Raw genomic sequence first — 144,179 nt, 5'->3', positions numbered from 1 at the left:
ATACATTAACACGGGTGTTATTGCAAAGCAGTGCAGAAATAATGGACTTCTCAAAAATGAAGTTGGCATTATTGTTTATCCATATGGAGGAAAGTAAAATTGGATCTTTGCCTCAAAGCATACCTCAAAATCAGTACAGGTAAAAGACTAAATGTGAAACGAAAACTCTCACAAGAACATTTAAATATCTTTGTGCCATTGGGTGTAGGAATAGATTTCTGAAACAGAATTCAAGAAGTACAAATAATAAAACAACTGGCCAGTATAAAATTTACTATATTAATATTGAAAACTTGTAGTTAAAAAAATGAAGCTATGAAGTAGGAGAAAATGTAGCACGTGAAAATAGATGTGTGTATGTGCGTGTGTGTGTGTGTGTGTGTGCGTGTGTGTATGTGTTGAATATATCAACAGCAACTACAAGTCATTCGGGAGAAGATAAATTGGTAGACAAATGAGAAAAATAAGTTTATAGAAGATGAAGCAGAAACTTTTATTAAATAAACATAAGATGCTCAACCTTATTAGGAAAATGTGGATTCAACCCACAATGAGAAACACAATCTCACTCAGGAGATTGGCAAAAAGTAAAAGAACCAAAGACAAAAAAAACCCCCCATGTAATATAAAATGTGAGATTTTAGAATTTGAAGCTGTTTTTGAAATCTTTTTTAAAAATAATATTAAATAATATTAATAAGAATAATATTAATAATATTATATTATGAATATTTGTTGAATAATTTTAATAATAAGAACATAATTAATTAACGATGTTATTAATAATAATAATATTAATAAGAAATAATGTGCTGTTGAGGGTCATAAAAGTATAAGGAAAAGGGAGAGACCAATGAACACAATAATAGAATGGTGGTTACCTCTGGTGGGAGAGAAAAGGACGCAATTAGAGAAGACAGGGAATGGGGCATTTGGGATACGTTAGTGATCTATTTCTGATCCTCTGCCGTGTGCATAAGGGTCTCTGAGTTTTAAACTGTACATAAATATCTTTCTCCATTCTTTTATGTATGCTTTATTTAAAAATAAGTTATTTGCTAATCATGAAAGTTAAACATTTTCATTTTAAAGTCTTTGGTAGGGATCCCTGGGTGGCGCAGCGGTTTGGCGCATGCCTTTGGCCCAGGGCGCGATCCTGGAGACCCGGGATCGAATCCCACGTCGGGCTCCCGGTGCATGGAGCCTGCTTCTCCCTCTGCCTATGTCTCTGCCTCTCTCTCTCTCACTGTGTGACTATCATAAATAAATAAAAATTAAAAAAAAATTTTTTTAAAAAAAATAAAAAAATAAAGTCTTTGGTAAATGAATATAGATTTAAACAACAAGAAACAATAGCATCCTTAGCATTATTTATAAAAAGTAACATCCTTGAATAATTTTCAGAAGAGTTGCAATATGTTTAAAATTGTGTATTTTCCATTTTTGAATGAGAACATAAGCAGAGTCATTTTTACATGATAATATGGGCAGACACATGAGTCTTAACAAAACCAAGAACAGAATTAATCTGAAAATGAGTAGCTTATTGCTTATAGAATCTACACTTAAGATTTGGGCTCATGTGTACTGACCAAGTGAGATGTGTTTGTCAGAAATGTGGTGCTTTTGAGAACGAAAGCAACTCCACTTACTACAGTAGTTTTTGGGTCCATTAGTGGTTGTGATCGCTTCAACTGTGGGCTTTTTGAAATTCAGTGACTAAATGGTGCCATCTCTAAATGAAGTCCAAAATGATACTTCACTTATGCCGAAATCTAGGCTAGACTCAATAGTGTTTTCATGAGGAGAAACCAGAGTATTTTTAGAAGACACATTTCATTTTGCTGTGGCAAATGATTTTGAGTTCATTTTTATTAATATAAGATAATACTTTAGGCATTGACACATTGAAAAAAATGAGAACGAGTGTACATTCTCAAAGCTTGTTTAACATTAAAAGGAGTCTTAAAAAACTGTCATAATCATCTGAATACAATTATAACTATATTCACTGGCCAGGTGACCAAAAAGGTTGATGAACTAAAACTTTTAAAAAGGTACAAAATGAGTTTTTAAATGCCATTAATAGAATAGTTAGTAAAGCCACCCCACATCACAAGGGTCCCAACTAATAATGAAAACCTCTTTAAAAAGGGTAAAAACATTACCATAAACATTAAAACATTACAAAAACATTACATTAGTAACAGGAGCTCTCTTATTTTCAAGGAAAAGAACTAAGTACATTATCAGCATCTGAAGTCCCTGTAAATACCTACCTGCCTTGGTGGATTTGTTAAATAATGGGGCAATTTTAAAGCAGCCTTATCAATTTCAGGTAGTTCTGGAGAAGAAAATGAGCCTCTAAATATTCAAGTTTAAATTCCTTTCTCCAGGGTCCCTGGGTGGCGCAGCGGTTTGGTGCCTGCCTTTGGCCCCGGGCGCGATCCTGGAGACCCTGGATCGAGTCCCATGTCGGGCTCCCGGTGCATGGAGCCTGCTTCTCTCTGCCTGTGTCTCTGCTTCTCTCTCTCTGTGACTATCATAAATAAATAAATAAATAAATAAATAAATAAATAAATAAATAAGAAAGGAAACCAAGTTGGATTCCTTTAAAGAAAAAAAAATAAATTCCTTTCTCCTTTTCCATTTACCTACTTTTTATTTGTGTGTTTCTTTCCTTTTTACTGTCAGGAAGGGCCACCTTCAGAGGGTGATTCAGTCCAGTATGATATAAACCTGGTAGAGACAAGCACTGGTGCCCAGCACAGTGAGCAAATTCAAAATAAAATGTTCATTTTAAAGCCCTGGATGAGGTTGTTGTTGTTACATATGGGGATTTGGATCTACCCAAAAGTTTGACCCAAGGAAAATTTTGTATGCATTTTGACATTAAGATGGTTTTCTTATTAGCGACATGACGCAAGTCATCTTTTTTTTTTTCCAGAGAAAACCATGTTATCTCGTATGTGAAATTATGTTAGCTATAATGTTCACTATGTGAACATTAGTGTACATTGTACACAACGTACAATGTATATAGTGTACATTGAATGTACACTATTCAAGGGATTATTTCTCCGGAAATAATGTGAAGTGGGCTGGTATATAGAGAGGATGAAGATTTTTTTTTTCCTATGAGGATAGGAAAATCTTTGGGAAACTTGGAGGCCAGTTAACGGCTGAAAAGTATCTTGAGACTTCTACTTCTGGCCAAGATGGAGTAGCAGGGACTGGATTTATCTCCTACTTTAAAAAGTTTTTTAAAAAAGGATCTAATACATGAATGGATATAATACACAGGTTTTCAAGACCTTGGACATCAGGAAACAAAGGATCATGATTCCTGAGAGATGGGAAACAGAAGAGGTGATCCAGTGATTACTTCAGATTATTGCGTTGAAAGAGTTTACAGGCTGTGGCCCAGGGTGGGGGAAACCAGACTGAGCTTGGTAGACTCCCTGAGTTGAGAAGAAAAACTGAGTCTAGAAAGATTGAAGAGACTATGGTCTGTGAACAGAGTGCTGGACAAAATAGCTGCACAGAGAGAATTCCAGAAATCCTCAGTTCAGGTATTCAGTTGAGTATTAACACATATATAGGAGGGGAGTACTTGAGGTTAGGGACAGAATTACTTTTTAAAAAATTATTTATTTATTTGAGAGAGAATGGAAGCACAAGCAAGATGAGGGACAGAGGGAGAAGCTCCCTCCTTGATGAGTAGGGAGCCTGATTTGAGACCATATCCCAGGACTCCAGGATCATGATCTGAGTTGAGAGCAGATGCCTAACCGACTAAGCTACCCAGGTGCTCCTGGTACAGGATTACTTGAAAGGGTTAGAGGTGTCCAGTACTCACACAAGGCTGGGAAAAGTATCTGTTCCCATAATAAAACAAAAACTCCAGTTATTCATGAGGCATTAGGTAGAGTACCGAGATGAATGTTTCCCCAGTAGAGGGGAATAATTAGCCCACATTAAACACTGTTCCGGTCCTGCCTAATAATCCTTAAAAGTGAGAATTGAGTCAGTTTGTTTCCAAATAACTGCATTCCGGATTAAAGTTCAATAAGGCAAACAAACAACAACAACAAAAACAATCCAGTATGCAACAGGTACAATTCACTGCCTTGCATTCGATCAGAAATTACCAACCTGTTGATTTAACATATGCAATCAATATGACATAGCACATTAACAGAATGAAAGATAAAAGCGACATGATCATCTTGGTAGATGCAGAAAAATTAGTTGACAAGGTTAGTGTCCATTAGTGATAAAAACTCTCATCAGAATAGGCATAGAGGAAATTTCCTCAACACAATAAAGACCATTTGTGAAAGTTCCACAGGTAGTCTCATTATCAATGGGAAAAAAAAAACTGAAATTTTTGTCTTTTGTACTTGGCCAATACCAAGCAAAGATCTCATTCTCAGACTGGAAGTACTACAAGAGCAACTAGACCTGGTATTTCTTAAAAAACAGCATCAATCAAAAAGGAAGAAGTTAAATTATCTCTGTTTGCAGATTACATTATTCTATATGCAAAAACCATAAATAAAATACTCCATTAGAAATTGTTAGAACTAATAAATGGCTTCAGTAAAGTTTCAGGATACAAAACATATAGAAATAAGTCTCAATTCTTTACACCAACAGTGAGCTATCTGAAAAAGAAGGAAATCAAAATTATCCTATTTATAATATACCATCAAAGTGATGACTTAGAAATTATCTTAAACCAAGGAGGTCAAAGATCTATACATTGAAAACTATAAAACGTCTATTAAAGAAATCAGAGATGCAAAAAATGGGAAGATAGCCCATGTTCATGAATTGGAAGAATTAATATTAAAATGTCCATACTGCCCAAAGTGATATATAGATTTAATGCAATTACTATCAAAACTTCAATGGCATTTTTCACCAAAGTAGAAAAAAACAATTCAAAAACCTGTATGGAACCACAAAGACCCTGAATAGCCAAAGCATTCTTGAGAGAGAAGAAGAAGGTTGGAGGCATTACACTTCCTGCCTTTAAATTATTTTACAAATCTATAATAATTAAAACAGACACACAGACCAATGGAACAGAATTAAGAGCACAAATGTAAATCAAGCACATATAGTCAATGAATTTAAAAAAAAAAGTCTTTATTCAACTTCTAGTAAGTTAGGTAGCATACAGTGTGTTATTAGTTTAAGGTGTACAATATAGTGACTCAACATTTACATACAACACCCGGTGCTCATCCCAAGTGCCCTCCTTAATCCCCATCACCCATTTCACCCATCCTGCCACATCCACCTCCCATCTCTCTGGTGACCCTCAGTTCTCTGTAGTTAAGAGTGTGTTTCTTGATTTGCCTCTCCCCCTTTCCTCTATAATCATTTGTTTTGTTTCTTAAATTCTACATGTGAGTGAAATCATATGGTATTTGTCTTTCTCTGACTGACTTCATTCTCTTAGCATAATACTTTCCGGCTCCGTCTACATTGTTGCAAATGACAAGATTCTTTTTTACGGCTAATATTCCATGATATATACATACACCACTTTCTTATTCATCAATTGATGGACACTTGAACTGTTTCTATAATTTGGTAATTGTAGGTAATGCTGCTATAATCGTTGGGATGTATGTATCCCAATCCCTTTGAATTAGTGCCTTTGTGTTCTTTGGGTAAAATACCTAATAGTGCAATTGCTGGATTGTGGGGTAGTTCTATTTTAAACTTTTTTTTTTTTTTTTTTTTTTAAGAGATGGGGTAAGGGCAGAAGGAGAGGCAGAGAGAATCCTAAGCAGGCTCCACACCCAGTGTGGAGCTCAACATGAGACACATTCTCAAAACCTTGAGATTATGACCTGAGCTGAAATCAAGAGTCAGATGTTTAACTGAATGAGCCATCCGGGTGCCCCCTATTTTTAACTTTTTGAGGAGTCCACAATGGCAACACCAGTTTGTATTCCTACCAGCCGTGCAGGAGGGACTTCGTTTGTCCACATTCTCACCAACATCTGTTTTTTTCTTGTGTTGTTAATTTTAGCCATTCTGACAGGTGTGGGGTGATATCTCATTGTAGTTTTGGTTTGTATTTCCCTGATGGTGAATGATGTTGAGCATCTTCTCATGTGACTGCTGGCCATCTGCATGTCTTCTTTGGAAAAATACCTATTCATGTCATCTACCCTTTCTAAAATTGGACTATTTGTTTTTTGGCTGTTGAGTTTCATAAATTCTTTGTGTATTTTGGATATTAATCCTTTATCAGATATGTCATTTGCAGATATCTTCTCCCATTCTGTAGGTTTCTTTTTAGTTTTGTTAATTCTGTCCTTTGCTGTGTAGAAGAAGCTTTTTATTTTGATGAAGTCCCAATAGTTTATATTTGCTTTTGTTTCCCTTGTCTTAGGAGACATACCTAGTAATGAATTGCTACTGTTGATGTCAAAGAGGTTACTGCCTGTGTTCTCCACTAGGATTTTGATGGTTTCATGTCTCACGTGTAGGTCTTTAATCTATTTTTAATTTATTTTTGTGTATGGTGTAAGAAAATGGTCTAGTGTCATTCTTTCACATGATGCTGTCCAGTTTCCCAACACCATTTGTTGAAAAGACTGGTTTTTTCCTCCATTGGATAGTCTTTCCTGCTTTGTCAAAGATTGACCATATAGTTGTGTGTTTATTTCTGGGTTTTCTATTCTGTTCTCTTGATCTATGTGTCTTTTTTTGTGCCGGTACCTACTGTTTTGATCACTACAGTTTTGTAATATAAGTTGTGGTTCAGAATAGTGATACCACTGCTTTGCTTTTGTTTTTCAAGGTTGCTTTAGCTATTTGAGGTCTTTTTGGTTCTATACAAATTTTAGAATAGTTTCTTCTAGCTCTGTGAAAAATGCTGGTGGTATTTTGATGGGGATTGCATTTAATGTGTAAATTGCTTTGGGTAGTATAGATATTTTAACAATATTTGTTCTTCTAATTCACGAGCATGGAATCTCTTTCTATTTATTTGTATCATCTTCAGTTTCTTTCATCAGTGCTTTATAGTTTTCAGGGTACAGGTCTTTCACCTGTTTGGTTAGGTTTATTCCTAGATGACTTATTGTTTTTTTGTGTTATTGCAAATGGGGTTGATTCCTTAATTTTTCTTTCTGCTTCTTTTCTTTTTCTTTCCTTTCCTATCCTTTTTCTTTCTTTCTTTTTTTTTTTTTAGAGAAGGAGCATGTGAGTCAGGGCGGGGAGGGGCAGAAGGAGAGAAAGAGGATCCTAAACAGACTCCTTGATGATGTGGGGCTCAATCTCATGACCCTGAGATCATGATCTGAGCCAAAATCAAGAGTTGCATGTGCATGCTCAACTGAGTTATTGAGGCACCCCATCATTTCATTAATGGTATAGAAATGCAACAGATTTCTGTATATTGATTTTTTATCCCGAGACTTTACTGAATTTGTGTATCAGTTCTAGCAATTTTTTGGTAGAATTTTTTGGGTTTCCTATATAGAGGATCATTGGGGTGATACATCAGATTTAAAAATTTCTGCACAAAAAATGAAACAATCAACAATATTAGAATACAATGTAAGAGGTGGGAGAAAACATTTGCAAACCTTATATCTGATAAGGGGTTGAACCGCAATGTGTATATAAGGAAGTTCTACAACTCAATAGCAAAAAACCAACTAATTCAAAAATGGGGTCCTTCAACATGCTTAGCTCTTCTCTATTTCTGAGGAAAATGTACGTGGAATGCTATTTTGTCCCTATTTTTCTAGATAAAGGAATATTAAAATAACTATTTGTATCTCTCAGTCTTCTCTGCACAGGAGCAGCTCTCCTGCCACAGCCCCTCATCCCCTAAAAATGTACACCTCACAAAGTTTGTCTCCATTCTCTTCTTGGTCGGGAGCACTTCTCAGCTGGTGAGCCAATCACTGTCGTTAGTGGTGCTAAAACTGCAAGAGACACTGACAGATGAGAACTTCAGCATCTTGGATGCCCTGTGTCCCCTGACCTCACTTATACCTTGGAGCAGTTTCCAAACAAGCACCATTTCATGTGACATTGACACAGCAGCCAAGTTCATTGCGGTTGAGGCTGCCACGGTAGGAATGACTGGCTCTGGGGCTAGAATTGGGACTGGGTTTAGTTGTGTTTGGTTATGCCAGGAACCCTTCTCTAAAGCAACAGCTCATCTCCTACTCCATTCTGGGCTTTTGTCTTCTTGGAGACCACGGAGTTCTTTTGCTTAATGGTGGCCTTTCTCATCCTCTTCACCATGTGAAGGAGCCATCCCCACCTGCTATAGGACTTTTTCCTGTGGTTTATCTATCCTGCATGGTCCTTTTCCTATTCCTCCTGAGACCATGTGGTGAAGGTGGTTGGCTTAGGGAAAACAAGTACTATATTCTTAAGAAATAATAGTTGTTTATGAAATAGTCATACATAGGATTTTAAATGTAGGATTTCTTATGAGTTAATTACAGGTGTTTTGTTTTAAGAGCTTTTTCTTTATTTTAAAGATTTTATTTATTTATTCATGAGAGACACACAGAGAGAGGCAGAGACACAGGCAGAGGGAGAAGCAGGCTCCATGCAGGGAGCCTGATGTGGGACTCGATCACGGGTCTCCAGGATCAGGCCCTGGACTGAAGGCAGGTGCTAAACCGCTGAGCCACCCAGACTGCCCTGTTTTAAGACGCTTAAATATGATTCCTCTCTCTCCTTACTGAGTGTCATAGAACTAATTGTATCTTAATACAGAGCCCATGTAGGAGACCAAAAAAAACCCAAAAAATCTTCCAGACTTAATCTAAACTAGATTTTTTTCCCTTTGTAAACGTGACCCCAAAAAAACGGAGGGGGAGGGGTGCAAAGAACCTGAATAGATATTTTTTTTAAAGAAGACATACAGATGGCTGACAGGTATATGAAAGATGCTCGGGATCCCTGGGTGGCGCAGCTGTTTGGCGCCTGCCTTTGGCCCAGGGCGCGATCCTGGGGACCCGGGATCGAGTCCCACGTCGGGCTCCCGGTGCATGGAGCCTGCTTCTCCCTCTGCCTGTGTCTCTGCCTCTCTCTCTCTCTCTCTCTCTCTCTCTCTCTCTCACTGTGTGCCTATCATAAATAAATAAAAATTTTTTTAAAAAAAGAAAGATGCTCAACATTACTAATCTTCAGGGAACTGCAAATCAAGACCATAGTGAGATATCATACCTGTGAGGGTGGCTATTATAAAAAGATATGTGTTGTTGAGGATGTGGAGAAAAAGGCACCCTTGTACACTGCTAGTGGGAATATAACTTGGCTCCATCATTATGGAAAACATTTTGGAGCTTCCCCAAAAAATTAAAAATAGAATTTTAGTAATGCAGCAATTCTTCTGGATATATATCCAAAAGGAAATGAAATCAGTATGTCAGGATGGCTGCGCTCCTGTGTTTATTGCATTATTCACAATAATCAAGATATAAAAAAACCCTAATATTCCATTAACAGATGAATGGATAAAGAAATAGCGGCTGAACATTATTCAGCCTTAATAAAGAAGTTCCTGCCATTTATGGCAACTTGGATAGACCTGGAGATGTGCTAAATGAAATAAGCAGCCAGAAAGAAAAATAATAGTACATGATCTCACTAGCATGTAAAATATACAAAAAAGTTGCATACAAGCAGAGAGTAGAAGAATAGTAATCACCAGGAGTGAGGAGGTTGGGGAAATAGATGTTGATCAAAGGGTAAAAGGTTGCAGTTGTAGGCTAAATAAGTTGAGAAATCTAATGTACAAGTCTGATGAGTATGGTTAATAATGCTGTATTCTAATTGGAATTTGCTAAGGTGTAGATTTCAGATGGTATCACCACAAAGAAATAAAATGGTAACTATGTGAAAAGATGGATGTATTAATTAGCTTGGCTTTAGTAAATCACTTTCCTATATATATGTAATATTAAAACATGCTGTGTACCTTAAATATATGAATTTTTATTAAAAATAAATCTAATGCAGTCAAGGATAACTTAAAAAGAAAATGAGCAACCTGAAAAGCAGGAAATGTGTTTAAAATAAGAAAAATTAATAAACTGAAATTGATCCAGAATTATTACAAATCTTAGAATTAGCAGGCAGGCACATTAAATAGTTATTATAAATGTATCCCATGCATTCAAAAGTTTAGTAGGAATACGGAAGATATATATTTAGAAAAATTAAATTGAACTTCCAGAGATGAAAATAAGTGTATGAGATTAAAACAGTAAATGGTATTAACATCAGATTACACATTATAAAAGAAAATATTGGTAAACTTGAATATACAGTAATAGAAACTATTAAAAAATTTCTAGTGAAAAGCATGTCATGTGATACTACGCAACAACTTTGGGTGACATAATGTAGAGGTAATTGGAGCTGCTGAGGAGATAAGAGACAGGAAAGGACAGAAAAAAATATTTGCCAAAAGATGTGAAAAGTCTATGTACTGAAAACTAAAATATTGCTGATAGAAATGAAAGCAAGAGCTAAATAAATGTAGTGATAGACTGTGTTCATGATTTTGTAAAACTCAATATTGTTAAGATGTTAGTTCTCAAAATTGACCTAAAGATGCAATGTTATACCAAACAAAGTCCTGGCAAGTGTGTGTTTGTAGAAATTGACAAACTATAAAATTCCTATGGAAATTCAAAGGATCTAGAATAGCAAAAGCAATTTTGAAAAAAAATTGGGGATGCTTCATATTGTTTTACTACATCATATTACAAATGTACAATCAAGCCACTGTGCTGTTGGCATGAAGATAAACAAATGGATCTAGAAATAGACTCGATTTTTGACAAAGGAACCAAGGCAGTTGAGTATAGAAAGGATAGTCTTTTCAACAAATTATGCTGGGACAGTTGGATAGCAACATGTAAAAAGATGAATTTAGATCCTTACTAAACACAAAAAATAACTCAAAATGTATATAAATGTAAGAGCTAAAAACTAGAAAACTCTATAAAAGAAAGCTTAGAAGACAATTCATAGAGGAAAACTTAGAAAGCCTTTGTGACATTAGGTTAAGCAAAAAGTTTTAGCTTATGTGTAAAAAGCACAATTGATCAAAAAAATTGGGCTTTATCACTGGACCATAAATTGGATTTCATCTACTGCTTCAAAACACACCATTATAAATATAAAAAGACAAGCCACTAACTAGGAGAAAGTACTCACAAATCATATATATAATAAATGACTTGTATCCAGAGTATATAAAGAATTCTTTCAACTCAACAAGAGTCACCCAATTAAGATTTGAGCAATACATTTGAATTTACATTTTGCCAAAGAAAATATGCAGATGGCTTATAAGCATACAAAAAGATACTTACCATAATTAGTCATTAGGGAGATGGAAATTAACACTGCTATAATTTAAAAAAACGTTAACAACTAATGGTGAGGATGTGGGAAAACTGGACTACAAAGCTGATGGGAATTAAAATCTGTAGCCATTTTGAAAGACTTTTGGCAGTTTCTTAAAGGGTTAATACATAAACTTATCATATCACCCAGCAATCCCTTCTCTAGTAAATGAACTACTCAAAATACATGAAAACATATGCCACCCAAAAACTTGAATATGAATTATCATAGTGGCATTATTCATAATCAAAAAGTGGAAATAATCCAAATGTCCATCAATTACTTAGTAGATAAAAAAACAAAAAAAATTACTTAGTAGATATATAAAATACAGTATATCCGTAAAATGGAATACTGTTCAGCTATTAAAATGAACAAAGTACTGGTACATGCTATAACATGGATAAACCTTTATTATACTAAGTGATGCAAAAGACCGTAAGTTGGTGTGTTTACATTTTTTTGGATTTTATTTATTTATTTGACAGAGAGAGAGCACAAGCAGCGGGAACAGCAGGCAGGGGGAGAGGGAGAGGCAGGCTCCCCACACAGCAAGGAGCCTCATGGGGGGCTCGATCCCAGGACTCTGGGATCATGACCTGAGCCAAAGGCAGATGCTTAACTGATTGAGCCACCCAGGTGCCCCTGATGCTTACATTCATGATGTTACAATAGATGCTACAACATGGATGAACCTGGAAGTACTATGCAAGCGGCTGTCCAGGGTAGGAGGTTGGAATGGGGAGTGACTGCAAGTGGACTGGAGATAGTATTCTACTACAAGTGGATTGTGGTGATGGTTGCACAATCGCAAATTATTAAAATTTGTTGAATTGTATACTTTTAAAAAAAGAGATTTATTTTAGAGACAGAGTACATGAGCAGGGGGAGGGGCAGGAGGAGACGGAGAATTCTCAAGCAAGACTCCCTGCTGAGTGTGGAGCCCGACCTGGGGCTCAGTCTCACAAGCCTGAGATCATGACCTGAACCGTAACCAAGAGTCAGCTGCTTAACCAACTGAGCGTCCAGGTTCCCTGAATTATATACTTTAAAAAGGTGAATTTATGAGATCTAAATTATACCTCATGAAGTTGTTTTTAAAAAGCCAGTAAAAAAAAAATAAAAATAAAAAGCCAGTCAGCTTTTCAACAAATGGTGCTGAGAAAAGTGAATATCCACGTGCAAAGGGAGTGAAGTTGGACTCTTACTTGGATAAAAAACTATAAAACTCTGAGAAGCATTCATGCGAGAAGGCTTCATGAAATTGGATTTGGCAGTGATTTCTTAGATATCACACCAGTCACAGGCAACAAAAGAAAACTTTGTTAAAATGGACTTTATTAAAATTAAACATTTTTATGCATCTAAGGACATTATCAATAAAGTATAATTGCAACCCACATAATGGGAGAAAATATAAATCATATATCTGAAAAGGGATTAATATCCAGAACATATAGGACTCCTACAACTCAACAAATAAACAACATAATTCAAAAATGGGCAAAGGACTTCACTAGACATTTCTCCAAAGATCTACAGATGGCAAAAAAAGCACATGAAAAAATGCTCAATATCACTAATCATTGGGAAATGCAAATCAAAACCAGGAGATACTAGTCCACATGGATTAGGATAGCTATTACATAAAGCAGAGGAGAATTGTTATCAAGGACGTGGAGAAACTGGAACTTTTTGGTGTTGTTGATGGTAATGTAAAATGGGACAGTGACACTAGAAAACAGCAAATTAGTGCCTCAGAAAACTAAACATAGAATTATCCTGTGATCCAGCAATTCTACTTCTGGGCATGTACACTAAACAATCGAAAGCAAGGACTTAAACTGATATTTGTGTGCCAGGGTTCATGGAAGCATTATTCACAATAGCTAGAATAGAATAGAATAGAATTCCAAAAAAGTGGAATTCACCAAAATGTTTATTCAATAATCAATAAACAATGTGGTACATTCACACAATGGAATGTTATTTAACCTTAAAAAAGGAACGATAGCCTGACACTTGCTATGTCATGGATAATCCTTTAAGACATTATGGTAAGTGAAATAGGCCAGACAAAAAAGGTAAGTACTGTATGATTCCATTTACATGAGATCTTTAATCAAATTTATAGAGACAGAAGATAGGATGGTAGTTACTAGGCAGCAGGAAGAGAATGGGGGTTACTACTTAATGAGTACAGTATCAGAAGGGGTCGATGACAGAGTTCTGCAGACGGATGGTGGTAGTGGTTGTACAACAGTGTGGATGTACTAAAATGCCACGGAGTCGCACTCTTAAAAACGATTAAAACAGTAAATACTACCGGATATGTATCACAGTAAAAAGACCGAAAGAAGAAAAAACAAAACAAAAAACAAAACAAAACAAACAAAAAAAAAGACCCAAAGAGATGCCATTATTGAGTGATGCTATCAGATGGTGCATTTTAATTGCTCTAAATCATCACTTGAGTTATCAAGACATTGAGATGTGCTCCTTTACTGTTTAACTGAGTAAAATGTGTTTTAATGGTTTGCTAAGTTTGTCGTTCTTTGCTGCATTTGTGGTGATAATGTCCGGAACCCCATTCCTCTGTGAAGTCTCACCAGGAAACTCCCTGAGGCCTTGCTCATTCATCAGCCACCTTCTGGTACAACTGCTCATTGGGTAAAGTCCTAGCACACGTGTACACTGTAGTCATGTCACCTCTCTTGCACCGACGCCCCAGCTCTAGGGCACCGTCCCTCAGGTGCAAGGAGGGCAGCCCGGCGGGGCGGTCAGGAGTGTCAGGTGCCATCCCCGCCAGGCCCAGGCTCCTGGGGCACTTCTCACAGGCCGACGCCTCTCGTGAGGCAGGTGGTGCTACTCTCATTCTGTGAAGGGGAGAGTGGGCCGTGGAGAAGGGCGGGCACACTTACTTCTGTGAGCCCTGAGCGGGGCTGCCCGTGCGACCCTCTGTGCTGACGAGCGCTGTGCCAGGTCGCTGGCTTGATTTAGGCCTTCTGGGCCAGGTTACGGGCTCGCCACATCACAAAGCCACAAGAGCGGGTTTGTAAATGTGAATAAAAATAAATATATTGGTGGGTGTGCATATATAGAAAAAATGAGATGGAGAAAATATTTTAGTTCTTTTTTTTTAAGATTTTATTAATTTAAGAGTGAGAGAGTACGAGGGAGGGGCAGAGGGACAGGGAGAAACAGACTCCCCACTGAGCAGGGAGCCCCATGCTGGGCTTCATCCCAGGACCCTGAGGTCATGACCTGAGCCAAAGGCAGATGCTCAACCAACTGAGCCACCCAGGAGCCCTGAAAATATCTTATTCTTATTTTCCATAAGTCATGGAGAACATTGAAGAAATATCAAACTGAACCAAATCATTCCTTTTTTGTCATAAAGGCAGAAAATAAATACTGTAAGGTAAAAGGGATTAAAAGAGTTAATCCTTCTTTCTTCCTTAAAAAAGACTTAAACATGAAGTCTGCTCTACTGCAACGTATGCAGGTGTCTGTAACATTTTATTGGTTTATACAGAACCGGTAAATCGGGAGCGATACCAGTCCTGCGGGCAAGTTGCAGTGGTTCAATCCTCATTTTTCCTGTAAGCTAATGTGTTAAAGCAAACAGAGGCAAACTTTCTTACAACTAAAAAGATGAACTCTTAGCAATATATGAAGACTCTAAGAAAAATGTCCCATAAGTGCAAGGAATGGCTGGTTCAGAGGCTTCAAAAACCGCCTAATTTTTCACCATGCTGAGCTGTCTGGGGAAGCTGCAAATGCAGATATGCTATGAAGACTTTCCACCTGGTGATTAGAAAAAGAGCTTTTATTAAGAAGGCTAACTCTAGACCATATTTTTAATATTAATGAAATGATTTCTATTAAAAGTAATTGATTTCAAGAACCTATATCTAAAAAGAAGAAACACAAATCCACAAACTGCAGAAGATAGACTAATTTTCAGTGCAGATAATGGTAGATACTTGGGATTATTGTTTTGGTTACCATTTAGGTTACAAAGTTCCAAACCTATTTTCTTAATGAGACTTTTCACTTTTAGGGCATGATTTTTTTTTACAACATGAGGCTTTCATTTTCTTAGGGACAATATAAAGAATTCATTAGGCCAGAAAGTTTCTTCAGGCAGCTTTTTCCAACTTTACCTGAAATATGAATGGATAAAGGTGTGGTCTATATACACGTGGAATATTCCTCAGCCACCAGAGATGATGAATACCCACCATCTGCTTCGACGTGGATGGAACTGGAGGTTTTTTTTTTTTATCATAGTCACAGAGGGAGAGAGAGAGAGAGAGAGGCACAGAGACACAGGCAGAGGGAGAAGCAGGCTCCATGCACCGGGAGCCCGACGTGGGACTCGATCCCGGGTCTCCAGGATCCCGCCCTGGGCCAAAGGCAGGCGCCAAACCGCTGCGCCACCCAGGGATCCCCCGGAACTGGAGGGTATTATGCTGAGTGAAGTAAGTCAAACATTATATGGTCTCATTCATTTGGGGAATATAAAAAATAGTGAAAGGGAATGAAGGGGAAAGGAGAAAAATGAGTGGGAAATATCAGAAAGGGAGACAGAACATGAGAGACTCCTAACTCCTAACTCTGGGAAACGAACAACGAACAAGGGGTTGTGGAAGGGGAGGTGGGTGGGGGGTCGGGGTGACTGGGGGACGGGCACTGAGGGGGGCACTTGATGGGATGAGCCCTGGGTATTATACTATATGTTGGCAAATTGGATTTAAATAAAAAAATAATAAAGTTACCCTGAGATATAATATAAAGAAAGTAATAGTGACTTTTAGGAAGTATGAAAGTGAAGTGTTGTAGGGTACTCTGGAACAATGGGTGCTCTGAACACCAAAAATCTGAGCTAGTAAAGAGTTGAGGCAGAGAAGCAAACACAGGCCAACTGTACCACCCCAGCTGTTAACTATTTCCTCTTCAAGCCAATTTCTCCACATTTTGTCAGTTTTGTTGTTGTTAGTGACCGTTATAATGTGTGTGAAATGGTACCTCATGGTGTGTGTGTGTGTGTGTTTAATGTTTAGGTATATTTTATTTTATTTTTTGAGTTTTTATTTCAATTCCAGTTAACATACAGTGTAATATTAGTTTCAGGCATACGATCCAGTGATCCCACACTTCCATACAACACCCAGTGCTCATCGCATGTGCACGCTTAATTCCCATCTCATGATTTTAACCTGTATTTCTTGGGTAAATTTCTTGGGTAAATTTCTTGGGTAAATACCTACTAGTAGAATTACTGAGTCATATGGTAATTCTATTTTTAATTTCTTTAATTTTTTGAGGAATCTTTATATTGTTTTCCATAGTGGTTGCACCAATTTGTATTCTCACCAATGGTGCACAGGGTTCTTTTTTCTCCACATCCTCACCAACACTTGTTATTTCATGTTTTTGATTTTAGCTATTCCTGACTGATGTGAGGTGATATCTCCTTGTTGTTGTTGTTGTTTTAAATATGGACATTTATTTGCATAGAAAACATGGGGAGGTATAGCCAAGTGTTAACAGTGGCAATCTCAAGAAGATCAAATTACAGGGATGTCCACAGTCTGCACTTTCTAATCTTTACTGCTGCTTATCATCTTTCTCTTTCCCCACCATCAGTTTCCTTGTGGTTTTAATTTGCATTTCCCAAGGACATCTGGGTGGCTCAGTGGTTGAGCATCTGCCTTTGGCTCAGGGCGTGACCCCAGGATCTCTGGATCAAGTCCCACATCAGGCTTCCCGCATGGAGCCTGCTTCCCCCTCTGCCTCTCTCTGTGTGTCTCTCATAAATAAAACCCTTAAAAATAATAATAATAATTTGCATTTCCCAGATGATGATTGATATTGAGCATCTTTTCATGTCTCCTGGCCACTTGTATGTCCTCTTTGGAAAAAAATGTCTACTCAGTTCCTCTCCCCACCCCCGTTTTTTTTTTTTTAAGATTTTACTTTATTTATTCATAAGACACACAGAGAGAGGCAGAGACCCAGGCAGAGGGAGAAGCAAGCTCCATGCAGGGAGCCCAACGTGGGACTTGATCCCGGGTCTCCAGGATTACACCCCTAGGCTGCAGGCGGCACTAAACCACTGCACCACCAGGGCTGCCCCCTCTCCCCCTTTTTAAATCAGAGTGTTTCCTTGGAGTTTTATAAGCTCTTTACATATTTTGGATATTAACCTCTTATGAGATACATCATTTTTAAATATCATCCCACTCAGCAGGATGCCTTTTCATTTTGTTGATGGCTTTCTTTGCTATGCAAAAGCTTTTTAGTTTAATATAGTCTCAATTGTTTCCTTTTCATTTTTTCCCCTTGCCTGAGATTATATATATATGTGTGTGTGTATATATATAGCACAAATATATATATATAGTACACCTGATGTCCAAGAAATTACTGCCTACAATTCCTTCTTAGGGGTTTTACAATTTCAGGTCTTAACATTTAAGTCTTCAATTCACTTTGAGTTTATTTTTATATATGGTGTATGACAGTGTTCTGGTTTCTTTTTCTTTTCTTTTCTTTTCTTTTTTTTTTTTTGTGTGTGTTTAGCTATGCAGTTTTTCTAGCACCATATGTTATAGAGACTGTCTTTTGTCCATTCAATATTTTTGCCTCCTTTGACTATTCAAATGTGGGTTTATTTCTGGGTTCTCTATTATGTTCTATTGATCTATGTGTTTATTTTTGCACCAGTACCAGATACTGTTTTGATTACTACAGCATTGTAATGTGTCTGAAATCTGGAGTTGTGATACCTCCAGTTTTGCCTTTTTTTTTTTTTCTGAAGATTGCTTTGGCTACTCAGAGTCTTTTGTGGTTTCATGCAAATTTTGTTATTTTCTAGTTCTGTGAAAAATACTGTTGGTATTTTGATAGGGATTGCATTAAATCTGTAGATTGCTTTGGGTAGTATGGACATTTTAATAATATTTGCTCTTCCAATCCATGAACACAGAATATCTTTACCTTTGTGTCCTCTTCAGTTTCTTTCATCAGTATTTTATACCTTGCAAAAGTACAGGTCTTTCACCACTTTGGTGAAGTTTATTTCCTACATATTTTATTATTTGTGGTACAATTGTAAACGAGACTCTTTTCTTAATTTCTCTTTCTGCTACTTCCTTATTAGTGTATAGAAATGAAATATATTACTGTATATTAATTTTTCTTATGTGTTTAATGAATTTACTACTTCTAGTAGTTTATTAGTGGAGTCTTTAGGGTCTAAAGACTCTATACATAAGATACATACATAAGATCATGCCGTCTGTAAATAGTGAGTTTTACTTCTTCCTTACCAATTTGGATGCCTTTGATTCCTTTTTTTTTTTTTTTTTTGGAATCTATGTCTTGTGTTGTTCCTAATATTAGAGGAAAACTTCTGAATTTTTCATCTTTGAGTATGATGTTAGCTATATTCATAAATGTACTTTATGTTGAGATATGTTCCCTCTAAACCTACTTTATTGAGGGTTTTTTTTAATCATGAGTGGATGGTATACTTTGTCTAATACCTTTTCTGCAGCTACTGAAATGATCATATACTTATCTCATTGATTTGGGAATACTGAATCACCCTTACAAAGCAGGAATAAATCTCATTTGATCATGTGAGTGATTTTTCTAATATATTGTTGGATTCTGTTTTATGTTTTGTTGAAGATTTTTGCATCTATATCCATCAGAGATAATGGCCTGTAGCTTTCCTTCTTTGTAGTTTCATTATCTGGTTTTGGTTTCAGGTAATGCTAGCCTCAAAGAATGAATTGGAAGTTTTTATCCCTCTTTATTGTTTTTTTAGAATATTTGAGAATAGCTATTAACTCTTCTTTAAGTGTTTGGTAGAATTCACCTGTGAAGCTGTCACTGGACTTCTGTTTGAGAGTTTTTTCATTACTGATTCAATTTCCTTGCAGGTAATTGGTCTGCTCAAATTTTCTATTTCTTTCTGCTTCAATTTGGGGAGATTATATATATGTTTCTAGAAATTTATCCATTTCTTCTAGATTGCCCAATCTGTTAGCATATAATTTTTCATAATATTCTTTTACAATTGTATTTATTTCTGTGGTGTCAGGAGTTATTTCTATTATTTTTTTTTAATTTTTTTTTTTACTTATTTATTCATGAGAGACACACACAGAGAGAGAGGCAGAGACGCAGGCAGAGGGAGAAGCAGGCTCCATGGAGGGAGCCTGATGTGGGATTCGATCCTGGGTCTCTAGGATCAGGCCCTGGGCTGAAGGCAGGTGCTAAACCGTTGAGCCACACAGGCTGCCCTCTCCTATTATTTTTTTTTAGTTTCTATTTGATTTCTGCTCCAATATAATTATAATTTTCTTCTTTCTACTGGTTTGGGGTTTTGTTTGTTCTTTTTCAAGCTTCTTTATGTGGAAGGTTAGGTTGTTTGAGATTTTTCTTGCTTCTTGAAGTAGGCCGGTATTGGTATAAACATCCCTCTTAGTACAGCTTTTGCTGCATCCCAAGGATTTTAGACCATTGTGTTTGCATTTTATGTCTCCATTTATTTCCTTTAAATTTTTTTTTTGGTTGATGCATTCATTGTTTAGTAGCATGTTATTTAACCTGTAGTTATTTGTGTTCTTCCAGATTTTTCTTTGTGGCTGGTTTCTAGTTTCACAGCATTGTGATCAGAAAAGATGCATGGTATGGTTTCAATCATTTAGAATTTCTTGAGACTTCTTTTGTGGCCTATTATGTGGTCTCTTCTGGAGAATGTTCCATGTACACTCGAAAAGAATGTGTATTCTGCTGCTTTAGGATGGAATGTTATGAATATATCTGTTAAATCCATCTGGTCCAGTGTGTCATTCAAAGCTACTGTTTACTTATTGGTTTTCCATTTGATCCATCCATTAACGTAAGTGGAGTGTTAAAGTGTTATTATTGTACTATTATTCTATTACTATTAATTCCTCTATGTTTGTTATTAAGTGCTGTATGTATTTAGATGCTTCTTTGTTGGATGCATAAATATTTATGATTTTTATATCTTCTTGGTTTTTCCATTTTATGATTATATAGGGTCCTTTTGTGTCTCTTGTTACAGTCTTTATTTTGTATTTTGTATTGCTTGTTACAGTCTATTTGTATTTTGTATGCCACCCTGGCTTTCTTTCTTTCTTTTTTTTTTAAGATTTTATTTATTTATTCATGAGAGAAAAAGGCAGAGACACAGGCAGAGAGAGGAGAGGCAGGCTCCATGCAGGGAGCCCTATGCAGAACTCAATCCCAGGACTCCAGGATCATGCCCTGAGCCAAAGGCAGATGCTCAACCACTGAGCCACCCAGGCATCCCCTACCCTGGCTTTCTTTACACATCCGTTTGTATGATAAATATTTCTCTACCCCTTCACTTTAAATCTGCATATGTCTTTCAGTCTGAAATGAGTCTTTGTAGGCAGCATATAGATGGGACTTTTTTTTTTAAGATTTTATTTATTTACTCATGAGAGACAGAGAAAGAGAGAGAGGCAGAGGCACAGGCACAGGCAGAGGGAGAAAGAAGCAGGCTCCACACAGGGAGCCCAACGTGGGACTTGATCTCAGGTCTCCAGGATCACGCCCTGGGCTGAAGGTGGCGCTAAACCGCTGAGCCCCCCGGGCTGCCCTCTTTTATTGTTTTTTGATTCGTGGTTACCACTAGGTTTGTACATAACATCTTCTGTATATGTTAATTAGCCTGTATTAAATTTCTGATCACCTAAGTTTGAACACAATCTTTACTTCTCCGCCCAGCCCCATATTTTAGGTATATGGTGTCATACTTTAATCCTTTTATTTCATGAGTCCCTTGACTGATTTTTTACAGATATACTTACTTTTACTGTTCTGGTGTTTCCTACTTTTAATGCTCTCACTTACAGTCTTTTTGTTCGACTCAAGGAATCCTATTTAACATTTCTTGTAGTTGTAGTTTCTTGTAGTTAGTTGGTCATGAATTCCTTTATCTTTTGTCTGGGAAAGTCTTTATCTCTTCTTCAATTCTGAATGGTAGGCTGGCTGGATAGAGTATTCTTGGTTGCATATTTTTTTCCTTTCACTTCCTTGTGGCCTAGGAAGTTTCTGTGAGAAATCAGTTACTGGCCTTACGGGGTTTCCCTTGTATTTAATTGCTGTCTTTTCTCCTCACTGCCTTAAAAATTCTCTATTATCACTTTTTGCCATCTTAATTATTATGTGTCTTCATGTGGACCTCCTTGGGTTGAAGTTGCTGATGGGATCTCTGGGCCTCTTGGATCTGGATTTCTGTTTCCTTTCCCCAGATTTAGGAAGTTTTTCAGTTATTATTTCTTCAAATAAATTTTCTACCTCCTTCTTTCCTCCTTATGGAATCCCTATAATGTGAATGTTATTATGCTTGATAGTGTTGCTGAGCTCCCTAAGTCTATTCTTATCTTGCATATTTTCCCCCCTCTCACATGCTTAGCTTCATTACTTGCCATTCCTCTGTCCTCCAGGTCTCTGATTCATTCTTCTCTATAGCCTGCTATTTACTCCCTCTAGTGTATTTTTCATTTCATTTATCGTGTTTTTCATTCCCGATTGGTTCTTTTTTAACCTCCTTGTTAAGGGTCTCACTGATTCCTCCATTCTTTTCTCGAGTCCAGTGAGTATCTTTATGATGATTATTTTGAAATCATCTTTTTGGAAGATTTTTAGTTATTTATTTGAGAGAGAGAGGACAAGCAGGGGGAGCAGCAGAGGGAGAAGGAGAAGCAGGCTCCCCACTCCGCCTGGCATGGGGCTTAATCCCAGGACCCTGAGGTCATGACCTGAGCCAAAGGCAGATGCTTAAACAACTGAGCCACCCAGGCACTCCTACTTTGAATTCTTTACCACATATATTTGCTTATCTTCATTTCATTTCTCTTTTGCTATCATATTGTCTTGTTCTTTAATTTGGGACATATTTCTTTTTATTCCTTTTTTTTTTTTTTTTTTTTTTTTTGTACTCTGTGTTAGGAAAGTCACCTATAGCTCCTGATCTTGAAAGTAGTGGCCATATGAAGAAAAGTTTCTGTGGTGCCCTGTAGTGCAGTGTCCTGTTCCCCAGAACAAATATTTCAGTTGTGTCTGCTTCTTAATACTGTAGGTTGTGTGCATCCTTAATACTGTGGCTGAATTACATTTGCATTCAGTACAGTCGGCTGCAATGGTCCACTTTGTCTGTTGTGAGCAGGTTTTGGTCCTGTGTTGGTTTGTAGTTGGATGGTGTCAGTTGTCAGACCATATACCTGACCTGTTTGCTGGGGCTGTAGATGCATCAAACTGGATGGCTCTCCCATTGTGCTGCCCCCTGCTACCACCAGAGAGGTTGCTGCTTTGGAGGGTTAGGGTAGGACCAGATGCCTGTCCTCAGTTGGCTCGGGCTGCAATGTATCCTGTATCTGTGATTATCTTCCCCACTCCAAAGCAGGTGTCAACTATGGACTGGCACTGGTTCCTGCCTGGGCTGCCTGCTGGATTTTGCTGTGGGAGGGGTGCCTGCCCAGTGGAGTGAGTTGGATCGACAGAACATAAGAACAGGGCAAATCATGTTAGTAAAGTAGGTGGACAGTGTTGTCACTGGTTCCTGCAAGTGTCCAGCTATCTAGGCTGAGGTTGGTGGGGAGAAATCCTGCTTCCCAGCTCTTTTCTTGCAGAAGTCTCAAAAAAATCTGTGCCCCTCCAATACATATTCTGAGATACACGTCCTTCATGCATACCCCAGATGCTTTTCAAAGTGCCGCTTCTCTGTTGTATCTTGTTGGGGTGGTTTTGCTGTCTCTTTAAGGGCATGGACTGCTTCTTTGTTCTCTCCCAGAGCTAAACCTGTTGACTTTGACAGTACCTGGATTGCTGATTGTAAAAACTTGTGATGTTAATCCCCTGCTGGTTTTCAAAAGCAAGTGTTTTGGACACTCATCTTCCCAGTGCAGGTACTCTGGGCCTAGGTTGCTTGGTGTGGAGCCTGCCTTCTCCTTTCCCTGTTTGTTGTGTTCCTGTTTGTGGTTAGTCTCACTGGGAGTTTGGTTTCTGACTGTTATCTACCCTTTTCTTTTTAAAAAGGATTTTATTTATTCATAAGATGCAGAGAGAGAAGCAGGCTCCACGCAGAGAGCCAGATGTGGGACTCGATTCCAGGACCCTGAATCACGCCCTGAGCTGAAGGCAGATGCTCAACCACTGAGCCACCCAGGCATCCCTCTACCCTTTTCAGTATGTCCTCCTCTCTGTGATTAACTGTGGAGCCTGTGGTGGCAGTCTCTGTTGTAGTTTACCTGAGTTAGGTGCACTGATATGGTAAGTTATTTGATCCATTTTGTTATATTAAGCATCTAACTTCATTTTTTTGCATGTCAATGTCCAATTTTCCCAGCACCATTTGCTGAAAAACTGTCCTTTTCCCAGTCTCGGCATATTCTTCAAAATCATTTGACCATATAGGTATTTCTGGATTCTTTATTCTATCCCATTGGCCCACATGTCTGTCCTTACATCAGTACTATGCTGTTTCGATTACTGTAGCTCTGCAGTTAGTTTGGAAATAAGGAAGTACGAGCCTTCCAACTTAGATCTTTTTCAAGAGTGTTTGGTTATTTGGGGTCCCTAGACAACTCACTGAACTTTAGGGTATAGTTTTCTATTACCATAAAAAATATTTTTAAGATTTTGAAATGGATTATATTGATTCCATAGATCATTTTGGGTAGCATTGATTTCTTTCTTCCAACATGGGATAGCTTTCCCTTTATTGTTATTTTCTTTCTGCAGTGTTCTGTAGCTTTCAGTATGAGTCTTCCTCCTTAATTAACTGCCAAGTATTTTGTAGTTTTTAATGCTATTGTAAAGGGAATTATACTTCATTCATTCTTAATGTTTTTTTTTAATTTTTTATTTATTTATGATAGTCACAGAGAGAGAGAGGCAGAGACACAGGCAGAGGGAGAAGCAGGCTCCATGCACCGGGAGCCCGACGTGGGATTCGATCCCGGGTCTCCAGGATCACGCCGTGGGCCAAAGGCAGGCACTAAACCGCTGCGCCACCCAGGGATCCCCATTCTTAATGTTTACAAAGGCAACTGATTTTGGTTTTGTATTCTTAAATGTTGTCTAATTTGATTAGTTGTCTTCTGCATAAAAGATCACTTTGTCCACAAAGATAATTTCATCCTTTCCAAATTGTCTTTAACTAGTTGCTCTGCCTAGAAATTCCAACACCTGGTGCAACAGAAGTAGCAAAAGGTGGCATCCTTGTCTTGTTCCTGATCTTAGAGGAAAAGTTTTCAGTCTTTCTCCATTGAGTACAATGTTACCTGTTTCTTTTTGTATGTGGACTTTATTATGGTGAGGTAGTTACCTTTTATTCCTAGTGTGTTGTGTTTTTATTAAAAAAACATATCTTGTCATATTTTGTTAAATTCTTTTTCTACATCATTTGTTATAAGGGTTTCCCCCTTCGTTCTGTCAATATAGTGTATTAATTTATTTTCACTTGTTGAACTATCCTTGAATTGGACTAAATCCACCTGTTCAAAGTGTGTAGAAATTTAATGTGATGTTTCAGTGGCTGATAGTCTTTAGGATTTTTGCATCATTATTTACCAGGGGTATTAATGTGTAGTGTGGCTTTTCTTCTGTTGTAGTCAGCTTTGTGTCAGGGTAGTACTGACCTTAGAGCATGAGTTTCTCTTAAATATTTTTGGAAAAGTTTGAGGACTGGTTTTATTTCTTAAATTGTTGGTAGAACTCACCAGTGAAGCCTAATGCAGTTTTCCTTCATTGGGAGGTTTTGGATCCCGATTTAGTCTCCTAGTTGGAGGTCTGTGTAGATTTCATTTGTTCATGATTCAGTCTTAGTGAGGTTTTATATTTCTAGGAGTGTATCAATTTCCTCTAGTTTATCCAATTTATAGGAAGTGCAGCTGCTTATAGTGCTGATGTTTCTATAAAAACATTACTAATAACCCCACTTTTATGTTTGCTTTTAGTAAGTTGAATCCTTTTTCCCCCCTCTTGGCCTAAATAAAGGTTTTTCCACCCTTAAGATCATTTTGAAAAACTATTTTGCTTATCTTAGATTTAATCTTATACTAGCTTTAGGTCTTTTCTAGAGTATTTTATACACTAATATATTAAAGTAAGCATTTACAGCTATAAATTTCCTTCTTAGCACTGCTTTTGTTGCATCACAGAAGTTTCAGTATGCCGTGTTTTGCTTGCTGTACTTTGAGGGTCTGTTATTAGATGTGCAAAGTTTCTTAACTGTTTAATTTTGATGTATCTTAAACCTTTTATTAATATCTAATGTCCTTCATTAATCTCTTATAACCTTTTTAGATTTAAGGTGTTTTTGTTTGATAATAGTAGAACCACCACTGCTCCCTTTGGGAATATCTTTATCCATCCTTTGATTTTTAACCCATTTGTGTCTTTGGATCTGAAGTTGGTCTCTTGTAGACAGCATACAGTTAGATCGTGTCTTTAAATCCATTTATATTTAATTATTGATAAAGGACTAATGTGATTGATATTTATGTGCCTTATAGCTTTTTGTCTTTCATTTTCTGTCTCTCGTATCCAGTTGAATTTTTTTGGTAGTAAAACATTTTCTCATTCCCTTTGTGTACATTATATAGCTACTTTGTGGTTACCTTAGGGATTCCACTTAACATTCTAAACTAATAACACTCTAATTTGAATTTATGGCAGTAGTGTATAAAAGCTCTGCTCTTATATAACCCTGTCTTTGTCTCCTTTCAGCTATTACTGTCACAAAATTACATCTTTAAGCATTGTGCACCTAAAAACATAGACAAGCTCCTGTTTTAATAGTCTCTTAGATTATGGGGAAGACAAAAAGTAGAGGTACAAATCCAAATTAGAATTGTAGAGTGTCCTAGACCACCACTTTGCTTTGTCACTCAGGTCACTTATGTTCTGTCTGTAATTCTAGTATCATGACAAGGCCTTGAACATGGTGAATTTTGGTCAGACTTGGAAATACTCTGTAAATGTTAAGGAAATGGTCTAAAATTCTCATCCTTACCATTGTGTTTAAAATTAAGGTTAAAAGGAATATATTTTCTCCCCAATTCCTTGTGGTTATCATTCTTGCCTTTTTTGCTGATTGTGAGGATGGTTCATATAACCTTTATAAGATGAAAATGCTCTATACCCTCTTAGTACCAAAACATTAAATGAAGTTTACTGGCTAATATTTTCTTCTTTATAGTAGCATATATTTTTGTAACCTCTCTCAGTTGCTGTGTTGGGCAGAAGTGAAATATATAAAATGAAAATAACATGCATTGCAGAAATATCACTATGCTATACCTATGGCCAATATTAAAATAACTTTCTGGTAATACATTCTTCACATAATATAGATACTTTGTTCACTCAACAAGGAGTTATTACTAACGGTTACTATGTTTTATTTTAGGACTCCTACCCAGTTTCTACAAATGAAAATCAAGTCAGTCATCTAAAAAATCTCACAATTTCCAAACAAGAAGATTTAGTGTCTTCTGTTTCCATTAAAACTGAATTTATGCTGGTGATATTCTGGGTTAGATTGTGTGGGCACAAAATGACAAAGGTAGTTTTATTTTTTTCTCAAAAATTTCTGTAGAATGCATAGGAAAATTCTCAGATTTGTAAAAGTTTTACATTCTTTGCATATTCAACGTGTTAAACTTGCGATACAAATCAATGGCAAACCTTTTACAATCTGGCATTTTACAAATTTCAGACATTGCTGTTTGTTAATGATACAGTTTTAGGCACGGTTAAGGGAACTGTAAGTGGCCTATGAATGCCTGGCATTCATACCGGTCACAGCAGATTATTAGGTCATTATGCAGTGTGTCTCTTTCTAGGTCTAAATCCCAAGGTCTGCCTTTCCTCCTTTTCCTTAGATGGCTTGGAAGGAATTTAGTTCTACTTGGGGATAAAGGGAATGGAAATATAATTCCTTGAAGCAGACTTTCACAGAGCAAATTGCAGCAGGATAGTGCTGTGATAGCATTAAAAGGAAGCATTTTAAATGTCTTAAGTCATCCTATCAGTCTGATCACTTGAAAGAAAGTTCAGTGTTATGACACAGAGTATAATCTTTACTTCTCTTGTGCTTATGTATGTTTTCATGTATGATCTTTTTCCAGTTTCAAAAATGACTATATAAAAGTTGCCATTTCTAGGAATTTAGTATGTTATTAGCTGAAAATATAATCCTTTAATGCTTGCTTTTAACACAGATCTTTAAAACTGTAATTATTTCATTTTAACTTTGGTTAAATTCCTGTTCCCTTATATGCCACATCAAAACTTCTAGAGGCAGTGAAGATGGCTTTTGTTTTCATCAATACTATCTTTGTTTTCTATTGAGTCAATCTCTCCCCTTTCTATTCTGCACGATTACAACCTTGTAGTCAAATGAATTTACTAAGCCCCCGAAGCTCAGCTATACAAAGGAACTGTAGAACCTCAAACAATGTATTGAAATGATCCTGTGGCAGACTCTCCTTTGGTAAGTAATATTCTTTTGTATGAGCATTAATTTGAAAAAAATAAAATAATCCATTCACTTGTCCTGCTCATTTTGTTCATATTTTTAGTTTTTCAAATCCTTTTTCCTCTACTATTCAACTCATTTATAGCAAAGAAAATTTAGTGTTTTCCTTCTGTGCTATGTAAGCATATCCAAAGACTTGAATTTTGAGTACTATGTGATAATGGGCAACCAATGTCAAATAACAGAAAAATTTAATAACTAAATAAAGGTGAGATTATTATTATTCACAGATGAAAAGTTCTAAAACTTTTCTTTGCACCTTCTTTAGGAATTAGGATTTAGGATAGCTATAAAATAAATGTGTAAGTATTTTTTATCACATAAACAGCAAAAGAAAACCTTTTAATGTAAAAACTGAGGAAAATGATTAAAAATAGAAAAGCAGGAAGGTTAATACATTTGATTTCACTTACCTTGTAGGTTTTCTACTGTTCTGTTAGAACCACTGACCATTACAAAAGTGCCATACATTAGTCATATCTTACTGTATTAGGTAGACTATGCTATTATAAACACCTGTTGTAAGAAAGAGCTGGAAAAAAACAGTGGCTGAGGCAAGACTCATGTTGATTCTGATCTTGTAAGGCAGTCTGGAGAGAGACAATCCAAGCCGCATATGGTAGCCCTTCAACAAAATTGTACGGCAACCCCGGACATGGTTCTGTCCCCCAAGGGCATCGTCTCTTCTGAAGAGTTCAAGATGTCTCACTACCAGATCCACTCCCAAGCATCAAGCTCAGGGAAGAGCTAAAAACTGGCCACACCATTTTTTACATGTCATGTCACCAGCACAACAGTCAATGGCAAGGGACAATAGGAACTGCAGTCTTTGCTATGGGAGGCACGTGCCTGGCTGAAAATCCAAGGTTCTAGCACTATGTGAAGAAGGTCAGTGGGGAAAATTGGTGTTCTCTCAACATAGCTCCTTTAGGTATTAGCAATAATTAGAAATACAAGTTTAAAAATCATTCTGCGGGGAACATGGCAAGACTTACTAGCTGACAATTACTATTCTGGGTTTTCATTTCTAAAGTATTATTTACTTCCATCATTCACTCACCAAAAGCAATGACATACAAAAAACACTGTCTGAGTGAGTTTCCAAGGTAGGTTTTATTGGTATAAAACCAAAATAAGGTGATGTAATTGTCAGCTATATAGAACTAGGTGAAGAAAAGGATTTTCTCTTAGAATTTCTTCACTGAGGGAAAAGGAAAATTTTTTCCTTATAAAGTAATAAAATATTGATTAGTCTTGGCAATTATTTGACTAAGCAACTTCAGGGCACTAGAACAAAAATAGTTATTTAATTTTTATCAAATAAGTAAAAAGTCAGCAATTTGTTACAGCTTCTGAAAAAATAGGCAAAACCGTAAAGCAGAGAAAGATTTCTCAAGCTATCCATGTATTTTTCTCCTTCAGTAAGGGAGAAAAAAAAGGTCTTCATGATTTTACTAAAAGATCTAACAATGCAGAGGTAGTCATGGAATGTCTTAAATCTTCATCCTACTGATGAATCCTCTCTCAATCTTCCTATGCTATAGGAAGACTATAAAATCACATTACACAGCAGCTACATAATCTGGTACAATACAGCCATCGTCGGTTAGGACTGTGCATGATGCAAAAGCTTCCAATTCTGATTGTGGTATGTTATATACAAAGCTGTCCTTCACCAGACTTATTAAAAACCACCCCTAATATAATCTTTAGAGATTCAAAGCTACAAAACTGATACACATATAAAGTTGTTCTTGTTTTGTTTCTTTTTTGAAATACACATCTGTTTCCATTTTCTAGGAAAGGCAGAGCCGGAAAGTCATATATTGTGAAAGCCACTTTACAGGCGGCTTTATTTAGATAACCCAAGATGAATCAGTGCCATTATTGTTGTGTAGCTGTGAAACAGATCATCATCCTTTACCTCATTACATTTCTTCAATACAAAGTTCCCAGTGACTATGCGATCACATCCAATTTCTCCATTTCCAAAGAAGCCAAATAAAGGAACACTAGGAAAAAACTTTCTGAATGCATCAGCTTCAACATTCCCCTTGGCTCTATAATATTGAAAACCCCTGCCAACACATGCAAACATGAAGCCAATGGTATTCCGTTCTGGAATGTTGGCAGCTTTGAGGCGCTGCATCGCAGCCTCAACGGTCTTCTCATCATTGACATCCTCGTTGAGGAGCACCGTGGCACTCTGGATTCGGTGTCCACTAAATGACAGTCCAACCACTCCAGTGGCGTCAATATCCAGAGGCTGTCTGGAAATCAAATTAGAAAAATGTGGTGATACATCATGAAATAAAATATAAACTTTAAAAGGTAAAAGAAAAGTGATTCACTGGCCAGGAGCTGCTGTCTTTAACAGCCTCCATCTAGCCCGAGGCTTACCTTTAGCTAAGAGCAGTATAATAGGGATTAAAAATTAAACTATGAAATTAAACACTTAAAAGAAGGCAGGGAAGCAGATCTATGAGGAAGTAAACAACTGTTTTTTCAGTCACAAATTTGAGGGGCAAATGTATCTCCACAAATATTTCTGAAAACCATCATGGGTTTTTAGAAAGATATAAAATATCCTTAACCTTTTTCACTTTCTTAGAAGGAATCTTAAAAATTTTATACATATACATGACATCTACTAAATAAAGCTTTCTAGTATTATTTACACGTTTGGTATCTTTCTCCCCCTTACCTTGGCTGTCACATTCTAAAAAAAGATATATTAGATATTCAATCATGAACAATAATCTTATTAGGAACCTGTAACTCCAGAAGTTTTAGCTTTACATTATCTGGTCCATAAAGGAACAAGATTCTATTGCTGGGTCTTACTTATTATTTTCAGCCTAGAATTCAGCTTAATGTAAAGATAAAAACATGTTTTGCTTATATTTGCTCTTTTAAAAAATGAAGTATTTCATCCTTACTAAAGAAAATATAAAGTATCAAAGTTATAGAGCATAATATAGTGAACACCTATAGGAGAAAAACAAATACCTTATATTTCTATCATGTTTACCAACATGTGAATTGATGAAATGGGCAAGATTACTTGGTTAACAAGGTACTTAATTCTAAAAGCTTAAATGATTAAGACAGTAAGGCTAACTTAGTACCAAAACCCTTTACTGAGGAGCAAAATCCACCTTCTCAAGTCCTCCACTGCCCCCTTAAACTTACTATGTTTCCTCTTTGACATACAATCGCAATGTGTATTGTCAGTATCTTGCCTCAAAGATTTATTTATCCATCTTTTTTTTTTTTTTTGGCCAGGTGGTATATCTCGCCACTGTCAAAACGGAGCTTTGATTTACTCAATGGCTTCTTTTACCCACTGACACAGTACGAAGACCACATTAAAATTAATGTGTCATGTAAAGGTTAACAATTCTTGAGGCTTATTTCCCACAATAAGTACAGAAAGAAAATGATATACAGGGATCCCTGGGTGGCTCAGCGGTTTGGCGCCTGCCTTTGGCCCAGGGCGTGATCCTGGAACCCCGGGATCGAGTCCCACGTCGGGCTCCCGGCATGGAGCCTGCTTCTCCCTCCCTCTGCTTCTCTCTCTCTATCGTAAAAAAATAAATCTTAAAAAAAAAAAAAAAAAAAAGAAAAGAAAATGCTATACAGTCAACTGACCACGCCAACAGGCTCGCATCCCAGATGTTGTATGCCTGGTCTGAGTGAGATTTGCATTTAAAAGGTAAATGAGGCTAAATCATCACTGCGCTGACATACAATTTAGAGGTAAAAGCAAAGACGCACAGAAGATCAGGTCTGAGGAGAAATAATCCACAGGTAATCACTGAGAATTAGGTGATTCTACTGCTTAGAATTCAGTGCACTTGCATTCTTCACCTCTTCCTCTCTGGTGAGGAAGACAGATTTGAGAACTGTCACAGGTAATGTTATTCCCTCTCCAGAAGATTTCCGTAGAACTCAGCATACCGGAGGTTCTAAGAAGTTTTACCATGAGGATTCACTGTGTAACCATGTGTTTCCTTTAGAGGAGGAAACAGAACTACAGAAGAAGTGATCACTATGGTTGTACAGGGTACAGAGCTGTCAGGGAGACTCCAGTAGACAATGCTGAAAATCAACTTAGAGGAGAGGATGAATTCAACTAAAATAAGTTATTAAAAGACAACATAAAAATTTCACTCCCTAACAGTAAGCAGAATTATGTTGAGTATTGCAAAACGGAGTGAACTATTAACTTAGTTCTGTAAACATGCATTTTAAAAAGCCTAGGTAAGAAAAACCTGAGAACACTTGTGGTCATGCATAGGAGAAACTGGAAGCACATGAGACCTACTTGTCAGAAGTCAGCGATGCCAGGTTATCCACCTGGCCTCCAGCCAATATGACATTCGTATCACTCAAAGTGCTGACAACGCGCTGCAGATAATTATTGGCTCCCACCTTACAGCAATTATAGCCAAATACCAAGACCACACGAAGCTCAGGGTTATCTAGAAGGCCTGCAGAGAAAAGAAGAGCAACAATTAAAGATAGCTTTCCAAGAGGAATATTAGTATTTTTCTTAGAATCTTCTACATTTTTGCAAAATGCAATGTTTCTGCTAATGACTTGCACTTCTAGTTATATGCAGTTTAGTGACACTGTCTGTCCAGTTTCCCATTTTTTTTTTGTTTTTTTGTTTTTGTTTTTTTTTTTACAAACTCTAACACTGTTTAACATGTTTGCTGGCTTAATTTTCCCCATTAAAATAATGAAATGGCTTTGGAAATAATACAACCCACACTCAACACAAATAAGGAAGCTGCTATGTAACTGAGCAGCACCTGTGGTGGATCTTGATAGAAGCTGTCTCCATACAGGCCACCACCAGGAATGAAAGGGAACGCTGGCTTACACAGAACAGAGTTAGCAGCAGTGATAATTTAAAGACCCAGAGAAAATGGACAGATAAGGCACCAACCACCTGTAGTGTGTCCAATGGTGGTCCCTACCAAAATGTATCCACATCAAACCTCTGGAACGGATGAATGTGAACTGATGTGGGGGGGAAAAGGCCTTTGCAAATGTGTGTTTAAGGAATTTTTTTTTTTTAAGATTTTATTTATTTATTCATGAGAGAGACAGAGAGAGGCAGAGGCACAGGCAGGAGGGAGAAGCAGGCTCCATGCGGGGAGCCCGATGTGAGACTTGATCCCAGGACCCCAGGATCACGCCCTGGGCCGAAGGCAGGCACCAAACCACTGAGCCAGGTGGGCTGCCTTTGGATCTTGAGATGATATCATCTGTTATTATCCAGGCAGGGTCCATAAATACTAAGACAAATCTGCTTAGAAGAAACACAGACATAGAGGAGACAATGTGACCACAGAGGCAGAAAGTGGAGTGATGCAACCGTAAGGACTATCAACAGCCACCAGAGGGTGGGAGACACAGAAAAGATCCACCCTCGAGCTTCCAGAGGGGGTGCATCCCACTAGACACCTGGATTTCAGACTCTGGCCTCTGGGGCAGTGATTGAATACAGTTCTGGTGTTCTAAGCCTCTGGGTTTGTTATAGCAGTCTCAGGAAACCAGTACATCATGAAAATACATACAGGCCCAATCTACGTTTTCCAGGAAAGGGGGTGGGAGTGAAGATGGATTTTAAACTCTTTCCAAAACAGGAAAAAGTGTTCTATTCTGTAGCATATCAACAAAAAGCAGTTTCCATTAGGGGGTGGTATAGCCCAACAGGAGACAGGCACTTCCCTACAAACTCCCCTGCTTTCACCTGAACCTCTGGGACTTAAGATTATCAATTTCAAAATTTCTGACATTATCAAACTCATAATTGGACAGGAAAAAAAAAATCCAACACCTAACCCACACTCCTGTTTCCACTGAGTCAGCCACATGACTTCCATCTTGACAGACCTAAGGTGCCAGTCATCAGAAATAAGGCTCATTTAAGCAAACTGTAGTGGGGGTGGGGGTGGGACCACTGATTACTAACAAGAAATAACAAATCATGCAAGAGCAAGTAATGACTTATCAAGGGAAACTGCCTCTGCTCTATTTTTAATTTTCTATATAATAAATCACTGATACGGAGGGTGAAAAGGATATTATTATAGAAATCCAATACTTTCATACCATATATCCTAAAACCTACTAAAAGGTCTTTTTTCCCCCACAAAGACCAGAGCAGCACATTTGGAAAAAATGTTTTTTCTCTTCTAAAATACTTTTTAGGGGATCCCTGGGTGGCGCAGTGGTTTAGCGCCTGCCTTTGGCCCAGGGCACGATCCTGGAGTCACGGGATCGAATCCCACGTCGGGCTCCCTGCATGGAGCCTGCTTCTCCCTCTGCCTGTGTCTCTGCCTCTCTCTCTCTCTCTCTCTCTCTCTGTGATGACTATAATAAATAAATAAAATAAAAAATTAAAAAAAAAAATAAAATACTTTTTAAAGTTGGAAGAGGGCTGTGGGATCAACTGTCTAGTCTTATAAGTAAGGACTGCTAATCCCAGAAAAGTGACAAGCCCAGAGAGTTACATGGTAGGGTCTAGATTAAAACCCACATCTCCACTCAGATTTTTATGTTTCAGAAACCTAAAGCTTCTAAATATCTATCTTCCCTAATGTTTTCTAAGCTCTAGACTCTCTTTCACAATTGTCTACTAACATTTTCATCTGAGTACTCTAGACACACCAAATCCCATGTCAGATTCAGGAAAGCAAAAAATATGAAGAAATACTCCAAAGACAGGCCGGGAAAGCTTGGAAAAACTTTAGGACTGCATGTTCAGGTTTCTCTTCTTTTTAGAGAAGCCACTCTCAAGACAAATGTTTTATGATCTGTTTCAAAGTGGTTGAATCTAAATGCACACAGAAAATATACTTCAAAGAAAATCTCTCTTTAAAATGAGGCTAATAGGAGGGAGGGGCAAGATGATCGAAGAGTAGGGGTCCTCAACTCAGCCCCACAAACTTACCTAGATAACTTTAAAAACATCCTGAGCACATACGAATTTGACCTGAGATTTAAAGAGATAGCAGCTGGAACAGCTACAGAGAGAAAAGTTTTTGCTTTTACCAAAAAATAAAAAAATAAAACATCAAGTTGGGGAGGGGAACCGTGACTAGCAGGGCTAAAGCAGATCGGTGAAGCCTCTGGGGCACAAGAGCCCAGCCCTGGAGAAGCAGGAACTTTAAAAATTTGCACCTGAGTTCTTTCTGACAGAAAAGAGCTCAGCAGGGAAATAGGGCAGAATGGCAGGAGGGGCAGTGAAGCCTCAAGATTCCCGGAGTCACCATAAGAGGAGGGGCCCCCCGGGGAAAGCTCACGGCAAACCGTGGTCCTATCTCAGTAAAAGGCTGGAGTGCCACAGCCCTCAGGGCATTGAGGAGAAGCCAGTTGGTTAGGCGGGCTGGCTCTGGGGCAGCCTTTACAATAGAGCCGGGTAACGGATGGAGGTGGCTGTAATCCACTCTGTTCCCTTTGGGAGAGGCGGTCCCTGGGAGCGTGGGTCCAGGGGCACGGGGCCCTGGACACCAGGGCCCCCAAGTGGACAAAGCCAGTGATGCTCCATTCCCCCCATGTCAGGTGGAAGCGGGGAGGGCACAGGACAGTGAGGACTCTCCTGCCGCTGGGTGCCCCCCAGCTGTGCAGATCAGTGTACCTGTTCCAACCCCTGGAGCATTTAGGCCAGTGAGGACTGGGAGCTGTGGTTAGTTATTCGTGGGGAGCTCGACTCTAGAGCTGGAGATCTGGCTGTGGCCATTATTGTTCCTCCTTGTTTCACTTTGTGCCTGGGAGAGGTGGGGCTGCCAGAGAACAAAGGTCCTATGGGGTAAACCGCTCCCACTGAGCCCAGCACCCAGCAGGGGGCGGAGCATCTCTGCTCAGGTAAACACACCTGAGAACCAGCACTGCAGACTCTCCCCCGGAAGAACTGCTGGAAGAGGAGAAGAGCAAGTTTACTGAACAAGCAGGGCTAGAAAGCTCCAGGACTGAGGGAAAATAGTATATAGAACTAGAACTTTTTTTGTGGTATTTTCTCTTTCTGTTACACTTGTTTTTAAATCAGAATAAAAATTTCCCTTTTCCCACCTAAACTACAGTATTTTACCAAATCTTCATTTTAAAATTTTTTCCTTTTTGACTTTCATAATTCTACAATTACATGTCTTAGATGTACTTTTCACTTCTGGATTCCCTTCAGCGTATTCAATTTAATTTTGGAGATATATGAGATATGGGTATTTGTTTTTTGTTTCGTTTTTACTGTCTCATTTTGTTTTACATTGGTGGAAGCTAGTACCTTCTAAAACACAACGGACATACACCCAGAACGAAGTGGAACACCATGTTGGTTCATTCTGTGAGATTATATTCTCTCTTCCTTCTCACTCTGCCCCCCTCTTTTATCTTGCTTATCTTTGTGTGTTCAATACTGGGGCTTTATCTAAGTACTGCCAGTTTATATAAATTTGGGATTGAGCACCTTCTAACATACAGAACACAATACATTCAGAACCAAGAGGATCACCCTCTAGGACCCCACAGGGAGACTACATTCTCTCCACTACCACTTCATCACCACCACTATCCCTCCACCCCCGTTTATTCTCTTTTTCTTGATTTTGTTTTTTTTTTTTCTTTTTTTTCTTGTTGTTGGTTTTTGGCTTTTTACTTTTACTAATTTGTTTTAAAATTTGTTTTCCACTTCAGTGGTCCTTTTATTTTGTTTTGTTCTTTTTCTTTTATTTTCTGGTCTCTGACCTCTCCGGAATCACCAAGGGTATATTTTACTTATGTTGTGGTTGATACTTTTGACTCAGTCCACACATACAGTCACTCTGCACTGAACAAAATGACCAGAAGGAAGAATTCACTACAAAAGAAATAACTGGAAACTCTTTGCCAAGAGTTACAGAATTTGGATTTAAATATAATGTCAGAAATTCAGTTCAGAAGTATAATTATAGATATACTGGTGGCCCTGCAAAAAAGCATACAGGATGCTAGAGACTTCCTTACTGCAGAATTGAGATCTACTCAGGCCAAAATTAAAAACAGATTAAATGAGATGAATCCAAACTGGATGTTCTAACAGCTAGGGTTAATGAGGTGGAAGAAAGAGTGAGTGACATAGAAGACAAGCTGATGGAAAGGAATGAAGCTGAGGAAAAAAGAAAAACAATAAAGAGCCCACAAGGAAAGGCTTAGGGAAATAAATGATAGCTTGAGAAGAAGAATATACATCTAATTGAGATTCCAGAAGAGACTCAGAGAGAGAGAGGACCTCAAATTATATTCGAACAAATCATAGCTGAGAACTTCCCAAATTTGAGGAGGGAAACAGGCATTCAGATCCAGGAGATAGAGAGGACCCCCCCCCCCAACAATAAAAACCGTTCAACACCTCGACATTTAATAGTGAAACTTGCAAATTCCAAAGATAAAAAATTCTTTTTTTTTTTAAAGATAAAAAATTCTTAAAGCAGCTTGACACAAGAGATTTTTAAATTATATGGGGAGAAATATCAGAAATTTCCATAGAGACCTGGCAGGCCAGAAAGGGCTGGCATGATCTACTGAGGGTACTAAATGAGAAAACCATGCAACCAAGAATACTTTATCCAGCAAGGCTGTCTCAGAATAGGAGAGATAAAGAGCTTCCAGGAGAGACATAAACTGAAAGAATATGTGACCACCAAATTGGTTCTGCAAGAAATATTAAGGGGGACCCTGTAAAAGAAACAGGGAGCCCAGAGAAACAATCCACAAAAACAGGGACTGAATAGGTAATACGATGACACTAAACTCATTATCTTTCAACAGTTACTCTGAACGTGAATGGGCTTAATGATCCCATCAAAAGACACGGGGAATCAGACTAGATAAAAAAGCAAGACCCATCTATTTGCTGTCTACAAGAGACTCCTTTTATTTTATATTTTATATATATATAAATATATATATATATATCTACCTATCTACCTACCTACCTACCTACCTCATTTTAGACCTAAGGACACTTCCAGCCTGAAAATGAAGGGGTGGAGAACCATTTACCATTCAAATGGTCCTCAAAAGAAAGCTGGGGTAGCAATCTTCGTATCAGATAAATTAGAGTTTATCCCAAAAGACGGTAGTAAGAGATGGAGAGGGACACTATATCATACTTAAAGGGTCTATCCAACAAGAAGACCTAACAATCATGAATATTTATGCCCCTAATGTGGGAGCTGCCAAGTCTATCAATTAACCAAAGTAAAGACATGCTTATATAATAATACACTAATAGTAGAAGACTTCAACATGGCATTCTCTGCCAATCACAAATCTTCTAAGCAGAACATCACCAAAGTTAACAAGGGCCTTGAATGATATACACTGGACCAAACAGATTGCAGATATATACAGAACTTTCCATCCAAACTCAACTGAATACACATTCTTCTCAAGTGCACATGGAACTTTCTCCAGAATAGACCACATATTGGGTTACAAATCAGGTCTCAACTGATGCCAAAAGACTGGGATTGTCTCCTGCATATTTTCAGACCACAATGCTTTGAAACTAGACCTCAATCAATCACAGGAAGAAATTTGGAAGAAACCCAAACATGTGGAAGTTAAAGAGCATCCTACTAAAAAAGGAATTGGTCATCCAGGAAATTAGAGAAAAATTAAAAGGATTCATGGAAATTAATGAAAATCAAACAACCATTCAAAATCTTTGGGATACAGTAAAAGCAGTCCTAAGAGGAAAATATCTCACAATACAAGCTTCCCTCAAAAAACTGGAAAAATCTCAAATACACAAGCTAACTTCATACCTAAAAGAAATGGAGAAAGAACAGCAAATAAAGCCTACACCTAGCAGAAGAAGAGAGATAATAAAGATTCGAGCAACACTGAATGAAATAGAGACCAGAAGGACTGTAGAATAGAGCAACAAAACCAGGAGCTGGTTCTTTGAAAGAATTAATAGGATAGATAAACCCCTAGGCAAGCCTTATTAAAAAGAAAAAGACTCAATAAAATCATGAACTAAAGAGATCACAATCAATACTAAGGAAACAATTTTAAAAACATATCATGAGCAACTATATGCCAACAAATCAGGCAATCTGGAAGAAATGAATGCATTGCTGGAAAACCACAAATTACCAAAACTGGAACAGGAAGAAATGGAAAACCTGAACAGGCCAATAACCAGGGACGAAATTGAACCAGTCATCAAAAACCTCCCGAGACACAAAAGTCCAGGCCCAGATGACTTCCCAGGGGAATTCTATCAAACATTCAAAGAAGAAATGATACCTATTTTACTAAAGCTGTTCTGAAAGATAGAAAGGGACAGAGTACTTCCAAACTCGTTATATGAGGCCAGCATTACCTTGATCCCAAAACCAAAAACTCCCCGCAAAATGATAATTAAAGACCAATATCCCTAATGAACACCAGTGCAAAAATTCTCAACAAGATACTAACCAACAGGATCCAACAAGACCTTAAGAGGATTATTCGCCATGACCAAGTGGGATTTATCCCCAGGATGCAAGGCTGGTTCAACACTTGTAAAACCGCCAACGTGATAGAGCATATCAATAAGAGAAAAAACAAGAACCATATGATCCTCTCAATTGATGCAGAGAAAACATTTGACAAAACACAGCATCCATTCCTGATTAAAACTCTTCAGAGTGTAGGGATAGAGAGAACATTCCTCAGCATCTTAAAAGCCATCTACGAAAAGCCCACAGAAAATATCATTCTCAATGGGGAAGCACTGGGAGCCCTTCCCCTAAGATGAGGAACACGACAGGGGATGTCCACTCTCACCACCACTATTCAACATAGTCCTAGAAGTCCGAGCCTCGGCAATCAGGCAACAAAAAGAAATAAAAGGCATTGACCTTGGCAAAGAAGAAGTCAAACTCTCCCTCTTCACAGATGACATGATACTGTACATAGAAAACCCAAAGATTCCACCCCAAGATTGCTAGAACTCATACAGCAATTCGGCAGTGTGGCAGGATACAAAATCAATGCCCAGAAGTCAGTGGCATTTCTATACACTAACAATGAGACTGAAGAAAGAGAGATTAAGGAGTCAATTCCATTTACAATTGCACTCAAAAGTATAAGATACCTAGGAATAAACGTAACCAAACAGGTAAAGGATCTATATCCTAAAAACTACAGAAAACTTCTGAAAGAAATTGAGGAAGACACAAAGAGATGGAAAAATATTCCATGCTCATGGATTGGAAGAGTTAATACTGTGACAATGTCAATGCTACCGAGGGCAGTATACACGTTCAATGCAATCCCTATCAAAGTATCATGGAGTTTTTTCAGAGAGTTGGAACAAATGATCTTAAGATTTGTGTGGAATCAGAAAAGACCCTGAATAGGCAGGGGAATATTGAAAAAGAAAACCAGAGCCGGGGGCATCACAAGTTGTGACTGTGATGGATTTCAAGCTGTACTACAAAGCTGTGATCATCAAGACAGTGTGGTCCTGGCACAAAAACAGACATATTGATCAGTGGAACAGAATAGAGAACCCAGAATGGGTCTATGTCAAAAGACCTATCTGATTATGTCACTCCCGTTTAGACTCCTGGCTTCCCACTTCCCTTAAATTCCTTACCGTGTTTTATGGGCATGACGTGCCTCTGCAGCTTCACCTGACATTACACTCTCCCCGACAGCTGTCCTCACTACTCTAGACACACCAGATTCTTCATGTTTCACAAATAAGCACTGAATCCACAGCATTTCAACTTCTATGAAGGTGCATTATCAGGCCCTTTCTATTTCGTGTCCTTGATCTTAGGCTACCTTGCTCTATTTTTGTCAGTAACTGAGAAAGAAGGTAAAGACTCCAATGATGCTCCTCCCTATCCACATCTGAGGACCCTTCCTCAAGATAGTTCACTTCTTCTTAGGGCCTTGTCCACGTCACTTTCCCAAAACCCCACAACAGATTTTAAGTACTGTGGTTACAGGTTTCCTAGCACCTCTGTGCTTCTACTTGGCACGAATTTCACATCCATGGTACCTGAAGGAAGCAGTCAGTTTGTTCTGCTAGGCTGGAAGCTCCAGAAGGCAGGAACTTCACCATGTATTTCTAGAGTCCCACACATACAGCACCTAGCATACGGCATGCATGCAAACAGTTCCTAAAAGAACAAACAATGGCTTTTTCTGAAACTTTGGTGAGGTGTTTCTGCCCTTCTCAAAAATTAAGTGCTCATCCACATATTCTTTTTCATCCCAGAGACTATTTTTAATACAGGATACCACACAGACCTCAGGAAAACCTGTCCCTCATTTTTAAAATGTGCCATTTTTGTAAATTCAAAAAGAGTAAGAGAAAGAATGTGTGTGTATAAAATTATATATACTATGATGCTGGGCCAGACAATGACATCCTCTCTATGCAAGGTCAGGAAGAACTAGAATTCTCAAATGCAAGGTCCCCGTCTTTAAGAGGCACTTCCAATTTCATGGAGAACTGAGCCACTTCAATGCTTTCTGTGGGCCTTCACAGGTCTTCTCATCACGGTGCCTAAGCACTGGGGCAACTCTTCTGTGTTCTCTAACATTGGAAAGCACCCCATTCATGGTAGTATCCCACAGGGTTGGAGGACTTTTTCTCTAAAGGGCCAGATAGTTAATTAGGTTTTGCCAGCCATATAGTCTCAGTTGTATGTTTAATTCTGCCATTGGAGTACAAAAGCAGCCATAGGTGATACATAAACAAATGGCTGGGTTCTAGTAAAACTTTATTTACAGAAATGTGGGGGGCAGACTTGGCACATGGGCTGTATGTAGGTGGTCTTTCCCTGCCTTACAGTGCTTGTCTAGACTCTTGCAGGGGCCTCCCAACTAGTCTCCCTGCTTCCACTATCTTCCAAGGGTCACATTCGCAACTAGAAGATTTCTGGTTAACAGTTGCCATTTACTAACTATGCTCTCTAGCCTGGCCTCACTGTGCCCCACCCTTTGTCAGCAAAAGTAAACTGTTTACTACTTTCCCTACATGCTCTCACTACCTGGCTCTGTGCCTAGGTTTCTGCTAATCATCTAGCCTATCCTGTTACCACTCTTATCTTTCATGTTTTTCATCCTTCAAAGCTTTAAATGTTACTTGGCCCACGAAACCTCCTTACTCTCCCTCCCACTGGTGATCCTTACAGCAACCTTTCCAGGTCTTCTACAGAGGCACAGCTCACTTTCTATTTGGGTTATAATTATGTATGTACCTGTCACACCCTTCCTGGAGTAGCACTGAGACAGAATTGGCATCCAATTAGTTTTCTAGCCCTATGGGACCTTTTAATAAAGCTGAATGAAATTAACATAGAATTTCTATTATCATGAACCCAATGAACATACCCATCCTCTCATCAGCATTGAACTCTCTCTCTTCTTCCTTCCTTGTTGTAAATTCACTGCTGGAATATTTTCCCAAGTCTGTACTAAGCTGTCCTGGACACTCTTCACAGACAGACTGCCAAGACATATATATGCAAATGGCTCTCAAACCAACAACTCTGACCTCAACTCCTTCTTGACTTTGAGACCCACAAACTTTTAGCCACCAATCTAAGAGAGTTCTGGTTTGCTGAGCACTGTTAACTCCAACAAATCTCATTATAATATGACAAAGTCTCTCTGGTTTGGCTACACAGTCACATTTCCTCCTAGAATTCTTTCTGCCTTTGTAGCTAATATTAGATCCATTTAAAAGGCCCAATCTGAAGTTTTCCTTAGACTCCATCTGGCATCCTTGATTTCAGGCAGCTTTATGATAACTCTGGTGTTCTGTTTATGTACCATGTAGTCTAAGAGCCTTTGCTCTCTACTCTTGCCAGAGTTTAGTTTCCTCATCAACAACACCCTGTGACAATTGCTACCTGGCAAGGCTGTCATGAGGATTAGAAATAGCACGTAACTCGAATATCCCAGACCTTCGCTGCCCTTTCACGGAATGTCCTTTTCCTGAGCTCCCGCTAGACTATTCCTCCACACACCCCAAGGCCACACTGCAGATGCATCACTGTGACCCACTGCAAAGCCTGCCTAAGGTACAGAGGCCAACACTGGCCTACCATCTACACAGCAATGTATTTTGCTAAGTGCTTTACATAAGCCACTTCATCTAATCATTACAACTCTGGAAGTTAGTTTTCCCACTTTACAGATGGGAAACAGAGGCTTAGAAAAGTTAAGAAACTTGTCCTGAACTAGAAAGCTAGAAAGTAGCAGAACTAGGTCAGCTACAAGCCTGTGTCCTTACTAGGTAGAGTATCCAGCTCAACCCCACACACTGGCTATTGAAACCTCGAAGGCTTTACCTGTACGTACCTGTACCTGACAACTCCCTTCTATGTTATGAGGCCTGCTGCTGCCAGCTGCTGATCTTCGCAGCCAATGCCCCCTCCTTCCATCGCCATCAACCACTTTACATCTTTCTTTTACATTGTAAAGGACAGCTGTCCAAGTCAGTCTCAATGTGTAGACTCCTTTTTTTCTCATCAGTAAACCAATCACAAATTTTTCCTTCGCTGCTACATAATTTTTTATTCCCACTGGATTTGGTGCCATTTCAAATAACAGAGGCTTAGCTCTACAGGCTGGCTGATTGATGCATTAAACAGGTCACCACTGAATATCTTCTATGCCAACAGATTTTAATGAGTTAATGCCAATAAGTTCATTTGTAGGCATAGGCAAAAAGCCTTAACGCTGTTCTGCTTGAGCAACTACTCTGTTGCTTACTATATTAAATTAAAATTTCTCATCAGATCCTGGAAATTAAGTCAACCCTTTACCTCTTCAAAATCACCTTATGACCTATCTACTCTGACATATCCTAGTAAATACTTGTTTGACAAACTACCTTCATTTACAGCTTTTCTAAAACTTAACAAGTTCACTATACTTTTTCCCATCTAAATTAATCGACATAGAACTAACCTCTAGCTTCTAAATTTTTTTTCCCAATAAATGCCTTTTATTGGTCTAAGAAAATGCTTTAAAAAACTTTTCAGAAAATGAAAATAGGTCAAATGATTAAATATTCAAAGAGAAAGAAGTGCTTCAAGATTAAGAATTAAATACAAAGACATTTATTATCAAGAGTATTTTTGGAAAATTTTTCATCTCTGGTTCTCTCAGGCTTTAACATAAGTAAAATAATTTAAAAAGTATATTAAAATCTTTTAAAAAATAAAAAGAAAATTGCACAGTCCATCAAAAGTAAGTAAATACTTAAAAATAAGTAAATTTTACCAAGAGTGTACTGCGGTAGCCTCCGTGAATCACTAGTTTGAATTACCCACATCTCTAGAAACGTGTATTTAATTTAGACTCTCAAAGGAACAAAATCAATCAACAAATTGGGCAACTAATGGTAAATAACAGTGACTTACCTACTTCAGTGAGTTGATGTCTTTCTAGTGTTAAATTCTTTGGGTCCTTAATAAAATGAAAGGGTTGTATTTTTATTCCTTCAATTTGAGGGAATAATAGAGCAAAGCCAGACTCTCCAATTTCTATTTCCTGAGGTCGATTGTTACCTGATCCCATTGGAGTCACTAGGAAAAAAGTTAAACAGTTTCATGAACAGATTTAATAAAGCTGAAATTTGGTAACACTCCATGCCCCACTTAGATACCTATCTTGCCCCACTTAGATAACTACACTTTGGGTAACCAAGATAATCAACAAGTTAAAAGCTGGGTACAAGTTTCTCAGTTTTGAAATTTTAGGGGTAGTGTCATGCTGTCTGCAATTTACTTTGAAATGGTTAAGAAATGTTTTTACAAACAAGCAGAAAAAAAGCAACCATTGCAAAGTTTTTTAAAATGGTGAATCTAGATGAAAGGAATATGGATGTTTACTGTACTATTCTGTCATTCTTCAACTTGGAAGATTTGAAGTTTTTCTAAATAAGATTTTGGGGGGGTAGTAAATACATCTTCACAGCAATTCTACTTTTAAAAATTATCCTAAAAATATTGACAATTATATAAAGTATGTATAGATGTACATATACACACACAGAGCTATATATACGCAAAGTACTTTTACACACACACAAAGGAAATGGACAGGCTGATTCTAATATATGTGGAAATGCAAATGACCTAGATAGCCAAAATGATTTAAAAAAATATCAAAACTTAATCAATCTTTAAAAAGAGGATCAAGACCTACAGTAGTATAGCACTGACTCAAGGATAGACAAATACAGGGTACCTGGGCGGCTCAGCTGGTTAAGTGTCTGCCTTAAGCTCAGCGCATGATCCCATAGAAGATCAAGTCCCACAGAAGAATGCTAATGTGATTCATATGTGGAGCTAAACTATTCTGCAGATAATATTCTCAAGAGAAGAACAAAGACTGAAGATTACTGAGAAAATGCTTTAGTAGTCCAGCTGAGAAGACATTCAAAAGAGATTTAAATATTGCACAAAATGAGATTGGGTTCCCTGCTCGACAGGGACTCTGCTTCTCTCTCTACCCCTTGCCCTACCTGTGCTCTCTCTCTCAAGTCTTCTCTCTCTCAAATAAATTTTTATTTTTATTTTTTATTTTTTTTAAATGTTTATTTATTTATGATAGTCAGAGAGAGAGAGAGAGAGAGAGAGAGAGGGAGAGAGAGAGAGAGGGGCAGAGACACAGGCAGAGAAGCAGGCTCCATGCACCGGGAGCCCGATGTGGGATTCGATCCCGGGTCTCCAGGATCGCGCCCTGGGCCAAAGGCAGGCGCCAAACCGCTGCGCCACCCAGGGATCCCTCAAATAAATTGTTAAAAAAAGGATAAGCAAATAGATCAATGCAACAGAATTAAATCCAGAAAGACCTATAAACATGCAGTCATTATTTTTAACAAAGGTGCCAAGGCAATTAGAGGGAAAAAAAAATCTTTAACAAAGAATGATGAAATAATTGGATGAACGTATGAAAAAAAAATTAACCTTGAACCCCTATCTCACACCATATATAAAAAATTAATTCAAGTTAGGTCACAGAACTGAATATAAGAGCTAAATAGAATAGCTAATAGAAAAATACATAAGAGAATACCTCTGTGACTTTGAGATAGGCCAACATTTCTTGGAGAAGATTTTTTTTTTTTAAGATTTTATTTATTTATTCATGATAAGACATAGAGAGAGAGGCAGAGGGAGAAGCAATCAGGCTCCATGCTGGGAGCCCAATGTGGGACTCAATCCCGGGACTCCAGGATCACACCCTGGGCCAAAGGCAGGCGCCAAACCGCTGAGCCACCCAGGGATCCCCCTCTTGGAGAGGATTTAAAAAACATTCACCATAAAAAGAAAAACATAAACTGGATTTCACCAAAATAAAAGTTCACTGATCATCAAAGACACTGTTAACAGAAAGAAAGAGAGCAAGAGGCTGGGAGAGAAGATTTACAATACCTATACCTGTAAAAGGTCTTGTATTAGAATATATAAACAATTTCAACTCAAAAATCCAATAAAAAAATAAAAGACTTGGATACGTCACAAAACCAGACAAACAGCCAAAAAACATATGAAAACATGCCAACATAATTAAAATCATTGGAGTAATTCAAATTAAAACCACTACAAGAAGCCACCTCATACCCACCATGATGGCTAAAATGAAAAGATCCTTTGAAGACACTAAGTATTAGCGAGGATATGGAACAGTGAGCAACTGAAACCCTCATTCAGTGCTGAGGAGTATAAAATGGCTCTGGAAAATGGTTTGGCAGTTTCTTATAAACATATACCAACCCCAAGACCCAGCAATCCCACCTCTTGGTAGTTGCCCAAGAACAAACCCATGGCTTCAAGACTTACATAGAAATGTTCACATCCTGGGGCCCCTGGGTGGCTTAGTCAGTTAAGTGGCTAATTCCTGATTTTGGCTCAGGGTCCTGGATTCCAGCCCCATGTCAGGCTCCTCACTCAGTGGGGAGTCTGTTGTTTCCCTGCCCCGCCCCTCCCCTCCCCTGCTGTGCTCTCGCATGTACTCTCTCTCAAATACATAAAATCTTAAAAGAAAAATGTTCACAAGAGCATCATCCATAATAGCCAGGAATGTGAAACAATCCAAATTGCCATAGAGTGGAAATATCATCTATTTATGTAACAGAATAACACTCAATAATTTTTAAATGAATTATTGATAAACACAGTAACATAAAGAAATCTCAAAAATATTAGGTTGTTAAAAATATTTTTACAGAGCGAAAAAGCCAAGACATAAAAAGGAGTATATACTCTGGTTCCATTTGTATGACATACAATAGGAAAACTAATCTATGGCCGCAGAAATCAGAAGTGGGATTTCCTTTGTAGGCAGATTGACTGGAATAGGGCATGAAGGAACTCCCTGAGATGACAGAAATATTCTCTATCTTGACTGGTGTGTAAGGTTACACAAGGGTATATATTTGTCAAAACTCATTAAATTGAACACTTACAGTTGTACAGGTCACTGTAAGTAAAGTTCACCTTAAAAGAAAGAAAATGACCTCTACGCTTAGAGGAATGAAAAAATTTTCTCAAACCTGAAGCTTTCTGAACCTAAAGAGGGAAGAAAGGCCAGTAGCCAATGGCTGCTTTAGAAACAATCACTAAACTGTGGCTTAAGAAAAAAGAATCCAACCAAATGTCTTGGCAGAAGTTTTGTTGGGATATACATGGGACTGCCTCACAGAAAGCACCTGGCTCCCAGGGAACCCAAACCAGTGTGTTCAGGGAAACGTGATGGAACTGCAATGGCACCTCCTCCTGATGTCAAGATCATATGCAAACTCGGAATAGATAACGTTAAAACTCCTTCAGCGTAAGGGGAGCCCGAAAGGCAGGCTTAAGGTAGACCTCCTGCCCTCACAACGGGGTCCTCCCAAGTCCACCCTCCCACCTGAAATTTTAGAGGAGAAATGTGATTGTGCTTTCAAAAAGCCACAGTGGGTGAGGTGGGGAGGCCAAAGAAAATGAGGAAGCTACTATTCTATGTAAGCATTTGCTAATAACTAGTAATGGCAAAACCTAGATCACTCATTTAAAGAAAATTCAAAGATAAAAGAAAAGCATGGTTACTGGTATCCTTTCTTTAATCCAATGAGAAATGAAATGTGTGGTGATAGGTGGATGTCATAGCAGGGGGTGGGGAGCAGATAACGATAGGGAGAGATGAAATAGTTCCTATCAACCAGTATTTACCCTTATTCATTTGTAAACACTTGAAATCCTTCTACCTCACTATATAAGACTCTTAAATTTAGGTCGAAAGTCAATTATGGAGTACTACAGAGTGAAAAAAAGAAAGTTATAAAAGCTAACATGTGCTCACTGATTCCTGCACATCTCTACTCTACTTGCGCTAACTCATTTCATCTTCATAACCCTCCAAAGAGGTATTATCAATCATCTCCATTTCATATATGGGGAAACTGAAGTCCTGAGGTTAGGTAACTTGCCCAAAGTCACACAGATACTAAGTACAGTTGGGATTCTATTCCAGGCACCTGAATCACTGTACCATGACTGCCTCAATACCGTGCCTCTCCCCCGTGGGCTATGGAAAAGAATCAAGAATAATAAAAACCGGTAAAAATTCACTAGTGAACTTGGGAAAGGGTATAATTTCACGCTATAAACTTCAAACCATGGTGTCCCAGCAGAGAAACAGAGGTTTCTAGGAAGATCTACTGTGGCTTCTATTCCTAGCCCTAACACTCTCCTGCCTACCAGAAATGATACTGGTTGAATTGACAAAAGTGAGAATGCTCACTTAAAGCCTTCTTATTTGGAGAGAGAGAGAATGTGAGCTTTTCTCTCACGAATGGCTCCCCTGGAAAGATATGCATCACATTTAGTTTACACAGACAGCCCTGAGACTACTAACCACAATAACCTAAAGAACACTAACAGAAGTCAAATATAATACCATGGTAAATACGACTAACTTTATGGCATTCTGGATGGCCAAAAATATAAATGTGCTTTTAGGCTACAAGTAATTTGCTAATCTACAGGGTCCCTCAGTAATGCAAGGCAGGAAATCATCAAATCGGTATTTTCTCTCACCTACAATTCCTGGGGTCACAATCCCAAGGATGTGGCATTGTTTTGGGAATAGCTTCTCAAGGGCAAATGCTGCTTCCATAGTAGTTCTTTTCCTTGCTGTAATAATACAGTAGCAAAATTATTATGTTATTCATTTGAGGTCAACTGTGATGGTGTGGGGGGGGGACAGCAAACACGGAATAAAGTTTAAGTCGTTTATACCACTGCTTTATGAGAAAGTCAATGGGGGTGCCTGGGTGGCTGAAGTGGGTAGGCACTCAACTCCTGATACCAGTTCAGGTCTGGATCTCAGGGTCATGAGTTCAAGCCCTATGTTGGGCTCCATGCTGGCTGTGGAGCCTACTTTAAAGAAAAAAAAAAAAAGCCTAACAACTTTGATGAAAACATTTTCCCATTTGGGGCCTGTTTTATTAAATTATAAATCTGACCCTCAGCACCACCATTTGCCTTTCTTGATTGGTTCATATACTACTTACACCCCAATGATGTTAAATCTAGCAACAGCAGCTAAATTTTACCTTGCTATTGTACCTCTCAGTTTATTTTTTTATTTTTGGTATCTCTCTGTTTAGCTGATATTAGAACATGACTTTTCATTGCATAAATAAGTCACCTGGATTCAAATTAGAGAGTGATTACCCAGGTCGAGCTCTCGGCCTCCGTGTGCCCAGCTTGGGACACTCGGTGTACTTCTCTTAGCAGAGTCAGGAAGGCACAGTGTAATTTTGGTGTCCCTGAACGGGTCCCCATCACAAAATAAAAGGTTTTAATAGCCAAAGATAAACATCCTGTTTAGTAAGAAAAAGTGGCTGGAGCATTAAATTGTTTCAAAATGAGAAAAACATCTTTCAAAAGAACGTTTTAATTGTACTCCAAAGTTCAGAAATCAGTCTGAGGCAGAAGGGGGTCTTCAAGTTTCAAAGACAATGTATTCACGTCTGCCATAGGGAGAAGGCCCAGAGCCTCACCACATCTGTAACTCTCAAGACTAGGATAATATTTAACTCCAGAGGTATATAAGGAACAAAAAACTCCCAAACCTTTTCTCTTTCAGTATTTACCTCTCTTGTGGCCACGACACTCTTCCAGACTAATGAACGTTTCTGAATCAGCCATATAAAGAACTGTCTGTGGTAAGATGTGAACATTCTGCTAACAAAAAACAAAACAAAACAAAACAATAACAAAAAAAGGAATTAGATCACATGAATCCATGAGTGCTCTCCTGGTTCCTTAAAGTTCTGCCCTGGTCCAAACTGCTGTTGGCATACCCTCCCCTTCAGGTCAATGTTAGCATTCTGACTCCAACTACTTCCCATTCATTTTCCACTCATGCTCTTACCTTTTCAGGTCATTCATTTGAGCATCTGTTATTTCTTCTCAGGTCAAACTCATTCCAGCCTGACTCAACAAGTTTTCATAATTTAAACTCTTAAACAAAAACATTAAGTGCCAGCAAAAAGTGCCACTTTTGCTCTGTTTGCATAGGCATTAGTCACAGAAACACCTCAGCAACAAAGGGAAGGTATACACCCTGTACCACTCCTTCCACTGCCTACCAAATCAATATCCCAGACCTTCACTTTCACCTTACCGACTGGTTCCCTCCAGGGACCTTTCTGCTTCCTATAATTCTCACATACACACACTGCCGTTCGGGGATTCTCCTGCAGCTCTTTTCACTTTGTACTTAATTTAGGATTGTTTCCCTCAAGAGACCACCGAAAGTGCCACCTCTGTTACAAAACCTTCTCTGAGACTCCTTCAGGACCCCAGTCCTCAAATCCCAGTCATTCATACTCATGCCTCACCTGCACTTACGAGCTGGGCTTCTTCAGACTGTTTCCCACTAAATGTCACAGTACAGACAAGTGACAAAGTGGTTGAATTAAACAAAAGGATGAACATACTTTTTTTCCTGAACTGGTTATTTTCAAAGACTTAACTGTCAGAACAGAATGAAGAACTCACATATAGCAAAGCCTCAATGTGGATTAAAAAAAAATGTTACTCCACTGTAATTTTGGGGAATGTTATGTTTCAGAGTAGATTTCATATAGACAAACTCAAAAAAGATACTGAGACAGAATGATGACCTTGTGATGGCTCCAAGGCTGATAACTTATGGATATATTGCCTTTGGTCTGCACAGCATTTTCAAAGAATATAACCTGGTTACCACTTATTTAAAATTCCATAAAATATTTACAGAAAATGTGGGCCTCCAGATTCTTTCAAAAAACTAGACATTCTAACAACACTTGGACCGGGCTAAATGCAGGCAAGTACGCCCTGGTGTGCCATGGCCTTATTGCTCTCTATGCGGTTACCCTAAACCAACTTCATTATCTGCCTAACTTTGGAGTCATCTGGTACAGGGCGTAATGAGATAGAAGGTATAGTCTTGAAGGTTTATGATTCTCTCTTTCCTGGTACCCAATGAAAAGCACTTGCTTAGTCTTCTTTCCTCTCATTAGAAGCAGTAACAGTGACAGTCCTCAACAGGAAATGTTCTTAAAGCACAATGTGAGACAACTACATCCTTACTCCACCATTCAAAGAAGTTCCAAAATGGCAAGATATTTTATAAAATTTTTAGTGGACTTTAAAATCCTTCTAATAAAAGTTAAATTATCTTTCTTTATGGCTAAAATAGTACCATGTCCACTAGGTAATGCGGCAAACACAAAGGAAACAGCATGATTTGGGCAAGGTTACATGTTTGTGTCTAACCACGCTAGCATTTACTACACTGAATAAACTTCTTTAAGGGCATTACTGTATGAATTTTAATGATGACATTGATAATAGAGAATAATTTCATTTACTGAAAATATTATCCCTGGTACTGCAGTTAATGTATTTATATGCATCATCTTCCATTATTTAACCGTTAGAACTCTTTCAGCATGAGGAAAATTCTCATTGTCTTTTCATTTTATGGAGATAGAACCTGAAGCTCAGAGAGATTAGGTAACTTTCTGAGAGACTGGCAGCTAGTATGCACCAAAGATGGGTTCAAACCTAAATCTGTCCAGCTATAACAGCCATTATATTGTATAAACTTTTAAAGCTATACAAAAATAATACCTGCTGTGGTAAAACTTAGGGGAAAAAAAAGCAAATTTAAAACATTAAAAATAAAATCACACAATTGTACACCAAAAGGAAACCTCTGCTGACATATTAGCTTTTCTAGTCTTCCTTTTGTTTTTAATAACTCAGATTATACTAATTTCATAACCTGCTTTCTTACGACATGAACATTTTTTCTTGTCACTACTGTATCTTACAGGTCATCAGTAAGTGGCTTGATTTCTACACTGTAAGTTGTTTTCAATTTCCCTTATAAATGATGCTGCAAACATCTTTATGGAAGTGTTTGCATTTTGAATTTCTCCAAATGACAACCTCTAGAAATACACTGGGCAGGATTTGAGCCAAAGTGCAAAGAAAAGTTTACTGCAATCCTGCCTGTGGATACCGGCTGCTTTGGATCTGAATCCTAGAGACCACCAGAGTAAGGAGAAAATTCACACGACAAGAGGGAAACAGAAGACTAGTCACCTGTGGGGCATTTGTCTAACACTTAGACATATTAAGAATGCCGAGCACCAGATTTCTAAAAGGAAAAGTACAAAAAATACCTAAGAGAAAAGAAAATTGGGAAGAATCTTATGTTGGACTGAAATGGGATGTGCTTGTTGCAAACTCCTGACTTTCCATATATATAAAAATGTAGTTGTAAATGTGTGTGTATGGATGGGGTGTGTGTGTGTGTGTGTGTACACGTATGTATGCATACACAAACACATACATACGTATATATTCCTTATCTCTGTCCAGTGGGCTCTGGAGCAGCAAACCCTTCAACTGCCTTGAGTTGGCCAGATCTTGGCTTTTATTTTTTATTTATTTATTTTTAACTTTTATTTATTTATGATAGTCACACAGAGAGAGAGAGAGAGGGAGAGGCAGAGACACAGGCAGAGGGAGAAGCAGGCTCCATGCACCGGGAGCCCGACGTGGGATTCGATCCCGGGTCTCCAGGATCACGCTCTGGGCCAAAGGCAGGCGCTAAATCGCTGCGCCACCCAGGGATCCCAGATCTTGGCTTTTAAATACCATTTTCCTCTAAAAGGAACCAAAGCTCTTTAAAGAAATGACTGATTCCAGGACTAAAGCAGACAAAACATAAAATAAGCTTCGAGCATCTTCTGCCAGAAAGCAAGGAGGTGCTCAAAGGTGATGGACTCATCTCTCAAAGACCCTGAAACCAGCTGAAGGGGCTCAGTCTAGTCAAACTGGGGACAATTTGGATGCCAAAATAAATACTGGTAGTTAGAGATCATATTCCATTGAATAAAATAAGAGACTTAAGAGTCTATACAGAAATAAATCAATGAATAAATTGAAACAAGGTATTTCCATAGTTTCAAAGTATCTCCTCAGAAATTACTTCCTAATTACAGTGGAAAAGAATAATTTTACAGGAGGGCCATCTGGCAGACACAGACCACCTGAATCAAATTATCAGAGGTAATACCTCCAGTAACGGACAGAAATGGAAGTCATATGCTACCTGACAGGATGAAGCTAGAAGAGCACGGCATCACTTCTGTGATATTCCTGCCCGATACCTAATCTGAAACTAAGAAACAAGCTCTACAAAATAACTGGCCTGTAATTCACATAGTTGTCAAAGCTGTGAAAGTCAAGGAAAGCTTGAGAAACTGTTCCACCTCAAAAATTAAAGAAATGACAGGGGCGCCTAGGTGGCTTGGTGAAGCCTCCAAATCTTGATTTTTGCCGAGGTCATGATCTCGGTGCTGGGATGCAAGCCAGTGCCAGGCTCTGCACTCAGTGCCAAAAACAAGGTAAGACTGTAATCTGAATTATTCTGTTACGGGGAACATTACCGGGACAACTGGCAGCATCTGAACGGATTCTGAGGAATGGATGGTAGAAATGTGTCGGTAAGAATTTCCTCAGGCAGCCCGGGGGTGGGGGTGGGGGGCCGCGGTTAGCGCCACTTTCGGCCCAGGGCGTGACCCCCGGGTCCTGGGATCCAGTCTCACGTCAGGCTCCCTGCGTGGAGCCTGCTTCTCCCTCTGCCTGTGTCTCTGCCTCTATGTCTCTCTCCGTGTCTCTCATGAATGAGTAAATAAGATCTTGTTTTTAAAAAAAATTTTTTAAAGTATTTCCTGACTCCCCGCACCGTGACGACGCCCGCAGAGCCTGCCCGAGAGCACCGGGGCACAGGGAGACTCGGCCTCAGGCCCCCTGGTCTAGGCGGCCGCCCCCGCTCACGTTCCGCCCCCCCCCCCCCGGGTCCTGCCCGGCTTTGGGGGCTGCAGGCCGGAGACGCGGGAGGAAGGAGAACGGGGCCTGCTGCCGAGATCTCTGGGCCACGTACTGGACGCTACGGGGGAGGGAAACCCGGCGCCCTCCTGCGAGCAGTGACCACCGGACTCGGGCAACGGAAAGGTCCTGCAGAGTTGTGATCCTAAGACCTGCGCACACGGAACGGCCAGCACGAGAGGACTCGTCACGGACACTCTTCACGTCACGAGAAAACGTTCCCTAAGTTACAGGAACAGGATGACACAGAGTAGGGACGAGAGAGGAGCCCCGCCCGCCCTCCCGGCCCCGCCGCCCCCGCCGCCCCGCACTTGCCTCGAGCTCCTCCGCCAGCGCGCGCACCAAGCAGTGGTCCTGCCGGCGGCCCGCGCCCGCCAGCCCCGCGGAGACCCAGGTCACGCCGCGCTGCAGCCGCAGCACCCGGCGGGCACACTCCCTCCACAGGCGGCACACGCTGGGGGCGCAAACGCACAGGCCGTGAGCCGGCGGCCCCGCCCCCGCCCGCGCCCCCCGGACCCCGCGGCCGCCGGAGGGGCACGGCGGGCGTACCTCGCGGTGGGGACGCCGCCCCGGGGCCGGCCCGCCCGCCCCGCCAGCCAGGGGAGCCCCGCGGCACGTCCCGAAGTCAGCGTCCCGCCTCCGCGCCTCTCACCCGGCCGCCCGCAGCAGCGCCTTGGCGGGCAGGAAGGTGAGGACGCGCTCCACCACCTCCGCCAGGTTGCCCAGCACGAAGGTGCCCTGTGGGTCCGCGCACGGGCCTCGGCCACCGCCGCCCAGCAGCTCCATCCCGCAGCGGCCGCCGAGCCAGCCCCACCGCGACGCGGAAGGCCGCGGGCAGGCGGGCGCCGACCTCCCGCCCAGGGCGCACGGCGCAGGCTCGCGCGTCACTTCCGACCGGAGGGGGCCGCAGACGCTTCCGGCGTGTTTGGGGGCGGGGCGGCCTGGTCGCGGCGGGCGCGCGTGTGTATGCATCAGCGCGAGCCCAGCCTTGCCCCGCTTCAGGAGCGACGGGCTCCGCGTGTGCGGGCGGCTGCGGGAAGCTTTGGCGTAAATCCTTTTTTTTCTTAAAGATTTTATTTATTTATGAGACAGAGAGACCCAGGCAGAGGAAGCAGCAGGCCCCATGTAGGGAGCCCGACGTGGGACTCGATCCCGCGACCCCGGGGTCACGCCCTGGGCTGGAGGCGGCGCTAGACCGCGGGCCGCCCCACGTAAATCCTTTCTTCAAAGACTGTGCAGTTGGAGCGCGCAGGCGCACGGCGGGGGCGGGGGACGCGGGCGCGCCTGGGCTCCCCCGACTCGGGCCGGAGCCCGCGCCCTGGACCGGGAGCCGCGGCCCCGACGTCTAAGTGCTCAGGGGTTTCGGGTGTAGACTTGGGCTCGGGTCGCGGGGAGGAGCGCCCCGGCCCCGCCCCCTGCCAACCACTGGTCCTCGCGTCGACGTGCTCAGAATTTGTTCCTTCTGCGTAGATCCCGAGGTGCGTCCACGCCTGTGCCTGTCGCACTCCCGTCGCTCGGCACTCCGCCCGCCGGGCCCATCCGCGTCCCTGCGCACCGCGAGGCCTATTTTCTGGCCGAATCGTCTGTAAACTCGCTTCTCTACGCACTTCGAGTGGGCGGTTGTGAAGGCGCACTGTGACGGGCCGCCCTCTGTAAACAGCGGGGAATCGCCGCTGAGGGGGCCACGGAGCTCGGCCCGGGCTCTGAGGCGCCCTCGGGCCGTCCCCGCCGCCCCCCCCCCCGCTCTGAGGCGCCCTCGGGCCGTCCCCGCCCCCCCCCCCCCGCTCTGAGGCGCCCTCGGGCCGTCCCCGCCCCCCCCCCCCCGCTCTGAGGCGCCCTCGGGCCGTCCCCGCCCCCCCCTCTGAGGCGCCCTCGGGCCGTCCCCGCCCCCCCCCAGGCGCCCTCTGGCCGCCCCGCCGGCGGCGCACACGCGCCCTTCTCTGCCTCCTCACCAAGGCACGTGTCCTTTCTGGCGTTTAAGCCCCTCGCGGGTCAGGTGGCCGCTCCCCTGCAAGCGCCTGTGGTCTGTGACGCTGAGCATCTCCCCCCGCGTGTCCGTCGGGTGTGGGCACGCCCTCCGCGCGACTCCTGCGTTCCCTGGGATTCCGAGCGAGGCGCGGCTGCATCCCCGCCAACGTCCCTTACCCCTGCTGCGCCCTCCGACGAGCCCGGCCTCCAGCCCGATCTCCTGAGGGTGAACTCGATTCACCTAACGCAGCGGGTCCCAAGCACGTGGCCTTAGGACTCTTCACGTTAATAAGGACAACCCCACGGAGCTTATGTGGGTTAGATCTACTCCTATTGGCCATATTAAAGATTAACACTTCAATATTGACTCACATAAAATAGTAAGTCCAGATGAACAAAGACTAATAGAATATTTGTGAAAAAATAACTATGCCCTCCCTCATCCAGTAGTGAACAGTTGTGGGGTCGCTTTAGTTGGCAAACCTCTAATTTCTGGCTTAATGGAAGCCAGCTGGACCTGCTTCTGAATGCCATCTGTTGCGCCATCACACTGGGCGGCCTCTGGAAAAGCCCACTGTGCGCTTTTAAGAAAATGGCAAGTGTTTTAGGAAAATAACTTGACCCTAACCTCCTGGGAGGGTCCCCGGGGTCTCCAGAGTTCCCCAGATCGTACACTGACAACCGCTGGCACAAAGTATGAATTCAGCCATCAGTTGAGAGGTGGGCACAAGCCCCAGTTCAGCCAAGGAACAGTGAAGAGCAGTACGCGGGGTGGGGGCAGCTTCTAAAGGACCAGGCCATCATCTGCCTCTGCGCAGAGGAACGCGGATACAGCACCCAGACATAACATTGAATCCAAAGATAAAGCCAACGCAGAAAAATCTCAAAGCAGCGTAGCAGAGCCCGGATGTCCCAGGCCTGGAATTTTCTGACCAAAGTTTTTCTGGGAGAAGACTTGATAGCTGTCTGTAAGGAGGCCACGGGAATACCACGGAGGGGGCAGACTCTTGTTAACGGGGAGGGGGGGGGCGCTAGGTACGGCTATGGAGAAAGCAGTACTTGGATTTATATTAAGGAAAGAGCGGGAGAGGGAGAAGGTTGAGGAAAACTGGAGTATAACCAAGTCCGTGTACACCATTCCTGGGTTCTCTAGCTTCCTCTTCTTAAATCAATCTGCCTGCCTCTGTTCCTCTCAACCCTCTCCTCACCCCATCCCACCATATATAAATCCTACTTCAAAAAAAAAAAACCTCACTCTTGGCTTCAGGTGTTTGTAAGCTCTTTTATCTCTTACAAGGGAAAATTAACAAAGTTATTTTTTAAATGGTTTTTTATTCATAAACTTGATGCAAGTTTACAAAATTTACTGTACATTGCCAAATAAATCTGCAATGAAAAATAAAACCCCCAAAAAACAAAGCATGCCAAGTGTGCAGCTGTCGATCTGCTAGCCATCAGGATATTAAAGAATTCAATAATGTATTCAAGATTTAGCCTTAGGTTTAAGGAACTTTAATGCTTTTAAAGAATCCTGGCTGGTCACTTACTATCTCAGCAACTGGCGATCAGAACTTTATACAAATGTAACCCAAGGACACAAAAATGCCAGAAAATATTTTTCTACTGTTCTCTTAACCAAAATAGAGCAAAAACAAGTCACACACACACACACACAGTAACACAGAAGTGCCAAGTTTCTCTGATGTGGTCTACAAAGTTAAGAATCGAAACTTAGAGCAAATGTGTAAGAAACACTTTTGAATTTTGTAACATGTTTGTGCAGAAAAATGTGCTTCTGGATTTCATTTTAAAAGTGCTTAATAACTAGAATTTGCTTTTAAGTCAAACTTGGGTAGATAAAAAAAATCTATCACCAACCTAAACCGGACTGATTCAAGTAAGGCAATAAAATGGAGGTACGCTGATTTGAGTCACGTTTTATAAAAGAATGAACATGGCAGAATTCCTATTAATCTTTCAATGTAAAAGCCATCGTTATGACTATAGCAAAAATTTTAAGAGTCTCCAAATTAGATATCTTTTTGTACTTCGCTGTGCAACTTTTTGCTCAAGGGTTCTCTTTGTGCCAATCACTTTACAAGTTTATTAGTTTAAAAAGGATTGCAACATCCCGTTAATAAAATGGAAACAAAGTAAAATGATTTAGTATTTTAAATAACTTCAAGCTCTATACTGCAGTTCTTCATAAGAAATACTGAACCAACAAAGAAGCGGATTCAGCCCAGCAAGACTCTGATGCCCCAGTGGAAAGTATTACTCACAAAGCTTTAATTTACACAGCCTTGCTTTGCTTTGCCTAAAAGGTACAATAGAACTCAGCATATTTTTGGGAAACAATTCATATTTTCACCTAGCCATAAAAAAGTTTAACAGTTTAACGAGGAGGTTTCCTGTCATCATTTTGGCAATATCAAAAAATGGTTTTTATTTGAAAAAGCTAGTGTGATTTAGAAGACTTTAAATTTTCTAAACCAATATTAAAATATCAAACTTTTATTGGCTCTAAATGGAACAGTATATTGCAAGTCCTTATAACACATGAGCTCAATATGGGAAAGTTACCCTAAAGTCGCAACTTCTATAATCTGATGCTGACTTGTCTGCTTAACAGATTTTTCATGAAAAAGAGATAAGTCGCCAGTATGAGTAAATGCCCCACTACTCAGTCCAAGATACCTAAAATGAGCAAAATGAAAAGGCTGTAACTCATACTGGATGTCAGTCAACAGATTATCCACTAAAATATCTATTAGCTAATGTCTTCGGTACTGCTGTTATAAGGGCACTCAAAGCTTGTGTCTGGATGTTGGAAAGATTTTCTTTAAAGCAACATTGGTTTAAACGTACGACAGTCAACATATTTAGCCATCTTCCTTTGGAGGGGTATACCAGCCTGAAACACAATGGAAAAAATGTTAAAAGACCTTCTTGAGCAGTAAGAGTAATGGCATTTCATTTAAGTTTATCTACTTCCTCTACTCATATTTTTCTTGTTTAAACCTATTGTAAAAATTAAACTTACATTTGGGTTGATAACAGCATTTTGATATGTGCACAACATAAAGTTATTTTCTATGAATAAATTGTACTTGAGTTTTCAACATAAAATTTCTACACTAATTGAATTTCTAGCTAAAGGTGATAGCATGGAACAACGGACTACAAGCTAGGTTTGCTCTTCCATTTCAACTGCATAAAAGTAAACCTAACTGAAAATAACTATCCCCCAAACAAAATGCTGGCATTTTAAAATAATAAGAACCTGGACTGTCATTACTACAACGATACCATTTCACCAGTGAGGAAGTCATCTCAGCAAGTGCAGTGACTATGCCTAGGATCAGAGTTGGCAGCACAAACCAACCTGGAACCTGATTCTGAATCAAATGCTCTTTTACCAAAGCAAAGCTTATACACACCCACTTTCTAAAATACCTGATTCTGAATCAAATGCTCTTTTACCAAAGCAAAGCTTATACACACCCACTTTCTAAAATACATTTACATAAACATTTTGGAATGATGACTACAATGTTTGCTTCAACAAAAAATAAGTAAAAGAAAAAATGTGACTGTTTCCCAGACAACAAAAATCTAAGCTCTCTATAGAAAGGCTAACGAAACTAAGTATTGCTTCGCACGAAATGGCCATTGGAACAGTATGAATATACCAAGATATGTAGAGCATCCACATGGTTATGAAGTCGTATACAAGTACCTGTGAATCTAATTTAGTGTGCTATGAATTATTATGAAAACCCAGCCTTGCCCTCCAGTTTTATCATTTCCTTTAGAAACTTGACCTGTTTCAAATATTATTCTTTCAGAAATAGTCACTGAAAAAAGTGAATTTGCTTTGAAATTAAAATAAAAGTCTGCACAAAGCACAAGTATTAAGTCACAAGCTACCACATTTCTAGTAAAGAACATTTTGCTGTAAATACTCTCCTTAAAGAAAACTACTTCCTATTAACTTGCTCTGCACAACAAAGCATCAGTTTCACTACCATGGCTATAATGAATATCTTGTTACCAGCACTTAGTTACAAAGTGCCATGCGTATACACTATTCTTTTTCCTCAAGTCTGGCAAGACAGATACACCTTTTTAAAGATGAGGAAATGGGACTTGGTCAGAGACACAGAGCTAGTGAGTAACACAAATGATACTTGAAAAATCAGTCTTCTAATTCCAAATCTACCTGTTAGAGACAAAAACTCAAAACATGCATTGTGAATACCAGCAAAATTTAAGGTATAATAAACTTCATGAAAGATATTTTAAGTTTTTTAAATTTCCAACTCAAATACTCTTATATGTCTATATGTCTATTTTTACTTGAATAGATAAATGTGTATGACTGTCAAAAAGCACTAGGTAGTCTGAAGATGTTTCAGAAACAGCTGGTTCAGGATCCTGATTGCATTTACTCAGTATCAAGAACAAGAACTCCACCTGTACAATTGCCTTGAACCTAATTCCTATCCTAATACCAGACATTTCAAGCAAGTAAAGTGATTTGTTCATTAATCTACTAAAAAATCTTGACTCTGACTCAGGTTCTCAGGCCAAGTATTTAGGATACAAAGATTTTTTTTAATGAAGCACGGTGTGTGCATCCTCAAAAGTTAAATTTTTTCATTGTGGTAACAGTACTTTAAGAACTTAAGGCAAAAACAAAAACAGGAAAAGTTATCAGTAGGAAGTACCTAATAGAAAACTTCATAAATGGTAATAAATACTTATTGAATTAAACGTACCATTTTTCTCATGTATCTGTACAATGGAATTATAGGATTGTTGGGCTCTTGCTAGATTATATTGATTCTGAAAGAGAATTACACATTTTAAATAAAAACCGTAAGTAGATGAAGATCATTACAAATAATTTATTGGATGTATCACTACTATGGTTAAAAGAACACAGGAAACGGAATATTTCCATTTCAAAAATAACTTTCACTTCAAACCCTCATTTTTCAATTTCATTATTCTCTACCACTTTAGAGTAACAAAACCAAAGTTGTACTACAATAAAAATCTATTTAAGGGATCCCTGGGTGGCGCAGCGGTTTGGCGCCTGCCTTTGGCCCGGGGCACGATCCTGGAGACCCGGGATCGAATCCCACATCAGGCATGGAGCCTGCTTCTCCCTCTGCCTATGTCTCTGCATCTCTATCATAAATAAATAAAAAAAGTTAAAAAAAATCTATTTAAGCTCCACAGTTCATTTTACAAATCCTTTTACTGGACAAGTATAAAACTTTATAGTTCTAGTGCCCCTCTCTACTGGTGAGTCAAGTCAAAGAATGCTATTTGGACATGAGTAAAACTCCATCTCTCTTCCTCATAACTTCCACGTCCCTACCCCCACACCAAAAAAAACCATCACACACACACACAAAGCCTGAAATATGACCGTTAGATAAGGTAACACTAAGCTTTGAGGACTACATATATCAATGACTCCTTAAGTTAAAAATCTAAAAAATATCATAAGTGGCACCAAGGCATTACTAAAGGACTCCTGTTTTGGTAGCCTCTTTAGATCCTCTTTTAAAGGGCCAAACTTAGGATTGATTTTGTTTCTATCAGTACAACTGAGCAACATCTTAACCTACAATATATCATGAGCATTCTTCATAGTGGTACACACCTGTTATATCATAGAACTTAATAATAAATTCACAGAGCACAAGAATTAAAAAGTATAAAACATTCTAGGTGAAAATTCTCCTTCCTACCTGTCCTGCAACCATCCGGTTCTTCCTCTCATCCACCCTCCTTTTTCCTACTCAAGTTAATTACCGTTAGTTTCTTGTATCTCCATAATATTATATAAGAAAATCCATGTATAGCTTATTGTTAGTACCCACCATCCCCTGCTTTTCCTCCCAACAAATGGTAGGTAGTATGCTGCAGACACCGTTCTACTCCCTTATCTCCCCTGAATCTTGGACCTGGTTCCCTATCAGTGTGCAAAAAGCTTAATCCTCCTGTTTTATTAAATCCTCCTGTTTTTATTCTGTTACATGGAGAGTCAAATATTTTATTAATCTCCAATCGGTGGACATTTAGGTTGTTTTCAGTATTTTGTTGTCACAGTGTTATAGTGAGTAACCCTGAACAAATATTTCCAAAGTCCTGGGGAAAAGTCCTTGAGCAGAACTGCTGGGTCAAAAGATACATAGGCCTTTGTAATCTTGAGGTGTTGCTAAAATAGCTGTCCGTAAGTAAGAGTGTATAAATGGGCTCCACGTGTGGGAATGGTGGGAATGCCTCTATACCATCTCACCAGAGTCCTCTTACAAACCTTTGTTATTTGAAGGAAGGGGGGTGGGGATCCGATTTGCAGTTCTATTACTGAGTGAGGCTGAGTGTGTCTCCAAATGTTCACAAGCTATTTATTTCTATTTCTGCAAATAGATGTTTTATGTCTTTCTTTTTCTACAGTGTAGCCTTTTTCACTTTCTAAGACCCCCCCCTTTTTTTAAGATTTTATATATTTATTCATAGAGACACAGATGGGGGGCAGGCAGAGGGAGAAGCAGGCTCCATGCAGGGAGCCCGATGTGGGACTCCAACCAGGGACTCCAGGATCACGCCCTGGGCCCGAGGGCAGGCACTAAGCCGCTGAGCCAAGCCGCTGAGCCACCAGGTGATCCCCATCTAAGACCTCTTTAAAAACAGTAAAACCCTCCCATACCGCATCTGTAAAACAAAGAAAATGTGCCCTAATGTTATCTGTAAGTTAATGAAAAGTAGTGTTATTCAGTCAGCCTGTTCACCAAGGGACAAAGGTACAAGAGAAACATTATATAGGAAAAATACACATAGATGGGAACTTGCAAATGATGGAGCAGCAGTCACTCCCTAACCCTACTGCCCATCTACAAGAGGAGAAAGATCAGCCTTGCCCATTCCCAGTTGTCAACAGCAGGATCTTCGTCCAATTTAGAGAAGGTCACTGTGGAGGCTTTCTGGTACCAGGGAGTTGGCCCTTTCTGCTCCACTGACCTTTGCACATATCATTGTTAACTCCTTCCTTCTGCTTTCAGCTTACCTTATTGTCCTTTCTAACATTGAGTTAGAAGCTTGGCTTTTTTTTTTTTTTTTAATGATACAAGGATTTTAGGGCAAGGAGTATTCAGTCCGAGCTCTCCTTGACTTCCTAGCATGCAGTAATTGCATTATTGCTGTTCTCTAGCTATCCTGCAGTTTTCATTTCAAAGCCCCTATTAAGGGCTGTCTGAATTTCATAATTCCACAAAAGGAACATTTGTTTTCTTGTTTTGTTATTAGAGTTTTTAATTTAATGAGGATCAGAGGATGGCATCTATCCTTTTCCCACTTCGAAAATTTGAAGTTTTCTTCATTGAACAGGATTAGTTTCATGAATGTTTGAGAGAGAGAGAGAGAGAGAGAGAGAGAAGAAGGATAGATAGAGATAGGGATAGAGAAGGAAAGAGGGACAGAGGGAGAATTTTAGTATTTCTATTATGGTTCAGTTCTAAGTATTTTTAAATATTCATAAGATTCTTTAACCATGATTTATTTATTTTAAGATTTATTTATTTATGAGAGACACAGAAAGAGGCAGAAACATAGGAGAAGCAGGCCCCCCTCAGGACCCTGGGACCCCGGGATCATGACCTGAGCTGAAGGCAGGCGCTCAACCACTGAGCCACCCCGGTGCTGCTTTAACCCATGATTTAGAATGGTGTTTAATTTCCAAATTCATATGGATTTTTATTAATCTTTTCATTACTGACTTCTAGCCTTAAATGCTATGGCTTGTTTTTTAAATATTAATTTATGGGGGATCCCTGGATGGCCGGCAGTTTAGTGCCTGCCTTCGGCCCAGGCTATGGTCCTGGAGTCCTGGGATCGAGTCCCACATCAGGCTCTCTGAATGAAGCCTGCTTCTCCCTCTCCCTGTGTCTCTGCCCCTCTTTCTCTCTGTGTCTCTCATGAATAATAAAATCAAAAAAATTAATTTACGAATTTATTATTTTCCCCCATATCCCATAAATGCTTGGGAAAGATGTAGTACCTAACTATTGGCTACAGAGTTCTACAACTGTCCATTTGACCAAGCTTAATTTGTTCTTCAAGTCTCTATGGGCAACAGGGAATGATTTATCAGTGCCTTTCCTGATTGTAGAATTAGTTTAGGAGCTACTCCAACAGTTGCTGTGCTCTAGGATTTGACTATTTATTTACCCCAACCATCATGCCCTCTATGCAGTGAATGAACCTTGCCTATCCAAACCCCAAATTCTTGCCAAGTCATAATAGAAGAACTCTACTTTAGAAGGTTTTCTCATTACTACAGCCTGGAGTTAATATTACAGCCTGTAGCCCATGTTAACTAACCAGAAAACCAGCCTGGCCGACATCCTTCTGCTCCATGGCTTACTCTCAGCTCCTGCTGGCTGAGCCTACGAGAGCAAGCTAATGGCAGGGCTGTGCAATGACTCTTGCCTGCACAGAGCTGCACATCCTCAGCAACATCAATTTGACCCTATCTCCAAATTTCGTATGTTCTGAGAGGCATTTTTTTTTTCCTCCAGTACTTACGTGTATCATTTTAGTAATATTTTCAGGAAACAAATTCATTTATTTTGAATCAACAGCTAATAGTATCATTAAAAATATTTAAAATATTTTTGAAGTAATAGTCATATGTCAAAAGAAATTCAAAGAGCACAAATGATTTAAAGTCTCTCTTCCATCTCTAACTTACCCCATCAATATTTCAATACCCCCTTTTCAGAAATAGTACTTTCTTGAATATCTTTACAGAGATGGTCTCTGCTTAAAAAAAAAAAAAAAAAAAAAAAAAAAAAAACACATCTACATAATACATCGTCTCTCCCTCCCTCCTTCCCTCTCTCTCTCTCTCTCTCTCACACACACACACACACACACACACACACACACACACACACACAAATGGTAGCCTATTTTTTAACACCATTTAGCACATAATTTGACAGTATTTTTAAGTTAACATTCAGACTACTTCCTGTAGTTTAAAATCCTTTAAGGCAAAACTCCTAATTATATAAAGTTTCCATATTCTTAACTGATATTTATTAAGAAAAAAACTGAAAGAGTGAAGTTTTATCATAACAATTCATTAAAAAAATTCACCTTGTAAGACATACTTTAATATGCAAATGTGCTTAGTTGCCCAACTTAGCACTCTATATAAAACCTATAAATCATGGAAACATAAGGGTTGAAAATAATACTGACATTGAGTGATTCCAAGAGAACTGTGCCACTGAACAGAGTATTGGTACTACAGAATTTTAAAACTGAAAGAGACTGAAAATATCCAGACAATTGTATTTTAAGGTAAAGATACAGACACCCAGAAGAGGTAGTTTACACAGTGAGTTACTGGTAAAATGTTCTCTCAATTACTCAAAAACAATCATCTTTCTAAGGCTTTTATATATTTTAACAAGAAAAACATGCTAATTAAAAAAAACATGATGAAATTTCACATCAAGTTCTATATAAAAATAAATGAATGCCAGGAAGAAATTTAAAAGACCAGAAGTATACCAAATACTAATATTATTTCTAGTTAAATGTAGTTAAGCAATTCATTAGTGTTCAATAATTAACTTGTAGATTTTATAAAAAATGTTTTTTATTTTGTTCCAGTGTAAAAGAAACATCTCTTAAAAGAACTCAAGTAAGACTGACTATATAGGACTACCCCAAATAAATGATTTTTATAATAGCCTTTTCAATTTTTTCTTCCTTTTGAATTAATTAAGAGTCTACTGGACTCCTGCTTTGATGTGCAATATAGTTATAAATACATAATTTAGATTTCAAACTATTTGGATAGGCATTTAACACAAAATTCACACAGACCTTTAGGAACATCCAAATTTTTGAAATGTTAGGTCAGGATAATTTCCATCAACAAATATTTCTGCAAAATATACTAACTTAAGAGTATTATCCTTGGTCCATTTAACTGTTTATAGACAACTACAATTAGACATGGAAAGAGGTTTCTGACATAGTGAATAAAGAACAGAACTCTGTGGGTAAGAGTAGAGACTAACACTAGACCGTCTGGTTCCAATCCTCATTCTGCCACCTGTCACCTTACTTACATGAGTTATCTAACCTCCATGTGCTTCAGTTTCCTCATCCACAAAATGAGGACGATAATATTACCTACTCTTCTGTCAGTAAAAGGACTGAAATAGTACCTACAAGTAAAAAGTTTAGATCAGAGCCTAGCATATAAATGCTCACTGGGAATTAACTATTACAACATGATCTCAATTTCGGCAATCTTTAAAGTACATATAATTTTTAACTCCTTAGTATATACATACAAGACTTCAAATTATAGACATGTTTACCTATAGTAAGAATAACAAAGACTAGAAGAACAAGAAGATGTCTCATAAGGTAACAGAAAACATGTATTATCATTTATGTGATCTTCTAATAAAGGTACCTTATTTGCTCCAAACTGCACTCTGGCTTTGCCTTTCACTAAGGTGGCATTGATCTGCATGATGACTGATTCTATTGAATAGGCACTGCTCCAGCCCTACAGGAAGAAGAAAAAACACAGTGGTACTCTTGACTCCCACTTGGGAAAACTTAACAAAATGGCACGTAGCAGCTTGACAATAGCAAGACAATGTTAAGAAGTCTGTATACAAGAGAAAAAAGTAAAGTTGGACTTTCTAAAAATCTTGTAAACAAAAAAAAAAATCTATGTGCTAAGTATCAAACATGAGCAAATTATAACCTTATAGAAACATCGTTCTCAGAACACCTATCCTTGAATAGATTAAGCACCAAGTACAATGTCATTTTATTGGTTTGCCTTAAATAGCATTTCATTATTAAAAGTAGGTACTCTTCAAAACAATTTTTTGGTGGCATTACATCAGAGCTTTTTCCACTCAGAATCTAATTTAACATCGTCAAAACACTCCACTGAGATTGAAAAACAGGAGTACCACAAGAAAACCATTCACCTGTTTTGTGAGAAGTTCCATACATAGTGCTCCACCACCCAACACATACCTTAAAAAGAGAAAAGGAAATCATATTTAATTCTCTAAATATCAGCGTTCCTTTTTATTTAAAGTACCACCACTTAGGAATACATACAAGTCAAGCTTAGAAGATAACATCCAAAAATGAGAATAGTGGTTAGGGTTCCAGGACTAAGGATAGTTAAACAATTCTAATGTCATCACTTTATAACTGTCTTAATTAAAAAAAATAGTTCTTAGAGACAGAATGCTTAATCTAAGGATATCAGAAACTAGGAACTTACTCCTGAATATTCCAGAAAATGGGAGTATTACATTCATCTGAAAATTTCTCTAACAGTTATGTTAGCCAATGACACCAGTTTTGCCCTATCTGTAATAATGAACATAACATGGTATTTTGTGGTTTAAATTGTTTTCATCCATCTTTTTGTGAGGATCAAGTGGTTCTCACCATAGAGTCCCTTCTCTGAGACTCCTCAATTTCTCTTTCCAATCCTGAGAACTGTTCTCTGAACCAGACAACTTCTGGGACTCTCCCAGATTTCTCTTAGGAAATCGTTATTTAGATCAAGATTATTCAACCTTTTAACCCTTCCTCAAACAAAATAATTTCATTTCTCCTTTAATGTTATTTTGACCTTCAAAATATATGAAATATCATGCCTAAAATCAAGGGAATAATTATAGAAGACTGATAAATCTTGAAAATACATAAACTAAGACCACAAGTCTGAACACCAAGGCCATTACAAACTTTTTTGTCCTCTGGAATTCTGCCCATGTCTTTCCCTTGCCTGACATTCTTTTGGCTCCCTACTTTTCCAAATGCCGTATCTTTCTCCAGTAAAGCTTGCCAAGACCATTCTAGTATACAGATTTTGCATTCTGGCTACCCAAATGCCTCCTTGTGTTGACTAAACCAAATTACAGAAAAGTAAGGAATCTAAAAACTTCTATTGTAGACCATTATCATTATTAGTTATAGTAAAACTATTCAGTAATGGAATTTATTCAATAAGTCCCACATCCTGGAGAATTTAAGCTAGTGTCTCCCTTACCTGACTGCACCAAACTCTGGGAACTTCCACAGTTAATGTTATAGGAGGGAAAGAAAAACACTTCAAAACACTAAATTTGGGTAGAGAATCAGAAGATTTACAAACTTGTTTGTATATTCTCCTAAATCTCTAAAACACAGACATCTCCAATCATCTGAATCTCCCAATGGGCTCAAAGAGTATCTTGTATAAAGTGGCTTTAAATAAGCACTTGCTGATTTAACAGCAGATCCATGCTTTCATTTGAATTTTGGTTTTTCCATAAATTGCTTAAACTCTAGTCATCTGTTAATGAGTTAACACTATTACTGATCTTTACACTTCAGAAATGCTAAATACAGACAGGGACTCAGACTACTATCTTAGGAAAAAGAGTTGTGTAGACCAGCCCAAGTTACAAGTTACCTGCCACCTTTCTTTTTAGCACCCACTCTTCATTCTGGGCATGGAGAGTCTTTCAGGTGGGAAGAAGGCAAGATTTTGTATTCACGGGCCAAAAGAAACTAATTTTCTAAGAGGCCTTAACTACACAAATGTTTGTTGGATGTCTAAACACAAGAAACAGCTCTAGAACCTACATAAAAGTGAGGAAAGCAAACTTTTCCTTAACACATACTAATAGTAGCATTTACACCTAAAAGGAGAGATTGATTCTACTTCCACATTGAGTTGTATTCACTCTATCAATATATGCTCAAAATACTTATTGTTCTTTGCCTTCAAATAGTTCCTGCTGAATACTGAGACAATTCAAGAATATTAGAAAAAAGGAAAAATAATAATAATCTAAGGGTCACTTAAAGATAATATGCCACATATGGAAGCATAGTAATAGTTTCAATTTAAAAAAAAAAAAAACCTCAGTTTTGGGTGCCTGGTTGGCTCAGTTGGTGAAATGTGCGACTCTCGATCTTGGGGTTAGGAGTTTGAGCCTGGCACTAGGTGTGGAGATTACTTAGAAACAGTATCTTTAAGAAAAACAAAATACCCACTATTTGCTTCGATGTGGAGGGACCTGGAGGGTATTATGCTGAGTGAAGTAAGTCAATCGGAAAAGGACAAACATTATATGGTCTCATTCATTTGGGGAATATAAAAAATTAGTGAAAGGGAATAAAGGGAAAGGAGAGAAAATGAATGAAAATATCAGCGAGGGTGACAAAACATGAGAGACACCTAACTCTGGGAAATGAACAAGGGGTAGTGGAAAGGGAGATGGGAGGGGGGTTGGGGTGACTGGGTGATGGGCACTGAGGGGGGCACTTGGCAGGATGAGCACTGAGCGTTATGCTATATGTTGGCAAATTGAACTCCAATAAAAAAATTTTAAAAAAAACACAAAACAAAAATGAAATCCCCAACCAAAACAAATAAATAACTTCAGTTGCCAAAGTTGCATAGCAAACACTATCCTAAAGCTTAGCCTCTTTAGGCAATGTATAATTTTTGTTATACTAGGAAATTCTTGCAAGAATGTTTACCAGCTAATCTCATCCACAAGCTAGGATGATCACTTAAATTGCATTGATTAGGAGACAAAATAAATCATTTATCAGTGTTCATAGAACATGATTAAGTGATGCTAAAAAAAAGAAATGAGGAATATAAAAATTTTATATTATAGCCAAATTCTTAACAATAGTCACATTGGGAAAAAAAAAGAAAAGGAAGGCAGGCTTACCCAGGCCACATAAAACAGTCATGACCCTCCCCATTCTTGAGGTAAGGAAATAAACTATACGTTGTAAGAAGAGAGACTTTAGATAGAAATAAATGAAAATGCTGGCACTTAAAACCAGACTATTCAGAACACATTCCCTTAATACAGACAGAAACAACCCATGGTCATCTAGAAGTAGAAACGTTCTCTTCATGGATGAATGGGGCACAAATAAAAATTCACATTATATTAACCAATAAAGAAAGTATTTTCAGTTGCCTATGGATAGCTGCTCACAATGTATTAATGAGATAAAAAATAAATAACCTTTATGATTCTCTTTTAAGTTACTACACTCTGACCTGGACTAAGCAAGAAAGATAGCCAAGTACTGATGGCTCATTAAAATAGCTCATAAAAATACCAAGCCTTGGGTGGGGGAGGTGGGGGGCATCTGACTTCAGCTCAGGTCATGATCCCAGGGTCCTGGGACTCAGTGGCGAGTCTGCCTCTCCCTCTGCCCCTCTCCCCACTTGGGCATGTTCGTGTTCTCTCTCTCTCTCTCTCTCTCTCTCTCTCTCTCTCTCTCTCTCAAATAAAATCCAAAAAACAATTTCAGAAAAATATAAACCAAGCCTGGCATTACATATTACCCTAAGCTGTCCACATCTTGCTAACTTACTGTAATTCAGTGACTCATGAATATTTACCGCACAAAAATATACGACACACTGACCAGGGAGAGGATACACCGAAGAAAAATGACAGGACCCTGTCCTTCACATGTACCATCTAGTTAAGATCACAGGGGCTAAACAAATAAAACAAAGTACGGAAAGGGGACTCAGAGCTCTCGAAGGAATAACCAGGGGACTCTTTAAAAATGTGCTGGTCAGGAACGGCATCTCTACGAGTAAACCAGCCGTACCAGCCAAGATTTGTAGGAGGTAGAAGTGTGGGCGGGAGTAACATTCCAGGCAGAAGAATGCATGCTTAAGAAAGGTTATGAGGGAAAACACGTGCCGGGTACTGAAAGACATTCAGTGGGGCACCAGCTTTGACAGGACAAGTAGCGTCCAAGAGGGTTAGAGAGGAAGCCAAGGGCAAGATCACAGACAGCTTACAGAATACGGGAAGAGCACTAACCTGTGAGCAATGGAAAGACAGGGATGAGTTCAAGCAGGAGAACAACATAATCAAACACAAATTTATAAAAGATCATGCTAAAAGCTTACACAACAGAAGGAACACAAGCAGGAGTCCAATCAGGAAGCCTCGGACGTGGTCCACGTGAGAAACGGTGGTGGTAGCAACAGAAACGGAGACAAGTAACTGGATCTGGGACCTCTCTGAGGAGGAGAATTAGAGGACTGGAGGTGTGAAAGGAGGGTATAAAGAAGAACTACATTCAATAACGGAGATGGAGAAGACGGGGAAAAGAGCCTGGAAAGAAGAGGAGTTCGAGTTTCCATGCTATAGAGTTGGAGATGCCCATGCAGAGACATCAACGTTGGCGCGCCCGGGTGGCTCAGCGGTTGAGCTCTGCTTTGGGCCCAGGGCGTGATCCTGGAGTTCTGGGATTAAGGCACACATCAGGCTCCCTCAGGGAGCCTGCTTCTCCCTCTGCCTGTGTCTCTGCCTCTCTCCGTGCCTCTCATGAATAAATAAATAAATAAAATATTTTAAAAAACAGACATTCAAGTAAAGATGTCAAGAAGGCAGGTCGATATTGGGAGTAGAAAAGACAAAAACACAGGATGAGTGCTGGGTGATATGCTATAGGTTGGCAAATTTTGAACTCAAAAAACAAAAAAAGACAAAAACATTAGCTATAAAACCTGGCAGTCACTGACACGGGAGATATTTTGAAAGCCATGGGAGCCTCTTCAACAAACAAGAGTAATCGGACCATTAAGGAAAAACCCTCTGATTTAAATCTCATACCTTATACAAAAGTTAACTCAAAATGATGCACAGACTCATCTGTAAAATGTAAAACTATAAAACTGAGAAAACACAAAATAAGAGACTATCTTCAGGATCTAGGACAAGGAAAAGAGTTCTTAAATTTGACACCAAAAGCATTATCCATAAAAGGAAAAACATCTATAAACTGAAACTCATCAAAACTTTTTGCAAGACACACACACAAAAAAAATCTGTTGTGTTTCCATACACTAGTAATGACATAGCAGAAAGAGAAATTAAGAGAATGATCCCATTTACAATTTCATCAAAAAGAATTATACCTAGGAATAAATTTAACCAAGGAGGTGAAAGACCTGTACTCTAAAAACTCTAAGACACTGATGAAAGAAATAAAAGGTAACATAAATGAACGGCAAGACGTACTATGCCCATGACCTGGAAGAATATTAAGTGCCCATATTATCCAAAACTATCTACAGATTGAGTGTAATTCCCATCAAAATACCAACAGTGTTTTTTAGAGAACTAGAACAAAAAAAATCTTAATATCTCTATGGAACCACAAAAGACTGAATAACCAAAGCAATCTTAAGAAAGAGCAAAAAAGCTGATGGTATTACAATTCCAAGTTTCAAACTGTACTACAAAGCTATAGTAATCAAAACACTATGGTACTGGCACAAGAAGAGATACGTAGATCAATGGAACAGAACAGAGAGCCCAGAAATAAACCCACATACATGGTCAATTAATCTATGACAAAGACAAGAAAACACAATGGGGAAGAACGACCATTTATTCAATAGTGTTGGGAAAACTGGACAGGGAGCTATATGCAAGAGAATGAAACCATTCTCTTACATCATACACAAAAATAAACTCAAAATAGATTAAAGACCTAATTTTAAGATCTGAACCATAAAACTCCTAGAAGAAAACATAGGCAGTACACTCTTATAAACCATCCTTAACAATATTTTTCTGGATATGTCCCCAAGCAAAGGAAACAAAAGCAAAAGTAAACAATTGGGACTACACCAAACTGAAAAGCTTTTGCACAGCAAAGGAAACCATCAATAAAACAAAAAGGCAACTTACTGCATGGGAAAAGATACTCACAAATGATATATGCAGTAAGGGGTTAATATCCAAAATATATAAAGAATGCATAAAACTCAACGCCAAAAATTCTAACAATCCAATTTAAAAAGCAGTGTAGAACCTAACTAGACATTTTTCCAAAGAAGGCCTACAGATGGTCAACAGACATATGAAAAGAAGTACAACACTAGTCATCAGGAAAATGCAAATATAAACCACAATTATGTATCCACTCACACCAGTCAGAATGACTAGTATCAAAAAGATAAGAAACAACAAGTGTTGGCTAGGATGTAGAGAAAGGGAACCCTCATGCACTGTTGGGGGGAAGGTTAATTAGTAGCCACTGTGGAAAATAGTATGAGGTTCCTCAAAAAACTAAGAAGAGAATTACCATATGATCTAGTAATTCCAACTCTGGGTGTGTGTACACACACACACACACACACGCACACACAGTGGAATATCATTCAGCTTTAAAAAGGAATGAGATCCTGCCATTTGTTAATAAGGACAGGCCTGGGGTATTATGCTAAGTGAAATAAGAAAAGTGAAAGACAAATACCACACGATTTCACTTCTATGTGGAACCTAAAAACAAAACAAATGAACAAACAGCAAAAAAATACAAACAACAGATTCATGGTTGCCAGGCCAATAAGTAGGGGGAAGGTGGTGAAGAGAGTGGGGGGGAATAGGTGAAGAGGATTAACAGGTACAAACTTCCAGTTAGTTACAAAATAAGTCACAGTGATGAAGAGTACGGCATAGGGAATATGGTTAATACTATTGTGATAACTTTGTATGGTGACAGATGGTAACTACAGTTATTACAGTATGCATTTTATTTCTTTTAAGATTTTATTTATTTGACAGCACAAGCAGGGTCAGAGGGAGAAGCAGACTCCCGACGGAGTAGGGAGCCCAATAGCGGGACTCGATCCCAGGACCCAGGATCATGACCTGAGCCGAAGTCAGATGCTTAACCAACTGAGCCACCCAGGCGCCCTGACATAGTATGCACTTTCTGATGCTTAAAACTGGCAAATCACTAGGTTGTACATCCAAAACCAATGATATTATACATCAACTACATCTCAATTTAAATAGACAAACTAAAAACCTTTGCTCTACAAAAGATTTTGTTAGGAAGACAAAATGAAGGTACATACTGGGAGAAATTAAAAACCATCTATTACAACAAAGGACTATTATGTAGACCACACTAAAAAATTTTTTCCAAAATTCAGAAATTGGCAAGACATGGGGACAGATATTTCACGAAAGAGTCTATGAAGTTGCCAAGTAAACACATGAAAGATACTCAATATTAGGAAATATGCCTTAGGGAAAAGCAGATTAAAACTACAATGAGGTATCACTACCTATCAGAATAGCTAAAATAAAAACAAGTGGTGAAACCAATGCTGGCAAGGATGTGGAGAAACTAGATCACTTACACATCCCTGGTAAGAATATAAAACGGTAAAGCCACTATGGAGAACAGTTTGACAATTTCTTTAAAAATTCAATATAGGGGATCCCTGGGTGGCGCAGCGGTTTGGCATCTGCCTTTGGCCCAGGGCGCGATCCCGGAGACCCGGGATCGAATCCCACATCGGGCTCCCGGTGCATGGAGCCTGCTTCTCCCTCTGCCTGTGTCTCTGCCTCTCTCTATCATAAATAAATAAAAATTTAAAAAAACAAAACAAAAAAAAAAACAAATTGTCTAAAAAAATAAATAAAAAAATAAAAATTCAGTATCCTACAAGAAGAATATGAGCTAGCCACAGCACTCTTGGACACATACCCTAGAGAAAGCAGAACAGTGTACACAAGCACTCCTAGCAGCTTCATTTTGCAGGAGCCAACCCCTAGAATCAGCCCAGGAGTCCTTCAGGTGGCTGGTTAAACCATGGAATGTTTCTCAGCAATGAAAACGAACAAACTAGTCATATACGTAGATGAATCTCCAGGGAAGCGGGTGAGTAAATACAACTAATCCCTAGAAGTTACAATTCCAAAATAGAGGATTCTATTTATGTAACTATGTTTTTTGAAATGGCAAAATATTAAAAATGCAGGACAGATTAGTGGTTGCCAGGGGTTAGAGAAGTGGGCGTATACGAGGGAGGTGGGTGTGGTTTGAAAAGACAAGACAGATTCTTGTGTATTTCGAATTTCAATATCCTTCACTGTGGTGGTGGATACACAAACCTATACAGGCGATCGAGTTATACAGAATTTAATACAAACATACACACAAATGAGTTATAAGAAAAACTCAGAAATTCTAAGGTCTATGGATTGTATCAGGGTCTCACCATAATATCACACTATGGTTTTGTGAAATGTTACACTGGCAAAGTGTACAAGGAATCTTTATTATTTCTTATAGCTGTATGTGAATGTACAATTACCTCAAACATTTCAATTAAAAAAAAGCCACAGGAATAGAAGGAAAAGAAAAAAGAGAAAAGACCCAGTACCAATTTCTGAAGAACTCCAACATGGAGAAGTTAGGTGAACAAAAGGAGCTACCAGCTAAAGAGACCAAGAGGAAACAGCCAGCAGCCAAGAGAAAAATGTTGCGATGTTACTGAGAAATCAAATATGATAAAGCCTGAAAAGGGCCCCCTGAGTTTACCAACATGGAAGTCCCTGTTGGCAACAGTGGCGGGAATATTAACCGCTGATGCCAGACTAGAGAGGCTGAAGAGTAACCAGGAAGCGAAGAGTGTGATTATAGAAACATCGCTGTGGGAGTACAAATGGGGTGGTTACTTTGGAAGAGTCCAGCGTTTCATCAAAAAGTTTAACAGTTACCAGAAGATCTAGTAATTCCACACAGGTGTATATATAAGGAGAAATGACAATATGCATGCAGATCAGAACATGTGAATGTTCATAGAAGCATTCTTCATGGTAGCCAAAGGCAGAGACAACAAATGTCCATTGATAAAATGTGGGACAGCCATACAATGGAGCATTATTCATCCATAAAGTGGAATTAATAATATATGCTACAGTAGATGAACTTTAAAAACATTTGCTAAGTGAAAGAAGCCGGCCATAGAAGGCTACATTTTGTATGGTCCCACTTATATGAAACGTGCCAAACAGGAAAATCCTTAGAGACAGAATGGAGATTAGTGGTTGGCAGTGGGTGGGGGGCTGCAGTGGGAATGAGAAATGACTGCTACCGGGTACGGGATTTCTTTCAGGGAGTAATGTAAATGTTCTGAAATAAGACAGTGGTGATGTTTACACAACTCTATGAATATACCAAAAACCACTGAACTGTACACTTTCAAAGGGTGAGTTTTAGCATACGTGAATTGTATCACAATGAAGCAATGAAACTGTTATTTAAAAAATAGTTTGGCTGTGGGGACGCCTGGGTGGCTCAGCCGTTGAGCGTCTGCCTTTGACTCAGGTGTTGATCCTGGAGACCCGGGATCAAGTCCCACATCGGGCTCCCTGCATGGAGCCTGCTTCTCCCTCTGCCTGTGTCTCTGCCTCTCTCTCTATGTCTCTGATGAATAAATAAATAACATCTTAAAAAAAAAGTTTGGCTGTGATAAGAAACAGAGGAAGAGGATGATAGCTAGAAGATGGAGGATAAAACATATATAGGACAAAAACAGCTCAATAATCTCATCAGACTCAGTGCTTAAGTGTTAGGCTGAGCCTGAGGTTCCAAGGCTCTGTGTTTTATCAATCCTTCATCAGGCCTTCACCTTTTTTAGTTCTTCTCTCATCAGCCAGTAAGTCCTCCCCATCATGTAACAGTGGACTATGAAGACCAAGTCACTGCGGTTCTGCTTCACATTAGTGCTCACCTTCCATTCATCTTTCCACTCCCACGGTACCAAATTAGGGTGTCTTCACCCTACTCTAAGACAGGGCCATCAGCTGCTTGCTTGCTTGCTCATTCATTCATTCATTCATTCATTTATTTTTAGGATTTATTTGTGAGGGAGAGAGACAGAGCAAGCCAGAGAGCGAGAATGAGTGCAAGAGCCTGTGTAAGCAGGGGAGGGGCAGAGGGGGAGAAGAAGTAGCCTTCAAGCTGAATGCAGAGCCCAACACGGGGCTTGACAGGACCCTGAGATCATGACCTGAGTTGAATTCCAGAGTCCAATGATCAACAGAATGAGCCACTCAGATGCCCCAAGACAGGGCCATCAGCTCTTAACTAGCCTTGCATTCTTCTAGGCTTTCTGAACACCATTGTCTTCTTCCATTGTTATCATATTTCCTTCTAAAACATTCTCTTTCCTGTATTTTCCAGTTCCTGAACCAGCTAATGAGAGAGAAATTCAATACCCTCAGGTCATACTTTGCTTACCAGGAAAAAAGAAAATGAAAACAAAAAACCAAAAAGCCCTGCACCACTCCACAGTCCTATAAAAACAATATTTTCATGTAACTCTTCCATAGGAGTTCTACCCACCTTGCCGTCTAGTTCAAACTCATCTGGTCTGGTGTGCTATGAATACATCACATTCTTTCCTAGATATGTGATTATATTTACTTTTTCACCTATGTAGATAATTTTCCTTCAACCTCCACCAGCGAAACTCACTTACTTCAATGCCCACCCCCCACCCCCACCCCCAGATCCCACCTGCGGGACACAGTCTTCCCAGATCGCTATACTATACTGGAGGCAACTCCCTTTTTCTTTAACCTCAAAGAACTCAAGTCCACACTTCACATTTGCAAATCAATGAAGTACTTAATGCTTTTAATCTCCTTTTATTTTTTTGACTTTTAATTTTCTTACTTTTAATCTCCTTTTAGTTGTTGGCTTTGGGTGTAATGAAAAAACATTTTACTAGAAGGTTTATTTGGGTAAACTGACAAGCTGACTTACTATTCAAATCATTCATTTGTATAATGGGATTAATAACACCCAAAAGAAAAAGACAGCAATGAAGAGAAACTATGTAACAGATTTTTAAACTGAAATTGGTATTATTGAATAATAATAAAGCTGAACTTCATGTCTTTGTCTCCACAACTAGATGGTAAACTAAAGATCAGAAATACTTAAATTTCTTAGGATTTCTCATGATGAAATATGAAAAACCTATGCTATTCAAGGTTAGATCAGATTTCAAAATGATCTGATAAGAATATTTTTATACATTTATCCTGAATTGACAAAAATATTTTGAAATCTCTTCCTTAACCATTTATAGCCATCCATATTTTTTATCTAAATGAAATTATTACGATGTCAACAATAGCAATGATCAAAGAAAGGACTGAAGATTTATTTATTTTTTGGACTGAAGATTTTTAGATCTTACACCATAATATGGATTACCTCACAAGGTTGAATTGGTCAATTTACAATTTCACAATTCTCTAATTAGTTTAATTGCTCCTAATTTAAGGACCTGCAGAACATTTCATAACTAACCTAGGTACCAATTCTGATCTTTTCACCATCTTTCATAAGACTTCTAATAACAAAAAAGCAATACAGCTTCAATAAAAATGCAAGACAATTTTATTCTACCAAACTGAAACCACCACCTTTGCAAGGAATTAGATGGCCAGGTCCACAGGGCCATGAGATTTTCTGTGATTATTCCAGGTATCAGGCTTGTGAGAATCATTCTCAAATCTTTCTCTAAATCCTCAATCACAATTTATATTTTAAAAACATTTTTAATGGTAAAATATATACAAACAGGAGACATAATAAACTTACTGATAACATAATAGTTCATAACCAATGGTTCTCAAACGATGGTTCCCAAACTAGCAACATCAGCTTCACCTGAGACCATCTCAGAAATGTAGAATGCAAATTCTCAGCCTTTTCCCACATCCCAGACCTAGTGAATTAGAAGCCTTGGGGTAAGCCCAGCATTCTAGGCCTCCTAGCATTTAGCTAGCCCTCCAAATGATTCTGATGCGCACTATCAAAGAGAATAGTTACTGAAACTTACCCTCCTGAGAGAACAGGTAACACCACTCGAACAAATGGAGGATCAAATGGAAAGTTATCCTAAAAAGGAAATATGCAAGTTTAAGTCATTTTAAGAAAATCCTGAACACTGTATTATTTCAAAGACTTTTAAATAGTCTATAAAGAATGTGTGCATTTATTATCTGATGATGAAGGTCATAAAAGTAAAAATCGTATCAAAAATGAGATGAAGTAAAAACCAAAGCAAATAAAAATGAAGTCAAGGTCAGTGATTTTATCAAAACAGAACAGTGTTTTCGATAGAGACATGAAAAATATGAAGGGGCTCCACTTGCAATAGAACTATATAAAGGAACCTTTCCAATCATGATAGACTAGGTAACTTAGATGAATCCTCCAGTCGAGAACTAGAAGAGGTGGACAAAATATGACAATTACAGAGCCAAGATCCGAAAGAAAAAGGGAGCCCTAGGGAGTGGGTCTTTTCTTCCCTCCACCCCACTCCCACTTTGGGTTTTCTTTCAATTATAGAAGAGGAAGACAAGCGGTCAAGATCAGTATAACTCAGACTCACTAAGGTCAGGATCCTGAAGGACAAGTGATAAACTGCCCTGACAAGCACTGAAGTGCAGCTTTACATCACCTAATCCCTGACCCGATTCAGTGATCCTTGGTTGCTAGTGCCCAACTGGGGCAAATGTAAACCCTTTCTGGAGAAGAATACCATCCAAGGCTTCAAATTAGCTAATTTTTCACTTGTAATGTCTATTACTAAAAATAGCCCGTTACACAAGACTTAAAGACAAGCATGTCCAGGAAGTGAGAAGCAAATTACACAAAACCTGTAAGAGAGCAAGATTAAACAGAACCATCAGACATAGCTTTTAAAATAACTATGTTGAATATGTGCAAGCAAAGATTGAAAACCTTGGCAAAGGACTAAAATAACAAAAATGAATTACATAGAAATTCTGAAACTTAACAGATGAATTTAGCCACAAGTAGAGATTCAGTGAAAGAGAAATTCAGTACACAGGCCAGAAAACGTACAATATGAAGCAGAGAGAGAGAAAAAGGTAGAAAATATAGAAAATAACAAGACACAGGTGAATGTATTGAATAGGCTTATTTTATGTAGAGTCCTAGAAGGAGAGGAGAGAATGGGACTGATGCAGTATTTGGAGAGAATGTCTGAGAATTTTCCAAAACAGAAAGACTTCACAAGATTTAAGTGCTATGAGTTGACAAATAGATTTCTACTGCAAGGGAGAACCTACCCACACAAGATGCCAACTTAATGGCAATTATTACAATCTACTTCCAAATAAATTATAGATAAAAGGTGAGCTACTTAGCAGATGTAATGAAAGACACAGATGCAAAGCTTGGTAAATAAAGTGCAATGTCATTTAATGTCCTATTTTTTAGATCTTTACGTATTGATCCCAAATGATAAACTGTTTTTAATTGACTATATGGCTGAGAGAACTACCTTCATTTTAAGTAATTCTTCAGAGTAACTCCTCCACATCAAGACCGAGGGACTCTGTTCCATAAACTACACCCGGGAACTCAGTAATTCAATATTTTACAGAAATAAGAGTTCCTTAAAGGGTTATAGGGGGGAGGATGGGGATGACTGTGAACATAGAAATTTGAGTTATCTTGGCATACTAACTCCGAAACTGAGGATCTTTAGGTTCACAAGGATCATGACGTTTCCAGTTCAACACCTTGGGCTTTCAAGATACTTTTAATGATGAGGAACATTCTATTCTTGAAAGATTGGCACCAGATGGCTCTACATAGTTATCACTTCCCTATACTCAGTTGAAAAGCATCTCTTTAAAGTCGGACTTACTAGTCTTAATGTCATGCTTTGTGTTAATCAAAAACCAAGACAAAAGCTTCCACAGAACTATTCCTTTAAATAGTTGAAGACATGGGAACCCTGGGTGGCGGAGTGGTTTAGCGCCTGCCTTTGGCCCAGGGCGCGATCCTGGAGACCCGGGATTGAATCCCACATCGGGCTCCCGGTGCATGGAGCATGCTTCTCCCTCTGCCTGTGTCTCTGCCTCTCTCTCTCTCTCTCTCTCTCTCTCTGTGTGTGTGACTATCATACATAAATAAAAATAAAAAATAAATAAATAATATAAATAAATAAATAAATGAGTTGAAGACAAGCTCTCATGATCCCTACGATCTTCTTCTCCAAACCTACAGTTTAACCACCTATCTTAGGACATGGAAATATCTTTCAAATCCTTGCCCCTGGGATTCCTGGGTGGCGCAGCAGTTTGGCGCCTGCCTTTGGCCCAGGGCACGATCCTGGAGACCCAGGATCGAATCCCACGTCGGGCTCCCGGTGCATGGAGCCTGCTTCTCCCTCTGCCTGTGTCTCTGCCTCTCTATCATAAATAAATAAAAATTAAAAAAAAAGATTTATAAAAAAAAAACCAAATCCTTGCCCCTATTCTCTAAATGAACCCATATTTGTCTGGATAACCCCTTCCCAAAATACCACCTCAGAATTCAGCTCAGGAGTTCACATACGGCTTGAAAAACCAGACCACCACCTCCTTAAAAAACACAGCATAACACATTAGCCAAGCTGCAGATGAATCTAGTAGGTCCACAATCCCCAAACTTGTGTTATATTTTATCTCAAGCTCCATTCTCTTATTACTTATGATTTCAAGTTGTCACCATGGACATCTGAGGCCACAAATACTGTTGACGCTCCTTCCTATAAATCCTTCTTTCTGAGTCATACCTGCTATCCTCCAAAATCTGTGAATCCTGATACTTAATAACTCAGTAGTTCAGTTTGCCACGGTCACTTAGTTCAGAGCAATCATATTATTCCTAGTCCTTTTAACATATACTCCAGCCCTAGCAAACTGGCAGGGAGTCATGGTCCAGAAAGACAAATACAGAATTTCAGCTATTTACCTTCCAGATCGTCCCCTCCCTGAAGTTCTATCTAGATTATGAAAATACCATGAAAACATTAAGTGCAGCCACAAGTCTTTCAGTTGCCTGGTCAACATTTCATATTCCCTTAAAGAGATCTCTTGGGAAAGAAGTGAGAGCAGGGACATACAGGGGGCTTTCAAAGGTCCTGATGAAAAATAAAAAGACAATTTTTTTTATAACACAATTTATATCAGTTTCAGGTATAAGGTTCTTTTAAAAAAAGATTTTATTTGTTTATTCATGAGAGACAGAGAGACAGAGAGGCAGAGACACAGGCAGAGGGAGAGGCAGGCTCCATTCAGAGAGCCCGATGTGGGACTCGATCCCAGGACCTAGGGATCACGACCTGGGCTGAAGGAAGATGCTCAACTGCTGAGCCACCCAGGTATCCCTCAGGTGTAAGGTTCTATTTCTTAACCTTGGTATTGGACATGTGGGAATATGATTTAATAGACTGTTCACGTTAAAATATTCTGCACAAATACACACACACACACACACACACACACACTTTCTAAAAAGCTACTGTCCTGGTTTATTTTTTCAACATACGAATCAATAAAAATGCAGTCATTAGCAACTTCAGTAAATATATACCAGACTCACTCTCTGGGAAGACAACCCAACTGACAACCACAAGAGTTTCTGTAATAACAAAATTGAGGGAAAATACAGACATATGGGTAAATTGAAGAAAGCTGAATCATAAATGAAGATATATCCCCAGACAAAAATATATACATGCAAAAGATGCTTCCAGAAAATTAGTTTTTTTGCAAGTATAAAGTACCCTTTCATGTCTTTGCTTTCTTCCTTCAAAACCCTTCATACTGGGATCCCTGGGTGGCGCAGCGGTTTGGCGCCTGCCTTTGGCCCAGGGCGCGATCCTGGAGACCCGGGATCGAATCCCACATTGGGCTCCTGGTGCATGGAGCCTGCTTCTCCCTCTGCCTGTGTCTCTGCCTCTCTCTCTCTCTGTGACTATCATAAATAAATAAATAAAAATTAAAAAAAAAACCGTCATACTGGGGATCCCTGGGTGGCTCAGTGGTTTAGCGCCTGCCTTTGGCCCAGGGCTTGATCCTGGAGTCCCGGGATCAAGTCCCACATCAAGGCTCCCCGTGTGGAGTCTGCTTCTCCCTCTGCCTGTGTCTCTGCCTCTCTGTCTCTAATGAATAAATATTTTTTAAAAATGTTTAAAAAAAAAAAAACCCTCATACCCGTCTATTCTCACCTATTCCTACCACCATCATCCTTCATTCCTTCTTGCCCAGATTAAAATCAAAGCCCCAACTAGTCTCACAGAAATATACTCTATCTTATCCAAACCCTATTCGGATACTGAAGACATAATAATTGTTTTAAAAAGTAATAATAAAAAGCCTAACAGATCAATCATGCCCCTACCTAAAAACCTCTAGTAAGTCTTTACTGTAAAGGCTAAGATCCCAGGTTCTTCATCATGGTCTCCAAAGCACTACGGAGATTTCTCCCCTAGGAAGAATACAGGCTTTTGAAGAACGCGGATTATATGTAGATGCCTCATATCCTCAAGCCTTCCACAGCCCCTAATGCACTGAAGTCTACCTAACTGAAATGGAAAAATATACATCTAAGACAATTGTTACATAAATGTTTTCTTCCCAATCTAAAAGAACACCGGAAAAAGAAGCTCCATAGAATTCAAATATATAACTCCTTAGAATCAGTTCCTAATTTTTTTTTTGAAACAAAGATTTAAAATAGACTACATTTATCCATATTTCGTATTAAATCACTACATTTTATCTAAATTTCATTGCTATTTTTCAACCTTTATTAACATTAAAAAATATTAAATATAACCTATAAATTCAAAAGTACGTAACATATAAAGGTACACCATTACATATTATCAAATATGCATCCATGTAATCAGCACCCTAGTGAAAACAGGCCAGAGCCAGTATCCAAGAAATCCCCAGATATTCCTTTCAGCTCACAACTCCCTCCCTCTCACCTCGGAGTACTCCCTATCCTCAACTGTACGGTAATCACATCTTTGCTTTCCTTGAATGTAACTACCCAAGTTTGAATCCATAAATCTGTGTTTCTCAGACTTTTCATTTTTGCTCCACTAAGAAGGCTTTTTAGAAAAAAATTTTTATTCTATCCCCCAACACAGATATACTGTGTTAACTGTTTATTGTATTGTGTCCCCTTATAAGGCCACCAACTATTATAATATCTAAGATTTTTTTCACTCCACAGGCCAGTTTTCACCCCAATGGTGGGGATATTGTCTCTATTGAGAATGCATGCCCTGAACAATATAATTTAGTTTTACCTATTTTTGAGCTCTATATACATGAAATTGTACAAAACATGCTTTGGGATCTGGTTTCTTTTGCTCACCACTGTGTTTAAGATTCACACACCTTTCTGCATATAGCTCTATTCCCTTTTATATGAATATCACAGTTTTCCATTCTACTGGAACACACTTGGGTTATTTTCTGTTTGGAATTATTATAAACAACACTGCTCTGAACAGTGTTGTATGGGTCTCCTGGGGTGCCTAAGTAATCATTTCCAGCACAGTATATGCTCTGAGGAGAATTCCTGAACCACAGGGAATGAATACCTTCTACTTTACCAAGTAATATGAAATTGTTTTCCAAAGCAATTCTAAAAATATACATTCCCATTAGAAGCATATGGAGTCTCCTTAACATTTTCTTACCTTAAAAGAGAAGTTAAGCAAAATATATTCTATGCCTTCTTTTTCTTTTAAGATCTGAAGATCACTGTGCAAAGGACTGTCAGGATCAACCCTAGGAATCACAAAAGCAATTCAAATGAAAAACCAAGAGAGGTTTCTTACCACAAAAATGAACCAGTTCAAGAGCTAACACAGAGACCTTGGGTAAGTTTAAAACATAAAACTGTTCTATATGGTCCGTGGAAAAATAAATCACAATAGCCTCTGACTCCTTGGGATTAAATGTCCAAGAAGATCACTGTATTTTTAAATCCATGCCCATGAGGGGATTCAAAGTTAGCAGTCATTCTAAAGGAAAATTGTAGTACATAAATTTTCTCCAGAACTCAAAAAATTATTTTGCTCTTCTAAAACTGTATTATAAGCCAAGGGGTTCAAGGAGAGAAATTTATCACGGACAAGACCAGAAAAAGGAAATCATTAACAAAAATCTAAAAATCTGTCTACAACTGTTCTACATATGCAGGTCGTACTCAAATTCTTTATTCCAAAAGTAAACTGATTATCATGGTCAATTAGGTTATTAAACACACTTGTTTCTACAGTTCCCAATTATCTCACTAACTCCATAAAACATTTTATCCCACAGCTGGTCCTCCTTTTTCTCCTTCCTCTTGCTGACTTTACTCACTTTAGCCTAAGAAACAGTTGATTTTAACAACCTGAGAAGTATTTCTATAGAAACACAGTTCTAAGTAGAAACCATATCATAGAGGCATCAAATCAGGGGGAAAAAGATTTCCACTGTGATAGTCCATCTTTACGAAGACTGGGTTAACAAGAGAAGAGTCACTTACTTCTGTAGTTTAACATGCCAGTCATATAAACTGTCATTTATGAGTTCCACTGAATAAATCCCTGTAAAAATACAGAACATGTATGTTGCCTTTTTTTTTTTTTTAAGGGAGATAGGTGCGGGGAGGGACAGAGGGAGAGAGAATCCCAAACTGGCCTGGAGCCTGATGTGGGGCTCAATCCTGTGACCCTAAGATCAAGACCTGAGCACAAATCAGGTATCAAATGTTTAACCAACTGAGCTACCTAGGTGCCCCCTAGGTTACTCTTTATTTGATCTTTTTAATTATTACTTCAGTGTAAATGAACATATTAGATAACCATAAAAATCTAGATATTTTGCTGTTAAAACACAGAACTAAGCTATATTGTAAATATTTTGCTATTGGACCTGAGTAGCTTAGGCTCTTAACAGATAATTAAAGCCATCAATGAAAAGGCTTCTTTAATGAGTTGAGAAACTGTTAACCACTAATTGTGAGTGGGAAGAAAAAAATTATGCAAAATCAAATGTACTTTAAGACTCTTCTATATACATGCAAGTATTTCTATAAAAATGGAATCCCTCTATGTAGTTTTATAATCTTTCTTCAACTTTCCAGTGCATCTTTTCAACTTAGTATATAAGGAGTCTATTGTAAATTTTTAAAATAACTCTATGGACATTTATTTCATGGATATACCACAATTTAACCAATTCCATGTAGTATCTGATTATTAATTGTTAATGTTTTACTACAATGCTATACAAACAAGTAATTATTTAACATTTAAAAGTAAACCCATAGGTAAGTACTTAACTGTATTTGATTGGATTTCTACAGATAAACTTTTAGATTTCTTACAAGAAAAACAGGATGCCAAAACTTCTAATAACTCAGACACAAGGATGGTTTACCTTAACACCCTAAAGCAGAATTTTTTTTACTTGTTTTTTAATTTTAGTGAGCTCTAATGATTTAGATTTGATGACTCTGAGAATTATTGAATGGATAACAAAGCTACCTTCAAACATATTAAAGTTCAACTCTTTCCCTTATTCAATACAGTTAGAATCTCTGTGACAATAAAAGGGAACTTTACTTCAATTAGAGGTTCCACAATATTTAAGTCACAATGGGTAAGAAAGAACAAACTATGAAATGAACTTAACCCACCTATTTTTAAAGTTATATCATAAATACACAATAAAAGTTGATTATTTTTTTTAAAAGGGAAAAATCAACTCAGCAACAGTTCTTTGTTCATACAATAATATATGTATCTTAATTACCTTCTAAAGCAGATATCAAAAAAATAAATAAAAAAAATAAAGCAGATATCACTTATATCTTTCCCAGAAGCTAAAAATCATGAGTTAATCCCCATCAGCAAGAAGACAAAAAAGTTATAACCATTTTCAAAAATCCAAAGACCAAGTAAACTCATCCTACTTTACCTTCCACATCTTTTGCTAACTTGATTAAATCTACATTTTACATTCCTAAAATAAAGTTAATAACCATTTCTGTTTCTATCTAGTTATAAGAACTGAAGTATTACTCTCTCTGAAAATTAAAAACAGCATTAAGGAGAGCAGAGATCCAGAAGTCCTTACCTGCTTTATAACTCTGTGATCGGTATATGTCCCTGAGCTCTTTCATAAGTCTATCTGAAGCTTGCACAGACCCAGACCCTGCACCCTGCAACATAAAAACTGCTGTTTACCAGGATCTATGGACTCAAATAACTGAAGATTTCAGGTATAGAAATCTGAAATGAAGGTTTACAATGAGATTATAAAAACAGATCACAATTAGACATTTAAAAAAAATCAAAAAAATCAAAAAAGTTTAATTGACGATTATGAAGTTTCAATAGGAATATAAAATGGGGGACAAATCTGGCTCATTTGCTCTTTGTTAACATCTGAAAAACAAAAAAATGTCTAACCACAAGTCTAGATCACCATGGCTCCTGCAATAGCCTAGAACTTAGTATTAACCTATTTCAAACTCCACTGATTTTTTAAAATATTTTTTTCTCTTTAGGATTTATTTTAGAGCATTTTTAGGTTCACAGAAAAATTGAGACAAAGTACAGAGACTTCCCATATAACTGCTCCCACCACACACGGCCCCCCTCATTATCAATATCCCTCACCAGAAGGCACATTTTGTAAACTGAAGAGTCTACACTGACACATCATTACTAGCGAAATCCATTATTTACCTTAAGGCTCACCTTTGGTGCTGCACACTCTATGGGTTTAGAAAATGCACAACGACACATATGCACCATTATAGTAGCATACAGAGTATTTTCGTTGCCCTAAACATCCTCTGTGCTCTGTTTATCCCTCCACCCCAAGTGTGGCAAGCACTGATCTTTTTGTTGTCTCCAGGGTTTTGCCTTTTCCAGAATGTCATTTTGTTGGAAACATACAGTTGAACTGTAGCCTTTTCTTCAGATTAGTTTCTTTCAATTAGTAATACAGATGTAAAGTGCCTCCATGTCTTTTCACGGTCTGACAGCTCATTTCTTTTTTTAGCAGGGAGTAACATTCTATATTGTTGGAAAAGACCAGTTTATCCATTCACCTACTGATGGATACTCTGGTTCCTTTCAAGTCTTCCCAATTATGAATAAAGTTGCTATAAGCATCTGTATGCAGGTTTTTGTCTGGATAGAAGTCTTCCAACTCATTTGGAAGTTTTCAAAAATTCGAAATAAATTTCGTAAATACGAAAGAGTGCAACTGTTGGAATACGCGGTAAAAACTATGTTCAGTTTTCTAAGAATCTGCCTGGATTCTTCAAAGTGGCGGTACCATTTTGCATTCCCATCAGCAACAAGTGAGAGTGCCTACTGCTTCACATCCTCACCTGTCTTTGGTGTTGTCAGTGTTCCTGATTTGAGCCATTCTTTTTAAAATTTTTTAAAGATTTACTTATTTATTCATGGGAGAGAGACAACACACACACACACACACACACACACCACACACACACACAAAGAGAGAGAGAGAGAAGAGAGAGAGAGAGAGAGAGAGAGAGAGAGAGAGAGAAAGAAGCAGGCTCCATGCAGAGAGCCAGATGTGGGACTCGATCCCGGGGCTCCAGGATCACGCCCTGGGCTGAAGTTGGCGCTAAACCGCTGAGCCACCCGGGCTGCCCCAATTTTTTTTTTGGGGGGGTGGCTATTCTTATAGTTATGTAGTGTCACCATCATTTTTGAAAATACTAGAAAACCCTTACCATTTTACACTATCAACTAAAACAGTTTCATTAGCCAAACTATAGGCAAGAATGCAATAATGAATGCCTACTTTACATATTAAGAAACTGAGAAAAAGGGGATCCCTGGGTGGTTCAGCGGTTTTAGCGCCTGCCTTTGGCCCAGGGCACGATCCTGGAGTTCCGGGATCGAGTCCCGTGTCGGGCTCCTGGCATGGGGCCTGCTTCTCCCTCTGCCTGTGTCTCTGCCTCTCTCTCTCCCTCTCTATGTCTATCATAATAAAAATAAATCTTAAAAAAAAAAAAGAAACTGAGAAAAATAATGCAGGTTGCACTTGCATGCAACTAGTTTCAGTTCTTTTCCATTTTGGGATTTCTTTAAAAATGAAAATGTACCAATATCTTATTCTAAGACTAAATATGAATGCAACGGGCAGCCTGATGGCTCAGTTGTTTAGCGCCACCTTCAGCCCAGGGCGTGATCCTGGAGACCCAGGATCGAGTCCCACGTCAGGCTCCCTGAATGGAGCCTGCTTCTCCCTCTGTGTCTCTATCTCTCTCTCTTTCTCTCATGAATAAATAAATAAAATCTTAATAAAAAAATAAATATGAATGCAACTATTTCTCATAAAACAAAAACATTTAGAATACTTTAATTAAAAAAAGATCTGATCATGTAAAATTTAAAATGTTAATGTCTGCACTACACTTTGGGAGATGGGTGGCAGATTCACAAAGCTTTTACTTCCTACCTTTGTGACCTTGAATACATTACTTAACTGGTTTAAACCCTAGTTTCACACCTATAAATAAGAACAATATTTTATAAAGTGGCTACAAAGGTTAAATCGGAAGGTAGAGTACCTAGCTTAGTGTCTCTCTTGCAAAAATATTCAATAATTCATAGTCATTTTGACTATAATATACAAACTGAAAGCAATCACGACAGAAAGTAAATCATTAATTTAAATGCTACAGGGATTTTTTAGGTAATCAAGATAAGTAGAGCTAAATTACTCTCTAAAAAGAGAAAAAAAGATTTGCCGATTAAATGAATACAGTAAGACAGAAGGAGAGAGACTAATCTATCTCCTTACAACATCTGGCATCTCCCTACATAGTAATTGAATCCTGGCTTCTGAGAACCTGTGTCTAAAGCAAAGGTCCTCAGATGTCATGGGTTGGATAAACAGCTCTAATGGAAGGCAGTAAGTAAGTTGGAAGTGTTGAGGCAAATAGCCGGACTTGTACACGTTTCCCTACATTTTATATGCATCATTCTCATTTATTCTTCTCAGCAAACAACCAAAAAGTATGTATTATCCATATTTTAGAGTTGAGGAAACTGAGTTGTGTCTATTACAAGACTCATTGTTCATTTCACGCCCCATTCCACTTCACATAAAAGAGATGTTAAGTCAAAGAAAAAAATACTTCTGGCTTCGTTAGAGCGCAAGAGATCAGAGGGCAGCTTGGTGGGGAAGAGTTTAAACTGTACTTTGTAGAAGACACTGAATTTAAATACACAGATCTCACAGAAGGGTAAGCATAAAATAGGCTGGAAAGGAGCCATAACAATGAGTAGCAGGTTAATTCCAGCACGTAAAAAGCACAGGAACATGGAAGAAAGCTACCAACAGATGAGAAACTTCAACAACAACAAAAACCCATCAGGTAAACGAAACATGGCTGAATGTACAATAGAGGAGAAAGTGGAGAGGGCAGGTTAGACTGCTATCCTAATGAACTGCCCAGTTTTATATTAATTATTACCTATAATTACTCAATCCCCAAAGTCCAGGTTCTAGATATTTGCACATACTTACATTGAGATGGTCTTGCCTTTGAGTCTTCCTAATTTTCTCTAGTATTGCCAAGTTTTCCTTTTCAATTCCTTCATCCTCTGACTTTTTTCCACTAATAGGCTCTTCTTCCTTCATCTCATAGTGATCCAAGTCTTCTATGTCCTACAAGAAAGCTATTAGTTTGTTGAAGCTTATGCCAAAAGTTCAATTATTCTTGAAACAGAAAAGAGAATGGGGAAGAGAAAAAAGCATTCACATTCAGTTCAGGCTCCCTCCTTCTGTATCTCACATTTTGTTTAAGAGCTAGAATCTGAGTAAAGCATATTTAATAGATTTGTTAAGCTATAATTATTACCAAAAAAAATCTCCTATTGAGAGGAACTTTGAAACCGTTTAAGCATTAGGTATCAAGGAGCTTACTTATATCTTGTTCCAGTAACTTGACTTCTAGAAATCTATTGTAAGGAACTAATTTAAAATGTGAACAGAGACTCAAGCATAAAGATGCCTATTTAAACCTTATAGCCACAACCTCCCCCCTACCCCAAACTGCATGTGCAAAAAAAATCAGAGCAGGGAGGCACTTGGTGGCTCAGTTGGCTAAGCATCCAACTCTTGGTTTCAGCTCAGGTCATGATTTCAGGGTCATGAGATGGAGCCCAGGGAGTGGGGAGATTCTTTGCCTCTCCCTTCCCCATCTGCCTCTTCCTCCCACTTGCACTTGTAGTCACTCTTTCTGTCTCAAATAAATAAAAATCTTAAAACAAAAAAATCCAGAGCAGGTGACTCAATTCCATGGAATATTAGAAGACCATTAAAATCCCAACATAAGCATAATTGTTTCTTCTGTATCAACAATGAAATAAAAGAGTGGTGAGGGTAGCAGGATGCCAATCCCTTCTGTGGGGGTGGTGGTGAGGTGAGTGGATGAGGCTGGCCACTGTGGGCACCAGGTTCTGTGCTCAGCTGGCTCCCACCTGCTGCTTCTGGCTGCTGCCTAGACGTGAGGCAGAGCAGCTGCCCCAACTCACACCTGAGAACCCGTCAGGGGAGGATCCCACACAGCCCTGGGGTGAGCTGGGGGACTGGGCACCCCTGGGTGACCACAGGGCCTGTACTAGTTAGAGCTGTGCTATCCAATGGGGCAGACCCTCGCCTCTTGCAGTTGCTGAGCACTTGGGATGCGGCGCGTCTGAACTCCGATGTGTTGTAAGTGCACAGTCCATACTCAATTCGGTAGACTTAGTGAGAAAAGATATAAAGAGCTCGTTTCTTTGTTTTATATCAATTACACGTTGAAATGATAATAATTTGAATATATTAGGTTAAATAAAATATATTAAATGGAAAAAATAATGCAATGAAAAACAAAGAATACAAAACTGAATATAATCTCAATCACACTAAAATAAGCACAGAAAAGAAAAGAGACTAGAAGGACATATACTGAAATAATAATAATTAAATACTAGAGACATTTAGTGCTCTTCCTTCTTTTCTCAGTTTTCTGTACTGAGCACCTACTGATTCTTATAATTAGGAGAAAAGTCAGAAGAGGAATTTGAATAATAGCCCTTGGCTAACATCTTTAATCACTACATCAGTCTCCTTCCTCCCTTCTTGTATCATCTACTCTTAAAGAAATCTATGCAGAACTTTTAAAATTCTAACCTTTTTCTATTACTTTTTTTAAAGATTTTATTTATTTATTCACGAGACACACACACACACACAGAGAGAGAGAGAGAGAGAGAGAGAGAGAGAGAGAGAGAGGCAGAGACACAGGTTCCATGCAGGGAGCCTGATGTGGGACTCGATCCTGGGACTCCAGGATCATGCCCTGGGCCAAAGGCAGGGGCTAAACCACTGAGCCACCCAGGGATCCCCTTTTTCTATTATCTTAACTTCTCTTTACTTCAGCCATCAAAATCTCTAAAGGAATAGAGTCCATACTTACTATCTCCATTTTTTTTTTTTTAAGGAAACTAAATTCGCTGTGATTGTAGACCAGTTTAAAAACCACTTCCATCCAGACCCAATGGTCTTAGACTCCCTCATCTCTTCCACCCCTACTACAATTCTTTCATTTTCAGACCCTGTCCATGACTCTGTGTTTCACGGAGCTCCCTCCCCTGATTTGTACCCTTTAGCCCCAATGTTCTATCCCACACTTATTTTCTTCGGTTCTCACAAATGCCCTTAGTCTAAATCTCCTACTCCTATACCTTCAAACTCAGCCACATTCCTACTCCTAAATCTCCACTTGAGCATTAATGATGAATTCTATTCTGTGCAGATTATCTCTATAAAACATTCTCAGCCCATTGGCCTTTGCTTAAGGCCTTTTTGTCAACAATCACAACAAATAAAAACATATTTGTCTCTAATTCAAGACTTTTAGCCATCTGCTTTTCTAGGAAACCATGCCTTTTATCAATCTTGTTCTTCCAAAAAGACAGCTCTAATGCACCTAAACACACCGTGCCCAAAAGTTGCTCTGTGCCTTTTTATCCTCTTTTCATCTGTCTTAATCTGACATCTCCAAGGTCCAGGCTCTTATCTTTCTAGATTTCCCTAAATCTTGCTATCCCTTCTTTATATTATCTTGTGAAGGGAAAATGAGAAGAACATAAACTCTGAGTAGAATGTCAACCTCATTGCATACCGAACCCACGGGAAAGGTTTAACGTTTTCCTGCAGTTTATCCTATCTAAATTACACTGCACGTAAATGTTAAAAACAAGCTCTATCCCAAAAAAGCCATACAAGTTGGACAATGTTAAGAATTATCTTGTGCCCAGACTCACAGAAAAAACCACAACTACTTCTTTAGTTTTAAGACATCCTAAGAAGTGTATTTAAATTTAAGATTTTGCACTAATTTAGAATTGGTTCTAAAATCAAAAACAGGGATCCCTGGGTGGCTCAGTGGTTTAGCGCCTGCCTTTGGCTCAGGGTGTGATACCTGGGGTCCTGGGATCGAGTTCCACATCGGGCTCCCTGCATGGGGTCTGCTTCTCCCTCTGCCTCTCTGTCTCTATGAATAAATAAATAAAATCTTAAAAAAATAAAATTAAAAAATAAACTCCAAAAACAGTAAGAAGTTTTTAAAATCAAGACTGTGGAATTCAGATATGTTTTACATGATCAATGTAGACACAGACTTCCACTATGAATTCTGAATTTAAACAAAGCTTCAGAGCCTGAAAACCTCAAATTATATCAGTGGCTGGCAACTGAACTGGCCTAAGGTCAAGGTCTTAGAATCTGTTCTACCAAATTCTTATATGATTTTTCAACATGAGATATCTTCATTACTTCTAGTGAGTAGTCCCTGAAATGTTCTCAAATTATTTAAATCCAGAATTTTTGAAAATAGTTCCTCTTCTTAAAAACAACCAAATATGAGTTAAATATTGATTACTATTAAATGTAAATATAATTTTAATGCTAAATGTTAAGAGCATTTATTTTCTAGGAAATCAAATAAGCATTTTGCTCAAAAAACATATCATTAGTTAAATGATATGCCTGCCTAAAGCCAGGGCAGCCCGGGTGGCTCAGCGGTTTAGCACCGCACCTTTGGCCCAGGGCGTGATCCTGGAGACCCGTGATCCTGGAGATCCCTGCAGGGAGCCTGCTTCTCCCTCTGCCTGTGTGTCTCTGCCTGTTTGTGTGTGTGTGTACGCGCCTCTCTTGAATAAATAAAATCTTTAAAATAAAAAAAATAAAGCTAAAGCCATATTTTAGAAATTACATTAAATTTCAAATACAATGTGGTTTTCATTATTCTACATTAACACTGGTTTATAAAGGAGATTAGAGTATTACTAAAATATTCAAAAATGAAGATACAGTATTTATAAAAGGTGATTCTCACATAAAATACCTACTTCAGCCATTTCCTCATCTTCCTCTTCTTCTGAAGTCACTTCTTCTGTGGTCCCATTCTGAAAAGGAAAAAGAATCTGCTAGGGTCACACAGAATAAGCACATACTGAGTACATTAGAAGACTTTAGGGAAAACCATCAATCTTCTATCGTTACAGTTTCACTAACAATTTACTAAAGTTGAATATTTACTTTTAAATCCAGCCTTGATGTGACAAGTAATATTTATCAGCCTTTGAAAATGAAACAATTTTGACCAATTCAACTTAATAGATACCTTGAGAATAACAATGGCAAATAGTACAATATAAAGCAGAACTGGAAAAAAATTTAAAACATCCTAATTCAAAATAAGGAAACATTTCACGTATAACCCTATACGTGGGTTATGTATATAAGGTCAACAGCTTCTTTCACTTGAAATAAATATCCCAAACCATGGATTCCTTAAAATATCTACCTTTTTAACTTTGGAAGGCCTGATTCTTTCCATAAATTCCACTGCCTTACATTATAAAAGGTAAAACATGTTAGAAAGTAGACATTTCACAAAACTAAAAAATTATAAAATGATCACCATTTCACTAAAGAACCATTTTTCTTTTTCACAGCATGTCACCTACCACAGAATACTTCTCTACAAGGTACAATTTACCACTCACTCACAAAGAATCTGACGGGATTTTAGGCAGGGTCTTCATACCTAGTTTGGCAAGTTTTCTGAACCAGAGCAGAGTTCACAATGCAATGCAATAAAGTTAGTGGGATTTTTCTTCCTTCCAGAAATACTTGCTGTATTTGTTCCAACTACAGCTGGTAAGGAACAGGAGGCCTAATCTGATGACCTCTTACTGGGGGTGTCAGAACCAGAGAGAAAAGACACATTTTAAAAAATATAACAAGCAACAAAATCTAACAAATGCATCTCTTCCTGAAACTCAGGAGTTGGAAAAGTCGGCCTGTCAGTACCTCCCCATTCACATGCCACAGTCAGAACACAGGTGTACAAACCCGGAGGGAGAGGCCACAGCAGAGAAGAGCGACAATTGCTGAGGGCACTCACATCGACCACTGACAATGATCAATGGTATAAAGGAGCAGGTAACCAAGTATCACCAGATATTTGAAGAACACGAGCAATCTGGAAAAAAAGGCACCAAGTCGAACAAAAAGAACAAATGACCTGAAGCATTAATGAAGAAAATAAAACAATAAAAGAAAAAAACCTAATTGGAATCCTTAGCAGTACTTGAGAAGACAATGCTGTATCCATAAAATATAAAAAAAAGATTACATGCAAAGAAAAAGATGGTTCTGGGAAATCAAAAAGATTTTCTTAAAAAAAAAAAAAAACACTAGTAGAAGGGCCAAAGAGCTCAATAGATTTGAATGACCAAAGCATTTACGATTTATAAGATGACCAAACTGTGACATTTCCTTAGAATGTGAAGAAAAAGGAGATGGGTATGGGGAGGGAAAGGGTACCAAACTAGAAGAGTTAAGGGAAATGGGAGATAGGAATACAGAGAACTATTTATCCATAAAACTGAGGGAAAGAAAGAAGACAAAGGTTGTCAAGCTAAAGAAAGACTTCAGAATATTAAGTGGCTCTGAATGCCCCAAAAGGAATACTGAAAAGTAAAACCCTACCAATTTCCAGAAAGAAAAAAAATATAGAAAAAGAAGAATCAGACAGCAGGCTTTTCACTTGTGACAAAAAGTACTGGAAGACAGAATTGTAAAGAACCTAGAAGAGACTCAATTCTGTATCTGGTTCCATCGGGACAGACAGCACATCTGTGTTTCTCTGCCACTGGATCCTCAGCATTTCTTTTCTTTCTTTTTTTTTTTTTTTAAAGATTTTATTTATTTATTCAGAGAGACACAGAGAGGGGGAGGGCAGAGACACAGGCAGAGGGAGAAGCAGGCTCCATGGAAGCAGCCCAACGTGGGACTTGATCCCGGGACTCTAGGATCATGCCCTGAGCTGAAGGCAGCCGCTAAGCCGCGGAGCCACCCAGGGATCCCTACTCAGCATTTCTATAGAGTACTTTGCACAGAGTCAGATAGATAGGTGTTCGATGAACAATAAAAACACTTCCCACACACATTCCCAGAAAGCCTTTCTAGAAATAAAAATAAAGGACATCATTCAGGGATGTTATTTTCAGAGTTAGGAAGCAACCATGGAATATGAGAAACAGCAATAAACAAAGACATAATAATACCAATGGTTAAATTTAAGCAATTGTTGACAATTCAGCTGAGAAGTTATAGGCCATATTGTAAACAGTGAAAAACTAAAAATAGCCCAAATGTCATCTGCGAATGTTAAAATTTTCTTAAGAACTCTTAAATTTAAGAAGAAATTGATCCTCATGCCCCGGTAATCCAACTTCTAAGTATGTGCCCAGAAAAACACTTGCACAAGTATCCCACAAAATATGGACAAGAATGATCATGGCAGCAGACTGTTCCTTTTTTTTTTTTTAAAGATAGGTTTATTTATTTGAGAGACAGAGTGAGAGAGAACATGAGCAAAACCACAAACAGGAGGGGGAGAGAGAAAATCTCAAGAAGATTCCACTTTGAGCTCAGAGGCAGACATGGGGCTCGACCTCACAACCCTGAGATCCTGAGCTAAAACCAAGAGGTGGCTGCTTACCCAACTGCACCACCCAGGTGCCCCACACTATTCCTAGCAGCAAACTGCAATCAACTCCAATGGATAAATGTTATGGTATGTTCAAACAATGGAACAAATACAGCAATGAAAAAACTACAGCTAAAAAGAATAAGTTTAACACACAATGTCAAGCAAAAAAAGATGAGAAAGAACACACATATAGTACGACTTAATATGAAGCTTAAAAAAAAACAGTCAACACTAAACCATCTTGTTCAGAGATGCAGATATATATATGACAAAACTAGGGAAAAGGAAAAGATTAGCACAGAAGGGAATGATCCATCATCTGGAAAGAGCCTGCAAAAGGCTTCTAATGCTAGCAATATTGTGTTTCTTCACCTGGGTGGAGCTGGGTGGTAGTTCCCAAGTATTCACTGTAACTTATGTTTTCAATACATATAAAACTTTTTCTTGTGAAATAGAAAAAAAAGTAATATGAACAAAAGATGGAATCGAAGCACTTAGGAAATACAAACTATTTAGAAATATACTAAATCTTAAAACCTATGCAATGAAGTCAAATGGCACACAGAAGAAAATGTGTACCTTTACGTTTGTTAAAGCAATTTAAATCATGGTGATCTCATAAACGAGAAAAGCAAAAGAAAAAAAGACTCACAAAAATGAAAAAGAAAATTAGATTTAAGGACTGATTCTTTGAAAAGGCCAACATAATAAAACAGACAAGCTTCTGACAAGTAGTCACAATAAAGAAAACAACTTCAGAAATGAAAAGAGCTTCATAACTATAGATTCAAAAGTAAGGATGAGTGATTTTTTTTTTTTTTAGAATCTAAAATTACTAAAACTGACTAAAGGAATGGAAAAAAAAATGGAGATTCATACGTAGAAAAAGAGAAAAACGTATCCAGCTCAGACGTTTATTTAAACCATGATTTCTGCTTTCTGAATCTGACTGCATTCATTGGGCTTTTCTCCTTTATGTGCTTTATGATGCAAAGTGAGACTAAACTTAAGAGAGAAAGTTCTTGGGATCCCTGGGTGGCGCAGCGGTTTGGCGCCTGCCTTTGGCCCAGGGCGCGATCCTGGAGACCCAGGATCGAATCCCACGTCGGGCTCCCGGCATGGAGCCTGCTTCTCCCTCTGCCTGTGCCTCGCCTCTCTCTCTCTCTGGGACTATCGTAAATAAATAAAAATTAAAAAAAAAAAAAAGAGAGAAAGTTCTTGGGACACCTGGGTGGCTCAGTGGTTGGGCGGCTGCCTTCGGCCCACGGCGTGATCCTCGAGTCCCGGGATCAAGTCCCACATCGGGCTCCCTGCTTCTCTCTCTGCCTGTGTCTCTGCCTCTCTCTCTCTCTGTCTCTCATGAATAAATAAAATCTTAAAAAAAAAAACAAAAACAAAAACATGATTTCTAAACCCTAGGAGTACTGATATTTTGCGCAACATAATTCTTTGTCATGCAGGACTGGACATCGTAAGACATTTAGTAACATCCCCTCTACCCACAAAATGCCCACGCCACCCCCCCCCTCAGCTGGTTGTGACAACCAAAATTATCTCCAGGTATTTCCAGATGTCTCATGGGAGGCAAAACTGGATCCAGTTTGAAATTTTATTTAAACTGTCCTAGATTTTAGAAAAAATACACAAAGCTCATCAAGTCATCTTATGAGACTACATAATCCTGATTCTGAAATGAGACAAGAGGAGCCTAAAAGGAAGTAAATAAACCAAACTACATTAAATTTCACTTAAAGTAGAAAAAGCCAAAAATAAAGTACTATTATATCCATCTTGTCCCTCCAGCCACCACCAACGAAGGTGCTGAGTATTATGAACATAAGGATGAATTCACAATTAGTAAATTTCTACATGTAATTCACAAATTGTATCTCTACATATACAGAGCCATGAAAAACAAGGTAAATCCACACATACCATGTTCATGATATATTGTTAAGTGAGAAACAGAAGTTGCAGACATTCCAGAGAGGGCAAATTGAACATAGCATTTATATATGTTTTTCCCATCTTGTTTCCTTCCTGAGGCCCCACCAGAATTATAGTTGTTGTGAATCAAAACTATATTAACACACAATGATAACAAAAAAGGAAATGGGCCGACCAGCAGAAAAGAAAATTCATGAGTGTTAGCAGATGACAATATGTGGAAGAATGGGAATTAGTGGAGCAAACAAGTACAGTAGGTTAGGGATTACAGGAAGCAAATCTGCCCCACAGCACCCCTAGAGAGCCTCTAGACTCTAAGACACTGGGTACACGAGACAGCAGGAATTACAGATCAACCAAAAGCCAAAACACAGAACATGTCCAGTCCCTGAAACACAATGCTCTCCCCTGTGTCCTTACACAGCACCTAGGCAGACATATTTACCTCAAACAGGAGATTATAAAATGTCATGTCCAAAGAAACCAAGTAGGTCCAGCCACCATTTATTATTACACCACAGAAAAGGGGGTTGGGGAGAGCAGCTGGAAGTCAGCTTAAATTCCTCCTAAACACTATTAGTTGACAAGTCTTGGCCACAAAGAACTCTCAATTATCTTTTCAGAACCTCACTCAAATAGGAGTAAGAAAGGAAATAAAGAAAAAATATGAATAACATAGAATAGATATTTGAGGAAAATTTTCAAAAAGAAAAACAAAGATAAACCGGGGGGGGGGGGGATGTATTAAAGAGAAAATAGAGATGCCAGAGAGGGAGAGGACAAGGATATCAAAGTAACTCCTTAAGGACACTTATGATTACATCTATAAATCAAAAATAATATGAATAAAGAATAATTAGAACAAAAAGTTCTTAGAACTTATGGTACGCCATTGGAGAGTTCCTCCAATGAACCACATCCCCCAGCATTCATCCCCTTTTATGGTCCCCTCCCCCACAGTCAATCTAGGCTGGCCACATGACCTGCTTTAACAATAAATGTGGTAGAAAGGACACTGGGCCAGTTCCAGAACTAATAAGCCTTAAGAAGGGCTGACAGCTTCTACTTTTGTGCTCTTGGCAGCCAAAACTTAGGAATTTGGACTACCTTTCTGAAGAAAGAGAAGCCACAAGAAGAGGTCTATCCAAGAAGAGGATGAGATGTCACGAGAAAAGAAGGGCTATGTGAAGAAATACCAAGGCACCAGACAGGTAAGTAAGGAAGCATTTGGGTTTTTTTTGTTTTAATTATTTTAAATATTTTACTTATTTATTCATGAGAGACCCACAGAGAGAGGCAGAGACACAGGCAGAGGGAGAAGCAGGCTCCTCACAGGGAGCCCGACACGGTACTCGATCCCTGGACCCGGGATCATGACCTGAAGCAAAGGCAGACACTCAACTGCTAAGCCACCCAGGTGTCCCAATAAAGAAGCATTTTGGACACTGCAGTGCAGTCGTGTCCAAATGACCATTGGTCCCAGGCACTATCGGACTGTGCAGTGTGGCCAGCAGAAAAAAAAAAAAAAAACTGTGGAGCTAAGCCTAATCAGCCCACACAATTGTAGGGAATAGAACAAATTAAGTTCAGGGTAACTGGTTAAGAGGCAGTAAATAATTAAAACAACTGAAAGGTTATGCTGTCCAAATTTTAAAAATTGAAAGACTTCCAGAATTTGAAATTTAAAAAAGAGAGAATAAAGGATGCTAAGACTCAAACAAAGAGGTCTAAAATCCCATTGGTAGGCATTCTAAAAATGAACAAATAGAGAAAACGGAAAGGAGAAAGTCATCACAGAATACAAGCACACTTAACCCAGGAGAAAGATAAAGGAGTCCAACATTTGAAAAGAGCCATCCATACTGAGTGTCCAGCAACAATGAAAACAAAACAAAGCAAAACACACACACAAAAAAAAAACTAAAAATATACCATTACAATATTTGAGAACACCAAGACAAATTCTTAAAAGTCTCCTGAGTCATGCACAGATGAGGAAGACTTAGAATGGCATTAAGCTTAAACACCACCATTGGCTAGAAGACGACAGCACAGTCTTTAAAATTCTAGGGAAAATTATTTTCCACCTAGAATTATATATATTCAACTAAACTATCAATCAAATAAGGCTGTAAAATATAATAGCAAGTAACATTTATTGGGCATTTACTATACACCAGGCACTGCTCTAAATGATTTACATGTACTAACTCATTTACTCTTCATAGCTCCCCCAAAATCGAGGTACTACTATCTCCCCCATTTTACAAACAAGAAATTAATGCAGAGTGGTTAGGTAATCATCCCAAGGTCATATAGCTATTAAGTAGCAGAACCAAGATTCAAACCTACAGTGGTCTGGTTATATATTTTTCAATGTTAGAACTCAGAAAATGTACTATTCCTTCAAGCTAGGATTTTCCTTGGGGATGTACTCAGGCAAAATGAGAAAGTGTTAGCAAGAAAGAGGATATGAGATCAGATAACAGTGGATCCACACTAGTGGAGGAGACAAATATTTCCAGATGACAGCTACACAGCCAGCCCAGAGGACAACCTGGCAAGGCTGGTGCAAAAGAACCGAAGGCTCTGGAAGAGAGTAAGAGCTCACAGGAAAGAGAGCATCACTTTTTATTTTTATCTTTTTAATTTTTTTTTAAAGATTTTGTTTATGAGAGAGAGAGAGAGAGAGAGAGAGAGAGAGAGAGAGAGAGGCAGAGACACAGGCAGAGGGAGAAGCAGGCTCCATGCGGGGAGCCCGATGTGGAACTCAATCCCAGGTCTCCAGGATCACGCCCTGGGCTGAAGGTGACACTAAACTGCTGAGCCACTGGGGCTGCCCAAGCATCACTTTTTAAATTAAGAATTATTATTATAAGGAGGACATTGCAAAACAAAAGAGCTCTATAAGAAACGCCAAAATAGAAAACTTGACACTGCAAAGTCCTAATGATAAACAGTGATTGTTCATAGAACTAAATATAAATGGTGTTTTAGGAAGGGAAGTGGGTGGGAATGTGCGTGACATGAGAGTTAAATCCTTATATCTATTTATAGTACAAAGTCAATAAATTATGCCCTAAATAGGTAAATCTGGAAATCCAGAAAAGTTAGAGGTGGTGGTAAACTAGTGGGCATTTGTGCTGCCAGAGAAGTAACGTTGGGTCAGGCCTTAAGAAGCACAGATAGACTTAGAGGTGGCAATCCAGGTGAAGGTAACTGAAGGAATGGTCACAGAAATCAGGAGCGATACCAACAAAAAGGTGGTAAGTGGGGGAGGGAGGCAGGTGTTTCTCCTCATAGTGAACACCAGCAGCTCCAGAGAATAAACAGGTTATTTTTAGTATCTAAAAGAAAACAATTCAACAAGACTAAATTCTAAATAAGTTGTATAGTGAGAAGAAAAATCATCCTAGTTTTACTTTTGCTCAAGACAATTTATTTAACTCTTAAACACTGGAGAATTTTTACTTTACCTGACCCGTGGGTATTGGTTGATCTAGCATCTCAACATCCAGGTGCTTAGGAAGGTTATATAATCTGCAGAGTTCACATATCAACCACTTCAATTGCTGACGAAGCTACAAAACACATTTCGGTAAATAAACATTATGTTAAAGAGCCCTTAGAAGACATGAATAATGCTATGACTACCGTAAACCAATCCAGTAGGAAATGAAAAAAGTTTGTCACAGCTCAATTCCAGCCCACAGATAAAATAACCGTCCTTAAGAAATATTGTTAGGGGCTGCTAGTGTAAGAAGGTGACTATGGCTTGAATACAATCCCTATAACTAACACCTAGCAGAATGATGACAAAAGACTGAGGAAGGGGAGCTGTAGACGCTGTCAAATTTTTAGCTGGTAACTACTTTTCTTAGTAACTTACAACTTCAGACAAGAATACGTTTACATTAATGAGGTGACAAAAAAATAGAGGCAGTGTTGTTACACATGGGTTATAAAATTATACATTTCAGTCATATTCATTTAAAAGTCGAGGCAAATGTGGCCTAGTAGACAGACTCTTGGAATCTAAAGGACCTTGGATACAGTAGGCATCGTTCTAATTCCCTGAGTGTGAGGGTTCCCATCTGTAAAATAAGGAAATTAAAAACTCCTTATAATGGTAAAGATGAAATGAAATCTTCTGTGGAAACACTTAGCCCTTAGGTTCTTAAACGTTTGTCAAAAAAAAAAAAAAAAAAGGAAAAAGATGCACTAGGAAAACCATAAGGGTAACTCATTAAGTTCCCATTTTTACACCCAGATTGTTTTGTAAGCATATCTACTCATCAAAGCAAAGCAGCGAGGTAAATTACGTTCACAAACATGTTTTTCATTACTGAAAAAAAAACTGTTTTCAATGAATACGTTTAGGAATTATGGTTTAAGAAGAATGTTCAACACTGAGTAGACTTTTCCCAGAGCTAATAAGGTAACTTACTTCACCTGGTTAGGAACCGTTTCCCGGATGTCTCTGACCAGGAAAAGAGATGAAAAGGCAGGTTTATGAAGGACTAAGAAAGCAGAGAGAAGATTAGAATGGGTTACCAGCAGAGTAAGATTTTCCAAAGTAATCAAAGGAACAAGCAGATATTAGGAAAGTTGAGTAATAAATTAGAATAAAAATTTAAATTTAAAAGGTACTGTGGATTTAGCCCTCCAATAAGCTCAGAAGAACATAATGAGGAGGAGAAGGGGTGACCTGGACACAGACCCAGACACTCCAACCCCTGGCCAAGGAAGAGCTATGGGCGTGCCGGGGAGCAGCAGCAGTGTGGTGGAGTCACAGCGCGAACAAGAAAACTCGGGCTGTACATCTTTCAGGAATTTCAACTTTACACTCCCTCTCCCAAAGAAGCGTTTGAAGGATGGAAGAAACTAAGATGGTGGGAAATATTTAGAAGGTAGACGGACAGGTCTTAGCAACTCAGTAGGTAGCTTGGAGAGGGGAAGTGTCGGGAAATCTAGGTATGCAGAACCTTTAGTTCCCAGGTTCAGGCAGGGGTGACAAGCTTCAATATTTCATCTTGTCCCGCTCATAATCACAAAGAATTACTGAAGGGAAAGGGTGGGGCTGAGTGAGTGCCACAAGGTGGGTAGGCTCAAATTTAGATGTAGTCACTTTAAACAGTCATGGCACATCCAAGTGAGATTCCCTGGATCTACAGGATATATAGACAGATACACCGGCTTGACTCAAGAGATAAATTTTAGCTAAAAGGTACAGATTTAGGAATCAATGGAATATAGACCGTGATTTAAGTAACAGTAGTAAAAGTGATTTCTCACTTTTACTTTTAGAAAGCATGCAATGAGAAGAGGAAGACCAAGGGAGAAGAGCTCTGAGAAGACCAAGACAGGGTTCAGAGACAGGAACAGGAGACAGTGACCTGATGAAGTTCTCGTAAGATTATCAGTTCCCAGAGAAGAGGGATTTGTCTTGACTTCTGTACCCACCGCTGATGACACAGCCTGACATGGAAGTCAGTCAATTAAAACAAAACAAAACCTTCTCTCTGTTCTACTATTAAGAGTTTCTTGTACACACCCAGGAGGAGTAAAACTATAAACCCACACAAATACAGATTTATTTTTACAACACTGTTTGCAAAAAGGGCCAGATTAGAACAATATTCTACGCCTTGCCTTTTCACTTGCACATCTTGGAAAGTTGTATGCATTCCTATGGAATTAACTACAATAAACTATTATATCATAAAAACTGGTAGCCTTTATTTAACTGACTTTTTATTGGCAGACTTTAAGTAATAAATGTTTGTTAAATGGAGGAATGTCTCAATAAGGGAAAAATCACCACTACGAAACTGCTGCAAAGATGTCAGTTTTAAGGTTAAAAAAGGAGTCCCTGGATTTGGCAACTAGACATAAAAATTTTCAGTGCAAAAATGAAGGCACAATCTAGACTATAACGAATTAAGTAAAGCAAAAGTGAGGGAATACAACTTATTCTGTCGTGAAATGAGGTTATGAAATAACTGGTAGACTAGAAGAATAGAGGGTAATTTGGTTTTCTTCTTTTATGTAAATATATTAATTTTTTTAAAAATACAATGAGACCCAATTTTATGCCCTAGCTCATTTCATTTTGTGAGCATTTTTTGATGAAAAATTTTAGACAGCGGAAAACAGTCATTACTACTATTATAAAACTCATACTTCTGGACCTTTTTAGAGTTACCCTCCTAAAAGAAGATAGAAGAAAAGGGACTAATTTCCCTGTCCTGTCACATTCTCCTGCTGGAGATGCAAACGTGTGTCTGTCTAGCTTTTTACTTTTACCTCTATCCTTCCTGCCTCTCAGGACCAGTCTCTACTCTTAAAATACTCTTCAAGTGATTTCTTCTGCTGTTAATTTTAGGAATAGATGTGTTTAAGCCACCCATCACTTATTTTGACAAGAATCTGAGGTAAGATTCTAACTTCCCCTATTCTTAAGTGTTTGAGTGTTTTAACTTACTCTGAATTCTCAATTGCAGGACTGTGTCTAAACTATTGTCTATCTGTCCAGTCCAACACCAGTATGTAATATTCTTATTTAATATCTAATTGGACAAGTCTCTCATTACTTTTTTCAAGTTTTTTTTTTAATTATTTACTCTTTAAAACAAGCTTTAAAAAAAAAAACAAGCTTTAGAGTCATTTTGTCAAGTTCCAAAAATAAGACTGTTGGGATTTTTTAGGGAAATTAATTGCATTCAATTTATAAATTAACATAAAGCTATGGAGATAATAGACATATTTATAATATGGAATCTGCCCATCCAGGAACATGGTAGTCAAGTCTTTCATTCCATGTTAATCTTTAAAAAAAAAGAGTATAAAACTGTATTGAATATGACCTCAACTCTTTAAGCATATTTATTAGAGTCTATACATTTTATTAGCAAGGGGAAAAATGCTGATAGAAAATAGCTATCATGTCTACAGTGGTTATCTTAGGCAGAAATCTTCTCCAAAATGTCTATTTCCCTTCATTTTAATTAAGTTCTCTCACAATAGTCATTTAGTTTTAAAATCATAGAAAACAGATTTTCCAAATTCTGTAAAATGGAAAGTTATATTTCTTCATATTTGAAAAAAAAAAAAAAGAAACACATTTTCTTTGTGTACCTATGGCTTTTCCTGCAGTCAGAGACTCCTGACCGAGAAAGCCGTTCCCCAACACTAGCACTGATATCATTCTAGCATGATTTCCCCTCAAATCCACCGCAGTCTTTTTTTCCTTTTTCTATCTTCCACCTTGGCTAGTGGTCCCTACCAAAAATGCTTGTTTGGTTTAATAATCAGATTTCACTGAAAAGAGACCACCTAACTCCTTATCTAAATCAAAGCTTAACCTATGGGGAATAAAAAAGATAAGTCGGGGCAGCCCTGGTGGCCCAGCGGTTTAGCACCACCTTCGGCCCAGGGTGTGATCCTGGGGTCCTGGGATCGAGTCCCATGTCGGGCTCCCTGCATGGAGCCTGCTTCTCCCTCTGCCTGTGTCTCTGCCTCTCTCTCTCATGAATGAATGAATGAATGAATGAATAAATAAATAAATATTAAAAAAAAGATAAGTCAGGTAGTACAGAATCTGAAGGCCAAAAAACAAATGAAACTGGTGCTTAGCTTCTTTAAGGTTATCAAATAATCACTAATCAGACTTTTCTATATCCTATTACCTCTTAACACTTAAGTTCTGCATATAACATTCTTGGGGGGGGGGTGGAGAGTAGGTTGGCTTATCTTCTCACCGAATTGTTGTTCTTAGTATCTTCTAGACGTTCCAGCACTGACGTCAGATTTGGGTCATCAGAGTCCACAAACCATATTGGTGAAGAGGTTGGATAAGATTCCTGTTACAGAGACATCTATGTTAAACACATTTACATACAGACTAATCTGGGTATGCAAGTTGGCCAAATGGCAAGATGACAATGGATTTAAGTAAAATACATCACAGTGAAGAAAAGCAAAACACTAAAATCTATGCATGGAGAAAACTTTTTTTGTAATGGGTTTTTTTTTTAAAGAAGTTTTATGGTGTAATTTTGCCTCCTCCATGTTACATAACTTGTACACTTAAAAAAAAAAAAAATCAAGCAAAATGGGGATCCCCGGGTGGCTCAACTGTTTGGTGCCTGCCTTTGGCTCAGGGCGTGATCCAGGATTAAGTCCCACGTCGGGCGCCCTGCATGGAGCCTGCTTCTCCCTCTGCCTGTGTCCCTGCCTCTCTCTCTGGGTCTCTCATGAATAAATGAATAAAATGTTTTTAAAAAAATCAAGAAAAAAAAAGTAGTTTACCCAGTAAGTAGTAGCTATTTAAAACAAAAAAGGAACACTGCAAAAAGTTAGGTTTTATTGAAAGCTGGAAAAAAAATAAATAAATGGTACTCAGGCACCAGGGAAGATGGGCTTCTTTCCTTTACAAAGAAAGGTCAATTATGGCCTGGATTCTGCAGCTTTAACATTTTTTAAGGACTTTACGATCTGGAATTATAAATAAATCCCTCAAAAAGCAAAACAAAAAAGAACAGAAACAACCAAAACCCAAAATATAACCACCTCACAACCCTGAAGTATAATCTATAAATTCAAACCATACTACTTTTGCCTTTCAGTATAACAAAGCTACATTTCTAAACTTCATCTAGAGGAGCTCTAACCTAATTTTTAAAGGTACAGCAAAGGAGTGTAATCTAGGCACTTGTTTTAAAAACCTTATAAATTCTAAAATGATTTTTATAAATCTTACTATACTCCTTGCTCTCTAATTACAAGAAGTTTGAGATTTTTCTCCATTGAAAATTGGCCCCCAAATCAATCCCATTTGATTTCACCTTTCTCCTACTCCTTTCCAAGCCTCCTCAGATCGTAGGGAGGGATGGAATTTCTAAAGGAACAGCTTCCTTAAACGAGGCGAGGATTGTTTCTTGAATACTGCTGTGCTGGAAGGCAGAACAAGCAGCACCGTGGTGACCACGCGCCAAGTACAGCTTTCACTGGCCACGGAGGCGAGCCTTTGAGACGGCATCCTCCCTGCACGTCCTCCCTGCACAGCCCCTGCCTGGGCGCTACAGCTCCGAGGCCACGACGTCCCTCAGCGCCTAGTGGGCAAGCTCGGAAGTGGTCCCAGCAGCCCTAGCCCTGGGATTCATACTCCTGTGGGACTCCCGCCCCTGGACTGGCTTCTAACAGACAATCCAGCAGGCAAGGTGAGGTTGCCTCTGGGGTTAGGTGACAAAGAGACGGGCCCTTCTCTGTCGCTCAACCTCCCTCTGGTGGAAGCCATCTCCTTTTGGAGAAGCCTACAGCCACCTGGCAAGGACCTGCGAGGCCTCTGCCCAACTGCCAGGAGAGGCGACTAATCCTACGGCAGGAGAGAGGCTGCAGGCAGGTTCCCCACGGTCTCGCCATGGGCCATGGGCCGTGGGCCGTGGGCCGGCTGCAGCACCAGCAGCACCTTGACTGCCTTGCAGGAGACGCAGCCCCAGTGAGGCCCGAGAAGCTGGGCAGATCCCGGCCCACAGAGACTGAGGCACCGTTGGCTGTTTTAGGGGGCCACATTTGTTACGGAGCAATACAGAACTAATTTAAACCCCATAAAATTCCAATATGTTATTCCATCACAAACTGAGTACTAACAAGAAATGCTATAGCTACATATTTTTCAAAGTACAATCACATGGGTTGATTTTTAAAAGTTAATGAATAAAGTATTACACATGCTTTCACCTCCCAATAGACATTTACTCACTGTTTTCTGTTACAAATTAGGGAAAGTTATTATTATGAGATACTAGTTACAGAATCATGAGGTTCTAGTTACGGAGAAACAATTTTGCAGAAACACAGTATTAAAGCAGCGTTGCTTTGAGAACTATAATCTCAATTACGATATAAGTTGAAGTCAAAGAGATGGACTATTTTTGAAGCTCTCAATTTTAAAGAACAAAAATTTGGATTGAAGGAGGACATCATTAAATCTGTTCAGTAGTGGTTTATTCTGTATTCTCATTCTTCTAATTCTTATTGTGTCCCAAACCTCTTCACAGACTACAAGAAAAACTATCTTCAAAATTAATCTTGCTCTTAAAGAAAACTACTTATTATTACATTTTCTTCTTCAAATTCTTCAGCCTTGTTTGGGAACACACCATCTAGGCCTTAGTTTTGTATCTGTAGCCAAAAAAAAAAAAAAAAAAAAAACAAAAAAAAAAAAAACAAAACAAAACCCACAAAAACCCCCAGCCAACTATATTTTAGAACTTCCCTGTGTAGAACTTCTGCGAACCAAAATAAAATATATAAATTGTTGCTCTGGACTAAAACCCCTTAAAACCATATCATGACCCCTGTAACAACAAAACATGACTGAGATCAGTTAGTACCTAGGACGTGCTCTTTTAATCCTAGAGAAGGCAGGATGAACCCTCGGTCTAAGCAACTACTTCAACCTTTTCAAAGTGAGGCCCTCGACCCCTGAGGGGAACCTGCTGGGCCGGCAGCGCAAATAAAAGGCAGTGACGCCTCTGGAACCACAAACTAAGCTTGGAGTCCCAGTATTCCTCACCACCGGGCATTCAAGATGCTTCAAAGACAGAGAAAAAGGTGTTTTACCTAAGAATATCTGTGAATAAGTAGTAAAAGTTCCTTTACTAAATCTTAATCCTTACGTAGGTCTTTTAAATAGTGCAGTTGATGAAATGGAACACACCCACGAGAACTCAGAGAACACTCGAGAAAAAGGGTTTGTGTGGCTGCGCTGTGGAAAGTGAACCAACCACTTTAATGCAACCCCAACTTTACTTGAAAGGATGACTGATAGACAATGTTATTTCAACTTGGGTTTCTGATAGACATTTTCTGAAACATGAATAAAGAGTGTGTCATTTCAAGGAAAACAAAGAACAGTATTTATTGCCTATAATAAAATTCAAGCTTTCAAGCAAAAACTAGAATTTTGGAAAATCTGTGTCCACTACTATGAGCTTGAGAGTTTTCCAAGAATATTCTGATGAGATTGCCGCTGATCTTAATATAATGTCTTATTATATAATGAAACAGATCAACATTTAGAGGATTTCAGTGAACCATATTTTCCACATGACCAATACATTATGTTATAAATCATGCAAAGATAGAAAATTCATTCACAGTTCAAGAAAGACCAAGTTTTGGTGAACTATCCAAAAAAGAATATCTATAATTATCTAAATAACTATTAAAATATTCCTACTTTTTGCAACCAAATATCTGTAGGAGGCTGAATTTTCTTCATATTTCAACCAAAACAACATACCCTCACAGACTGAATGCAAAAACAAATGACAGACATCAAAAGGTTCATAAGAAATGTAAAATTATGCCACTATTCTTACTAAAATGCTTTAGATGACAAAATATGGCCATTTTTCATAATAGTATTTTTATTCATGTTTATTTCAATGACTATTTTAAATATTTGTTTTAATCTCTAATGATAAATATTGATAGACAACCTACATAAAAGCTCCTTGGGCCCTCAGTACTCTTTTTCTTTTTTTTTTAAGATTTATTTATTTATTTTAGAGGAGGCAAGGGTCAGAGAGGGTGGGAAAAGGGAAGGAGAATCCTAAGCGGACTGACTCCATGGTGAGCACAGAGCCCCGTGAGGGGCTCCATACAACACCCTGAGATCAGGGCCTGAGCATGAACCAAGAGTCAGATGCTTGACTGACTGCATCACCCAAGCGCCCCTCATCTTCAGATTTTTTTTTTTTTTTGAGAGAGAGAGAGAGAGAGAGAGAGAGCGAGCATGAGCTGGGGGAGGAGGCAGAGGGAGAAGGAAAACCACAGTCCCCACTCAGTGGGAGCCTGACACAGGGCTCCATACCAGGACCCTGAGTTCGAGACCACAGCCAAAGGCAGAAGCTCAACAACTAAGCAACCCAGGCACCCCTCACTTTTAAACAGTATAAAAGTGTTAACTCCAAGAAGTTTTAGAATAGCTGCCTTCTCCACACCTCCTGCAGCCTAGCCCTTCCTTACAAGAAGGTCCCTCACCACTCTCTGCTAACCTATGTGGTTCTACTGGAGCTCGTTTCCCCAACTTGTTCCCATCTGCCCATCTCTTTCCCTTGACCCAAAACTTGGGCACAGGTCTCTATGAGCCCATCCTACTCCCAGTGATTAGCTGTCAGATGGGCTAAGTGAGACAAATCGAGGTCTTCTCTGGAACTAAAATCCACCTTCTGGATGCTCTGGAGTCTTAAGGACAAAGTTGGCCACCCTGAGATAGTATTTATCTTTCCATCAGAGAGGGATTATGCAAACCAAATTGTTTTCTAGAGGGTCATATTTTCCATCATGACTGTGAGAACACCCATTTCATGGCACACTTGCTAACATTTTTGCCAATGTTAAATAAAAGCTCCTACGTGGAAGAAAAAAAGTTCCTATGCAATTTGTATTGGCTTCAGAAACCAACTGATTGAATAGGAATGGAAAGCCAACACTTCCAGGGAAGTTTCAAAGGACATTACCTATACACGTAAGCATTTAGCTCTAGCTCTTAAGAGTCCAAAGCATTATTTAAAATAGAAAAAAGAGAGAGAGAGAGAAACCATCAGTCTTATTCAGAAATAACTTTCTGTGTCTATTTTCTACATAAGTCCACTAACCCCAATGTGTGGCTCCATATCAAGGACCACCAGCAAAACTCTGCCAGAATGGTCCGTTTCTACTATCTTTCCAAATAATAGAACGTCGCCATCTGCAAGGACTTCATCACTCTCTGAAGATGGACACATACAACTTTTGTTGAAGGTTCAGGAGCATAACAGTTCTAATTCTTTCAGAGACCAGTTATAGGACGCATTACCTTCACACTGTGTTCCATAAATTTGGAGTGAAGAATGATACTGACGGAATTACCGTACAGTGCCCTAATAAGAGTCTAAATAAAGTCTGACATTTAATTTTTAAGATTTATTTTTAGAGACAGTGGACATGCACGGGCCCATGCATGAGTTGGGGGGGAAGCAGAGGGAGGGAATCTTCAAGCAGACACCCTGCTGAGCCACCCAGGTGCCCCTAAATGCTGACATCTGGGAAAAAAGGCTACCGAAAGAAATTGCTCCCTAATCATTTTGCAAGCAAACAACGAAGTAACTTGATCAGAGCCCAGAGAAGCAGAGTGAAAAATCTAACACTTGGTAAAAGAAAAATGCATACATACCCTGTGATCTGAAAAATGCTTAAGTGTTCTGAGTAGCAAATCACAGCTAATCAAAACATCATTCTAATTAAACTGAGGAAGAGAAAAAGATGCTGGAGAAGATCCAAACCACCTGATCTGCAGAAACCAATGGAGTTTCCTTGGTTCTGAGTCTACTTTGTCTTCCAGAATAATCCCTTAGCAGAGAACAGAGCAGAGCACTGTTACAATGGCCTTGGAAACAGGGACTCTGCTTCATCCCCCGGCTCTCCAGGAATGCTTTATGTTTGGCAGTAACTGTTTCAGTTCAAGTCCCCATCTCTCCACTAGCTGACATCCATCTAATACTATCCTTTCCCAGGTCTAAGGAAGTTTAATAAAAACAAAACAACAAAAACATCAAGTTACTCAGGGACACACCATTCATAAAATGGAAACCTGAGTCTCTTTTTCACGTGTCTGTTCTTCCAAGGAAGGGTTTAAAAATGGCAATAAGGGAGGATAGGTAGGTAAGGACTAGGAATTTGACTCTATATTATAAATTGGTCAGATGATTGAAAACAATGATTCCTCTGACCTGAAAGTACCACTTAGGTGTTATTTCCGAATGATTCTCCAGGAGTTCAATTTGGAAAGGTAATCTGTCCCAGAAGGGCAGACCAAAGAAAAGGTATTGGGCTCTTTAATCAAGTTGGCTCATGATTTCCTTTGTATAACCTTCGCAGGGCTACTTTTTATTTAGTGTAAAGAATAGAAACCTGAAAAAAAATTAAGAAATTAACAGCACTGATTTATTCCCCATGAAAAGCTGTTAGAAAGCATTTTCAAAATAAATTGTTATCCAGATACAAGAGACACTATCAGTTTCATATTTATAGAAAACATTTTGACTACTAAAGAGCTTTCTTACATAAGCTTTCATGTAGGACAAAAAGTATTGTCTATTTTTTTTTTTTTAGAAAAACATAGTAGAAAAAGTGATTTAAGGCCCCAACTACTAAGTATAGACTAAACCTTTTGCTCTCACCTAAACTCAGGGTTCTAATGTTTGTTATGTTAGTGCCCTGCTGTAGGTAGCAGGGCGGGGGGGGGGGGGGGGTGTGTGACTTTGGCAATGACCAGTAGAAATTGGCAAAACAAAAAAAATGTGCAAACACAAGTAGCCTGGCAAATAGCCACTCATTCAAAAAAGGAGTTTATGGTTTATGCTACACAAACAATAACATTAGTATGAAAATTTGTTTGCCAGCTAATTTACACCCTGGGTGGTGGAGTGAGGGAGGGGAGATTTTCACTCTGAACTACTAATTCCCTACCAAGAGTTACCAGATTTCCAGAAGTCCATATAAGAAGAAATGGAGTTGCCGAGTTATGTTAAATATTTCAAAAGGACTAAAAGAATGCCATATTCTACTAGCTCCCAAAAAGGCTGCACATGCTGCTTTGCTTCTAGGTGTGAGCATAACAACTGCATGTTAGTGTTAGTGGAAACTGGCAATTAGATTTGTTTGCATGACACTCCGTATCAGGAGTTCACACAAAGTAATAAAAAAGACTCTTTGAGGTGGAAAGTAGCATTTTTTCCCCTTCATATTTTAAGATTAGGACAAATCTATATAACAGGAAAAGACGTAGCTCAATTCCCTTGGCCTACAGAGTCAAACATCTATGTTTTGTTTTTTCCTTTTTAAAACTGTCTTTCACATGAAGTCAAATTACAGATTTCCTATCCAGTGACCTATTAAATACTGTAATATTTAAAACACGTCTTGATGTTACCTCCACACTTTTGACAAATTCTTGGCAGTTAACTTACACAAGAGTTAAGATTTTTGTTGAAACAGAATATAGCTAAAATAGAAGAAATATTTACTGAGCATTTACTGAGTGAAAGATGAAGAGCATAGAGACTCTTCTCCCCTGTCATAAAAAGAGAAACATCTAAAATTATTAGAAGAGAACATTAGGAAACATAACCAAAGCAGTAAAGATTCTAGAAGGGAGAAAGGGGAAATAAATACCACCAGTGACTGAATAGTACTTCCTAGAAGAGCCTTGAGGGATGGTCAGACGTGGAGACAGATCGGGGTGGGTAAGGGGTACATTTCACGTGGGAAAAATGGCTTCAGAAGCCTCAAAGGAAATGGGGGCACAGGATTTTGGGAAGACTATTCAGAAACTGGCAGGCATGAGTGCAAGGAAACAACGGGGGAGGCGCAGTTTTCTCAAACGTTAAAGACACTGTGTAAGTATGCTTCCTGGTGAGCAAGGGAAAAGACAGGGCCTAGCACGTGGAGGAGCTCAATAAATATCTGGGAATAAGAGCAAAAACCAAAAAACAGATAAAATTCAGTAGTCTTTTTTTTTTTTAAGAGCTATAACATTTTTTTAAAATAATTTTTATTTTATTTAATTTATGATAGGCACACACAGAGAGAGAGAGGCAGAGACATAGGCAGAGGGAGAAGCAGGCTCCATGCACCGGAGCCCGACGTGGGATTCGATCCCGCGTCTCCAGGATCGCGCCCTGAGCCAAAGGCAGGCGCCAAACCGCTGCGCCACCCAGGGATCCCAGAGCTATAACATTTTAGAGAATAGCAATTCACAAACACAATAGACAGGAAATCCAACCTCATTTTTTTCTTTGCTTTTTCCCCCTCTAAGAAAATGTATGGGCACCGGGAAGCCATGCAGATTTTATCAAACACCTACCTATGCTTAAAGAGTGTCGTCTATCTTTTAGAGATACTCACTGAAATATTTACAGATGGAGTGACAGACCAGGAACCTGCTTCAAACTAATCTGAGGTGGGGTACAGGTGACATAAGATTGGCCAAAAATTGACCACTGTTGAGGCTGAAGACATGGAGGTCCTCCACACTATTCAACTTGTGCATGTTTGAGTTTTTTCCATAAAAAGTTAATACACGTTCCTGTACACTGAGCACTCAGCATGGTAACTATTTTCTAGTGAGACCTCTCACAATCCTGAGTAGCTCCTCATACTGGCCCGTCCCACACCCTCCTTCCACCCGGTGTCTCTAATTCACCCTGTGCTCCGTTCCGTGCAGCTGATTCCTATCAGCCTCCTCTGCTTCTCCCTGGGGACGATGCCGGCGTCTGCAGTGGGACGATTCTGTGCTGTGGGCACAGCCTGGACACTAAAGGACATCTGTCACCCCTGGAGCCCTGGCACTAGGCGCCAGCACAGCAGCGGTGCGACCCTGCGGCCACCGAGGTGACCACAGCCATCCACACACACTTCCTGAGACCACACCCCGGAGAGAACTCCTTCTGGCCAGGGCAAGCACAGTTTTCCCGACTTACCTCAGGAATTTAGGAGCTGCCCGAAGACTACATGGTGCATCTGAGCACGTAAGGCAGCCCTACTACGTCCTGGGCAGCTTCCCTGCAATGGTCACCATGCAGGCCAGTCTTCTTCATGCTCACTACTACTTCCTGCTTCCCATGCATGGGAAACGTTGTCCTTTACCAGCCTATAGCCTCATACTTTGTCTACTTCTAGGCAAACCCCATTTTCTCAAGCTTTGGTGTCTTTTCTGGATAGTTCCCTCTGCCTGAACCAAGCTTCCAAGCCCAAGATTGTACTCACCTGTGAAGGCCCCACTCCACTGCTACCCCCCCCCCCCCCACACACACACCAAACTCTAGTTAAGAGCTGTCTCGGTCTTTCCTAACGACCCCGTAGAGCTTGACAACCCTCGGTCATACGAAACTCTTCCCCAAAGAGGATTTTGTTCTGAAAACTGCTCTACCCAGTTTTGCAAACCGGCCCTAGAACAGCACACCTAGACGCTGCACGCCTGCTCTCCCCAGCACAGCACTTGTCTCTGTCTCTCAAAAATACACAGCTGCTCCCGCAGAGCGTCTGAAAATGATTTCACTGTCAGTTATCATGACTTCCAGCCCTTTCCAAACTCCCCAGTGCCACCGGCTTCACCGGGAGTCGGACGCACCAGACTTGGCTCCAAGGAGCGCTCGGCGGAGGCCACCTGGACTCCTGCCGTCAGAAGCTACTCCGCGGCTGGGAACAGCACCCCAAGTCAACGGGTCACCGTTCCCTCAAACACACCCAGGAAAGAGTTCTGAAACACCAATCCCGGTGTTCCTAACGAGCTTCCAATTTAAACCAGAGGGAGCTTTAAACTGCCGTTTCGGCTTTGTGACCTAAAATCTTCTTTCCGGGCAGAAGGCTTGGACAAACATCCCCCTCTGCCTGCAGATCATCCCGAGGCTTACGCCCAGGGGGGCCCGGCGGCCAGAGCCCGCGGCAGCACCTGCGAGCCCGGGTACGAGGCGCCCTTGGGGCTCGGCCGCCCGCACGGAGCCAGGCCTGCAGGAAGGGGTCGTTCAAGCAGCACCGGACGCTGCGTTCTCCACTCTCCCTGGAAGGCGGCAGTTCCCCGCGTCAGCTCTGCCTTAAACGTAGCTGGGGTAATAAGGGAGCCCAGGGACAGCTGACTGCAGAGTAGGGGCCCCCCTCGGGTGCCGGGGCTCCCCCTGCCGCCAGGGACAGCGGGTGTGGCGGCCGCGGTGACTCAGGCGGGCCCAGGGGGCAGTGAGGGCCGAGCGCCCGCAGCCCCACGGCCGCCCCAAGGGACAGGTGGGGTGGGCCGCCTTCCTCCCCTTCCTCCCCCTCCTCCCCCCTCCTCCTCCTCCTCCTCCCCCCTCCTCCTCCTCCTCCTCCACCCGCGCCTCGCTTCAGGGCTGGGCCTGCGCTCCGCGGGGAGCCGGGGAGGGGACGGGGCCTTGAGGGGCGACTGCCCCTGCCTCCCGCCCCCTCCCCTAACCCCTAACCGTTCTCCCCCGCCCCTCCCCCTCCCTTCCCCCTCTCCCCGCCCCCCAGCCCCCGCCGAGCCCCGCGCCTCACCGTGATGTTGCAGTGCAGCGAGAGCGGCGGCGGCGGGCGCGGGCTGCCGGGCGGGGCCGGGGGCGGCGGCAGGAACTGGCAGTGCAGCTCGTCCAGCTTCCAGCTGACGACGCGGAGCCGCTCGTGGTCCTTGTGGAAGACGGACGCCAGGAGCTCCAGCTCGGCCTTGAGCCCCGCCACCGACATCCTGCCCTCATCTCCGGCGGGCCCGGAGCCGCCGTCACGGCCGCCGCAGCCCCGCAGGGCACCCCCGGCCGCCGGCCCGCGCGACGCGGCGAGAAACGGCGGGAGCGGCGGGGCTTCGGGCGGCTCCCGGCAACCGACTCGGCGGCCCGAGAGCGCGGCCCCGCGGCTTCAAAGGGCAACGGCGCCGCCGCCCCCGCCCCATGCCCGCCCCCCGCGCCCCCCCCCCCGCGCCCCGGCCCCCGCGCGGCCCCGCCCCCTCCCCGCGGCTCCGGCTCTAGCGCCCGCACGCCCCGCCCCCGCCCCCCGTGCGGCCCCGCCCCCTCTCCGACTCCGCCCCCGCCCCGCCCTGACCCTGACCCCGCGCGCTTCTGCCCCGCCCGTCGGCCGCGCTCCGCGGGCCCTGGGTCGCGTCACCTGCAGGATCCGCAGACCCCTGCGCGCCTCTGCCCCGAGCCAGGCGGGCCACCTGGGCGGGGTGGGGACGGGGCGCAGGGGGTGCAGGGCCGCACAGCTGCTCGCACCCGGACCCGCCCCGCTAGCCCGGGCCCCTGCCAGGGTCTTTCTCTCCCTTCCTTTCCTGCCCTGAGCGTTGGTCCCCTTCCCACGCTTAAGGAAACCCTCTGACCTCCCAGGAGGCAGGACTGGCCTATTTTCAGTGAAGTCTTAGCTCAAATGTCGTGTCAGAGCGCCGCCCAGTCACCCAATACCGCGTCATCCTATGTTAACGTTTTTACTCAGCCTCAATCACTGATATTTTGCTTATTTGTCCATCGTCTCTGCCCAACACGAATGTCTTCTTCAGAGTTGCATCCAGGACCTGGAACAAGGCCCTTCGCAGACACCCAGCGTCCCTGCCTGGATGCTCCTGTGAGGCCTGCCCAGCACGTGCTGCAAGCCGAGGTGCGTTCCGTGCGGGTGCAGGATGCCTGGCGGGTGCCTGGCGGTCCCTCCAAAGGACCCGAGCCTAACGGGGGGGGGGGGGCAGGGGCCTAGAAGGAGGACCCACTCCCTGGCTGTGTCGACCTCTGCAGGTGCACAGGGCCTCCAGCTTAGAAGAGCCCTGCGCTTGGTTCCATGCTCTGCTGTAGCTCTTTTGAAATCCTTAATGACTTTTCAACAAGGAGCTCTGCATTTCCCTTTTACACTAGTCTTGACAAGACCTATCGAACCCTCTCTGCCTAAGAGTCTCCTGCTTCCCGATCTACAAGTGGTCCCTGGTCTACTAGTCCCTCAGATCACACACCACAGAACAACACAGGGAGATACAAGGTCCACTGAGTGAGGGATATTTTTAAAGCTTTTATTTTCATTTATTTCTGAGATATTGTATCATGTTATAGCGCTACTTAGCTTTCAGGGAGTCACAGACCCTCTGGAGAACTTAATAAAAGCTATGATCCATTTTCCTGGGAAAATACTTCTGCTTATAAAGTGTTGTATTTGTGGGATTCGTGGTCTGCCCTGGCCCCAGAGATAGCATTATGAATAAGGACTGAGAGGAGAAGGGGGTTCCAGTCCCGAGCTCTAAGTCAGAAATAACTAGGATACTAATAGGCAGCATTGCCCCATTAGACACCAGAGGGACCCGCTGCTTGCTTTTTCCATCAGTCCTCAGTACTCTTGGGATCCTAACAGGCATGGGAGTCATGGAAAAGGATTTCAGACAAAGGGGAACAACCTGTTCAGAACCTACATGACTTTGAAAAATAAAATGGCCTCAACATATTATTTAATTTATCTAAGGTTTATTTTGTTATCTCTAAATTGTTATGAGTAAATAAAGAGCTTTATAAATTGCAAGTGCTTTTACTAGTTATATCAGAAATAAATATATAAGTATCAACTTCACAATCATGTTGTGAGCGTTTGCTGTGTGCCAAGCCATGAGAGGGCTAGGCAGAAATAGAAATTGAGTTCAAGAAGCTTAAGGTCTAGCATTGTAAACAAAACACTGTTTCCTGATGATTTGGGCTGCAGATAACAGAAAGCTGTGACTTAAAATGGCTTGGACAATAGGAAATATGTTACTTTACATAATAGCAAGTTCAGAGTCAGGGCAGACTCTAAGAGCGGTTGATCAGATCTTCAATAAGATCAATAGCCTGGATCCTCTCCATCTCCTTTGTCAGGGGAGCAAGGTGGCTATGGCTGTTCCTGTGGGTCACATCCAGCCAGGGGAGTATCTAGAGTCAGAAAGGACTGCTTCTTCCATATCTCCTAAGAAATGGGGACCTTCCCAAGATTCTGTCGCGCTGACTTCCCTTCTGTGTCATTGGCCAAAAGTGTATCACATGCCCATCCCTAAACCAATCACAAGGAAATAGGTTGGGTTGGATCATTCTTTGGACTTCACAGTCATTCGGGATGGGAAGGATGCTGAGACAATCACTTTGTCTACTACAAACAGGCAAATAAGGACAACACCAGACCATAATTGATAAGAAGTTTGAACTACTGAACTACTACATAGCAGGGAAGAAATTAATGCCAGAAATTACTTGCATGAGAGTATGGTCATATTCAGAGAATATCCAAGAGCCCAGTCGATTACACAGTACAATGCAAAAAGAAGATAAGGTTGAGGTATTCTCTGACACCTGATTTCAGGGCCCTGAAGTACATGCTAGGGACTACACTTTCATTTGATGAATCATCACTTTTAAGAAGATTGATTAACCTGGCATTAGTGTTTACAAAACAGATCTCGGTGGGTCTAAAACTGTGATGTTGCCACCAAGGAGACACAGGAAACGGAGATTCTAGAGCTGACCTGCCATTAATTCAATAGGGCGAGTCACATCCAGCCCTGAGTTTCTTCAGCTTCAGACATTAGGCTTTTGGACTGGTCCAAATCAATAGAAACACTGAAGTAGGAGATGTGGCAGTGGGGATAGAAAGAGCTGGGCTGATTCTAGGGTATCTCTGATGTAGAACTGCTAGATATTAGAGTTGATAGGGAGAGAGAGTATTTTATTTAAAGTAACTTTGACACTTCTTGAGTAGGTGGCTGAGAGGGAGTGATGCTATTGCTACAGCCAGAAAAAGATGAATTTGAGGTGACGGTGGGACCTCAGGTAGAGAATGTGTACTATAGGCCTTGAGTTTATGAGGGAAGTCCTCGCAAGGGATGTAACCGCAGATCAGCTCAGCCACACGGAGTGATAGTAGCCACACGGAGTAGATAGTAGACACACACCATGCGGTGTGGGTATGATCATTGAGTCACAGGGGAGAGAAGACAACTCGGGCCATTGTGTAAGGCTATACCATTGGTAATTTAGTGGTAAGGAGTCATTGGAGAAGTCAGAGGATGACCTATGTGTCAGATTCTCTGTGGAAAGGACAAGAAAGATCAGGGCCAAGAAAAAAATCTATGGGCTTTAGGGATTAGGTGGTCAGTGTTGTTTTAGAGAAAACCATTGCAGAAGAATGGACACAGGATAGAAGCACAGACACAATGTGTAGATTACTTCTTTGAGAGGTTTCGGAGTGATGAGAAAAAGAGAAAGGAAGTTTAGGGTTTTGCTTTGTTTTTATTACAGTGTAGACAGGGGTAGATTTACTGTGAAGCCTAACCTTCAGGGCTCCTTACACTTGTACAGGCCTCTTCTAAATAAAGTTCAATCTTGAACAACACAGGCTTAAACTGCGCAGGTCCATCTATACGCAGATATTTTTCTGATAAATACAGTACAGTATTGTAAATGTATTTTCTCTCATGGTTTTCTTAGTAACATTTTCTTTTTTCTGTCTTTATTATAAGAACACAGCATATAATACATATGACATGCAAAATATCTGTTGTTTATACAATCCTTAAGGCATCTGGTCCATAGGCTTTGATAGTTGAGTTTTGGGGAGTTGGAAGTTAGATGCAGATTTTTGAATGTGTGGTGGATCAGGACTCTAACCACACATTGTTCAAGGGCCGACTGTAAATATTCATTTTTGTTCCTAAGTTGGTATTTGTAATGTGTTCTTTTTCTTGAAGAATGCTCCAGAGATTGAATAAAAACCTGGATCTAGGGATCCCTGGGTGGCGCAGCGGTTTGGCGCCTGCCTTTGGCCCAGGGTGTGATCCTGGAGACCCGGGATCGAATCCCACGTCGGGCTCCCGGTGCATGGAGCCTGCTTCTCCCTCTGCCTGTGTCTCTGCCTCTCTCTCTCTCTCTCCCTATCATAAATAAATAAAAATTAAAAAAATAAAAATAAATTTTGAAAAAAAAAAACAAAACAAAACCTGGATCTGCCCCTAAAATTGGAGATGTTTTTAGGCAATGAAAACTGAAGATAGAAATGGGGAGATACGACATAGAACTAGGCCCTGGAAGAGGAGGGAAAGGAGAGGATAAGGAGTTACTCATGGGGAGAATGGGTTGAGGGAGACTAAGAAATGTTGTGTTGCAATGGAGGGTTATTAAGGGATCTCAAACAGAATGACTTGGAATTCAGCAAGGCAAGTTTGGGGATGGGCAAGACCGAAATACAGAAGCCTGAGAAAAATGGAGTGCTGACAAAAGTTGGTTGAGAACTCTGACCATAGGATCCCACCTGGATGTGTCTGAAGGGCCATGAGAATCAAATGGGGTAAGAGTGGAAGTCTCTAGAAATCAGAGCAAGTTCTGTATGAAAGAGTGGGAGAAATCAAAACCTGTATGGAAGAATTTTTAATTCCAAGGACTTTGCGCAGCCCGGGTGGCTCAGTGGTTTAGCGCCGCCTGCAGCCTGGGGTGTGATCCTGGAGACCAGGGATCGAGTCCCACATCGGGCTCCCTGCATGGAGCCTGCTTCTCTCTCTGCTCTCTCTCTCTCTCTCTCTCTCTCTCTCTCTGTGTGTGTGTGTCTCGTGAATAAATAAAATCTTTTTAAAAAGTTTTAATTTCAAGGACTTCAATGCAGAATAATTCTCAGTGATAGTGTATTTCGTTCTTTTCTGTCCCAACATATCCTTTAGGGCTGCTCTCAGGTGCCATCTCTTTTATCAAGCTTTCTCTGGTCCCCCTAAGTTAAATTTAACCTCTTTTTCTCTAATTTTCAGTACCTTGTCTGTTCCAGCACTTACTTTTTTGGTTTCACCTTGGCTGATGACTGGCTATTCTCACCTTTAGCTAGTTTTATCTTCCTCTGCTAGATTATAAACTTGTCAAATCATCTTCATATCTGTAACAATGCGATCCCCGGGACATAGAAACTATGCAATACGTGATCACCGAGTGGACACAGACCACCAGAAGTGAAATCCATGTAAGGCCTTCAGTTAAAGAAACTGCAAGTAAGTGAGAAAAGTAGTCTAGTTTCACTGAAATCTCAGGGAAGCTGTGACCTCTCCCTGGCTGAAGTGTGCACACATCAGCATGTGGCCGCATGTGCCCAGACAACCACAGAGCTCCTCAGAAGGCACAGGAAAAGGAGCCCATCCCTGTTGACATGAACAAGTGACTCATTATTCTGCTGCAGCCAACTCAGTGAGAAACTGTTCTAAGGTCATATTTTCACAAGTTTGGGCCCTGGCTTACATTAAAACTGCTTTTTATTTTAACTTCATTACCAACACCCATCATTTCTCTCTTGCCCGTATTGTAAGGGGCTTTCAGACCTTGATACAAATACATTGAAAGTGTATGAATTTGAAATAGATACACATATGGATATTATTCTGGGGAGAAGGTCTGAAGCAGCACCGTGTAGTACTGTCTGTACTTGTGCTGTCCAGCAGAGGAGCCACCAGCCATGTGTTGCCACTGAGCACTTGAAAAGTGGTGAATGTGACTGTGGAACTGGATTTTAATTTTATTTAATTGTAAATAAAATTTAAATAGCCACATGTGGCTAACAGTGACTGTACTGGGCATCACAGTGGTAAATAACTATGACAGCACATAGAGTCAGTGGAGCACTTTTAAAAACATGCCATCCCTACTCCTTGAGAACAGTGACCATCTATTACTATGCATTGTATCTTCAGTGCGTGATACAGGTTCAGTGTTTAATCAATGTTTGTTGAGTGAATAACTGAAGGGCTAAATTTCATATTTTCTCTGAACTTAGTTATTACGTTTCTAAAATAAAAAGGATGTACACTTAGATTTCTTCTAACTCAAAAAAAGACTCTAGTAAGCAAATACTTATTAGACAAATATCTATTAAGTACCTATTATGTGCGAAGTAACTTCATTGCTGTAGCAATCTTAGGAAACTATCATTATACTGACTTTCAGAAAAGGGAAATAGTTTGCCCAAGCTCATGCAGCCCATAACAGATAATGTCAAAATTTTAACTCAGGTCTGTCTAGCTGTCTTCACTACACTCTTGCTTCTATATAAATTATAAATATAAATAAATGTAAATACTTTAGATAAATATAAAATAATAACAGCATTGAGAGGGCAAGGTGGCATACAAACTGCACTGGATTGAAATATAGATCCTCCTCTTGGGAAGATCCCTGGTTCTACAGGTAAATTCTTGACTGCTGAGTGAGAGATGCCAGCTCTTCAAAAAACACCTGGGCTACTGAGAAGGCACAGACACTCTTCAGCCTCCTGAACCCACTGAAGCTGATGAAGGGAGGCAGGAGGGAAATCAGCCCGGAATGTACCATAGTAAAAATACCTAGAAACCTCTGAGTTATATCTTACCTCTGTCGCTACCATATGAAAGCTTCAAATAGAAAGATTTCCTCCTCCTGCCTTCCACAGTCACATTCCAATAAAATGTTCTTTTGGAATGTTTGAAGCTAATGAGTGAGAACATTTTTGTAGATGTAGGCATAATATACTTTTGACACAGTAATTTCAAATCTAAGCAGTTATCCTAAATAACTAATTAAGCAAATATATCAAGATTTAGTTACCAAAAGTGAGGGAATGACTAAAAACATCAAAAATTGATAAGCCAATCAGAGAAATCTAAACACTAAATATTTGATGATACTATGCAATTATTACTTATTTAGGTGTGACTGTAGTATTATTACATTTTATTTTTGTAAATGAGGGTCTTTATCTTTTAGAGCTCTTTGTCAATGAAATAAAGATTTGATTCAAATATTTATTCCACCTCTTTTGATAGTAGTAAAAGACAAGAAAGGACCAAGTGTCTTAGAACTGGATATGCCGTAAGTCTGGTATCTTCAAACAATGGAATAGCATGCAGCCATTAGAGTGAAGTTGTGTATAGCTCTGGAAAGATACACCAAAATGCTAACAGTGGTCATTTCTCGGTGGTGACTTTTCAATCAATTTCAATTTCCCTTCTGTTTATTTATATTTTCTGAAATATTTTCATTGAACGTATTGTTTATGTAATGAAATAATTTTAAACTGATTTCTAGATATTTAAGGTAGAGATACATAAATCAGTTAAGGAGTTTGCAAAGGTATTTTAAAGGGCCAGTGAGTATGTGGCTGCCATTTTTTTGATCACAAAAGGACACCTGGCTTAGAAGCAGCTCAGAAGCTGACACAATCAATTCAACTCACACTTTTGTTTCGGATGAATTACTTCTCCCCAGACCGAGGTGACTGAAGGCTCTTTATGCCTTGAGTTTAGGCAGAGGCTTTTCCTTCTCTGGCCCACCTGCCAAGGCTTCGTTAAGCCTTTCATCCTCTCTGCAGAGCAAGTGCTGGGTGTAGAGGCCTCACCTGCGCACAGTCTAGTGCTTCAAGCTGGTGCTATTTCCAGGAGGAGTTTAGGGAAACACAGACTTGATTCTATATTTGGGCTTTGCTATAATCAATTACACTAGGGCTTGGAATAGCCGAAGTGCCTAGAATCTTTTTTTTTTTAGTGCCTAGAATCTAATAGAAGAATGAAATGTTTACCTGGTCACTGTTTCAAATCCAACCCAAACCCAGTCAAGGGTTGTGGAGGGTGTCAGAGGTTATGTATTGTTCTTTCCACTGCCCCACCTGGGAAGAGTGCTCCTGGCCCCATTCTGCACGGGCAGCTCCAGGGGCCAGCACAGCCCTGACCGGTGAGGGCACTCGAGGGACACGCATGGATTCATACAGGACTGTGTGCACAGGCCCAGCTGGCCCCATGTGCACCCTTCTCGCAGGCTGGTGCGGCCTTCCTGGCACCCTTCACTTGGATGCACCGCAGTTTGCTTACGGGTTCATGTATTGAAGGACATCCTGATCTCTTTAAGGTTTTAGCTATGATGAATAGAGCTACCGCGCATACTCACATGCTAGTTTTTGCTTGGAAACAGTTTTTTCAGAACAATTGTCTAAATACTAGAAGTATGAATGTTGGGTCCTCAGGTGAGATTTATTTAGCCTTGGAAAAAACTGCTAAACTGTCTTCCAAAGCAACCGTATGCACATGCCCAGCATGAAGGAGCGTTCCTGTCATATACAACCCTCCAGCAACTGGGATCCTTTTTTTGGACTTTAGCATCTCTAAATGGTGTGTAGCACTATCTCGCTGCTGTTCACATTGGTAACTTCCTAATGATAGAGGATGTAGACCATATTTTTGCAGGCTTGTTTTTTTTTAAATTTTTATTTATTTATGATAGTCACAGAGAGAGAGAGAGAGAGAGAGAGAGAGAGAGAGGCAGAGACACAGGCAGAGGGAGAAGCAGGCTCCATGCACCGGGAGCCTGACGTGGGATTCGATCCCAGGTCTCCAGGATCGAGCCCTGGGCCAAAGGCAGGTGCCAAACCGCTGCGCCACCCAGGGATCCCTGCAGGCTTGTTTTTTATTGCTACATCGCTTTGTCCAGGTGTCTGCACAGATATTCACCCGTTGTTATACGGCTATGTTCTTATTGTGGACTTCTGAGAGTTTTTTGTAGAGATTGGATAAAAATCAAGTAGTTTGAATATCAGATGTGTTTTGCAAATATTTTCCCAGTTTGTGAGTTGTCTTAGTTTTCTGGGCAAAGTCTTTCACAGAGTAGAAGTTTTACCTTTATAAAGTTCACATTGTGTATATATATATATATATTTTGGGATCAGTGTTTCCTGTTGTGTGTTAAAACGCACCACCAAACTCAAGGTCATGTAGATTTTATGTTTTCTTTTTGATATTTTGATAGCTGTGTGTTTTAAATTTACGTACAACGTTGAGTGAGTTTTGCTGGACCTGGTGAGAGTTTGGTCCACATGTCACGTCGCGTCCCATGGGCTCCAGGTCACCGTCCGTCAGTATCCTGGGGGTTGGGCTCCGTGTCGGGGAGACGTTTCCGCCGCTCACAGGCCTCGGCTGGAGCCTGGAAGGAGGCGGGGGCGGCCCTGGGCGCGGGGACACCGCCTGCTGCACGGCCTCCTGCAGCGCTTGCGCGTCCAGCAGGGGGCGCCGAGCCCAGGCACCGCCCCAGGGCGCATGCGCTGTAGCCTCGTCCGCCTGCCCTGACGGGAGCCTGGGTGCATTAGGGAGGCTCGGGGTGGCCGTGGGGCCGCGTCCACGCTGACAGGGCCCGGCCTCCTCAGGACCCGCGGGGGAGGCTTCCGGAGGACGTGGGGTTAGGGTTAGGGTTAGGGGTTAGAGTTAGGATTAGGGGTTCGGGGTTTAGGTCAGGGTCAGGAGTTAGGGTCAGGAGTTAGGGTTTGGGTCAGGGTCAGGGTTAGGGGTTACGGTTAGGGATAGGGGTAGGGGATAGGGGTTAGGGTTTTTAGGGTTAGTTTTACGGTATTAGTTGGAATCCGGGTTACGTATATGGATTATGGACTAGGGGTTAGTGTTTGGTTTCGGTTACTGATGGGTCTGGTGTTAGGCTGGGTTAGGGTTAGGTTTAAGATTAGGGTTAGGGCTTTTGTCTGTAAACAGTAGAGATTGGATCTGGTCATGTGCTTGGCACTGGGACTCCCAGTAGCTTCAATGGGTTAGTTTTAAGTGTTCTAGTTATGTTTTGGGTTAGGGTATGTGCTTGGCATCCATCCGTTCAGAAGCCTCTCCAGAGAATCAAACTCCAGGCCTCTGTTGAGGTGACAATAGCCATGGCAGGTGTCTCCTGACCTAAGGAGGGGATTTGCGGCTCTAAGTACTCTTTATTTGGATTTTCAATTTCCTTTCTGTTTTTATCTCACTGTGCGCACCCGTTCCATCAATACTAACAATTGTCATTTTAAAGTTTTAATTGAATTCCCGTTTGTTAACACAGTATAACATAGTTTCAGGTGTACCACATAGTGATTCAACCATTGGCTACAACGCCTGGTACTCGTCACAGGTGCCCTCCATCATCCCCATCCCCCATTTCCCTATCCACCCCCCCCCATTCCTCTGGTATTTATTACTTTATTCTCTATGGTTAAGAGTGTGTTTCTTGGTTTGCTTCTCTCATCTTCCCCCGCCCCTTTGCCAGTTTGATTGGTTTCTTAAAATCCACACATGAACACAATCGTATGGTATCTGTCTTTCTCTGACTGACTTAGTTCATTTAGCGTCAGTCCTTTCCGGTTCTCCCACGTCGTTGTCAATGGCTTCATTCCATCCCTTCTGATGACTGAGTGACGTCGCAGTGACTGTATTTCCCCCATCGTCTGTGCCCACTCATGTGTCGGTGGACGCCTGGGCCCGGTCCGCCGTTCGGCGGCTGTTGATGACGCTGCTGCAGACACTGGGCTGCACGTCCCCCTTCGAATCTGTGCTTCTGTATCCTCGGGGCAAGTACCTCGCTGCACAATTCCGGCATCATAGGGTCGCTCTACTTTTAACTTCTTGAGGACCCTCCACACTGTTCTCCACAGTGGCCGCACCTGGTCGCATGCCCACCAGGAGTGTAAGGGGGCTCCCCCTTCTCCACAGCCTCACCAACACCTGTTGTTTCTTGTGTTGTTAATTTTAGCCATTCTGACGGCTGTCAGGTGACATCTCATTGTGGTTTGGGTCTGCATTTCCCTGGTGATGGGTGACGCTGAGTGACTTTCCGTGTTTCTGGTGGCCATCTGGATGTCCTGTCAGAGACAGTGTTCATTCATGTTTTCTGCCCATTTTCAGTTGGTAATTTGTGTTTAGGATGCTGAGATTTATATTTGCTTTATCTATTTTGGACACTAACTCTTTATCGGATGTGTCGTTTACAAATATCTCCTCTCATTTTGTACGTTGCCTTTTAGCTACGGTTGTTTCCTCCACTGTGTGGAGCCTTTTCAACTTGATGAAGTCCCAATAGTTTATTTTTGCTTTTGTTTCCCTCGCCTCAGAGGCGTATCTATAAAGAAGATCCAGTGGCCAATGCCCAAGACATTGCTGCCTATCTTTTCTTCTTTTTGTGGTTTTAGGTCTCACATTTAGGTCTTTAATCCATTTTGAGTTTATTTTTTACATACATAGTGTAAGAAAGTGGTCCTGTTTCATTCTTCTGCACGTGGCTGCCTAGTTTTCCCAACACCGTTTGTTGAAGAGACTTTTTGCCGTTGGATACTCTTTCCTGCTTTGTTGAAGATTAATTGATCATAGAGTTACAGGTGTGTGTCTTGTTCCGGTTTTCCGTTCTGTTCTATCGATCTAAGGCTCTCCTTGTGCCCGCACCATACTCTTTGGATCACTAGAGCTCTGTAATATAACTTGAAATCTGGAACCCCAGCTTTGGTTTTTTTTTCAACACTGCTTTGGCTATTTTCAATCTTCCATGGTTTGTTGTTGTTTTGTTAAAGATTTTATTTATTTATTCATGAGAATACACAGAGAAGGGAGAGAGAGAGAGAGAGAGAGGCAGGCTCCACGTGGGGAGCCCGACATGGGACTTGTTCCTGGGTCTCCAGGATCACACCCTGGGCCGAAGGCGGTGCTAAACCACTGAGCCCCCTGGGCAGCCCATCTTCTGTGGTTCTACATAAATTTTAGGATCATTTGTTCCAGTTCTGTGAAAAATACTATTGCTATGTTGATTGGGATCGCATTAAATGTGTAGATTGCTTTGAGCATAATTTGAGAAGAATGGATATTAACTCTTCTTTAGATATCCGGTGGAATTGCCCAGGGAAGGCCATCTGGTCCTGGACTTTGTTTGTTGGGAGATTTTTGATTGCTGATTCAATTTCCTTGCTGGTTATCTGTCTGTTCCAGTTTCTTATTTCTTCCTTTTTCATTTCTGCTATGTTATCCATTTCTAGGAATTGATCTATTTCTTCCAGGTTCTAAGTTGTTGGCATATAATTTTTCATAATGTTCTCTTATAATCGTTGGTATTTCTGTGGTGTTTGTTGTTATTTCTCTTCTCTCGTTTTATTTGGGTGATTTTATTTGGGTCCTGTCTCATCTTTCCTTTTTTTAAAAAAGATTTTATTTATTTATTCATGAAAGACACACAGAGAGAGGCAGAGACACAGGCAGAAAATCAGGCTCCATGTGGGGAGCCTGATGGGGGACTCAATTCCCCAGGACCCCGGGATCCTGACTGGAGCCAAAGCAGATGCTCAACCACTGAGGCACCCAGGTGCCTTGCTGATTCAATTCCTTTGCTAGTTATGGGTCTGTTCACATTTTCTATTTCTTCCTATTTCAGTTTTGCTCGTTTGCACATTTCTAGGGATTTGTCCATTTCTTCCAGGTCTCCCAGTTTGTTAGCATATAATCTTTCATAGTATTCCCTTATAATTGTCTTATTTTTCTGGTGTTGATTGTGATCTCTCCTCTCTCATTTGTGATTTTATTTAGAGAAGGTCCCTTCTCTTTTCTTGTTGATGAGGCTGGCTAGGGCTTGATCCATTTTATTAATTATTTTGAAGAACCAGCTCTTAGTTTCGTTATTCCATTCTACTGTTTTGTTGTTTCTGTATTGTCTATTTCTGCTCTCATCTTTCTTATTTCCCTTCTGCTGCAGGCTTTAGGCTTTGTTGCTGTCCTTTTTCAGCTCCCTTAGGTGTAGGGTTAGGTTGAGTATTGGAGACTTCTTGTTTCCTGAGGTAGGCCTGTATCGCTATGTACTTCCCTCTTAGGACTGCCTTTGCTGCATCCCAGAGGTTTGGAGAAACATGTTTTCATTTTCATTTGTTTCTATATATTTCTAAATTTCTTCTTTAATTTCCTGGTTGCTCCATTCATTCTCTAGTAGGATGTTCATAATCTCCACGTATTTTTGGTCTGTCCAAATGTTTTCTTGCTCTTGACTTTGAGATTATAGTGTTGTGGTCTGAAAATGTGCATGGTATGATCTCAATCTTCTTGTACCTGTTGAGGGCTGATTTGTGGTCCATGATGTGATCTGTTCTGGAGAGTGTCCCATGTGCACTTGAAACGAATGTGTATTCTGCTGCTTTAGGATGAAATGTTCTGACTCTATCTGTTGAGTCCCTCTGGTCCAGAGAGTCAAGGCCATTGTTCCTCTGTTGATTTTTGTGTCGATGATCGTAAGTGGGTGTTAAAATCCCCTGTCGTTGTATTATTATCAGTGAGTTTCTGTATGTTTGTTGTCAATTGGTTTCTATATTTAGGTTGGTGGCATAAATATTTACAGTTGTTTGATCTGATAATCAGAGATTGATAGTCTTCTTAATTATGAAATAATGCCCTTCTTCATCTCTTCTTATAGTATTTGTTCTTTCTTTATTTAACTTAAAGATTTTATTTATTTATTTATTTATGAGAGATATACAGAGAGAAGCAGAGGCAGAAACATAGGCAGAGGGAGAGGCAGGCTCCCAAGGGAAGGCCGATGTGGGACTCGATCCTGGGACCCAGAATCACACCCTGAGCTGAAGGCAGATGCTCAACCACTGAGCCACCAGGTGTCCCCAGTGTTTGGTTTCAAATCTAGTTTGTCTGATAGAAGTATGGGTCCTCCAGTTTTCTTTTGATGTCCATTAGCATGATAGATGATTTTCCATCCCCTGACTTTCAATCTGCTGGTGTCTATAGGTCTAAGGTGAGCGTCTGTAGGCAGCATATACATGGATCTTGGTTTTTTTTTTTTTTAGATTGTATTTATTCATGAAAGAGAGAGAGAGAGAGAGAGAGTGTGTGTGTGTGTGTGTGTGAGAGAGAGAGAGAGAGAGAGAGAGAGAGAGAGGCAGAAACCTAGGCAGAGAGAGAAGCATGCTCCCCACCAGGAGCCCGATATGGGACTCAATCCCAGACTCCAGGATCACACCCTGAGCCGCAGGCAGAGGCTCAACCCCTGAGCCACCCAGGCATCCCGGATCTTGTTTTTTTAATCCACTCTGATATCCTATATCTTTTGATTGGAGCATTTATTCCATCTGCATTCAGAGTGATTATCAAAAGAGATGAATTTAGTGCCTTTGTGTTACCGGTAGAGTTGGTGTTTCTAGCGATGTTCTCTGGTCCTTTCTAGTCTTTGTTGGTTTTGGTATCTTTTTTTCCCCCACTACAAGTGTCCCCCTTAAAATTCCTTGCTGGACTGGTTTAGGGGTCATGAACTCCTTTATTTGTTGCCTGTCTGGGAAACTCTTTATCTCTCCTTCCATCCTGAATGACAGCCTTGCTGAAGAAAGAATTCTTGGCTGCATACTTTTCCCATTCAGTATATTGAATATTTCCTTCCACTCCTTTCTGGGCTGCCAAGTCTGTGGACAGATCTGCTGCAAACTCGATTCATCCTCCCTTGTAGGTTAAGGACTCCCTCCCCCCACAAACCCCGCCTCCGCCGCTTTCAGGATTCTTTCCTTGTCTGTGTATTTTGTGAATTTGACTACAATGTGCCTTGGCGATGGTCGGCTTCTGTTGAATTTAGTGGGAGTTCTCTGTGCTCTCGTTTTCAGTGTCTGTGTCCTTCCTCAGGTTAGAGAAGTTTACATAATTTGTTCAAATAAAACTTCTGCCCCTTTTTCTCTCTCTTCATCTTCTGAGTCTCCTATGATATGAATGTTATTGTTTTAATAAGTGGCTGAGTTCCCTATGTCTGCCTCTGTGGTCCATAACCTTTCTTGTTTTTAAGGCTTCCACTTGGGACTGCATCTCAGTTATGGCATTTTGAACGTTGGCCTGACTAGATTTTAGTTCTTTTATTTCTACGGTAAGGGATTCTCGAGTTTTCTTCTGTGCTCTTTTCCCAGCCCAGCTGCTATCTTTATAATCATTGTTTTAAACTCTAGTCAGACATCATATATGTGTATTGATGAACTTCCTAGCTGTGGGTACTAGGAGGTTTTTTTGGAGGTGAATTTCTCCATCTCATTATTTTATCCAAAAAGAAGGAAGAAAAAGAAAAAAAACAAGAAAAACAACAATAACAACAACAGCAACCGTCCCCCCCCAAAAAAAACCCACTAGATCCTGTGTGTGTTTTGGCCTGCTTTTTTTTTTTAATAAATTAATTTTTATTGGTGTTCAATTTACCAACATACAGAATAACACCCAGTGCTCACCCCGTCAAGTGTCCCCCTCAGTGCCCGTCACCCATTCACCCCACCCCCCCGCCCTCCTCCCCTTCCACCACCCCTAGTTCTTTTCCCAGAGTTAGGAGTCTTTATGTTCTGTCTCCTGGGATCATTCTCTATGGACGAGACTCTTCCCTCACCTGCCCCCACCCTCAGCTGACCAAGGATAGGGGTTGGGGTGCTCCCTCTGAGCCAGCGCTGTGAAGGGAGAGATGCTGTGCCTGACCCCCCACACCCCCTCCTGCACCCAGGCCTGGTGCTGAGTATCTAGCTCTTTTCAGTGTCTGAACACAATCTCCAAAACCAAAATGTATGTTTTTGCTAGGAGCCCCAGCTTCCTGTGTTTTTTAATATAAATAGTGTACACAGACCAACAGAAGTTTAAATAAATGGGAATTAAATATTTAAAACTTGATAAAAAAATTTTATGAGTAAAAACATTTATTCAACCCTTGTAAGACAAGTAGGAGAGATCACCAGGGCCAAGTTCATCGATGGCCCCCGTCGGCCCCTCCCCGCGTCCACTCCACGGGACACCAGCTCCCCGCAGATCAGAAGTTGATGTGGTTTCGGATGTCATTAATCTGCTTCACCATCTCCTTATGTGCTCACCCTCCTCCTTCAGGACTGACTGGATGCACTTACGCTGGTAGGCGCTCAGGGTGATGGCAGGTTTCTGAGGTCTCAGCTCCTTCTGCATCTTGTGCTGCTGGTAATCCTTCTTCATGGTGATGTGCTTGATGGCTTTTTTTTTTTTAGTATTTGACATTGAGATGTTTATTTTGTGAAACAATGGAAGCGATTGTAAATCCCCACATACTATATAAGTGCAATAGGGTAGTCATGTGTAGTCTCTTTATACAGTAGTGCATCTAGTCCTTTGCCTTTAGTTATTGCACAAAAATTATAGACCAGTGAACAAGACATGCAGACTGACAGGCAAATTGGCCTACACATTGAGAAATTAGAAAACAGTACAACAAATGGAATGATCAAATAATTTAAGTCAAATGTTTTAATGGTGCAATTAAGGTAATCAAGGGGGGATCCCTGGGTGGCGCAGTGGTTTAGCGCCTGCCTTTGGCCCAGGGCACGATCCTGGAGACCCGGGATCGAATCCCACGTCGGGCTCCCGGTGCATGGAGCCTTCTTCTCCCTCTGCCTGTGTCTCTGCCTCTCTCTCTCTCTCTCTCTCTATCATAAATAAAATAAATAAATAAAGTAATCAAGGGTACAAATATACTTTTTTAATATATCAGTTTCTTTAAAGTCATGTTGGCAAGCCTTGTGAGACAATAGGCAGATAGCATTCCCCTTGAAAGGGCCTCGTGTATTTACATCAAGTTTAACACTGTTAGCAGTTCACAGTTAGACAACAGGGTGAGAGAATTAAATTAGAAAAACAAAACACCTGAAATATATTACAAGAACAAATACCTGACAACACTGGTAGTGTATCCCATGATTGATGTGTTTTCAATTAAATCCCATATTGTCTCACTGTGTCCGCTCCGCAGGGCACACCAGGCCTCAGCCCATGTGCACCCACCATGCATACACCTGCAGAGCGTGACCTTTGGTATAAATGTTAAAGAAGTTTTAAGGGATCCCTGGGTGGCACAGCGGTTTGGCGCCTGCCTTTGGCCCAGGGCGCGATCCTGGAGACCCAGGATCGAGTCCCACGTCAGGCTCCCTGTGCATGGAGCCTGCTTCTCCCTCTGCCTATGTCTCTGCCTCTCTCTCTCTCTGTATGACTATTGTAAATAGATAAAAAAATAAAATAAAATAATGTTTAAGAAGTTTTAAGAATCATATGTTTTAGGGCAAAGTTCTGTCAGCCACTGTGAAATGTTCCAACTTGTTTTTGTCAAACGAGCATAAAACTGGGTTTCTCCACTGATAGTCATTACAGAATCGGATTGCAAAGAGGAAGAGTGTGGGGTCCACCCAGGAGACCAGGGGTTCTGAGGATGCATAACCAGCTCAGTCTGTTCATGGCAAACACACCAAACCAGGGCACAGCTTCTGTTCACCACAGGGAAATCATCCAGGTCGCTGTGGAGAGGTCTGCTGTTAGCCTACGACTTCTCCCATAAAGTTTAGGGATCCCTTGTATCTTTCTGCATTGAGGACCTTCTCTTTATCTTTGGAATTTGGAAGTTTCACCATGAAACATCAGGGTGTTGAGAGGTTTTCGTTGATTATGGGGGGGGGGAACACTCTATCTCAAGGATCTGCATGCCTGATTCCTTCCCCAAGTTAGGGAAGTTCTTGGCTATGATTTGTTCAAATACACTTTCTGGTCCTCTGGTCCTTTCAGCACCCTCTGGAACCCCCTTTAAACATAGATTTTTCCTTCTGAGGTTATCATTGATTTCCCTTAACCTTTCCTCATGGTCTTTTGATTTTCTCTATTTCCTCTGCTTCCTTCCTTGTCATCAACCTGTCTTCTATGTCACTCAATCGTTCTTCTACCTCATTAACCTCATTGTTAGGACCCTCCAGTTTGGATTGCATCTCATTCAATTGATTTTTAATTTTGGCCTGATTAGATCTATATTCTGCAGTCATGAAGTATCTTGAGTCCTTTATGCTTTTTTCTAGAGCCACCAATAGCTTTATAATAGTTCTTCTGATTTGGCTTTCTGACATTGAATGTAATCCAAATTTTGTAACTCTGTGGGAGTGAGGACTGTTTCTGTTTCTGTATTTGAGGTGAGGTTTTCCTTCTAGGCATTTTGCTCCGTGCAGAGTGGCCAAAAACAATTTGTATTGGGAAAAGGAGAAAGAGAGAGAAGAGAAAAAGGAAATAAAAAGAAAGAAAGAAAAACAAAAGAGGAAAAAAGAGGGGAAAAAAAGAAAAAAAAAGAAAGAAGAAAAGAAAAAAGAGAAAAAAACGGGTTGGGGAGCAAACAGAAATCAAAAAATAAAAAACAAACGAACAAAAAACCAAGGGGATTATCTTCTGATTCTGTATACTGTAAATTCCTCGACTTCCCCTGGAAATTTCAAGTGCTGGTTGGTCAATAATTTGTTTCTCCCCCGTCTAGCTGGTCTTCTGGGGGAGGGGCCTGCTCTGCTGATTATCAGGTGTTAGCACTGGAGGAGCTGCTCAGCCCCCTGCCTGCGTCAGGGCTCAGTGAAAGATGTTTAAGCTGTTTATATGGTGAGGCCACTGTGAGGCTCATTGGGGGTTGTTTATCTTGTGAGGCCCCAGGAAAAACAACAACAGTGGTGGCAGCCAGCTCTGGAGCCCTGGAATCAGCTCCTGCAGTAACTACAGAGCTCTCAGTCTGCAGGGGACTGGATGTTTCGGGGGCGGGGCTGCTGATCTGCTCAGTTTTGTGCAGAAGTGTCCTTGCTGTCCTGTGCCTCGTGGCTTCTGCCTATCCCCGGGGGAGCCCTGTATCCTGGGCTGGGTCCGCGGCACCCTGTGCTCCGGGAACTGGGCGGTCGGATTCGGGCTCCCGGCTGCACAGCCCCTTCTGTGCGGAGACTCTGCCTGCTCCAGGGGCCGTGCAGGCCTCTCCTCAGAAGCCTTTGTCAGAGCCGCTTCTGGGTGTGGCACGCTCTCCCTGGGGCCCAGGTGCTTTGTTAGTGTCCCTGGGAGTCTGAAGGCATCCCCGCCCTCCTAGGATCCTGCTCTAACTCCCTGAGAGCACCTTCCTGTTGAGGAAGAATGGTGAAACTCCTGCTTCTCCAGGCCAGGCTCCCCTGTCCTGGGGACACTTGCTGAGGCCTTAGCCCAGTTCCTTGGGGGTCGCCTCCCCCTTGGATGCTTTTTGTTTATTTTTTTCCTGTCTTCCTACCTCGATAGAAGCACGAACTCTTCTCACTGTAGCATTCCAGCTGTTCTCAATTTAAATCTCAGGCCGAATTCGTAGATTTTCAGGATGATTTGAAGGTTATCTAGGTAATTTAGTGGGGACAGGTGACTTGGGGACCCTATTCTTCTGCCATCTTGCCCCCTCCCTTCCACTTAAGACATCTTTTACTATTACCTTCATGTTTTCATTTTCATTTCCTTCCATGTATTTTTTAATTTACACTTTCATTTCCTGATTAACCGATTCATTATGAGCAGGAGGATATTCTTTAACCCCCATGAATTAGTGGTATTTCCAATTTTTTTCTTGTGGTTGACCTTAAGTTTCTTGTCTTTCTGGTTGAAAATATGCATGGTATAGTATTCATCTTTTGTACTTGTTAAGCTCTGATTTGTGACCTGGTATGTGATCTCTTCTGGAGAATATTTCATATACACTCAAAAAGACTGTGTCTTCTGCTGTTTTAGGATAAATGTTCTGAATATATTTGTTAAGTACAAAAAAAAAAAAAGAATAGAATGAAACGACAAAGACCTACTACTTGCTTCGATGTAGATGTAACCGGAAGGTCTAATACTGAGGGAGAATAGTCAATTGGGGAAGGGCAATCATTATATGGTCCCATTCATTTGGTGTAATAAAAAATAGTAGAAGGGAATAAAGGGAAATGGAGAGAAAATGAGTGAAAATAACAGGTGACGATGACAGAATATGAGAGACTCCTAACTCTGGGAAACGAACAAGGGTACTGGAAAGGGAGTTGCCTGGGTGGTTGGGGTGACTGGATGATGTGCCCTCAGGGGAGCACTTGACGGGATGAGCCATGGGTGATATGCTCTATGTTGGCAATTGAACTCTTCTCATTTAGGACCCTGAATATATCGTGCCAGCCCTTTCTGGCCATCCAGGTCGCTCTGGAGAGGTCTGTTGTGAATCTACTACCTCTCCCCATAAAGTTTAGGGATCTCTTGTATCTTACTGCTTTGAGGATCTTCTCTTTTTCTTTGGAATTTGGTAGTTTCACCATGAAACATCAGGGTGTTGAATGGTTTACATTGATTATAGGGGGGGATCACTCTATCTCCAGGATCGGCATGGCTGATTCCTTCCCCAAGTTAGGGAAGTTCTCGGCTATGATTTCTTCAAATACACTTTCTGGTCCTCTGTTCCTTTCGGGACCCTCTGGACCCCAGATTAAACGTAGATATTTCCTTCTGAGGTTATCATTTATTTCCCTTAACCTTACTTCGTGGTCTGTTGTTTTTCTCTCTTTTCCTCTCCTTCCTTCCTTGCCATCAACCTGTGTTCTATGTCACTCACTCATTCCTCATTAATCTCATCGTTAGGACCTCCACTTTGGATTCTCATCACATTCAATTGATTTTTTAATTTCAGCCTGATTAGATCTATATTCTGCAGGCATGAAATCTCTTGAATCCTTCATGCTTTTTCCAGAGCCACCAGTAGCTTTATAATTGTGCTTCTGCATTTGCATCCTGACATCAAATTCTAACCCAATTTCTGTAATTCTGTGGGAGAGAGGACTGTTTCTGATTGTTTCTTTTGGGTGAGTTCTTCCTTCAAGTCATGATGCTCAGTGCAGAGTGGCTAAAACAAGTTGTACTGGAAAAGGAAGGAAAAAAAGAAAAAAACATTTCTAAATTAAAAAAAAAATAACAAGGAGGGGTATCCTCTGATTCTATATACTGTAAGTCCCTTGACTTCCCCTGGAGCTCTCCAGGGATGCTTGGTCAAGAACTTGCTCTTCTAGTTTCCTTCCAGGTGATCTTCTGGGGGAGGGGGCTTCTTTTCATATTGTCAGGTGTGTGCCCCCGGGGGAGCTACCCCGCTCCCTGTTAGGGGCACGGCTCAGTGGGAGTTGTTTGTCATGTGAGACCCATGCTCCCTGGCGGCTCCGTCCCATGTACAATGTGACTTAGGGGGGAACAACAACACTGGCAGCCGGCAGCTCTTATCCCCTGAATTCAGCTCACCCAGTAACTCCTGTAGATCCCAGTGCACCAGAGACTAAATCCTCCAGATGTGGGGGGCACTGACCTGCACAGTTCGGGGTGCCTGGCGACAGGAGCGTCCTCGCTGTCCTGTGTCCTCCCTGGCGCACGCATGTCCCAAGGGAATTGCCGGCGCCATGGGCTTTGGGGCCTGCACCACTGGAATCCCTCTCCCAGGGCCAAGCACCCCCCTCCTCACCATGCAGCTGCCAGAGCTGCTACCTGAGCTACTCCCGGAGCTCACTGGGCATGCGATCCAGCCCTTTTCAGAGCTCGGCCAATGGTGTGTAGCATGCTGTCCCCACTTCCTCCGTTAGTGACCCCCGAAACCTGGGGTCTCCACTGCCCCTCGTGGGATCCTGCTCGAGTTCCCTGTGAGCGCCTTTCCAACCCAGAAGGTTGATAAAGTTCCTGATTCTCCTGCTCTGTGCTTTCCTGTCCTGGAGTCTCTCCTGCCTGGCCTTAGCCCAGGTGCCCGTGTGGGTTCTCCCCCACTAGAGTGTATTTATTTATTTTTCCACCATCCTACCTTGATAGAAGCACAAAGTCTTCTCACTGTAGCCTTTCAGCTGTTCTCCCGTTAAATCTCAGGGCGAATTGGTAGGTATTCAGGATGGTTTGAAAGTTATCTAGGTAGGTTGGTGGGGACAGGTGATTTCGGGTTCCTATGCTTCCACCATCTTGCCGACAGCCTTGTGTCTCATTATTTTGGTTTCCCATTTTCCCATTCTATTTATTCAAATATTTTATCTAATATTTTTACTTTTTTAAAAATTGTTTTTTTCTTTCTTTATTAATAAATTTATTTTTTATTGGTGTTCAATTGGCCAACATACAGAATAACACCCAGTGCTCATCCCATCAAGTGCCCACCTCCATGCCCACCACCCAGTCACCTCCACCCCCTGCCCACCTCACCTTCCACCACCCCTAGTTTGTTTCCCAGCATTAAGAGTCTTCCATAATCTGTCTCCATTTCTTATGTTTCCCACTTATTTTCCCCATTTCGCCTTCATTCCCTTCCACTATTATTTTTTTCCCCAAATGAATGAGACCATATAATGTTTGTCCTCCTCCGATTGACTTATTTCACTCAGCATAATACCGTCCATTTCATTCACGTCAAAGCAAATGGTGGGTATTTGTTGTTTCTTATGGCTGAGTAATATTCCATTGTATACATAAACCACATCTTTATCCATTCATCTTTTGATGGACACTGAGGGTACTTCCACAGTTTTGCTTTTGTGGACATTGCTGCTATCAACATCGGGGAGCAGGTGTCCTGACGTTTCATTGCATCTGTAACTTTGGGGTAAATCCCCAAGAGTGCAATTTCTGGGTCGCAGGGCAGATCAATTTTTAACTCCTTGAGGAACCTCCACACAGTATTCCAGAGTGGCTGCACCAGTCCACATTCCCACCAACAGTGCAGGAGGGTTCCCCTTCATCCACATCCTCTCCAACATTTGTGGTTTCTTGTTTTGTTAATTTCCCCCATTCTCACTGGTGTGAGACGCTTTTTCATAGTGGTTTTGATTTGTATTTCCCTGATGGCAATTGATGCGGAGCTTTTTCCCATGTGCTTGTTGACCATGTCTATTTCTTCTTCTGTGAGAATTCTGTTCATGTCTTATGCCCGTTTCATAATTGGATTGTTTATTTCTTTGCTCTTGAGTTTAATAAGTTCTTTATAGATCTTGAAAACTAGCCCGTTATCTGCTGACAAATACCCACCTTTTGCTTCAACATGGATGGAACTGGAGGGTAGTATGCAGAGTGAAATACGTCAAAGGGAGAAGGACAAACATTATATGGTCTAATTCATTTGGGGAATATAAAAATAGTGTAAGGGAATAAAGAGGAAAGGAGAAAAAATGAGTGGGAAATATCAGAAAGGGAGACAGAACATGAGAGACTCCTAACACTGGGAATCGAACTAGACCTTGTAGAAAAGGAGGTGGGTGGGGGGCGGTGACAGTGGGACTGGCACATAGGGGTGCACAGGATGGGATGAGCACTGGATGTTATTATTTTTTTTTATTTTAAATCTTTTTTTAAAATTTTTATTTATTTATGATAGTCACAGAGAAAGAGAGAGAGAGAGAGAGAGAGAGAGAGAGGCAGAGACACAGGCAGAGGGAGAAGCAGGCTCCATGCACCGGGAGCCCGATGTGGGATTCGATCCCGGGTCTCCAGGATCGCGCCCTGGGCCAAAGGCAGGCGCCAAACCGCTGTGCCACCCAGGGATCCCTGGATGTTATTTTATATGTTGGCACATTGACACCAATAAAAAATACATTTAAAAAGAATTTTAAAAAAAGATGCACTTGCAGTGCCACCTGGCTGCCGATTTCTTGCAGGCTACGACAAGGGTCTCCAGAGGGCTATATATGTTTCAAATCTGTTTTTAATATATGATGCTGTTTCTCCCATAGCGCACATTCACAGGTGCAGAAGTCAAGACCTGGACCTGGAAGTGGTACTACTCACTATAACCCTTCATGATCTACTTGCAAAATGTTTACTTTCTGTTCCCACGACTTTATATTCTGCTGGCCTAGAGGTCTCAGTTACAAAGAGAGACACAAAAACAATCTCACTGATCTGGAAATTGAAACTGCTGCCTGGCCACTTTGAGCTCTTCATGCCTCTGAATCAATAGGCAAGGAAGGAAGTTACTATGTTGGCTGGGGGATTAATCCCAAATTCCTGGGAGAAATTGGATCAACTCCACAATGGAGGCTAAGAACAGCATGTGTGAAAATCAGATGATCACTTAAGACATCTTTTAAAACCTTCTTGTTTTCATTTTCATTTCCTTCCATGTATTTTTAAGTTTATACTTTTATTTACTCTTTAACACATGCATTATTAGCAGGAGGATATACTTTAAACCCCATGCAGTTGTGGTATTTCCAAATTTTTTCTTGTGGTTGACCTTAAGATTCATATCATTGTGGTTGGAAAATATGCATGGTATAATCTTCATCTTTCTGTACCAGTCAAGGGCTGATTTGTGATGGGGTATGTGGTCTATTCTGGAGAATGTTCGATATGCACTGAAAAATACTGTGTATCCTGCTGTTTTAGGAAGAAATGTTCTGAATATTTTTGTTAAGTTCAAAAAGAAAAAAAAAAGGGAAAAGAAACCACAAATACCCTCCATTTGCTTCAACGTGGATGGAACTGGAGGGTATTATGCTGAGGGAAATAAGTCAATTGGAGAAGGGCAATCATTATATGGTCTCATTCATTTGGAGAATATAAAAAATAGTGAAAAGAAATAAAGGAAAAGGGAGAGAAAAATGAGTGGAAATATCAGTTGAGGATGACAGAATATGAGAGACATCTAACTCTGGGAAAGGATCAAGGTGTAGTGGAATGGGAGGTACTTTGGGGGTTGCAGTGACTGGAGGACGGGCGCTGAGGGGGGCACTTGACGGGATGAGCTCTGGGTGATATGCTATATGTTTGCTATGTGTAGGGATTACACATCAAAACAATAATGACATACCTCTTCATCCCAGTGAAAATGGAGAAACATTAACAAGACAGGAAACAAATGTTGCAGAGGATGTAGAGATAAGGGAACCCTCTTGAACTGTTGGAGGGAATGTGAATTCATGCAGCCACTCTGGAAAACTGTGTGGAGGTTTGTCAAAGAATGTTACAAATGGAAATGTCCCGAGACCCAGCAATTGCACTACTGAGGATTTTTAAATTAATTTTCAATTGGTGTTCAATTTGCCAACATATAGAATAACACCCAGTGCTCATCCCATGAAGTGCCCCCATCAGTGCCCATCACCCAGTCACCACCCCCCCGCCCACTTCACCATCGCCCACACCCCAGTTCATTTCACAGAATTAGAAGTCTCTGATGTTCTGTCTCCCTTTCTGATATTTCCCACTCATTTCTTCTCCTTTCTCCTTTATTCCCTTTCACTCTTTTCTCTATTCTCCAAATAAAGGAGACCATATAATGTCTGTCCTTCTCTGATTGCCTTATTCACTCAGCATAACACCCTCCAGTTCCATCCACATCGAAGGAAATGGTGGGCATTTGTCGTTTCTCATGGCTGAGTAGTATTCCATTGTATACATAAACCACATTTTATCCATTCATCTCTCGATGGACACCGAGGCTCCTTCCACAGCTTAGCTATTGTGGACATTGCTGCTATAAACATCGGGGTGCAGGTGCCTGGAATTTCATTGCATCTGTATCTTTGAGTATATCACCAGCAGTGCAATTGCTGGGTTGTTGGGCAGATCTGTTTTTAATTCTTTGAGGAACCTCCACACAGTTTGCCAGAGTGGCTGCACCAGTTCACATTCCCACCAACAGTGCAGGAAGGTTCCCCCTTCTCCACAAATCTCCAACATTTGTGGTTTCCTGCCTTGTTAATTATCCCCATTCTCACTTGTGGAAGGTGGTATCTCATTGTAATTTTGATTTGTATTTCCCTCATGGACAGTGATGTGGAGCATTTTCTCATGTGCTTGTTGGCCATGTCTATGTCTTCCTCTGTGAGAATTCTTTTCATGTCTTTTGCCCATTTCCTGTTTGGCTCTTTTGTTTCTTTGCATTTGGGTTTAACAAGTTCTTTATAGATCTTGGATACTAGCCCTTTATCTGATAGTCATTTGCAAATGTCTTCTCCCATTCTGTTGAGTGTATCTTTTGTTGTGCAAAAGCTTCTTATCTTGACGACATCCCAATAGATCATTTTTGCTCTTGTTTCTATTGCCTTCATGGATGTATCTTGCAAGAAGTTACTGTGGCCAAATTCAATAAGGGTGTTGCCTGTGTTCTCCTCCAGGATTTTGATGGACTCTTCTCACATTTAGATCTTTCATCCATTTTGAGTTGATCTTTGTGTATGGTGTAAGAGAGTGGTCTAGTTTCATTCTTCTGCATGTGGATGTCCAATTTTCCCTGCACCATTTATTGAAGAGACAGTCTTTTCCAGTGGAGAGTCTTTCCTCCTTTATCATATATTAGTTGACCGTAAAGTTGAAAGTCCACTTCTGGATTCTCTATTCTGTTCCATTGATCTCTGTGTCTGTTTTTCAGTCAGTACCACACTGTTTTGATGATCACAGCTTTGTAATACAGCCTGAAATGTGGCATTGTGATGCCCCCAGCTATGGTTTTCTTTTTCAATATTCCCCTGGCTATTCAGGGTCTTTTCTGATTCCACACAAATCTTAAAATAATTATTTCCAACTCTCTTAAGAAAGTCCATGGTATTTTGATAGGGATCCAGTGTCTGGGTGACTCACACGCCCGGGGGCACAAGAGTTAAGAGGGTTCCCAGTCTGAGGGATCCTGGTAGGTGCTCTTTTCTGGGGACTGAATTTCTCCATGTCCTGCTGTGTTTGAGGGTTTGTGTTGTATGGGCACATGGTCAGCCAGGGATCTGGAGCATCCATTTGTCCACTACTGAGCTGGGGCAGGCAGCTCATTGTCTGAGGGCCCAGGTTCCAA

The 144,179-nt window shown here is 40.2% G+C and overlaps 2 protein-coding genes and 1 pseudogene across 3 annotated transcripts; 1 reads left to right on the top strand and 2 right to left on the bottom strand.

Moving 5' to 3' along the window:
* Window positions 1-2,917: 2,917 nt before the first annotated feature.
* On the top strand, window positions 2,918-8,290 carry LOC129506153 (ATP synthase F(0) complex subunit C2, mitochondrial-like; annotated as a pseudogene).
* Window positions 8,291-29,127: 20,837 nt separating this feature from the next.
* On the bottom strand, window positions 29,128-55,359 carry FBXO22 (F-box protein 22). Of its 2 annotated transcripts, none has more exons than XM_055319787.1 (7): window positions 55,145-55,359; window positions 54,808-54,946; window positions 50,193-50,283; window positions 49,132-49,227; window positions 44,467-44,631; window positions 32,361-32,526; window positions 29,128-30,303 (listed from the first exon to the last, which is right to left on the bottom strand). In XM_055319787.1, exons 1-7 carry the CDS (start codon window positions 55,276-55,278, stop codon window positions 29,886-29,888), a joined length of 1,209 nt encoding a protein of 402 aa, XP_055175762.1. In that variant the 5' UTR covers window positions 55,279-55,359; the 3' UTR covers window positions 29,128-29,885. The 2 variants fall into 2 exon arrangements, with proteins under 2 accessions (XP_055175762.1, XP_055175763.1); XM_055319788.1 differs by having other exon boundaries at window positions 50,193-50,280.
* A 2,413-nt stretch (window positions 55,360-57,772) lies between these two features.
* Window positions 57,773-117,732, bottom strand: UBE2Q2 (ubiquitin conjugating enzyme E2 Q2). The gene is made up of 13 exons (XM_055319785.1): window positions 117,370-117,732; window positions 107,034-107,135; window positions 102,750-102,854; window positions 94,673-94,729; window positions 90,801-90,941; window positions 87,357-87,441; window positions 85,762-85,822; window positions 84,926-85,016; window positions 79,247-79,305; window positions 67,509-67,557; window positions 66,977-67,072; window positions 61,242-61,308; window positions 57,773-59,374 (listed from the first exon to the last, which is right to left on the bottom strand). Exons 1-13 carry the CDS (start codon window positions 117,553-117,555, stop codon window positions 59,343-59,345), a joined length of 1,131 nt encoding a protein of 376 aa, XP_055175760.1. The 5' UTR covers window positions 117,556-117,732; the 3' UTR covers window positions 57,773-59,342.
* Window positions 117,733-144,179: the final 26,447 nt, after the last annotated feature.

Source organism: Nyctereutes procyonoides, unplaced genomic scaffold, assembly GCF_905146905.1.
Source record: "Nyctereutes procyonoides isolate TBG_1078 unplaced genomic scaffold, NYPRO_anot_genome, whole genome shotgun sequence".
Lineage (NCBI taxonomy): Eukaryota > Metazoa > Chordata > Mammalia > Carnivora > Canidae > Nyctereutes > Nyctereutes procyonoides.
This window is presented reverse-complemented; position numbering and strand designations above follow the sequence as displayed.

Excerpts from the sequence above, each read along its gene's own strand:
- UBE2Q2 (XM_055319785.1), bottom strand. The coding sequence starts at position 117,555 with ATGTCGGTGGCGGGGCTCAAGGCCGAGCTGGAGCTCCTGGCGTCCGTC. Across the intron at positions 87,442-90,800 it reads AAAGGCAAGACCATCTCAAT|GGTGCAGGGTCTGGGTCTGT; the intron begins GTAAGTATGTGC and ends TTTATGTTGCAG. Across the intron at positions 79,306-84,925 it reads TGCTTAACTTCTCTTTTAAG|GATAACTTTCCATTTGATCC; the intron begins GTAAGAAAATGT and ends TTTCCTTTTTAG.
- FBXO22 (XM_055319787.1), bottom strand. The coding sequence starts at position 55,278 with ATGGAGCTGCTGGGCGGCGGTGGCCGAGGCCCGTGCGCGGACCCACAG. Across the intron at positions 44,632-49,131 it reads TGTGACCCCAGGAATTGTAG|TGACTCCAATGGGATCAGGT; the intron begins GTGAGAGAAAAT and ends CTTTTTTCCTAG. Across the intron at positions 32,527-44,466 it reads ACATCAACTCACTGAAGTAG|GCCTTCTAGATAACCCTGAG; the intron begins GTAAGTCACTGT and ends TTTTCTCTGCAG.